A 116,340-nucleotide genomic window follows, 5' to 3' on the forward strand; every position below is an offset into this window, starting at 1 on the left:
AAATGGGGATCATAGGGAAGCCATATGCTCAGAGATATTCTTAACACATTGTTCAGCCTAACAAAACTGAGCTTGCTCCTTAGGAGGTTAATTTTTCACTGTAATGTTGTATTCTGATCAAATTTCCTAGCAGTAGGTGGTCGGTTGCATTGTACAAGGGCCATTTCAATGAACTCCAAAGGAACGTGGCAGAACAGCTCTCATCTCGCTTTCTTCTAATTGCTTAAAACATCTCCACGTGTGAGTGGCAGCACAAAGGCTTTGCAGCAAGCAGTGATCAAGGTAGCTGCTCAAATCAAAGCAGAATATTGTTGTGAGATACTCTATTCATTATGTGAAGAAAGTCTTTCCTTTTTTACACAGACTCAGAAACATGGCTTGACCTGCCTTTTGCTCTTAGAGGGACAATTGGTCCCTTTGGTTCTCACCCCTCCAAGCACCCACCAAAGTCAGTGAGCTCTTTGCCTTTAATCCGTAAGTTCCTTTTCTATGGAGTGCAAGCTCTGAAAAATCAATGATTTGAAGGAGATCATATGCACAGGTCCTGTCTCAGATCCTTTTCTGTGTGAAAAACTGCATGTTTCCAAAAGGAGCATTAGCTCTGAAAAGTTCCTCATATTGGAATGGCAGAAATATACACAGACATCCATATATATATCTATTATTTTTCCCCCCTACCTTTTATTGTTTATGAAAGAGGCCTTCAGAAATAGAAGGGGAAGAATCAGCATTCAAGTCAACTGCAAAGTGACCAGCTCTGTACCTGAAAGCTGCTGCTTTGTCCTGGGAAGGCTGAAGACCTCCAGCCACCTCCTGGCTCAGCAGCTGAGGATGTGGACGTGGCACAGAGGCAGCAGCTCTGCAGTACATCATGAATGTGCAAATTGTGGAGTCAGGTCATCTGTGGTAAAATGCCCTGAAATGGAAGATTTTCATTTTTCCTGATGTTATTTCTTTGTGTGAAAACAGAAAAAAATGAGCTCAAGAATATATATTGAATGGATCAGTAGAAAAGTTTGTGTCCCAACTTAAGGCCAATAACCTGTTCATCTGTGGAGACAAGCGTTTGCACCGTGTTGCCTGGGCAGGGTATTTTGGGAGAGAGGGACAGCAGTTCACTTGCTCTTGCTCTTGCAAGGGAACAGCTTTCTGCATGGGCCTCAGCCCAATGGCTGGGAGCTAAAAGGTCACATTACCTCTAAGGAAGAGGAGAACGAGCAGTCTTCAAGGCTAATGGAAATGCTGGCACTGGGTGTTGCATAAATAGAGCTTGGTTCTTCTTTCAGGCGTGTGTAAATCAATCTGAGTAAGAGATAATGCATTATAAACTGTTGCACATAGAAAGAAAAAAAAAAAAAGAAAAAAACACCGAGAACACTGGTTTTTTTGCTAATGGCATGTGCTCTTTGCAGCCTCTAGTAACAGCTCTCAGCATGGGAGATATTTTATATAACAACATCTGCTTACATAGTGCAAACAAAACAACAATTTACACAAGGGCATGTGAGAAGGTTTGACATATGGTATTTATTTATGAGTTTCAAAGAGTTGCCTGTATTTAGTTTCCATTCACATATTCCATATATCCCATGAAGAGACCCTATCTGGGTTGTATACATGATCAGATCATTTTGGTGTATTTAGGCACGATGCTGAGTTAAGGGAACCACCAATTGGCAGACTCAGGTTAAGCAGAGATTAATCACAATTGCTGCACACTGCTGAGAGATATGGTAGTTTTCTACCAGAAGTATTAGTGAGAAATTCAGAACTGAGAAAAAAAAATCACAATTCATCGATAAGGATTAGGCACCAAATATATGTCATCTGATTTATAGTAAGAAACTTCCTGTAATGACATTGAGCATCAGCAATTAATACCAAGTTTTGATCCTAAAGTGTTGTGGAGTCTCCTGTTAAGTAGGGATACTTTTTATTGTTTAGAAGGAACATATATCAGAACATTTTAATGCTTTTACTGCTTAGAGAAGAAAAAGTGTACTTAATAATATAGAAGTCATATCTGTGCCAGTCATTTGGTTCAGATCATGATGAACTCAGTTATGACAAGCGTATAAACTCTCTGTATCTACATGCACATCTGCTCATTTCTGCTCTAATCTTCCAAGATCCTGAGTGCACAAAGTGGCCTCAGGACTAAAAGATACATGACTAGATTACTATATTACAGATCTGTAATGTCAACTTCATGTCCGTATAGGAAAAATGTATCATTTTCCAGTGACCAAGAACAGTAAGCTAGAAATTTCAACTACTTTACACTGATTTATTTCCAAATCTTATATCCAAGCCTCAGATGGGATTTCCAAATACTTTGTAAACATATCAAACCGGTAAACTTGCATAGCTAAAACCCAACCAAATGTGAAAAATCTGTGGACAACATTTCAATCAAAACAAATTTCTAGAATACCAACATATAAATCCTAAAAATTAGAATCATGTTACTCTCACATCCTCAGGTCATGACATTTTCCAGAGAGGAATGAGAAAATGTAAATTTGGGAGGGATTTTTATGGTTACCCAGTTTGACCTACCACATGGTACAGACTAGAAAGAGATTTTTTAGATTATTTCTGCACCCAAATTCATAACTTCTGAAGACATTCTAAATTCTCTATTACATCTGTCACCAGTTAAGTTCCAATAAAGTTTAGCCTTGCCATTAAAAATTTGCAGCTCATTCCTGTTCTGATTTTTATTTATCAGTCGGTTTCAGCTACTAGAGCTGATAATTCTGGCATTTGCTGAGCCAAAAGAGCCCTCTGCTGTTGGAAACCTACTTCCACCCAGGGGACTTTTAGCCCACAGCCAAGTGTTCTATTGCATAGTGTAGAAAACCAGAATTTTTTAGTTTTTCAAAGGCAGTATTTCTTATGCTGGCATCCTTCTTGCAGTTCTGTTCTGAAATGTTTCTAAAATTGCCAACAGTTTTTGTGGGTTGGCATTGCAAACATTGGCATCTCGATTGTGGTGAAGTTAAATACTTTCTCCCTCTCTCAAGTTTTTAAGTCTCAGATTTCACCTTCAGATAGTTATTCTTCAAAACAACATATAGAAAAATGGCTCAAGTTAGACCTTGTCTTTGGTGTGAGCTAGGCAACCACAAGTAAAGAGGGATGTGTGACACTGGTCAGTCTTATAGGGAAGGCGCCTGTCTGCAGTCTTGTTTTGGACTATGTCTCGTGGCACAACCACTTCATCCAGCGTAGAAGAAACATTTTTATAAGGCAAGATGATAGTGCCTGCAAACACAGTCAAGGCTAGCAATGGTCCAAAGACTGAAGTTTTCTACAAATGCAATTTATTTTCATGGCTCTCCTAAAAATATGGCTCTCATTAGAGGTATGGAAGTAGACCTTTAAAAAAAGCTCTGTCTCTGCAAAGTGAAAGCAGTTGGCTTGTCGAAACGCCAGGTTTATGTCCTTTGAATGTTAGTTGTGGGAGTTATTTTTATTTGGCTGCTTCTCCCTTCATCCCGACACAGAGCTGGGTCCCCTCTGGGCTCTCCCTTGCATCTGCAGGATGAACGTGCTGTGTAGAGCAGACGCACTGCAGCTTGCGTGGAAGGAGTGAGGACCCTTTCTGACCAGCAGAAGATAGGTCACAGCATGTTATGTTCTTCTACCCACCGCAAGCATAAGGGGACATCAAGGAAGAGAAAGGAAGAGAAAGGAAGAGAAAGGAAGAGAGGACAGGCCACGCAGGCTGCCACAGTGGTGGCTGCAGACACATCGTTATGGACAGGTTTTCTTCCTTGTGACAGCACAGACTAAAATCACTCCATGGAAGCCAGGACTAGATCATCTACTCCAGAAAACCTAGGCTGTCAGGATGAAATACTAATTTTCTCTGCACCAGATTTTCACCAGTTCATCGCTTGTATGAGCAGTTTAAGCCAGCGTGCCCGGTGTGCGGAGCTGTGGCAGTGCTGATGGGACCCAGCATGAGCTGTGCTGGAGGCCGGGTAAATGAACCTGTGTGGCTCTCGCAGCTGCTTTCATTATTAATTATAATGGGCATTTATGTACAATCTCATTTAAATACATCCATCACATATGAGATAATTTCAAGGAAATGTTCAAGAAGCTGAAAATAAATAGGGTCCCTCGAGCTGTATGAGCTGACCCTGGCTCAGTCACTGGCACTCCAGATGTCTGTGGATCGTACCTTATAGTGTCTCCTGCATTAATTAATGCCCAAGAGCCTATCCGTTCAATGGCCTGGTCACAAGATCTTCCTCACCTTTGCTTGACAGTCAAAGGATACCCCAAAGTTACAAATTATTGGCCCAAATCTTCACAGCATGTTAATTGTGTACACATGATTAATTTTATTAGTGCTCTGGATATTGTTATCAAATCCCAGTTTGATCCTCTAATTAGCCTGCTTTGTTAATTAATTAGGCTTTTATATCCACACTGTGAGAATGTTGCCTCCAACAGTTTTTGTTCTTTTTGGACACACTCCTTTGATTTTGACAGAGAACTCGGAGTATGTAGAGATTTAAAGTTACTACTGACTTCCTTTCCCACATTCTTATTTTTATGAAATACAGATTGCTGATGCTCTGGGTGAGGAACAGGCCATAACCTGAACTGACTCGTTAACAGACAACAGAAGTTATCTGGGGAGGCACGTGATAAGTAGCTCACCCCCTTCCCTCCCCAGATAAATATTTATTTAATTTTTATTGCGATGGCTTATTATGTAGTGTGAACTGCCATAGCTTCTGTTCTAGTTTTGAAACAGATTTTTGGCCTGATCTTGCACTGCAGCTACTTTTCTTTGCAGCTCTGTTCATCGTGGCCCATGGAACCCCAGGGAAATCAGCAAAGCTCATGCACCTGGAGAGCTCCATGCCATTGAGGGCCACATGGTGAATCCCCAGAGACCAGAGGGTTTTACACAATAACATACCAATAGAAGAGAAGGGAAAAAAAAAAAAAATTATCAGAACTCACCATTCCAGCAACATGAGGGAAATGATGGAAACCGAGTGTGTTTGCCAATACAGACCTTAAACTGCCATGTTAATTGCTCTGGAAATAGTCAGGAATAGTGATGTGGTCTGAAACACCTGGCAGCGACTGTTCATAGCACACTCTACCCCCAGAATCCCATTTACTGTTTAAATGAACCTGTCAGTCCTGGACTTGTCACAGCATCCAGGCTGGGGGCAGCCGGGGACTCAGGCAGGTCTGGGCAGGAGGGGTTATTTTTAGGACAGGAATCAACATGATCCAGAAGCAAGAATTATAACAATTTTTACCTTCCAGATCATGAGCTTATTCTTCAGAATTAGCTGAAATTAATGATAAGTCTGGAAAAAGGAGGAGTTGCATGTCATTATCAGCTCCATGTTTTTCTGAACAAAAATAAGTAAATAAATAAATAAAAATCCCTGACCCCATTTTGAAGCCCTCATTAGCAGTACCTGTAAAGCAGGACAACCTGCTCGATGCCCAGCCACAGAGCTGGCCCAGCATACCAAGGGCACACCGTGGTATCCATCAGGCTCTCAGTGCAGCACCTCTTGCTGATGCTGGGGACAGCACCAGCCATCTATCTCAAGTCTAAAGTGAGAGTGATTTATGACAGGTACCTCTAAGAAATCAGCGCTGAGAGAGCCAACTGCTTCTGAGAAGGTCAATTTATATGAATGTGGCCCTCTTCTTATATTAATCTTGAATTCTGGAACTATGAAGCTCTCTTGAAAACTCCTAAGTTTTCCTTTCCCATCCCTTTCTTGTATCCACCCCATCCTGATTTTGAGGTCAAACAGCCTGTTTTACGGCAGCTCTAATGTGTTGTGCTGGCAAGCACAGTCTACCTGTGTACCCAGCTTCACCCATACTATTTAGCACAGAATTGTTTCCTAATAGCTTGTGTTATCTAATTGTATATAGTTGCATACAACATACATTACAATTATAAATTTGCACATATCTGAAATACAACCACCATTATAAAATTAAATAACACTACATTTTAACAGCTTTATAGCATCCTTATAAAGGTACCAACTAATCCTATACATTTCTGTAAATTATATATATATACATAACATAACTTCTATACACAGACCATTGTATGTTGAGTGTTACTCAAAAAATTTCATGCTAAATTTCCCTATTAGGGAAATATTTTAATTTCAGTGAAAACTATTAAAAAATCAGCTTTGCCTGATTTGCTTTGGAAAGCGTCATTTGTAGGAAGAAATTGTTAATATAATTCATATATTACCTCTTGTTTTTCCCTTTTGTGGCAAAGAAAACACATGATTATGCTTTATCACCTTTTTAGCCAGGACATCTGCTTTGAGATGAGACCTTAAAAGTCTTACTCACAGGAGAGAGACTCTTACAGTCCCTTTTATAAACAGCTCGATTGTAAAACTGGTAGCTTACAAGCTGTAGGTCTGTAGGTTCTTTAAGAAATAGTTTGGAGAACTGACTGCAACCAAGTAACACTTTTTAAATAGACGCCAAGGCTTTTCCATCATCCTGCCTCCCCCTTGGTAGGATGGTGGAGCACTGTTCACAGTCAACCTGTTAATGAATCTTCCCTGCACAAATTTCCAAACAAAGTTATGCAGTCCTATTGAACGTGTGTGTTCAATATACACAAGCACATGTAAGTACAAGAGAATTAAACTTGCAGCTCTTATCAGCTGCACGAGAGTTTTTCCAGAGAAGAATAAATGGAGAAAGTGAGTCACAGAAAGCTGGAGCAGCATGGTCAGGTTGACAGAACATTGAAGAACTGAAGGTAAATCTCGGCTCTGCTACTCCTCAGCTTTCCGTGCTCGTGGCTGGAACGTGGGTGGCTGCCTGTACAAAGAAACCGGACAGAGAGAAAATATGCAAGAAGGGCCTCAGTGCTTGGGGGAGAGGGAGAAATGTAAAGAAAAAAGTTTTCCTCTCTCTCAGGTCCTAAATCTGATCTTGAAAGAGTGCGGTACTGTTGCTTATATCTTTAAACATGAGTATGCACTGCTGATTCTCTGGGATGAATAGCTTTTGATTTTTTATTTGTAGAAGCACAATTACAGTCCACTCTGAAGAGTCCAGAATCACAACTATCCCATTGTGAACCTTTCTTTATAGCACAGACATCTACTTTCTGACACAGAAATGAAAGAGACTGGCAGGCCAAGCAGAAAGATCCGCCTGTAAAGACAGTGTTACCTCAACAGATTGCTGTTGGGCTGGTAATAAAACCTGCTTGCACCCTCTGGCTGTTTTCTTAGCAAAACCGGCTATTTGAAAAAATCAAGGTGGTGAAAACACCAACACTATAAAGAGTAAGGAGTTATATGAAATGATGTCATTAAGGACCAAGCGGCAAAATAAGCGGGCTGCCTGATGGGGAGCTGAGGCAGAATGCAGGGGACTATTAATTGCCTGGCCTGGATAAAGGCTTTTTGGCCTGAGCTGGCTGCACGGCACGGCCAGCCGTGGGGCTCCCACCGCTGCTGACACGCACAAGCAGGGCTCTGTAAACACCATCTCATTAGGGCTTTCAGAAAGGGAATTGTTGTGAGCTGGGGCTGGGAGCGAAGCCTGCATGAGGCAGGTCACGGGCGGGATGGGGCTGAGGGCTGCATCCCAGCCTTTGCACGGGGCTCACCCCTGGGTGGCTGCAGCAGAGGAGCAAGGGTGAAGTATTTAATGCTAGAAAGATTAAAACCAAAACCCACCACCACCACCACACTTCCAATAATCTTAGAAATTGCAAGGGATTTTTTCCCAGATTAATGAATGTCCATGGAATTGGGCTGTCTGTCTGGAATGTGGTGTGTCTTGCTTTGCCTTTCTCCATCCTACTGTTTTTGTTTTAAGCTTCTGGTGTTTTCCAGGGCATTTTCAACATTGCCTTATAAGAATTTTTTTTCTTTCACGACCGCCCTAGACAAGTAGGCAGGAGGAATTTACACATGATTGGGTGAAATAACACGAAACAAATATTTTCCATTGCAATTACAAGGTTGGCCTCCTCACATAAATTATTTATGGAAAAGTGTGCTTAACACTGTTACCCAGATTTTCCAAGATAAAAGAGGATGAAGCTAAAGTTGCTGCACTGTAATCCATTAGTCTGGTATGTATGATGGATCACAGCTAGATGGGAACCATTTACAAAGTAGCTATAAGTGATCCTCCAGCTGACCCTGACTTTTGAAGCTGATTTTCCACTACCAAGGTGAAGATATATCTGCGGCAGCACAACAAAACTTCCTAGGCACGTTGCATCTATCTTCCCTGCCGTGCTGGCCCTCGGCTTGTTCAACAGCAGTTCACTGCTGTTCACTGGACACAACAGATACGTGTGCATATAGGAAGGTTAATGACATGAGGCATTTCACACTGGAAAATATGATGCTGGGGAACGCTTAGTTTGTCTGAGTGGATTCCTGAGCCTCCTGACTAACTAATGCTGCCCTGCAGTAAATCGCTGAACGTGCGAGGAGGTGTACAGACACGCAGGGGAGATGACCATGGCTGAGCAGACCGGTCATGTCTACCAGAGCCCTCTCCTAATTCGCGTGGCTCAGGGCCCTGCCAGGTGGCTCAGGACGAGGCAGAACATTCCTGTGCAAACTGGACTCACCAAGGGCTCAAAGCACCTGCTAAATCACGAGCCAGAATCACTGTAATTCTGGGATTAATAAAAGAAGTGGCTGACAGCTCAGCTCATCATAAAAATTCAGGGAATACTATCTGCTGCCGAAGACTGTATTCACATTAGTTGATGAAACTAATCACTGTGCATACTCATAGCTGTGAGAAAGCCCAGAAATTCTTAGCAGCAACCTGAGTTCCACATATGGCAACTTCATTGGTAGGACAAACATTGTGAGTGAAGTTTCTTTCTTCCTCTGTGCTTAGGATGAATATCCATGACTTAAAACAATTGTGCGTATAAAACTCCCCACCATTTGGTGATGTGCTCCCCCCTGCCATTTGCTAATTTGGCCAGGGGGCAGCAGGACTGGAAGGTCATTGCAGCCTTTGGGACAAGGAGGGCTGGTGGAGAAGCAAGAAGAAATCCTGAGCTTGCAGCAAGCGTCCTGGAGGGACTGGAGGTACCGGCATTGCGTGCAGGCAGGAAGGAAACCGAGCGTGATTTCCTCTGGACCTCCATCCTGTGTCCCTCTGTAATGACTTGATGCATATGATTGCTCATCACAGCCAGTCCAGCTTTTCTTCATGTCTCCTGCTCCCTCATCCAGAGCGAATACCCTTGGCTCTCTTCCACACCCCCTAATTGCCATCTTGGCAAGAGGATTCATGTGCTTGGGTTGGTCTGAAGCTGTCTGTATGTTGGTATAACAGCTAGCTAAACATAACAGAAAATCATTAAATTCGCAGAGCAATTTTCTTCTCGAGTTACTGGTTTGGCCGTCTTTTCACTATTCAGCCAATTTTCATGCTATGTGAGTGGATATTTTTTTGCCATTTTGACTTTAATGTTGAGTTGAAATGAAATCCATCGGGGACTCAAACACCACAAGAGATGACGGCACTGCAGATGGGTGGATTTTGGGAAGGCCAGTGGACAGACAGCTTGGTGACAGTGCAACACAATGGGACAGGCATTTCCAAATACCCTACTACAAAAATTACCTTCTGTGGGGCTTCGGGGTGTAAAGAAGGACTAATGATGCTTCTGTAACACCCTAGGCAGCTTGAATTTGTCAGAGATAAAATAATGCATAGGAAGAGTGTGACATTTTTGGTAAAATCACAGTTTTCAGATGAGTGTTTGCAAGTGACTTCTACCGTTTATGAAAACTCATGACCTTATATGACTGTAACCTCAGTTAAAATACAAAGTACCCTTGAAACATAGAGCTGTCACTCAGCATTAAATAATCAAAATATCTGAGTGCATGACAGAGTTCTCTGGAGAGAAAGAAGCTAAGTGTTCATTTTTCCGCATTTGCTGGCAAAGAAGCCTTCGGTAATATTCTCTGTAAATGATCGGAAGCCTCTGGTGAGTTTCTGCTGGGATTTCGTCCGAAGTGAATGAAACCTGGATGATGAATGGGTTTGAAAATGCTTGTTTATATTCAGAAAAAGCATCACATTTAATATCACTTCAAACCACCTGTGAAACTAAGCAGGAAAGATAATCATGGTGCAGTGTTACACCTATTTAAATAATAAGCCATCCCCAAGGCTCAGAAAATGTCCAGGTCCCATTCCCAGGGCTTCCAGCCTTGCTGCTGGTTTGGTCCAGAGGTCTAATATCTCATTTCAAAATTTCTGCAAATCCTCTCAGTTTTCTCCTGAAATGGAGCCCCAAGAAGCAGACAAGAGCAATGAAGCAGAACACAAACTCAAGAGTGAATGCAAGTCTTGGCAGAAAAGTTTGTGTTCAAATTTGGAAGCAACGTTGAAAGCTAGGGAAGCCTGCTTAGTTAAATAATGTTTTGGCACCTGGAGAAACATCGTGGTACCTGCTCTGCCACCCTCTGGGCTCTGCTTTCCCCGATCCACTGTGGTCAATGCCAAAAAATATTACGGCTGAGGAAAAGGGGGTTCATCACAAGGCAAATGTGCAGGAAACACGGATGGGAGAGGAAGAGAAGGTCATAGGCAATAGCTGCATCTCTAAAAACCCCAGGAGAATGCAGAAATTGCTTTGTGCCAGTTTGGTTATCAATCTAGATATAGCAGTAACCAAGAAATAGGAAACTCACTTGTCTGGATACTGCTGCAAAGGACACGGTAGTTCTTGACTTTATTCACCAGTGATTTCCTTTAAAAATATTATTATTGTTTTTATTATCATTTTTTTATGACATAAGCTGTTAAATCCTGATGGATGCTTCTGGAAATGATTATCTGTTCAGCTGACAAGCTTATCTGGCCTCAAGCGAAGCTGAGGTATTTTACTTGAGCTGTGTTTGCCATACCCAGTATGAAGGAAGCAAAGCTAATCTGAACTACACTGTGGGGTGTATTTGGTTACATTTCAGTATTTCCAAATGAATGATGTAACTCAACTGAAGTCAAGAACATCTCTAATAGTGATGATTCCATTAATAGGTGGGACTGTACAAGCATATTGTGAGAAATAAACCCCTTCTTGGAAATCTTAGTCTAAATATTCAGAGGGGACAAAAAAGGGGGAAGCTGATCTCCCAAAGATCCCTTTCAACCTAAATTGTTCTGTGATTTTAGGAACCAAAATACTCAGATTAAAAAAATGCAAGGCATCAATGATTACTGTATCAGACCCCTGACCTTTTCACTATTTTGCTTCCTTGGCAGTGCCCAGGACTGTTTTGGAGAAATACATTCATACATTTCTCATAGTCGGGCACTTGTGATTTGAGGTAATTTACATTATTCCACATATTAGTAAACATCTGCACAGCCTTAAAGCTTCACTGTATTTTCAGAGCCTCTCTCTCCACCTTTTGACTAGCTTTATCCAACAGGCTGGCACAAGTACTTTTTTAACAGCTATAAGTCAGGTTCAAACGAGTTTATTACACTATAATCTATACTGTCATATCGAGTAATGTAAGTCTGACATGAATCTTTGATGCCTACTGCATGACAAGTGAAGACTCATTTTGGAACTTATCTTTCCCATAAATTCTTGCATTTTCGCTGTTTTAATAAGTAAATGCATTATGGAAGGTATTTCCAGCATTTTGTCAAAAACGTGATTATGACAATTAAAAAAATCAGTTCTTCTAACCTTCAAACAAATACATTAGCTGTAAATAATGAAGTGTCTAAATTAATGTTGAGTCTGTACAGATTTGGATATAAACTATGCAGGGACATAGTTATTATGGAAGTATCGCATTATTTATTTATTAGTCCAAATGAATCACAGCCATGAATACTACTTTAATCTGAAAGGAATCACTCCTTGCTATTGTCTTTAAAAAGCTCTTAAATATAATAATTTTGATGGCTGCTTTCTTGTGTCACATTTGCCCGCTCTACTGCATTTGGCATGGCAAAGACTGCTACATTTATGTGTCATCTTCAGTCCCACCAGATTTCTGTCTGTGACTTCTCAGGCTACACTTAGGCTGTGGATATTGAACAAATTCTAGGGGGGGGGAAAAAAAAAAAAAGGCTTCTGAGTTTCATCAATCTCCGCATTGCATTTCCCTGCTGCTGCCTGGGATGTGTTAAACATACTGCTCACACTCCACATGGCACATGTACAGCAATTTTGGTCCAGGAAATACCAGACAGAAATGTGAGAGTCATTACTTTTTGAAATTCAAATGTTGGCACGTAGGTGATGTCCATGGGAATTTGCTGGAAGTGGCTGTTTTTGTACAAGTAAAGCAAAAAGGCCGCTCCTGCCGCACATCACCCACAGCCTGTCTGCCTGCAAAGCTGGGGCATTTCTTCCCATTTTCTCCAACTATTCCATAAAACCACTGTCACCCAGTCATCTCTGCAGCCCTAATGCTAGCTTGGCCTTACAGTTAAAATGAAAGACACATAAAATTTGCTCTATCTTCATTGATGCAAAAAACTCTACTTTCAACTATTGACTAATGCAGATCCCCAGTCTTTCAAATGCTGATTAATCAGCCAAAGGAAAATAATATTAGGGGAAAAAAAAATATTGGTTCTTCTTTCTGTACTGCTAGCATTACAGACCTTTGAATCGCGTGGCAGCTTCTTCAGTCCCCTTTCTGGTGATAATCCTACTGGCTCTGATCCAGCAGTGACTGCCAAATGCCAGGGCAATGTGTTGTCAACATTAAATCTACAGGCATTCTGGGGCATGAAGAAATGTAGTTCCCATCATAAAAAAAACGAACTATTGCATTCTTTGCAAAAATGCCAGAAATTCTTTTTGGCTTTGTTTATGTCATGGGTTAATGTTGTCTTTCTCAAAATGCTTCTTCTTCTCATCTGTTCAGCATGGAAGGGAAAAGAAAACTCCGGAAAAGAGTATGCAGAGATTTTTCTTTTCTCCAGCACAAATGGACTGAAGCAAATTTGTCTGATCTAAGTATCCTTAAATAATAAGGATGATGTGTGAAGCCTCTGATCCACATTCAAAGCATTTCTGCCGTGAACTGAGCCGTCACCTAAGATGACTTTGGGATGCTCAAAACATGAAAATCCCACGGTTCCATTTCTTGCTAAGGAAAGGGTTCATACAGCAAAAATGATATCATAGCACAGGGAAGTATAAGAGAACAAGGAACTTTTGTTTCCATGGCAATCCGAGCTCCTTCTTCAGAGAGAAAAACACAAAGGCAATATGCTGAATGATTATCTGAAGGTCATGTTGTTCTTACCAGAAAAGTTAAAGACAATACACTGGACTAATTTCCCCAGGCAGAGTGTATGCTGCATTTCTAACCAGTTAAAATAAGCAATTTCTAAAGGAAATAATTGCTTTCATTGATGTCATGTGTTTATTTTAAAATCTATTTTCAAAAAGGAATACCAGCCTGCTCACAAAGGAAGGGAGCACAAGTGACTGTTCTTCAGACTCACTCATATTTTTTGTCATTATTTTATGTGCTCAGAAGACAAAAGTTGAGATCCCACACATTTTTGGCATCCCTCACCTGGTAATATAATCATATTCCCCTTTAGGTCAAACCTCTCTTAACAACGAATTAAACGTCTCCCTATCAGAGCTTGGGTTTGTATCCAGTCAGCTCGTGGAGGAAGAGTGACACTTGCAAACAAGTGCAAATAGGCTTTTAAGAGCCTGGGTACCACATGGGTGCATGCAGTAAACACAGGTATGCTGCAGAAAAGCAGCTAGCTGAAATTCTTCTCAGTTACATATATAAGAACCAGCACTTAAGTGACATATAAATGTTAAATGCAGTTTGCTTCGTGTTTCCCAGTGTTAGTTTTATGTTTCCATTTCCTCTGATATGTTTTGACCTTGTTGACAGCAGGAGTAAAATGATTTATGAAGAAAAAAAAAAAAGACTGCTTAAAAACTAATTCTATTTTCTTGCTCCGCTCTGTTCTCTGTGATTTACTACAGATCTAAAGTACAAAGGGAGAAAAACTTTTCTGGTGTTCAGAAGAAAAGTTATTTTTAGTGTTGTTTTGTTGCCAAGTCATATAGAAACCTTATGTGCTACCTCAGAAAGTTACCGAGGAATGGGAATGAGAGGGATGCCTATTTCTTCATCTTTTCCTTCCCACCACTAAGCTTTTCTCCGATTAAAAAATGATGCACACATTCAAAAAGAGAAGTTGCAGGAGTCACTGACCAGTTTGAAGTAGAATTAAGTAAGAAATGTGTGATTGTGCATTGTGTAAATAAAAAGGAAGATCTTGAAGCAGGACAGTGCTTACACATACAACCCTACCTGTCTTCAGTAAAAATGCATTCCTGAATCAGAACTCCTGGAAGGTAGGGTTGTTGACATCTGGGCAGGGAAAAACAAGGCTGCAGGGGCTGGAGAGCGTGATGGAGCCCAGTTATCCGAGACTTTAACTACTAATTCCATCAAAGCCATATAATTTCAATCTGAAGTAAGAGCTGGGAAAAAAAAATAAATCTCAAGGGACAGGAAAGGTGGGAAAGGGTGCTGCTTTTTGCCTGCAGCTGGGGCGAGGGGGAACTGGAAGTGTCTTTTTCCAGGGCTGTTGACGAAGCTAGCTCAAAGAACACAGCTTGAAAAATGTTAACTCGGCTTGGAGGGTAAACCATAATCTTGCAAATAAATGATTCTCGGGAACAGGGGGGGAAACCCCTGCTAATTTCCTGATAACAGCATGCAGTATTTCACTTCAGTGGAACAAAAATTTATGTAGAATGACTTCTACATTGTCATGGGCATTGTTCCAGGAGGGAGGATATGGCTAGCTACAGTCGTTCTACAGAAATATTAGTTTGCTTTATCTCCTTTCACATCAACTGCAAGTTTTTAAAAGCTTTTGTGATACTTTACAGGCAAAAATAAGGAGCAGCCCTTCTTATGCCAAGAACATCTCTCAGTTCAACTAATGAGACTTCAATGAGGTTAATACTCCCATGCTACTCTAAGAAGAAAAAACATCTCCCTTCCTGTAAGTTGTATATTGCTAGGATGCTGACTGAGAGAAAAAGAGGGTAAAGACTTCTTATACTTAGGAAGACCTAAATTCTGCCCACAGACAGGCTTTGCCATGGTTGCAGCCGGCTGGCCACATGCATACCCTGAAAGCAGAGGTGGGTCCACCAGGAACAGCAATGCTTGCAGACAGAAATCCACAGGAATAACAGCCATTTCTTAGGAGTGCTCCCTCTGTGCATTCTGACTAAGTTGTAAGAAATACAAACTAGCAGAAAGTACTAAAGTTTAAGAGAAAGAAATGTAGGCAAGCTAGGTGCAGACGTGGGCAGGGACGTAGAAATAGGTGTTGATAGATATAGACATGTTTGGGTGAGTAAGTCTCTCTGGGCGGCTAGGAGTCAGTGACTGCTGTCGAGAGAAGGAAGGTATGGACACATGGAGAGAAGGGATAGAGTTATCTGTGGTGGCTCTGAGAGGTGAGGAGTGGTTGGGGCCTATCCTGAAGTTCTGCAACACTCTTACTTGCAGAAATGGAGGTGTGCAAGCAAACCTGCAGCTCCTTGAATCTCTCAATTTATCCTTCTGGATGTGTCCTCATGGCTGACCATGAATTCCTAACCAAGGTTCTCTTCTGGTTTGCATGTCCCTAGAGGCATGTTTGGGCATGGCTTCTCCTGTTTCCTGCAATGTGCAAGCTCGTGTTGTGGCCTCTCACCACAGATCATTTGTGAGGAGGCCCTTGCAGGGACTCTCAGATAGCCACGACGTATAGAAACTTTGTTGAGACCTTCATTGCTTTGATGAACTTGCTTGTAATTTGCCAGAGAATTCAGAAATTATTAGGGGTGAGAGGAAAACACATAGACACTACTGTCACTTGAGCCACATTTCACATAATCACAGAATCATGGAATGGTGATTTTCTTAGGAAGCTGTGTGCAAATGAACACTCCAGCTGAGTCTTCATCTCCAGCAAATACCACCATCACCTCACGACAACGTGAACATGCAGCAATCAGCTGCTGGCTACACAAATGAAAAAGTATTTTGATGGGTGATCTAGGTAACATTTGGGTGATATTTGTGTCACTTAAATATAAGCTTTTGCATGTATCAAACAAATGGTATTGTTGATGGTATATGGCTAGTATTGGAGAAGATTTTTCCTGCTGTACTAGAAGTAGCTATAGTCATGCATCTACTTATATGCAGACATAATACATGGTTATCTAGTAAAGAGGTCCAAATCATATGTGACACATTGCTATAATATATAATAAATATATACTATTTAACATGTAACATGTAATATATAATATACATAATATATAGTATAGTATAAAAAAATAACATAACATAACTAATATAAGTAGGATGAATTAAAATAAAAAAGTTGACTCTTTACAAGAAGGTACTATTTTATAGAGCAGCTGTTGTGTACAAAAGAATATACATGGTCTTTACATGCATATATTATTGAAATGTGCATTTATAGCGTTGACGAAAGTAAATAATACAAAATTCCCCCAAATCACATTCCTCAGTCTTTAATTAATGTACACATGACTCTACATTGCATGAAAATACTTTGTTTTGCTTGGAAATGTAAATCCTCTTCTGTTTCTATGGAACACTTTCGATCACTGCAATGACTTTAAGAATTTGCAGCTAGGGCTTCTTTAGTTACCAAAAATGTAGGTCATTAATGATGACATGGAAAATTCAACTCTGTGATGACTTCTGTAGACATGAAAATGTCCACAGTATTTGCAAAAGAGTGTCTGTGCTGCAAACAGTAACAAAAGTATGTACATCTTCCGTACCTCATGCTCTGTCCGTGGAAGTTGGGATGAAGAAAGAGGACCGAATAGTTTGGAAAGGGAAAACAAAGTACGAACATCTGTGAAATTGCTAAATTGGAATATCCAGGATATTCAGCCTGCCACTGAATACAGAGGACAAGCAGCCTGTTTCACACACTGTGCTTGGTGTGTCTGAGCTCCCATATTTCCCCCAGTCACTGCACGAACTGCGCCAAATGTCACAAAGCCTTCTATTGCAGATAAAACTATCTGAAAAGCTTAATTTTTAACATTAACTGCCTTTTTTTCAATTATAACCCAGTAAAGCAGTGGAAAAGCAAAACACCTTTAATTCTAGTTTCGGAAAATGAAAATCCCTATCTTCAAAAAAGAGAAATTTATAGTTCTGAGTTTTAAAAACATGTAAAATATAAAATATCGGACTGAAAATAACATCAATGGTGAAAACAATTTCTTTTTTTTTTTTTTGTGTGTGTGTCAGCAAAAAGGAGGACTATAGACACAATGTGTTCACTAAATTGCTTTTGGAATAGTGATTAAGAAAGCAAAGACAATAATTAAGTACAGGGGACCGGATCACTCACAATCTGGAAACGAAATATTCCAAAAGATATAGGTACTGAGATGTGAAATTGTGCTTATTATGTTATTAAAGTTATGAGAAACACACACAAAATGTGATTGCAAAGGCAGAATGAAGAGCGGAGTAACAGATGTAATACTTTCTCCTAGGTGACTGGACAATGGCAAGAAATTCAATATACATGATGAAAATATAAGCTGGTATTTTCAGCACAGGAGTGAGGATTCATATTTCATGTGGGCCAATGGCTGCACATTTCCTTCAGCACTGAAGGTTATTTTGGAGGTAAGAAGAAGATGAAAGACAAGACTTTATCCCCAGACAAATTGATTCCATTAACGACACTGGGTTGCACGTGTGCTGCTGCTAGCAGCTTGGAAGATCTTTCAGAGAGAACAAAAGTCAGGATCTTTCCAAAAAGAGAGAAAAAGGGCTTCCTGATGTTCAGTTGGGCCATGTCCAGTGAGCACCCCTATGTCCTAGGAGAAGCCTATGAGAAACTGGTGCATGTTGTGTATTTAGTTATATTGTTTGGAGCAACCAGGGAAGCTGGGATCAGTGCTGGAGAGGGATGCTACTGTTGTAAAAGCTAAAAAGAAAAAATATAACAAAAAGATTTATAATACATCACACATGGCATGAGGACTCTTTGACACTGACTGATCACACGTACGTGTGCATGCCGAGTGTCAGAGCAGGCAGGTTCGCCCAGGGCTGTGTGTGCCCACCCCCATCCTGCACAGCATCTCCCAGGGGAGGGAAACACTTTTACGCGCAGGCTGGGAGGCGAAGGCATGCTGCCAATTCTACTTTTCTCTGACTAAACGCTCACTTGGATCGGCTGCATGTGGGAAGACTAAAGAAACTCTTAGGCGATTTAGCCAGAGCTGCCTCCTAGCTGCGTTTTTGAAAGAAAGCGACAACAACGGAAGGAAAAGCAGCAAGAGAGTTGTGCTGGAGATCACACCTGCCAGGCACCGGCAGAGCGAGCGCCCTGCCTTTCTCGCGTGCGCTTGTCCGTCTGTCTGGCTGGTAAGCCCAGCGATCACATGCATCCCGCTCCTGCCCCCTCCCTCCGCAGCCCTCTGTCCCGCTGCACGCCTCGCAACTTCTGCAAACTAGCCCAGAGCAGAGGCACTTTCCGCAGACGGGCTCCCTTATCCCCCTGCCAGGGCTTTCTGCTTCCCCTTCTTCCCAAATAAAGTTCAGGGGCTTGCAGAAGAGAAAGCAAACACTAATGATCGCCCTTGGCAAGGAAAGCTCATGTTCGCCTCAGCTCTGCCTCGCTCTCTGCGCCTTTGGGCTCCTATTGCTGGGGGATCTGTCCCGGGCTGTACCCATGGACGATCAGGATTATTATCTGCAGGAGATTAGCAACAGGGATCATTATTACTCCTTTCCGTACCCCGGAGAAGAGTATTTTCCTTTCACGGAGCAACCTGGAGAGGAGGGAACTATCCGTGCTGCACAGCCAGAGGAGCACCCAGGGTTCAAACCGAGCAAGAAACAGTTAAAACCGAAGAAAAGCAGCAAAAAAGGAAAATCCATTCTTGAAACTCCACCAGGTAACTTTCCACGTCCTCCTCCAGAGCTTGGAGTCTGCTGAATCTCATGCTGACTGTGACTTTTAACATTAATGAATATCCAGTTAATGGGAGTCTTGGTAGTAATAACAATAACTGTGTTCGTGGTGATGATGATGACAACACATTAATTTTTAATATCCTGCAGAACAAGTCTTCAGAACTTTTACAGGCTTTTTAACCCCTTCCTCATCAAGTAAAGAGGTTTAGGAGTGCTAACATACTAATTATGCTGCACTGTAGCTAGTGTATGGACTTTTCCTGCTTAATTACACTTGACAGCTGGATTGTTGTTAAATTTGCAGTTCTAACAACAAATGAAGGGAGACAGATTCTGAAGTACAAGCGGGTTGTAAATGCTAACACCTTACTTTGTCCCTGGTAATTTTAGTGTAAGAGAGGCTTCTGAATTGATTGTACTTAAAAATGTGAATTTCATTTGAGATTTCACTTTAAAACCCTCCAGAGGAAGATATGTAGACAAAGATCTTCACTGTAAGAGACTGAGCCATAGCAAACTCAGTGTAATTATTGGCCTGTAAAATAAAGAAGTTAAGCGACAACAAAAATTCCTTATAAAAAAAAAATCACTTTTTATTTTCTGTTTTCTGCATATGATTGAATGAAAATATGCAAATATTTTTAAAATTTGCAGAAACTTGGTTAGCAATTACAATCCAGTTGTTCCCATTAAGAGCTAGTTGCACCACCCTGAAGGAAAGGTTTATTCCTGTGTTTTCTGCATGTATAGTAGTTACTTCTGGTAGGTTTGGGACACTCAGAACTGAATTTAGCCCATGAGATCAACTTCAGAGTTGTACAGTTAGGGGCCAAATGACACTCACTTAAAAAAGAACTCCTCTGGACTTCAGAAGGAAACTTTTAATGATAACAACCAGAGTACAGGGCACAAAGTGTGCAACCCAGAGACGTTACTGTTTGCAATGCAGCAAAACAGAGTATCAAGGGTTGTATAGGGACATTAATTTTTTTTCCATTTACATCTAGCCAACAGCAAACACAGAATTTTCAATTTAAGGTTAACACTGATAGAAATCAATTAGTCTTTGATTAGAAAAGTTCTTAGCTGTTATAATAATAAACAGTGGTAAGGAAATACCATTTCTGAAATCTTGAAAACCCTTTGTGGGGCAGCCAGTTTGGATTGCCAGTGTAAATCAAGGCAGAAACCACAGACAAGAGCAAGATCCATCGGGGCCAGAAGTATGCAACAGTTTCCAGGTCTCAAGTACTGCCTCATTTGTTATCTAACCACGGGTTTTTAAGTTACCTCATTAGGTCCCAGGCTTTTTCTTATTCAAAGTGGTAGATGCAACACAGGATTCCCACCTGTAGTGGGGTGTTGTGCAGTTCAGCTCTGCTTTCACCTTTTTTGGTTGGCTTTTTTTTTCCCAGTTTCCCTGGCACCATGATTTCACACATGCTCCAGAAAGCACAGAAGCACAGCAAGGGGAATGACTTCTAGTCTGGGAGGGCAATGTTCATTTATCTTGGCAGACAGGCATCGTTCTTGTTCCCCATCTGGTGTGCTGAGCACCTTGCAGGTGCAGAGGAAGCAGCAGCTGTACCGATGTCGACCTCCTTCATTACACAGCACTCTTCCCTTCCCAGCCTGGTTTGTTTTATGCACTGTGCATATGCAGCACAAAATTCCAACTATGCTGGGAGACCAAACTGAGGTCTTACAGGCATTTCCTAAAAATGTTTGATTTTTCAAGTAGAATCACATTCCTTTTCTACATAGGAAATTATGGAATTAGATAAGAAAAACAAACAAACAAGCAAAACTCTTCCTTAAACTCTCCCCCAAACATACTCCATTGTGTGCCAACCAATTGACTTGTACAAGATTCATTTTAATTTCTGATTTACTGCTTCTTGATTTCCACCCTACCTGACTCTTTTATTTCTGTGTTCAGCCTGGTGAGCTCCTCCTCAGTCCCCTCGTCTTCCTCAGCGTGGCCAAGCACAAGGCCAAGGGAAGCATGGGTGAAACTTATGATGCTCAACCAAAAGCAGCTGGAAAGAGCTCCATTGCTGCTTTCACAGCAGGCATGTACTCTTTTGACACAGCTACCAGCTTCCAAGCTTCCACCAACCACCTGCAGTAAGAGGTTTTAAAGCCTTTGAGCTTTGTGAGGTTAGCCAGAGGTAACACAAACTGATTTCCTCCACCAAAGCTTTGCTCCTTGCTCCAGCACTTGGAAGCTTGACACCTACTCAGTAAGGTGGTTGTTAGGTCTACTTTAATATGGTAAAATGCAATGTGTTCCCTCGGGAGAAGTTGAACTATATTAACAGAAATAGCCATAAAAAACCCTAGGGCAGACACCCAGAAAACAGAATGGCTACCATTTGTTGAAGATGCAAATAACTGAAAACAGGAGTCATTTAAAAGGAAGTGTCAGGCAATTTTAACTAGATACAGTGATAAAAAATTCTGGCTATAACATCTGAAATCTCTCCTTTTCCTTCTCCCAAAGGCAGCCAATGGCAACAGGCAGCAGTCTAGCAAGGGCACGGAGAAGACATCCAGGTCCCAGCAGTACAGTGCAGTGCAGTGACACCAAAGCCTAGTGCCATGTCATTGGGTTTGAAATGAATAGCTGAACATCTGGCCCTGCACAGAGGTGCCTAAATAATAATACATAATTATAATTTCTCACATTTGGCCAATTGGGAGGACAACAATGGTGGTTACCAAACAGCCATGAACAATAAAGACAAGTCTGGCTGTGTGCGTGTTGTACACATGTGTATACATCCATGTACTTATACATGTATTCAGAACTGGAAATAATTTACTGGACATGCAGTAAATACAAAAATCTGCTTTTTGTGAGGCTCACTGGAAGCTGGGGCATGTGGGATTAATTAGTTGTAACAAACAATAGGCTGGCTCAGAGCTGGGATGAAGAAGGCGGAGGACCGGGAAAATGTGATCTGCCCTTTGGCTGAGCAGCTGGTACTGATCACTTCTAGCTTTGAATCAAAGCTGAAATCAAACTTAGCAGTCTGAAGGATGCAGCACATAACAGATGACACGGGCTCAATTTATTTAAGCTAATTACTAAAGGTGGTGAGAATATAAATGTTTTCAGTCTGTGAAATATAATTGCAGGAAGAAATACTATCGATGTCAGTGGGGTTGCAATATATGTATATGTTTGAAAAAGTATTGTTGGAATCAATATTTGCAAATATTTGATTCAGATAACAGCAAAAAAATATCAGCCTGCCTTCTTGCCCTTTAAATGACTTATAAATGAAATGGTACTAAGTCATCGTTGGAAGGTAAACAGTCAGATTGATGGGTTTCTGTATATACAAATTTCCCTTTTCTAATTCCATCCTAGCTTATTTAGGCCTTGATCCAAAGCCCATTCAAATCAGTGGAAAGAGTCTCATTAACATCAGTGTTTTTCTTTTATGAGTTCTTTAATGGAGTTTAATAAATGCTGCCTCAGCTACCACCTGTGTGGCAGACCCCCACAGATGGTTTGGGGCTTTGTCTGCCTAGAGGCCAAAACTCACCTGAGAGAGGTTTATGGGCTGAGGTGCCCATGAACACTGCTTAATATTGCCTATTGCTCAGGGTCACGGTTAAACCTGCATTCCTATTGTGCCTGAATGTGCCACAATTATATCTGTAATTATACATTCTTTTATACTTTTGCTGTTTTTCAGCATAGCTATGAAATAGCTTCAAAAAGGCAATGCAAAAGATACTCTATTCTATATTGCCTTTCATGTCTAACATGATACCATTCTTTCCAAAGGGCCATCTACACAGTTTTTTTTAATCTGAGACTATCAGGTTTGTGGAAAGTAGAGAAATGTGGAACTTACCAAACATTAGCAAAAGTTCTCTCTGGGAAACAAATCTGACTTACAAAATTACACGTTATAGTGGTTCTTGTTCTGTCACCATAATTCTGACTGCCACTGGAAAATAAAGGAGCTGTGTTTGGGTTTTAGTCTAGTTTGTATGCTAGGTTTCCAGCTAGAACAGAAGGAGATGCAGAAGGTAAAGGTAGCCTGTGAATCAACATTGCTTGCCAAAATCAGCTGGGGTTAGCTAGAGAAAAGATGGAAAGGGAGCAGATAGGGAGGAGATTGAAAATGGGCAGGCATGCTGGATGCATACCTAGAGAGCTGGGAGGAAGGCTAGGAGCAAAGGGAGTCATCAAAGTCAGTTTTCTGAAGGCGTTTGAAATCCAGTATGTTGAACTTTGCTGGCACGTTGAAGATGGGGTAATGTCTCAGAGCTCCAGCTAAAAGAAGTCATTAGAAAGATTGGCAAGAAGCATTTTTGTGGAATGCAAGGGCTGAAAGCCAGATGGGGCGGGAGGCTGGTGAGGGTCTGGCAGAGAGCTGTGCCAGCAGCAGCTTTAGGCGATGCATCAGGGAGCTTAGAGGGGTCGGTGTGAAGGGAGATGGGGCAGTGGCTAGTAATACAGCGATTCAGAGGGGCCATGAAACAGGCTTTGGGGTTAGAGAACTGAATCAGAAGGTAAAATGAAGTTTGGGCATGACTGCATACAGAGGCTGATATATAAGTGATTGCTAGTGAGTTGTAAATGACCTATATAGCAACCAAGAATATTATCGGTGTTGCTGTTATCTAACCCACTGGTATCCTGTCTTCAGCCTGGCTTCCATTCCCGAGAAGTCCAGAGAAACTGGAGCACTCCTGTGACCTAGGATGTAGACTGTAATTTTAAAACTTTTGCTTAAACTTCTTATACTGGCACCTTCTATGAATGAACTCCTTGGCCCTACATGCTCTTTGGAATATCTCCCATGAATTTTAATACGACCTGTATCATGTCCTAATTGCCAGATGTGACAAGTGAAGATGAAAACATCTGGCTTTTAATGAGCTTTCTTTCATCTACCAGCTTCTATTTTCTCCTCAGCATTTCTACAAATAAGTAGAATAATAAACCATAACACAACCATTCTGTTTAAGAGCCCATCCTTTAAAGAATGTCACAACAAAAGAGGAAAAAGGATGACTAAGAATAAATAATGGGCAATGCTTTCAAAATCGGCCAACCCTTTTTGATTAGCTATGGCTTCAATGAATAATATAACATGAGAAAAAATTTAGAATAAACGCACTTGATTATGCTAGAGAACACCATATTCTATGATAATTCTCCTAGCAAGCTTTTCTGAATTCAAACTAATTTTTAAGGTGAGAAAAATACCTTTTTAAAGAAGGGATGATTTCACTGAATAGATTTTAATAATATGAATCTGAGCCTAGACCTGTCCCTGAAATACCAGCATATTCTGAGTCAATCATTAGTTGAACTCATTCTTGTTTTCTAATGTTATTCTCTGTTCAGTGAGCTGGTTAGAGAGGTCATTCTGATGGTTCACAATCAAATCTCAATTATTTCTTTTGGGTTTGGCAGGAAGACTTCTATCAGCTACGTGAACTTAGAATCTATCAAAAAGATGAAGTACTGGAAGTTGAAGATATGGTGCAGAAGAAGCAATTTCTTGAATTTTTAAAATATGAGCCTTTTCTTCCAGGGATTTTTCTGAGCCTTGCCCAATTCATTGTCTATGTAAAAAGCAGACTTCTGAAAGATTTATTGTCTGGATACAGGGATGAAATTTGATTGTCATATTCACACAAAATAGCTGCTTGTGATTATATTATCAAAAGGGGGGGGGGACGCACTACCACATTATTATGCAAAGTATGCAATAAATCTGAATAAATCTGGCCTTCTTGTCAGGCCTCTGGTGAGGTTATGTCTTGTGGTACTGCCTGTCTTAGAAAGTAGGGCTTTTTGAAACAAATATACAAGTATGTGCCTTCAACGCTCATTGCTGGTTACCTGTGGAAAACGGAAACAAGCAAAACTGTGATGGAGCTGAAATTTAAAATCAAGTGATTACACATGCAAAACACTCCCACAGCATTTTCTCAGCTCAAACAAACATTCCCCAAGAGAAAACAGAGGTGATAGTAACGATCAGTTATGCTAGGAGCAGGCAATTGCCTTTAATCTTTCTGTCCCTGGGAACTACCTTAATGTATGGTTTGGTCCTTCTTAATTTAATAAGCCATGAATCAAAGAGGGCATTGGAGTCTCTTTGGAAGGGATTTCTTTCAAGGTTGATCATAGCCATCATATCTGTGCATTTACGTCTCTGATGCAGAAGCTACTTCTCTGTAAACTTCTTGAACACACTGTCCATGCCCTGACAAGAATAAAGCACAGGGACAGCGGATTAAGGGTCTTTAGATGTCACCATGACCATGGACATCTAACACCACTGCTCTCTGATAACTTTGTTGATGGGGACTTCATTTCCTAAGCCATGGAGGATGCTGATCACTGAACACCTCAGCTATTTCTTTCAGGAGCTTAACCAGCCTCTCTGAAAACCTTTCTCTGGCTTTCCGTTTTCTTCAAGAGGTGTTAGTAGTTTTTTTATTAGTTTTACATATTACTATTAGTAAAATACACTGCAATGTTGACTCGTTACTTCAAAAGTAAATACATTTCTAATTTCCTTGTAGTACAGCAAAAGGAGCATTTATGATTCTGTTGCCTTGTGGTTTTATAGACCCATTTTGGGGAATAACAGGATACTCTGGGTGTCTGCTGTGTGCAGGAAGGGCTGGAGCCCAACCAGAGATGAGCAAGGCATTTTATTCTCCATGCAGTCAACAGGCAGTGCTAAATCAACTTGACAGGTGTAAAAGAGAAACTGTTTCTCTTTTTTACCCATAGCTAAAAATGGCAATAAAAAAAAAGGTGAGAAAAACAAGAGGGGGAATGAAAAGATGCCAGATGGTGACTCTGAGAGTCAGAGTGCCTATGAAGACATCAGAGAAGTATGTGAGGATCATTTAAAGCATCTTTGGAATACTTGGGTTTAGTTAATGATCTCTCTAGCCCTGTTTGAATTAAATTAAAAAGGATATTCTGTAAAAAGGATATTCTAGAGAGTCTGTTGATAGATATCTGAGTCCTCTTATGGACATCAAATAGTTCCTTTCTGCTGGGTAACATACCGATATTGGCAAGCAAGGATTTGTACCATGTTATTACAGGTTAAATGGAGACAAGTAAAAATGAGGGGTTTATTCTTTATTTCCACAGTGAACTACGTCATTGTTTCTTAATAAAATGAGGCTTTAGTGTGACTTTCTGATTCTGGAGTGGTGTTTCAAGCAGCTGTCTTATAAATGGGAATCTGGCTCAATGCACTGTAAAATATATTTTACAAGAATGTCTTGTAAAACTTATATGAAATACTACTAATATATCAGAAAAAGTGAATGATTCCCTGTTCTGACACAAAACAGAGCTTCAAACCTGCTCTGTATGGTATGTGTGGGGCTGAGTCTCAGAGTGTCCACTGGGATTTGATATTGAAGAAGATCAGACAAAAGCTGAAAATCTTCAGCAGACCATAGTGACTTCCAGTAACTATTAATCACAGGTGAAGTTCAATATCTGATTTAGTAGTGAAAGCAACCAAAGGCTTAATCTTCTGTTTAATTGCAGTTATTTACAGTATGAAAATACTGTAAGTGTACAGTTCTGTTATTCAGTAAATAATATAGCTCTGCTGCTCTGGTTTCACACAGATATTAGCAGGATGCTGAATTTGCAAATGTGCTGCTGAATCAAACAGTCCAAACAAGGAATGTAATAACTGTTATTTTATACATAAGTTAAACATAGTTCATGTACTGGCAGCATACACTTCTTTTTATTTCTTTCTACTACAGATCTTATCTACTCTGAAGTTTCTAGTTACTGGCATGGAAAATTTAATATCCAAGGTGAATAGTGTATCTGAATATTTTCATTTATTTATTTAATAGTGGACACAGTGGACAGATCTTGACTATTCAGAAGGAGACACTGGATATGTCCCAAAGGTGAATTGCAGGTACCTAAAAGGAAACTATGCTGCGTGTACAAATTTTCTAGTTGTCTTAAAGGCAAAATAGTAATTAATTGGAGATTTGTGCATCTAAAAGGGGACTCAGCTGCAACTTAAGCACCAGAGTCCTCTATTCAGCTTGTTCTTTTTTACTTTTGGTCCTCAATACCTCATCCAGACAATGACTAATAGTTTCCTAAATCTGATTTGCTTTCTTGGGTTACGTTGTTTGAGTGCTTCCTGTAGATTATTTCTTCTTCACACTCGCAAGTGTCACAAATGCAGTACCTTTCTTGGCATTTTCCTTCCTGTTGCCTCTACAAGACTGATCCTTCTGTCTGGGTACTGAAGGGAACCTGAAGGGGAAGCCCAAAAGTCCCAGTTTGACTTATAGAGTTTTCTTTGGCCTATAGAGGGGCCCAAGAGTTCTGATCTCTCTTGTCCCCAGATTTGCCTTCTCTCTATTTCCTTATAAGATCTTCGGAGAGTAAATCAGCCTTCATGATCCCATTTCAATGGGAGTTCTGTTTGACAAGAGAGTGTAAAGTGAGGCCAAGTGTCTCCTCCTTCTAACACATATGAGGTTTACTGTAAACTGCCTGAGTGCATTAGTCATCACGATGTGCTGGGAAACATGGTGTTTGCAGTGGAAGCAACTGAGAACTCTGTCTCTCATTCTTTCCCAGAAATTAGAGTATTTTTTCCTTCTCCTCTTCAGAGAGACTGTATCTGATGGTGACAGGTTTATGGCTCTGCTCTACTGTCAGGGTGCTCATATAACATCTGTCAAAGGAAGGGAAGAGTTCAAAGTTTCTTAGAACAGTTGATTTCAAATCTGGATGTAAGCAGTCCCTACCACCACCATTACTACCAACCCTAATGCCCTAATTGGCTTTAATATACATAATATTGCTTTTTCCCCAAAATAGTTTTCAATAGTGTAATGAGTTTGCCCCATGTGCATGACAGGACATCTGAACATGGGACCAGATTTCAGACCTCCCAAAGATTTTTACTGACCTAGGGCATAAATTTCAATTTCAGCCAAAAGCCTACATGTAAAAGTAGAACTTAAAACTTCAGCCTTTGACAACATCAATTTTCTATTTTTCCTCTTAATTGCTTATGTACTGAGAAGTTACAAAAAATATTTCAGAAACAGTTAGAATGATATTTGCCATCACAAGATAGATGGCAAGTACCCTACCCCAAAGGACAGAGCCAATCTTATCTCACCAAGTATTTAATCCACATTCTCTTTGCACACTTTAAATTCCAAGCAAGAATTCCATTGAGAACCCTACCAAAAATATATGTGGGTTATATACAGACGATACATATGGAATTTCCCAGAGTAAATCTGGACTTAGATATACTCCTGGATGTAGGTGACCCAACAGTATGGGGACAAGCCCCAGTTCTCAGTGCATTTTGAACAGCCCAGAAAAGAAGGCTTCTCCTATGGTGAGACAGGGCTGATGAAAAGAAGGGATGTATAGTCAAGGCCAGCCATAGCCAGGGCCCAGGGCATATCCCAAGATGAAGAGAAAAATTCCTTACAGCTCTTCTGACAGATACATTGCCCTTAGACTCCTTTGGATGCTTTTGGATCCCAGCAGAGGACTGCAGTCCAATTCTTTTCCAGAATCCTCTGAAGACTGTCTCACATCTGGTCCAGTTCCTTTGCATTGGATATTTCATTAGATACGTGTAAGTGACAAAAATGGGCCCCAAAAATATTTTTTCCATCTTATAGAGGAACAGATGACTGAGGGATCATATACAGAAAGCAGAAAGCTGTGAGTCTTCTTCCAAAGGCCTTTGTGAATGCTTCCATAGTGAGCCCAGACACTGCAGAGATCTATAGATGGGTGGGATGCACAAGGCTCAGAGTAGAAAATTAGGCTGAGATAAATTCCTCAGCTGCCAAACTTGCTGCACAGGAGGAATGAGGTATCTGGTCACTGTAATCACAAGGTTTAGCATCTGTTCTCTGCCTGAATGACTGAATTCTTTATTGAAAAAGAAAAAAAAAATATGAGGGCTAATATATTCTAGATCCATTTTTTTTCCTGCAAAATTAAATGCTTGTTGCTTAGGATCTGAAAACACTTCTATAGAGAAAAAAGGATGATGTCTTTTTGCAAGCAATAGTTCAAGTCCACAATGAACAAAGAACAAAGCTCTCATCCAGCAACTGAACGCATTCAATGTTATTTTAAACTATTAAATGAAAAGAAGGGAAAAATTCTTGTGGATCTACTTTCTAAATAATCCAAATCATGACAAATGCTAGTAATATATGGAATACAAAATATTGCAGACACATCTGAATTGTCTGATGTTGCTAATAATATGCAAAGAGCAAATATGTACTTTGGCTTTTTAATGCTTGAAATGCTAGTCAAATGGCAATGACTGAGAGAGAGACCATACACTCTTACAAGAGAACTAGAATGGGATACTTCTCAAAATACAATTAAAAAATGCTAGTATGGGAGTTATGCAGCTAAAATGCCACTGAGGTCTTTGAAAGCATAGAGAGAAAATAGCACAGAACTATTCCTCTGCAAAACTGTTCCATATTTCTAGTCATTAATCCTGAACCAGATTTTTTCATCCCAATTAACAAGTTGAAAAACATTTTGTTATGCTCAGGGAAGCTTGCCTCGAAGCTTTCTCTCTTCCCCTTCTTTCCAAGTGCAGAATACCTATGCCCTCTGAATAATTCCAGCTCCTGTGGGTGGCTGGGAAGATGGGCTCTCTATGGCAGTGGCTGAATTAGTGAAAAATCCTGGATTATGGCCTGAACTTTTCATGTTAGCACATTCAAGCTTTACAGCAGAGGCAAAGACTCTCTTAGCAATACCACAGGCTATTTATTGCTAGTACAAGACTGTTCTCCAGGTAAAGGATGTCAAACCCCACTGGGCAGGTAGCATATATTTGGGTTTATTTGAACGCATTCCTGAGGAGTCCTCATTGGATCCACAGGCTGGTAAGTGGTAAGCCTTTGGTGTGGATCTCTGGGCCTTAAAGAACCATACATTCATGCATGCATTCAATTTTAAACTCACTAAAAGCTCACATTTGATGTCATTTGAAACTTCTGACACACTTAGCTTCCCATCAGTGAGTCCTATGTGCCATATGTTTAGCTTGTGATTATGAGCCTTTGCTGGACCAAGGCTGAGTTGTTAAACAAATCATGAAAGATGTTTAGAAAGAATGAATTTGGGGAATCTTTTTGTGGGCTGTGCAACATTTCAAGGAGGCTTCATAGGAAGCTGGAATGAGGAGGAAGGACCTCTGGACACGCAGTCATTTGGGTTGGAGAGGTGCCTACCCTTTGAGATGTTTGTCTGAACCTTGCCTGAACTGTTTCAGATCTTTTGCTCTCTAGCATGGAGCTGGAGTTTTGCAAGAGCTTCCCTGCTGAACCTCCAGTCCTTCCCTCCAATCAGTTGAGAAATATTGAGTGCCATGTCTTTCTCATGGTATTTTTAGCATTTCTCTTTCTGCAGGCAGCAAGCTAGTGAAAATGCTGAGCACTCAAAATGCAGCAGATATTAATGGAATTTCTAAAACCACAGAATTCTAGTGCTTGATTGGGCTTGAGGCATTTATTTATTTACTTTTTGTAAGTTCCCTAAACTGGCTCTCCCATGACTAGTTCAAGGGCAGGTAGAGATGGGGAGGTAAAATGTATGGGCTATCATATGTGCACGGTGCCATCTTCACAGTGGACATCTGAAAGCTAAAAAGCCATCTGAAAACTAAAATCCTTTGGGAACAGAAGCAAAAGCTCATGAGAAAGAGAGCTGGTGAAACGTGGGAAAGGGAGAGCCTGACTGCAGGGTGCTTGTGTGTTTTCTGAGCTCCATAAAAGTCTTTTTTTTTTTTTTTTCTGAAATTACTTTAGGGAATAATTAATTGCCTGTGGGAGCTGGGCTCTGTGCTTAGATCTCTGCATCAGTGGCCCATTTTCAAGAGGGATTCTTGTGCTGCCCTGGAGTTTGTGTCCCACAGTGAGCCCAAACACCATCCTTGGACCTGTTCTCTCCTGCACCCCTCCTGCACCCAAGTAACTCCTTCCTTCTTTCCTTCCTTCCGTCCTTCCATCCTTCCGTCCTTCTGTCCTTCCATCCTTCCATCTTTACTTCTGTCATTCTGTCCTTCCTTCATTTTTCTTCCTTCCTTTCTTGCTTGCTTACTTTCTTACTTTCTTTTTCTTTCACTTTTTAATGTGAGTAGTCACATTTCAATCCAGGTCTGGGGTTGATTTCCTCAAATCTTTGAGATCTAATTGTTTCTTGACTTTTTACTTCCTACAGTTTTGAACCCTTAAAGAGTCTGCTTTCAGGGTGCTTCTCAAGGGTGCAACAGCTTGGACTTAGAGTGCTCTAAAGAAAGGAAGAGAGCTTTGTTATATGAGTTCCTAAATCTTTTGCCTTTTAGGACTTCTGGGTATATCCAAAGAACCTCCAGTTATTTTCTGTGTGCCCTTGGCCAATTTTTCATCCTCTTACTAAAACAGTTTCCACTGTTCAGGATTTTAAATGTATCAGCTACTTCTGACTTTTTAGTACAATATTAGAGCTGAGCTTGGATCAACTGTGAAAAAAAAAAGAGTACATCAAAAAGAATAATTAAATAAAGAGCAAAAAAGCCAACTAAACTTATTTTTTTCTTTTACTGTGCTCAAGGAAATACAAACATTCTGTTTTAAGGGTTGGGAAGGAGCACACGGTTTGAAATCGGGTTAATTGTAACCACACAACTTCCTTCTGAAATCATTGTCTGAGCAACAGCTCCAGGCACTACGGGGACTTCTGTGCTTCATGAGGAGTGTTTGTTTTTATTCATTCATCTTATTATTTCATATAAAATAGTAACAACAGATGTGATTTTAGAAAAAAACATTTAAATGTCTAAACTCACTGCTACAGCAGACACACCAGGTCTCCATAAAACCGAGACTTACACCGTATAAAAGGTTTTAAAACCAAGTTGGATAGATTTTAGGTATTTCCTGTCACAGGCTCTCTATATAGGTCAAGTATTTAGCCCAGATGTGCAACCTGGAGGAGGCATAGGCTGCAGCTGAGACCAGCCTGCACGGGGTGACAACTCACAAAAAATCCCTGTGCCCCGAGCAGCATTCCCACCGCTCGCCGATGCTTCCTCGTGGTGGGCAGCTCTGCTACTGCTGCCATAGGAAGAGAGACAAGTGCCAGGGGTTGCTGTAAGCACAGTTTGGTGCTGGGGTGCGATGGTTTGCTCTGCTGAAGTGGCCAGCCCACCTTCCAGGGTCTTCTTGCTGTGTTCATGGAGGCGTGTTTGCAACTGTGTGCTCGTCTACGCACAGGGAGGCAGATTTTAATGCCACTTCTGATTAGCCACATACCCTTTGGGAAGATTTAAAAATGTCAAGGACTAATTTTTCACAGATCAGCAGAGGGGGGGAATGACTCTAAGAAAGATGGTCCTACACTGTTCACCTAGGTATCACTGCAGACACAGATTATTTCTATCCTACATTCTGTTGGTAAACGCATATTTTTAGTTTTAATCGTGAAAAAAATGAAAGATGACATTTCAACTTACAGCTAAGATGACTAATGACTATCTGCTGCCTAAAGGCATAGCTCATACTTGTGCTGGCTCTGAAGTTTGCTGGCTACCACCAACAGCTAAGTCTGAGAGCTAAACTGGTAGGAAACAGCCTACTGTGGAACCCAACAGGGAATAGCAAAGTGATTCTATCTTCACTTATTTGCTTGTCTTAAGCTTTGGACTGCTTCATCAGAGGAAGCTAATGTATCTGTTTCAATATCACATTCAGCATGTTTCCCACCTTTTAGGAAAGTAAAACAAATACAATTTGGTCTATGCTAGGACTTAAACTTGATTAAAAGTATAAAGGCATTATGTAGTGCTGACTGGCAAGTAGCTGATTTCAGTCTCTCAGCTGTAAATTTAGTACTCGGGAATGGAGGCAACAGAAGCAGCGGCGATAAAATTTAATGGTTCAGCAGCACAAATGAGAACTCTTTTACAATCTTTCTTTTTTGTTTTTTTTGTTTTGTTTTGTTTTACTCTATGTGTGTGTGCTTCGTGTCTGTGCTAGGAAGACAGAAAGTGAAAACTGGGTGATAATATAGTGGTGCCATTTATTTCAGTGAAGTTATGAGTTTGTAGGTAATGACTGAAGCTATTCATATCTACTTCACCACTAGGTCTACTATAGCCTAAGGTGTGTAATTCTGATCCTTGTGGTGGGGAGCCTGGGATCCTTGCTTTGATCCAGAACTGGTGGCTCTGCCCCTAAATCCTTACAGCTCACAGAATCCTTGGAAGATCCGTATTTCCAGGACCCAAAGTTTAGGCAATTTGCTAGTTTATGTATGTTTAAGGAGTTTCCTGACTAAGCTGTTACTCCGTACATCTGCCTAGTGAATGTGCTATACTGAGCTATGGGTATATTAGATTCTGAATAGAGTTACTACTACAGCTTTCACAGGACGGAGAGGAAATTGATTGTACCATAAGATATTTTTATACTCATACAACTGTTTGTATGCAGTTGTACTATTTTTGGTAAAATGCACTCAAATTGAATTGTTAAGGTGGTTAAATTTTAGCACTTTAAAGGTGTCTCATTTTTTGGGCCATGGTACTATCTTAAGATAGTAGCTATTTTCTGTCTTGATTTTATACTTGTTAATGGTATTCCAAGTTTCAATGTTTATTTTTAATAGCAATTAAGTTCTTATTGTAAAATCTTTGGTCTTGCAGTATACCTCAGTGATTTGATATTTTAAGCTATTTCTGGCATGAGCATATTGGATAGATATGCATTTTAATGGTAATTTTAGTCCTATACCCAGCCAGTCTGCAAGCAGTCTGACTGTTTTTTTTTGTTTTGTTTTGTTTTTTTCCTCCATTGTTTGGCTAAGTCTATTTGTTTGGATCTGGAAAGAAAAGAGTCGTTCTCATTTTTGATGTCTGTACTCAGTTTTGTGGCTTTAGCTGGAATTACAGGAAGTCTTCATCCCATGCTTCAGAAAAACATCAGAGGAGACATTTTAAAATAAATAGTACGTAAGTCAGTATTACTCAAAGCTTATAATCAAACGTTAAGAACTGATATGTTATTTTTCAAACCGTATTTTTTTTTCTGCTATTAAAGGGAAAAATATTTCTTTTTCAGGGTGAATAAATACACATATTCTTTTGTAGAGAAAGTGGAGGACTTGTCAGCTTTGGATACAAATGAGAGGGTACCTTGTATTATGAGCAACTGGAAACCTTTCCTGGGGCTATGTCTACAGCAAGACTTAACACCTAAATACAGTGATGGTCCACACTGAATACAGCTTGTTATCACATCATTTCTTTTTGTTAGGGCCTGTTGCTATGACAGGGTTTGGAACATGAAGCTGTTTGATTCCCACCCAAGTCAGGTCAGTGTAGGTGGTGTTCCCATGGGCAAGCACAGCAGAAACTCCAGGGTGCCTACCTAAAAACCCCTCTTTCCTCCACCTTTTTCTTCTACTAGAGGGAAGAAAAGAGAGGGGAAAGGGAGACAGGCCCAGTTTCAGACATGCAAGAGCTATGGGCAGTATTTCCATACCATCTGGAGGAGGAGGCACTCCAGGCACTTACAGGCATGGTTGCTTCTTCACCCCTAGCAGAAGCAGCATAGGCAGCAAGATCCAGTTCCAGGAGGAAAACTGGGACATGCTTCTTTTGCTCAGTCACACTGGCTCTGTGCATGGAGGATACAGCTCCTGTACTGCCCATGTCATAAATCACATCACCTCCTAGGTAGACTGTATGCAGCAACAGGCAGCTCCAAGAAGGTTATATCGTGTCTGGAGTTTAGCTGAGCCTCCTGAGTCTGAAAGCTTGGCCAGAAAACTCCCAGAGAACAGGCTTTCTGGAAATTCCTGCCTCTAGCTGTGCCAAGAATAACAGAAACTCTTCCGTCTTAAATGTGCTCTTTTGTTGCATCTAGAACCAGCCACAATCTGAATGTGTGAGGGAGCAAAACCGTGAAGAGTAATAAAAAAGTGTACTTTCTGAATACCAAAAATGTTTGATTTCATGTCAGATCTGACATAAATAATCAAGATAATCCTCAATTTATCATTTATTTGACTTTAACCGCTGAATTTTCCCTGAACCTCAAAAACATGAGAAGAAACGCTTTTACTCTTGCATAGAGTTGGCACCCTGCAGCCTTTCAGGTGTCTGCTGTGTCCAGTCCTGCCATCAGTTCAGCACTTAGGTGTCAAAAAAGAAGCACGAAAAAGTAGTGTCTTTGTGTCATGGAAAGGCTCTGTGTGTCACTGGTATCAGGTACGGTGAGGACATAACTTTGGTGGCTTTGAAGCCCCTGGAGAAGATGGTTACAAAGAAGCAGGATATTTGATCATCAAAAGTAGCTTCGAGATATCAGATGGGTCATATTTGTGGGAACCTCACCGAGGCTTTGCCTTCACCTAGAGCCCTTCAAAATGCTCCTTCTGGGTTAATGAGGCTTTGACTCTGACCTGGGTTTTGTGGCTTCTATCCAAAAGTCGTTTTTGTTTTTGTTTTTGTTTTAATCTTCAACAGCAACCACAAAGGGAAGTGTATGTTGCAGTGCTGTGATAAATACTGCCCTCACCTTCTCATATAAGTCACTGACATCTTAAACTCCTGTGCAGTGTTTTCTGATTGTGCTAGAAAAATATACAGCTTTGATGCAATATTAGAACACGGTTAACATAGTTAATGTCATCTTAGGATATAAAAGTTGGCATCTATTTAATCCTTTAACTAATCTTTGATCTGGGACTATAATTCAGTATTTTAGCTTATATATAGGGGATTTGTTGTAAGTGTACATTGCTCATTTTATTCTTTTAGTGCCCTGGGAATGGGTTTATAACAAAAAGCAAATAAAAGCAAAATGTGTTTCTTGAAGAACCTTCATCTGCCTATACTGCTGCAGTTAATCTGGGGCACATGGGGGCTAGGGGTCTGAATTCAGACCAGAAAACAAACTAGCATGCATTGCTAGCAATATTTTGTATGTGAACAAAGTCAGAAAACTGCTCAGACTGAAATCCATGGAGCTGTTTCCAGGGAAAAGCTGGGGCATACCAAGTATAGAGTGTGACTCATGAACATCTGTGAAAATTTCACACTTCCCCAATCACATCTTCAAAACAGCAAAATTTAGCTAAACCATGTTCCCCCTACAAATGGCTTAAGACTGTAAATATAAAAATTTTTTTAGAAAAAGAAAAACATTGTTCTGTTTAATTCAGCCCCCACAAAGGCTGTCTGTGACAGTAAAGCAATCAAAAGATATTTTCAGCAAGTAGCAGGCCAGCAGAAATGTGCTCTTACTGTTATTTCACCTTTCAGGTGCATTACATTTTTAAAATACTTGGCATATCTGTGACCTAAGTATTATTTGAGACACAGGTGTTAGACTGCCAGAGTTTCCATTAAGTTTCCACTATTGGAATGAATTATCAACCACATGTTTCATAGGAAAACTCTAAAGTTAGATGATAGGTAAAAATTTTTTATATTGACTTCATTAAGAAGTTTTGTCTAAGACTATAAAGATCTAAGACTTAGGTCAAAATAGTGTGAATAATATAAGTGTTAAAGTCTTCATCCCCTCAAATATATGTTTGTGTGCTTATCGTACCTATATCAGTAGCTTCACAGATTATCAGTTTCTTCTTTAATAGTGTTTAAGTGTTTTGCTTAAATGAAGCCTAAATTCTGCTCCTACTTTAGGATGGCCCAGAAAAAGAAATAGGGAATCAGAAATTAAAAGTACATCTGCCTTATGAGATGTGACTTTGCCATGAGATGCCTGAGCATGCTGTGTTAGCAAGGATACGTGTTGGGTCCCCAGAGAACAAGGTCTCTGGAGCAGGGACAAGACAGTGTTCAAATCTAATAGGCAAATGTGTGTGCAGAAATAAGAAACTGGTTTTGATTATAGCAATAGGTTGCTAATTTGAAATAGAAATAGCATCCTAAAGCACATCACACTGGCACCATACTGCTTTCCTTCCAAGCAGTGACAGACTTTGTTTGGTGGGTGCCTGCTGGTCATTATTATCTCCTCACATGGGCAAACTCTGGCCACATGAGGGCCAAGATATACAACATGGGCTTTTGACCTTCTAAACTGACCAACGTCATTTTAAAAGATAGTTCATTTGTCCATTGTTGTTGCTGACTGCACAGAGAACTTGGGCTCTGCTGCGTTACTGGAGATCACACTGGTAGTGTATGTTTTGATGGAAAATGAAAAGCTTAAAGAAGTCAGTTATGCTGGGAGGTTGATGAGGTGAAAACCTGATCCAACTTCCACTTGAGTCAACGGGAGTGCTTCCATTGACTTTGCTGGTGCTGGCTCAAGTCTCAAGTGCAAAGACAGAGATATTAACAGCAACGACAAAATATCCTGGCTCTAAAAAATTATTTGCATAGAGAAAACTCTGTGTCAACTCATCATCAGTGCTGCCTTGACTTCCTCCTGTCTTCTCTGAACTGCTGTATATGGATAGTGTAACATCCTTTCTCCCCAGACAAATGTTTGCAAGGGCAAGGGAGCTCTTACATATTTTAAAATGAGAAAGCTCCTAGAGCTAAAACACATTTGGAATCATAAAAAATAAATTGAGTACACTCTGTCTCCAAATGTTAGGGAGACTGTCACACTGCACAAGGATGATATTTCTCCATTTCCAGATCTGAGTGTGATGAGTTAGACAAGCACAGACTTGTAGGGATTGAAAAGGATTATAGGTATGGCTCCTAAAAAATAAGTAAAAAGAAAACATGTTGCTTCTGTTTTCTTGCCATTTGAAGAACTGAACAAGTACTTAAATTGATGGAAAATTTTCTTTAAATAAAACAATCATTTCTCTACTTTGTCTCCAAAAGGACAATACAGAATGATTTACTAAATGCATCCTTATTAGATACAAGAGCTATAAAGACAATCTGTGCTTACCTGACAATCTTTATTTAGATACAAAAAATAAAATAAATGAACAATTTGGGCAATAAAGATGAACAGGAGTGTTTTTCTTGCCCTGTTCATACATATATCTTTTACTTATGACATTAATTTGTTTTTAAGAATGCCTGCTAATAGTTTTACCATAAAGAACAGTAAATGTTGCAGCAGAACAACTATAATTACACTGCATGTATAAAGACAAACAAGCTGGCTCTGCAGAGTTGTTTTTGTTTGTTTGTTTTTGATAAGATTTTTGGTGGAAGATGTTGCATCATTAGGGCATGCCATCATGAGGCCAAAACTACTTTCAAATCTGGGCTAATATATCTGTACAGAGACAAATTGAAATTGCAACCTGAGTTGGTGCTGGCTGGAGAAGGGAGCTCAGTAGCTTCTTCCGGTAGTCCTCTTTTTATAGGTAAGCCCTAAATTATAACTGGAAGGTTCAGATTCCAAGAGGTGAGGTGGGGTCTGAGGTATTTGTTAAGGGTTTCCCCCTCCTGACTTCAAGGGACAGGTGATGGCTAACTGTCAAACTATCAGAAATGTCTTGCTGCCCTTAGCTGGGGTACAAACTTCCATCTGGCTAGCAGAAGCAAAAGAAAATCATGGACATGTAGATATAGCCCTTTTTCAAGATGCAAATGTTATTAAATCTGTATCCATGCCCTGTCTCTTTTTAGGTCTTGGAATTAATTAATTTGATCCAGACATCTTTCTTGTTAATGACTTTTTTTCTAAAGTGAATACCTACTCGTGGTTGAAAATTGCAAATGAAATCATGGTTGGATACAGGCCAGAAAAAGACAAATGCCCATACCTCAGATTCTTCCCCAAACCTGCAGTATTAATGCTTGATTTTATGTCACTGTAAAACATAAATGTGTTGTGGGAGTTTGTTACTAAGGTTTTATGTAAATAGTATGTGGATTTAAGTGTCTTTCAAAGCCACAGATGAATTTTCTGTATTTTATAATAATTCCTTTTTCAACCAGTTAAAGAAATGAAAATAATTAGGTAATTTCAAGTTAAATCTATAAGGTAAGCTGCACCGCTTATCCATGCTACCTCATTTCTGTGTCTTCTGTGTATATCTTCTAAAACAGCAATAAGACAGTCATATCAACTGTGTGGTAGTTTTCATTTTTATATGGAAGATCTCTTAAAATTACATAGAATATATTAAAGCAATAATTTTAAAAGTACAGTATTTATGAATGCCATAAATCAGTTTCTTTTCCTGTATATTTCTTAAAAATAATTAGATTGTCCTAGTTATCTCTAGTAGCATTAAGAAAGTGTGTGTGTATGTGGGAGGGGGACGTCATGGACAACAAAGTAGAATAGATAAACTGAAATTCACAACATGATTCAGGATTATTTTTTTTCTTTAGGGAAATGGCAACTTTAGATGGATCATATTATATTATAGTGAGTAACTTGGGGTTAATCGGATAAAGTCATACTGAAAACTTTGCCCTCTCCATGTCTGTACATTACAGGTCAATGATGCTTCTAGTTTTTTCTCTTTATTGATGATGGAATTCATATGCATGTGAAAAAAAAATATTTCTAAAGTCTTAACAATCAAATATTATGACTATAAATAGAGAACAAAATTTCACTTAAAAGCAAAATCAAAGATCTTGTTGAAGACAGCACAAATTCCATACATCAATGCTACTGAAAAGAATGGGCTTGATCACTTCAAAAATATCATCCCTGTGCAGAGCTGCAGAGATGGCAATACCCAAAAGTCAATGGTCTTTTATCCTGCTGCTCTGTTCCTGGTTGTCACTGGTATAGTCACTGGAGAAAGAGGGGCCAACAGAGAAGGGAATCATAAAATCATGGAATCATTTTAGTTGGAAAACACCCTTAAGATCATCATTTCCACCACTAACATTACAAGTCCATGTCTCAAAACATCACATCTGCAGGTCTCTTAAATACCTCCAGGGATGGCTACTTCACCAATTCAATGCCCGTTCCCACACCTAACCACTCTTTTCCATGAAGAAATTCTTCCTCATATTCAATCTAAGCCTCTCCTGGCACAACTCGAAGCTGTTGCCTCAAGTCCTATCGATTGTCATCTGAGACGAGATACTAGCATCCTCCTTGCTGCAACCTCCTTTCAGAGACAAATGAGGTTTCCTCCTGAGCCTCCTTTTCTCCAGACTAAATAGCCCCAGTTCCCTCAGCCGCTCCTCATACGTCCTCATATTTTTTTCATTAATTTTCAGTCAAGTGCTAGAGCAAAATCCTTCATTTTTCTTACCAAGTTTAAAAAAAGAAATCTCACACACACAAAAAACCCAACCCTTAAGTGATTTGGTAAATTAGTGAAGTGACAGCTTAAAGTCTAATTCACTTCCTGAGAAAGCACATTAGGTGCTCTCCTACTAATTTACATGAAAAACAGTAAAAAATAAATTCCTGGATATTATTGAATAGGTGGTAAATATCCTAATGATTTCACCTGATATATTGTAAAGCTTGACAACATGAAGAAAGGACAGTGTATTGTTAATAACACATTACATAATTTTTATCAAAAGTATCTATATTGTGTACCATAGATAGCTCCTGCCAGGTCTTAGAGCCAGTCTTGTTTCCATTGATAACTCCTGTCAAATTGAGCATTTTGGAATATTGGCCAGTTAATCTGAGGCATTCACAGACAATACAAATAACTTATCCTTAAAAAATAATGAGCAGTCAGACATGTTTAACTGAGATCCATATGAACATTCTTGATCCATATAAACTATTATTGGGCTTCAGTTTCTCTAGAAATGGAGATAATACACACAAATATATGCAGGCAGGTTTTTTGCAGCCTGTAAATAGCCCATCCTGCAGTTTAAGAAACATTGCTTGAAATCCACAGGCAATCCCAGAATACTGCAGTTTCATAATAAATTAGGAACATTTCAGTCTGCTGAATAAAACCAAATCCGGTTCTTTGTACGTACACTGGCAAGTGCACGTCACTCCAGGAACGTCTGAGTGGGCTGGGTAACTCCAGCCAGCTCTGGCAGGCAGCTGCCAGGCTCAAAAATAGCAAGTTTCCTATGGGTTTCATGAAAATAGGTCTTTTTATGGAAGACGGCAATTGTGCTAATACCCCTGCTGAGGAAAATGGGGCTGTGGGGTTATGAGCGATAGGGAGATATTTGATAACAGAGAACTGGGCTGTGAAACGCAATCTGGAAGAGGCCAAGCTTCATTGGATCCTTTGCTATTTGCTTTGTTGGAAATTTTTTACTTTATTAACTTCTAGCAGTACCTAAATATTGTCCTCCTAGCCTCGAGTTAGGTGTGGTATAAACATAGAGCTAAATGATCTTTTATGAACTGAGTATGACAAAGCATCTTGCTTTTGATACTTCTTCATAGTGGTTGAGTGCCTGAGCACTTAGTGTGTGTTTGCAGACAAAAAGACACTGAAATGGAAAAGACTATCTGGGATTACCCCGTGAGATTGATTTCCAAACCTGCCTTGAGGACTGAACTTGTTAAAGGAGGACAAGCAGTTCTCAGCTAAGTAATCTACTGCTGGTGGAGATCTGTCAGAGCCCGAGACTTCTTCCAGTCAGAGTGCAATGAAAGATGAAGCACTCTGTAAGGAAATGCAATTAAAACAATCTGCCAATGAAACAAAAATCCTCTGAGCTGCTCTGTCCTCTGGATTTCCTTATAAATACTGTCTCTTCTCTGTTTTGGATAATTAGATTGAAAGCTCTTCAGAATGAGGAACTGTCTACATTTTGTCTCTTGTGTAATACTAAGATCACAGTTGGTACTTCAGAAAATACATTAATACTTAGCATTTTTCTTTACTGCCTCTGATAAAGACATAAAACTTTGGCCCTGGATTTCTGTAAGAACTTTTCTAAGGATAAGCAAAAAGAACTAGCACAAATGAAGAGAATGTAATATTTTTCCTGAGGGATTTTATGTTGTTATGAGCTGACGAGGAGCATAGGATATCTCATATATATTTTGTCAGTTTGTGCACAGCAATAAAAAACTACATGTGAGAGTCAGACACAGCTAAATAGTAAGTGTGGCACAGTTTCTGCCTCTGCCCTACATAGACTTTCCAATCCCAGTTGGTGCTGACTTTGGGATCTCTAAGCTGTGCTCTGTTGTACCATTTATATGCTCCCCAAATGCTTCTCTGTGGTTTTGTTCACCTTCTCTGAAACACTGAGGGTGCATCTTCCTAACCCCGCCATATTATTTCCAGGACTGAGGACTGTGAGGGACTCAAACACTGGTGCCTGGACTCATCTTAGACCACAATGTTTTTTATGATAATAATGAAGTAGGCTCTTTCCAATGTCTTGTCTTCAAAAGCCAGAGCTTCAGGCTGTAACTTGCTCACTGTTAAAGTAATGGCATCTGCTTCTCAATCTTCAAAGCTTTGTGATGTTTGGAGCTTAGAGAGATGTCCCCTTGTTTCAGAATTGCCCTCTTTGTGCTTGTTGTGCTTTAACCTGGCAGGCAGCTAAGCACCACACAGATGCTCATTCACTGCCTCAGCCTACCCAGTGGGGTGGGGGAGAAATCTGGGGGGGAAAAAATGGTAAAAGCTTGTGGGTTGAGATAAAGACAGTTTAATAGGGCAAAAATGAAAGGGAAAATAATAATAATTATTATGATAAAGGAATATACAAAACACGTGATGCACAGTGCAACAGCTCACCACCCACTGACTGATGCCCATCCCACCCCCAAGCAGCAGCCCTCACCCCAGTCAATTTTCCCATATTTATTGTTCAGCATGACACCACATGGTATCGGATGTCCCTTTAGCCAGCCTGGGCCAGCTGTCCTGGCTGTGTCCCCACCCAGCTCCTGGTGGACCTCCAGCCTCCTCACTGGCAGGGCAGCAGGAGAAGCAGAAAAGTCCTTGGCTCTGTGCAAGCACCGATCTGAAACTACAACACTGGTGTGCTATCAGCATTACTCTCATCCTAAATCCAATGCCAGCTACTAGGAGGAAGATTAACTCTATCCCAGCTGAAACCTGGACAGTGCTCAGTTATTACCTCTGCAGAGTTCAGCAGTCCAGCCTCCCAGCCCTCTGTAACAGATGCTGTTGTGCAATGTGAGTGACTGTGATTGAAGTTTCCAGAATAGATTTTAATTAGAACCATAACTTCATACAGTAGCTTGGAATGAGTACAGGGGGAAAATCAAAACAAGAGATGAAAAAGAAAATGCCAAAAGACAGAAAAATAAAAGGCCATTTTACTGGCATTTTATACTGAGAGGCACTTGACAGGAATTACTCTGCATATCTGTGAAAAACAAAAACATATAGCAAGCAACAATAACTTTTTGAGAACCACAAAAAGCCAGATCCTCAACTGGTGTAAATCAGCATTGCTTCATTGATTTTATGAGAGCTGCCATTTCTCATCGACTTCACTGATGCTGTGCTTGTTGAGAGCCCTGGCCAGTTTGGCACAAGTGAGATCAAGAAACTTGGAATACTTGCTTACAGTTTGCTTTTTAAAAAAAAAAATAATATTTTTTTATAAATCTTTTGTTTTGTAGATTGTCCTCCACTTGGTCTAGAGACTTTAAAAATTACTGACTTCCAGCTCCATGCCTCTACAGCAAAGCGATATGGCCTTGGGGCCCACAGAGGAAGGCTTAATATTCAGGTAACATCAATTTTGCTCCTAAGTGGGAGAACGGCTTCAGGTTGTATGGCTGTATAAAGAGAGCCAACGGATGGTTATTGGTTCTGACTACTTTGTCAGCTCATGTAATTCAAATGAAGGGGAAATGCTAGAATTAGAGCAGTGAATAAGGTTGATAGATAACCCTTAAAGTTCTGGGGCTTGTTTCCTGGGTTACAAAACGCTCCAAACTTTGTGTGGTGAGGGTACAAACCCACACAGACCTCAATGTGTAAGCAGAGGTGGCAGCAGCCCAGAGCTACTCCCCTCCCAGCTGCAGAAAATCACCCCAGGTCCTCAGCAATGCACCTGTGTTACTTTTTTACTTTTTTTTTTTTTTTTGTCATTTCCCTGTAGTTAATGACAGCAGTTAATTGAAAGTGTGTAGTTCTAAGTGAAGCACTTGCCCCGAGGCAGCTTTTCAAAAGCAATGATTATGCTGCAAAAAAAAAAATCTGCAATTCATAAGCTACTAGCTTCAGAATTGTTTAGCTGCTTTTATTTAGCATTAAAGATGTGCTTAGGTGCTTTGTAGGACCAAATTCTATTTTCCTACTTCTTGTGTTTATGTTTTCAACTTTAGCAGTGCTACTTTCTGAATTAAAATCCTTTCCGATGTAAAAACGGTGCTTTTGCACGAGAAAGCACATTTAAAGTTCAAACTCATAAAGAGGATACTAGCACCAAGTCAGCAATAAAAATGCCTAAAGATTATTTCATTTGTTAGTTACCTTTTATTATTAGACCCTTCAGTAGATTTTTTTCTCCAGCTAAAGGGAATTGTCTGCTAATGAAGTAAGACTGAGACTGAGAAGGATGAGCTCTAATGAGCAGTGTAATTTCACCTGCTGCCCACTGCAGGGTAACGGTGGGCAGCTGCTGGGAGGTGGCACCACTCTTGGATAAAATTCCTCTCTGCAAGGGCTTGCCTTTCCTTCAGCTTCTTGCAGTGCTTTTGCAGAAATAGTTCTGTGAATTTCTCCAGGGGAAGAAAGTTTCTTCACCTCCCCTTGCATGTTTTCATGGATTAATTTTTGTCAGCATGCTCAGTAAGGTGATTTGCAACTACAGAAGCAGTGGAGGCAGCATGAGGTGAGCGGCATGGGCCTGTAGGCAGCACGGAGCAGGAAGGAGCTCTTCCTTTCCAAGCCAGCGTGTAGGTATGGCAGGTTGGGTGTGTGCGAGGTCTCACCTGCAGGCTTTGGGTTGAATTCCTGTTGAGAGCTGAGTAAAGTATTCTGTTTTTTCACTTCATGTTTCCTGTTAGAAAAAAGGAAGGAAAACACTAATGAACACACAAAGATATATAGATGATATTCAGATTGATCCTATAGGAATGTTTAATTATTTTATTACAATGTCTATATAGTGATATAAAATCAATTATATATATCAAGGACTGTGATGCATATTTGCATCATGAATCCTTTGTTGGCTGTGGGTTCTCATTTTCCATGGTAACACTAAAGTCCAGTTTAAGTACAAGAATGACCATACTGCTTCAGATTGGGAGCCCAGTGTCCCATTGTTATCAATAACACCACTTTAAAGAAAACAGAGAAGAGCATTTTACCTCTGGGTGCTGCTCTTCCTATTGTCTGGAGCCTCCAGTAGGAGCTGAAGGAACAGTCTCCTGCTGGGAAGCAAGCAGGAGCAAGGCAGCAGTCAGTTCTTCCTTCCCGAAGCTACGAGAGGCTTGGCTCAGGCTGGGTTTCCTTCTTTTGGTGTCTTGTCTTCCAGGATCTTGTGGCTGTACTTGTCTTCTAAGTTCACCTGCTGGTTAGAACAATGCTTCTGCCTGTTCACTGGCAGAGGTTTTTTGTTCGTTTATTGTGCAGAAAAAGGCCTCCACCTCTGTGCTGCTACAGCTTTGTGCCCTCCCTGCAGAGCTGCAGGGCATTGGACTAAAGGACCTTCAATCCAGTGCCAGTTTAAATACGGTTTTTACCCTTCGTTCTTTGGTCTGAGATCTTTGTTTAGAAAGATCATGTGGGTATTCTTGTGTTTTGTTTTTTTGTGTATGGTGTTTGGTTTTTTGCCTGTTTTTTCCATTAGCTTCTTCATTCTCCTATTTACGAAGAAGTGTTAAAAATGTGAAGCTTTTTTTTTTTAAGTTGTCATAACTTGAATTCATTCACTTTGTTAATTTAATGCATGATTTATAAATTCAAGTAAACATCTCACTGAGACAAGGTAGCTTGATCTATATTCTTTGATTAATATTTGATGATAATTGTTCTCATCTTTCAGGAATGAAAGGTTTCCAACTAAATTTAACAGCAACTTAAATTACATATTTGATTGCTTTAAAAACCTTATAACCTCAAAAATATTTTGAAGTGTTTATAGGACAAATTCAAAATTTCCTCTTCCTTGAGGGGAAGAAAAAAGAATTGCAATTCTAAAAGAGAAAACTTAACACAAATTCCTTAGGATTTAGGGATCCTATAGGATCCCTTTAGAAATATTTCTAATAATGACTTCTCATTGATTAAATCCTATTTCAAGTATTACTTAGTGATAGCTACACACAGACACCTGCTTCTTTCTAACCTAGTGAAAATATTGTTTTAGCTTTGGAGAAGCTGACATCAGGAAACAAGTGCAGGAAGGAGAAGCAACAAAGTGTTGTTTTTTTATTTTTTTAATGCTTAATATTTGGCCCAATTTAAGGTAAGGTTTCTTAAGATATACATAATTGTAAATCTAATCTGGAGAGTCTAAAGGGTATGCTTACAATTTAAATATGTGCTTAGATTTTAATTAAGTCCAGTTGAAAGAGTAAAGACATGAATATGTAATTTGGTGTTTTTTGTTGCTGTGATGTTCTTGTTTTTTGTTTTGGCTTGTTTGTTTTGTAAATAAGCTCTTCTTTCTCCACTTTCCTTCTCTCTGTAATGCAGAGGAGAGGTTTATGACCTGATGAGCATCATGCTAATTAATGCACAGCAACCTCAGTCTGAGGACAAAGATTCCCAGCTGAAACACTGAGATATGGGCCTTTGTTCTGCAGAAGTTAGTGGAATTTCATCAGGGATTAGCATGATGCTGGTTCAAGGTGCTCTGCAGATTTTAATGCTTCCTGGCAAGTGTTGATTTTAAACCTTAAGACTACTTCAAATTCCATCTTACTTTAAAATGCCTTGAAATATTTTCTTGAAAAAGGTTACAACTAAGGCTGTTACTATACTTATTCTCATTTCCCATTATTCATGTCTCCTTGAAGAATTTATATTCCACTGTTAATAGTGTTCCTCTCTGTACCTTGCACTTCCACTGTATGTGGAAGTGTGCTCACTGTATGTGAGCTTCACATTTAAAATATTGGAATTTGAGTATAAAATCAGGTGGCTCCATGTAAATTTGGAAAATGCAGGAAAACTAATACATTTGAAGCTGCCCTATCTCAGGTTTGAATACAGAGAAAGTGAGAAAATTTAGGAACTGAATCTGTTTTGCCTTGCTTCCTTCAGATGCTACCAGGCTCAGACTAGGGGAAGAGAGGTTGACATCTGCATCCCCTTTTTGCAAATTAGACTACTCCAACATCCATTTAGGTAGAAACTGTATGTAAAGATGGAGATAGATTTGTCAGCCTCTGCCACTGTAACCCAGCTATGAATGTAATTTCAATTGCAATATAAAATAACTGTACAACAGAGCTTAAAGTGTCTATAAAAATTTACAAAGTTTTCCATTTTCTTCATTTCTCTTTGGGAAATATTTAAGTGTATCCTTTCTTGGAGTTACATGGATGGCAATGATAAATCCATGTTAAACACAGATGATATAACAAAAATAAGTGTAGTCTCTGAGAACCATATGGAGAAGCTTCTGTGCTTTCTCTGACAGTAACCAGCTTAGCGCAGAACATTTCCTGGGCTTTAGCAACAAGATAAATATCTGAAGACCTCAGATGACATGTTTCTTTGAGTGTTTCTTGTGTGTTTAGAATACACAAAATATCTTTCAGCTATTTCTTCTATGAAAATGTTGAGAAGGGGTGTGTTTGGGATGTTTATTACCAGCACAAATTAGGGTATAAATTGGTATGCAAGTTGGAATATCCCAGGGAACTGGGCATTCCTGAATCCTTAACCTTTGACATTAATTTGCTCTAAGGCCTGAAAATCTCTGATGAAAAATGAAATAATTCTCAGAATGATAACCGATGGAAAACAGTATTACAGCTTTCATATGCCCTGCATGCTCCATTGCTGCTTCTGTGGAACAAAGAGGTTGCTCCTTCACTCACCATTATTGAAATGGAGTGGAGCTGTTTTTTTTGTTGCTGCTTTTTTTGTTCTTCTTTAGGAATTTCATAACTCTCAAGACCATGTGGCTAATTCCTTCTGGATAAAGGATCTGTTATGCCACAGGCACAGACAGGTGGACTGAACTGAAGTTCTGTTTGTGCTCTCTAAGTTAAATTTATATTTAATGGTTCTTAGTTTTTGAAGGGACTTGCAAAATTCTTTCTCCCTGCCTTTGAGTAAGAAAATATTTTGGTCTCTCCATGTAGCTGTGGAGAATGACAGTCTCAGGGGTCTTAAAATGGAGCCAAAGGAGAAAATGAAATGAATGATGACTTCAGGTTTTCTTTCCTTTTTCCTGTGAAAGACCTTTTGTTTCTTGGTTCTGATTTATGAAGACAGTTTTGCCTTCTTTTCAGGCAGGTGTTAACGAAAATGATTTTTATGATGGTGCTTGGTGTGCAGGAAGAAATGACCCATTTCAGTGGATTGAAGTAGATGCTCGAAGGCTAACAAAATTCACTGGAGTCATCACACAAGGAAGAAATTCTCTCTGGTCGTAAGTACATTGTGGTTTTCCTCACTGAGATCTAAGCTTTCAAACCAAGGAGTACATGTTGAGATGTTTTCTTTTCTCAAGAAAATAAATGAGTGAAGATGATTTATGAAGTCAAGTACTGAATGGAGGAACATTAAAAGGCAAAGTGTTTATGTATGGCATAAAACACAAATTTAAAGGTAGCAGATGTCTATAGTCATTATTCACATCTGGTAAAGGAAGCAACATGATTCCCTCCGGTTATATGCCTTTATATTCACCTTGTTGAATTTGCTTGTGTTAACCTTCCTAGTTCTTCACCAGTATTTAGCTTGATTAGCTTATCATACTAAGGAATAATTGGTGAAACTCTAAAACTCTTAAATGAACAGTTAAAACAATTCTCTATATCCCTACATTTTTGCTCTAAGGAGGAATTATAATATAACCAAAACCCACAGAATGTGTTGACGATGACTGCAGTATTTTTGTAGCAATCACGCAGTGCTGAGTTCATGGATGGTCAGATGACTCCATGCAATTTGAGCCTGTTTGCTATGAAGGTTTTAGGAACGAGTGCTTGCCATGAGTAAGGCAGCTGTCTTGTTCCCTTGTTGAAGGGGGAATCCAGCTACCTGTAGCCTGGGTCTTACACATTTGTTCCCATGGTGTCGTCCACTTCCAATGCTGAAAGCATTTGTGAGCTTTCAGGTTGTTTTTCATGTTATCTACTGAACGTATTGCAGTAGAAAAAAAATGTTTTGCACAGAGCTGTGTGTGTTTCTTTGTAATCTGCTTCTGACTGTAGGTACCCAGGTTACTCTATAATATAACTAATGTCAATGAGGTGAAAATATTCTTGGTATAGGAATATAGCAATCAGCTGGCATAAACAGGAACTGAAGGTGAAGGCTTATTTTCTTCAATTCAGTTTCAATTAACTTCTTGTTGGGTTTAACAACATTGTGAGTAAATGACCTTATAACAACATTATGTGAGTAAATCACCCTATAACCCTGCTCATGCTGCGAGATCTCTTTGACTAAGTATGCAAGAGATGCATAGCATTAGACCTGTTCTGGTCAGCTCTTGCATTAAGAAAATTGGTTTGCCATATAATAAAAGGCAAATCATATATATATATATTTCACTTCAGTTAAGAAAAAAAATACATTTTTTTCTTCTGCAGTTTAATTTTCTGATTTTATTTTTTAGCATTGGTGTGGGAGCCTTTTTGGCAATAGGGTTTCTATATTTATTCCACATTGTTCTGTGTTAGATAATTACTGTAGAAAAGTCTTCTTTTCTATATTCATACTCTTGACATTGCTGTTCCTATCAACACCACTGTTGCACTGCTTCATCGTATTGTATTGCTATTTTCAGTTCAGCTGTATTGTCAGTTTACAGCTGGACTTGATGCTCTATTTATAGTTGTTATTCACTGCCTGTCTGTTTTTGTTTGGGAGGGAGGTGGTGTGTTTTTTTTTCCCTTCTTGTTTTCACCCTCTCCTTCATGAAGATTTGGTTGGCAGGAGGAGTGGTTGCTCCTGTTGGTGCTGGGAGAGCAGGTCCAGGCTCCTCTGGGGTTGTTACTCAGGTATGCAGGGGAAAAAATGCACTTCTGCCTTGCAGGAGCAAAGATGGGTTCAGCTGGACTAGCTTCCTGGAAAACAGGGCTTCTCTTGTCAGGATCTGACAAGATGGAGGCCTCCATCTAACCTGGTTTCTGCTGACCTAGCTTTGGCTGTGGGAATGGCTTCCTTGGAGTCCAACTCGCATTCTCCTTCCCTTCACTAGATAAAACAGATGAAACCAGTTTAGTTCGTATGTTCTTTTCTTATGTGTATAAGACATTAGATTTCAAAAATAACTTGGTACTCATAGGGGTACCAAAATTGATACTCATATTTTCAATAGAGTTTAGGTTGATATGTGGAGCCCTCATCCAGACCAAAGTGCTGTCCTAGGGTTTCCAGTTTCTCAGCATTTGGGAGGGTAGTACCCAGGGTGATGTCGGGCTGCGTTCAGAATTAGTTTTACTGCTGTATCTGAAAGATGATCTTGGTGTAATTTCCTTCCCCAACTCCTCCAGCAGTCAAGGAACTGAGAGGAAAGGCAGAATCATGAAACCCTGGTGTGGGCAGGAGCTGAACAATGAAAATGGACATCAGTAGAGATCCTAGAGAGCGTGGAGCAGAGTTTGTATTAGAGTGGAATTCAGGGGCTCTGCTGAAAGCTTTGGTACTTGTGACTCTTAGGGCTGCATGCAGTGAATTTCTTTTGTAAGCCAGCTGAGGGAGAAGCAAGCTGGTGGGACTTCTGTTGGTGTGGGCAAGTTCTTCTGTGGCTGTTCTGCTACAATGGGCACTAGATATGAAGGAGATTCATTTTTTTCTCTTACATTTAGCTACTGGCTGTGATGGTATCAAAAAAGAGTGTTTATGATAGAGTTTGTACAAAAAGATTCCATTATGTTACCTGAGGCACCTTCCCAACTTCATGAAGTTACGTGAAAGGAATATAGTGCATTTGTAGCTAATAGAAACATATATTGGAAAATAAGCTTATTTCAGGTAGAAGAGCTAGAAAACAGCCCTCTCTTCTGTGTTGTATTAGAAGCAAAAACCTGCCAAGCTTGGGAGCCAAGGTAAGATTTTATTTAAGCCTTGGAGTCTTTCCCACCATTATATAAAAGTCAAGGCGCTAGGATATGTCTTAGGTTCACCAATGCTATTATGTGATGCTGATAAAGAATTAGAAAGGCAATTTTTTTCTCTTCATATTGAACAAGGAAATTTTAACAAAATGGAAATTTTTACTTAAAATCCTCTCTGAGCTTCTGCCTAGATCAGATTCATTCCTTTCCTGGTCCCTTTAGCTTCCTGCTGCTGACTTAATGAGGATGTGTAAAATGAGAAGGAAAGAGAGGTGAGGACACCCATCTGAATGCTGCAGCAAGTAACTGCTCATTGCAAGGCTGCAATTAGGAGTATGGCCTTTGATTCTGCTGGTGTTTCTGATGCTGTAGCCAAAGTTAGTTTACTGGTGGTGGGAACAACCCTCTACTTTTATATAAGCTCTGGCAACTGCTGTCTGGCTTTGCTTATGGCCCACTCCACCTGAAGAGTGATGGTTTCTTTGCATCAACCTTGCTTCTTGGCTTTAAAACTTCGGAGGATATTGATGAAATAAAGGTTATGTTTGATATAATGCAAAGAACACAAAAATACATGGGGTTGTCACTATTTTTACGCGGGCAGACACTGCTTCACCTCAGTTATTCCTCTCCCAGTCTCACTTGGAAAGTTGTTTTGTATTGTCCACCTTCCCCTGCGGGATGTGGCTCCACTTGCCTTCCCAGGGTTCTTGGGCCTGAGCTTGGGACATGAGAGCCCTGAGGAGGAAGAGGCCAAGGTGTGGAAACAGCTCCTGAAAGCACATGTGACCTGACTAGGGAAAGAAGGAAACCATGCTTGGTTAGTAATGAATATTTGAATTGTTTAATCATTTCCTTTATAGAGAAAAACACTTTTCTAAGTCAAATGCTGTACTTGAACTGCGTGGCTGCAAATTCCGTGACAGTAACTTGGAAGCAAATCTTTCTGCTTTTCTCTTTCCTTCCTGTAATAAGCAGAAACAGCCTTTGAATGAAAACTCCTGAATTTGAGGAGTCTTTCCTTTTACCAGTCAAAGCGAGCATGTGGACTCAATAGCTGTAGCTATTCAGGCACCTCAGTCATTCTTGAGAAACCCAAAATGGCAAAGCACTCTTTTAACATTGTAAGTAGCAAACACTGGCTAGACTCTCCAGAAGATATGCAGATGTTGTTTTTCTGAGGTAGTGGGCAACAGCTACAAGAAACAGGGCTCCTTTCTGACTTTATACTGATGATGTCTGAAACTAACTAGTGTTACTAGTGTGGGCCAGGATAAATAAGATCTAACACCTTGAAATTGAGCAGAACATCAGTTCCTTCCTATGAACTGAGTATATTTGGAGTTCAGTGTCTTTTGGCCATTACCATGCTGTTTCACTATGAATATCCCATAGTTAATAGAAGGGTGTTATTGATATCTCTTTACAGAACTGCTTTGTTTGCCTGCAGAGGAGTTGTGTGAGTGATGTAATCTCTTAGAAATTCCTGGGACGTCCTCCTCTTAGAGACTGACAATGCCAGCAGATAAGATTGAGCTGGGCTACCAGAGGGTTTACGGATGAATATTTGGGAGAGAAATATAGTGTATAATTCTCCATTTCTGCCAATACATCTCTGACTTTTTTGAACTATGTGTCTTTAAACAACTGTTCAACACTGAGTGGGACACTGGAAGCATCACTGTGGAATTGTGCCATGTTTAGAAGAATGATGTGATAGTTTAAAATATGTACTCTTTTGACAGAGGGAAAGAAAATATTAATCACTCTTAGCAGTTTGGCAAGAATCTAAAAAACATAAGAAACATGTTTCCCACAACCCAAACAATCTTGATAACACAATCTCTTGTATCAAGAAAAAAGTCTAAATAGACTCAATGTGTACTTTAATATAATGCTTCAAAGTGTTTCAATGCAGAGGATGTTTTGATATTAGAGAATTTGATGCAGTATTTCAGTTGTGAAGTATCTGTGATGCATTTTATTAAAATTAATCTTTCAAACATGTTAAATTATGTGCTAATACTACATGTCATGAAATAACAATGACAACGTGAAAAATTATGGGTGAAAGCATCTGCAGTATACTCAAATTCTAAAGCAAATTTCTGGAATTTTGCAGGTGAAATTCAAAATACTTGTTTCCAAATAATTTTAAGAACTTGTCTTCTGAAAATATTGAAAGTGGTTTGAAAAACAACAACAACAAAAAAACTTTTTTTAAATTTAAGGAAACAAATGGGGATGTGACAAATCTCCAAGTCTGATTTGGGTAGAGGTTAGTCTGTGTGCCTTGCTGTAAGACTGGGATGATTCCTAGTTTACACAATTTATCTGATACCTCTTCTGAAGACCTGGTATGCCATTCTGTTGCTCCTGTAAAACATGAGTCTCACAAAGCATGAAGATTTGAACCTCAGACCATGGACCTCATCCATTATATAATTTCTTCAGGGCACAACTTAGTCTTTATTAGTACGTAAAGACGTAAAAATGTATGAAACAATTTTTCAGTAGAATAAGAAAGTCACTTAAATGGACAAATTTCTTTCTAACGCTTCCTGAATTTATTTAGGACCACACTTGCTCAATATTGTAACTTCTGTTTAACCACCCTGGCCAGCTTTTTAGAGCTGTCAGGTGGCTGACGTATCCTGGGAGACCTGATCTGGACACAGGATCATAGTTCTGACCCACCTCTAAACTGCCCGCTATTGTTCATTGCTGTTGGAGATACACTTTAACTACAAGGTAGTGTAGACACCATTACAGTGACCCTACTGAGCCATTTGTTTGTTGTCCTTGTGATACAATGTAGGATAGCAAATATCCAGCAGAATTTATTTATTTGTCTGATCACATTCTTTCTAACTACAAGTACTAAATCTTTGGATAGGGGAATAATTTGCAGTTTCCTATAGCATGTTCTCAGGTTGTTCTACATGCAGTGCAACCCACCATGATCCCCAGTATCTCTTTTGACAAACTGTCCCTAGGGAACAGTAGGTCTGTAGCAAACAGTACTTTCTAGATATATACTTCAGGATAAACTCAAGTCAGTACAGTTTACTTCTAATTTGGGTGGTGCACCATTCTGTTTTTCTTTACTCACAAGCTAAACGTGCTGTCCCACTTTCTACCTTCTGTATTCATTAACATTTCCTCAAGAACTGAGGTTTACTTTTATAGGCAGTCATTATGAGAGGATTGCAAGTTAATAAACTTGCTTGCAGGAAGGTAGAATTTCTTGCTTCCTTTCCAGTTCAGCAGCCTGTCATAGTCTTAGAAATAGTAACTTTATCTTCATGGAGAGAAAGTAACATCAGTGTCTTTAGTATTACAATAATCAGGAATTAAGCAGTGATATCCCAGTGGAACCACAGTAGCATTTGGGTCAACATAGTGGATACTCATTGGTATTTAAGTTGTTGCTACAGATATCTAAGAAAACAATTTTGCACTGTACATGGGAAGAAGGGGCAAAAGATAAAAAGGCACAATGCTGCTTTTGAAAGCGTCGTGGGATAATTGTAAATACAGTCCAGTTCACAAGAACAGCAGCCATGGTTGGCATTGTCTTTCAAAGCAATGTTGTCACCATGCAGAGGTTGCTAAAACACTCTGATTAAAGACTTCAGCAAATTCAGTGAAAATGTCTCAATGTTTTATCCAAGTCCTGTAATAAAAAAAAAAAAGCAGCTGCTGCGTACTGACATGAGCAGTTATGGTGCATTAAATCAGTGTGAGCTGTTATTTGCCCTGACTGGGTGACAGGATTGCAGAGATTATTACAGCCTCACTGAAATCACTCTCACTGAGTGAATTGCTCCAAATCCACTGAAATCATATCAAATATAGGATGGGAGTTATGCAACAGTCTGGATTCAGTGTAGAAAAAGCTCCTTCAATACATCAATGTCATTAGTTACCTACTATACTGGTGTTTATCACTGGCTTTCTTAATAAGCTATATTTTTCATTAACTCTGGCTTGGTGGAACTATATCTTGGGTTTTGTGTTGTGGTACCCAGGCAGTCAGCTTTTGGCATCTTCAGCCTCAAGTGCTCTCCATCTATCTACTTATCTTCGCTCCCTGTGCTAGGTTTACTTTCCTCCTCGGTCCTTATGCCCTGTGCAAGTGCAAGGTGCAGCACGCAGCCCAGTGCTTCTCACAGATGCTCGCTGTCTGCTCCTGAAGTTCAGGAGCTGCTCTGTGACCACCTGCAGTGATCCTGTGTGGGTGGAGGTCTGCAGAAGCGCACCCAGAAATGTACTTGTGCTTCTGCAACTCTGCTTGACAAGAATGTCAGAACTGCTGACATTCTGTTGTGGGTATGATTTGTCACGGTGTTCGCGCTCCAGTTGTGACTGCTTTGCTGGGGACTTTGTGACTCATGGTGCAGAGGCTGGGTCACTGCCATCCCCACGAGGAGTGCTCCTGGCTGGTTAGCCACCACTCGGCTCTTGGAAAGGGCGATGTTGCGTGGAGAGAACCTGCTCTGCAATGAGGCTCTTGGGGGTGTCCAGAAGATGAAGGAAAGCTTAACTCCCATGTAAAGAACCAGACTGGGAAGCTTTAAATCAAATGAGCTGAAGCAGTTAGGAAAAGGATACACCAGATAGGATACAGGCAACTGTTTAAACGTGTTTATCATTCACAGCTTTGATTTTTATATCTTTGAATGTGCATTATGACTCATTGCAATGAGAGTGACCACAGGGGGGTTACTGAATGGCTGTCTGGCAGCTGCTGCTTTCCCTTCCACCTGAGCATCCTTCCCAAACCAGTGTCCCTTTTGCACACACTGAGCTGCACTTGGTTGTGGTATTGTGTGCACTTGGTAGGCATGAGCCCTTTCAGCACTGCTTTAAATATGCTCACAGCTGTGCACACAAATGGCAGTATTTGCTGGTTACTGTCAGAGCTTTTTATTTTCCATTAATTTAATATTCACAAGCAGGAGACAAAAATGCATGATGTGGCAGTGGCTGTATAGTTTGGATTTATCTCAAGTATATAACGAATATGAAAAGGTGTGGTGGGTGCAAAAAAAGAAAGGGACAATGTGAAATATCAAAGGAAGGTTTAAAATAAAAGGAATAACACCTTGATTGTGTTTAGCAGGTATAAAAGATATGAAAGGGGAAGGTCTGGTGTAGGAAGGATTTCAAATGCATGCAGATCGCTTTGTGAGGAGGGGCCTGTGAATGGTAGGTGTTAAGACCGTAAAATCTTAGGGGCAGAGGATGTTTTTGACCCCACACAAGAGGCCTGGGACCCTCAGGTTTTGTTACAGTCCGAATATGAAACAGCAACAGGAAACTGGATTTTCAAGGAAGGTTAGAAAATCAGAGGAAAAAATCTCAAAAACTCAGCAGTAAGTAGCAACCATTGATTGAGAAATGTTCCCAGTTCCTACTTGCTTGAGAAGGGAGCTTTTGAAAAAATTCATGCTTAATTCATCCATAGCAAATGAAATTCTGGCCCTGAGCTTTTCTTCACAAGGCCTCTGAAGAGCAGATTTCACAGCAGTATATTCATTTAAGTCAGCTAGAAGCAATTTAAAAAATTAAATATTAAAAGATTTCAATTATTAAAAAAACACCCTTGCTTGCTATTCAAGCTCCATATCTTAAATCATATTTATTTTAATTAGTTTGTAAAACTTGATGGGCTACCTGTGGTTAGCCAGAGCATTTTTTGACTTGGTTTGTTCTGGAAACTGTTGGGTAGTAGGTGATTTAAAATGTTATCTGCATGAACGTTATTAGATTATATTAATGGTTTTATATTTATTTGCAAGAGACTACAGATTGCTTTTTCAAGCAGAAAGTCATTTAATTGCCAGCATGCTGATTCTGTTGCATCATTAGAGATTAATCTAAAATTTGCCTAACTTTTTTTTCTATAGAGATTTCTGTTTCAACCACTTTGGAATGTCAGTTTATACATTATTGGAGGATACAAATCTGTTTGCCCGTCTGTTTCTATTTTCTATTATTTCTGGGGTTTTATAATGCAGATAAATCAGGTTATCCTGACAGCAGCAAAAATAATATGGTCAGCTGGAGCCAGGTCCACTGTAGATGGTCCTAGCCTGAACTCTGTCAGTGCTTGTTAGTCTCATCTCCAGCATCTCAGCTGCTGTGGGCTCCAGCTTCTGCTGACAGGCACCTGCCAACCTTCCTCATTTATCTTAAGTCATGAGGCAATTTGGTGATGTGGACAAGCATACTTAGAGCCTGAGATAATTTTACTTGTTCCTTATTCAGCTTCCCATATTTGAGGAGCCTGGCCTTAAAATAGGCATGTAGCAGATCCTGTTCAAACGAAATAAAACCATATCCAAATAGTCAGAAGTCTCAATTAACGTACTCACCTGCCAGAGGTCAGGCAGCAAAACTGCCTGGCATCTCTTCACTGCTTCTCATTCAGCCCTGTTTGTGTGCTATGCTGTGTTGCGATATCAGTGTTTCTTACATAAAGAAGTAAGAGAATTATGTTGAGGAAGGTAAGGCAGAAAGATGTTCTGTTGTCATGATGTCCTTACCTAAGCTCAGTACCTGCAAAGGCTGTAGGAGATCTGCTCTCAAGCCTCTGCTTTGATTCAGGTTTCACCTCTGTCCATAGGCCAGTTGCTTAAGCTTCCCTCAGCTTGCATTTTTTGGATGGAAATGGATAAGCTGGACACTTCCATACATCACGGGAAACTGAACTGAAAATGTTTAAATAAGCATAATCTAACAACAATGCATCACAGATGAAAATCAACTAATTATAGAAAATAACTTTAAGAATTTCATTACAGTAAGTGAATTGGAATTGTTTTGATTTCTGTATTTACTTTCTTTGAAACAAGTTGATTAATCTTGGCTAAAGATAAAGAGATTTTTCAATTAAATTTCTCTTATGAGAGATGAGGCTGGCGTAATTTTTAAAAAGGATTATTAATGGGAAACACCTGGATCCAAATGATTCCTGTCAAATCTGTATCTTGTGATCTTTTTATAGCATAAATGAAATTCTGAGGAAATCACGTAGGTAGCACTTAAGCTCATCTTTGTGCTAGAGTGCGATGAACTAGATGTAACTTTTGGTGCTTGAAAAGATACTGTTAACCTATACCTTCTGTATTGCCTAGCCTCCTACCAAGAAAACCTTGATAATTAATTTTTTCCTTTCTGAATGCTGGTGTAGGTCTCTTCCCTGAGTTCTGTCTCCCTGACTGACTAACAAGTGTCTGTGTATTTTGTCTCAGGAATATAATAGTAAGGTCCAGGGAAGTTTTATAGACTGAATTCAGAAGAGCTTCTCTATAACAACTGTAGGGACATCCTAAGTATTGTAAAACTTTATACTTATCTTTCAAGTTTCCTTAGGTGGTTTTATTGTTCAATGTTGATGGGGCCCAAAAAGGGTTTCCTGTGTGATGTGCTGCAGAAATTGGTGTCTGCAACTCCAGAACCCAATGAGATGAATCTTTTTGTCACTAACAAAACAACACAGATGACATTCCTCAGTACTACTTCTGGCACAAGGCTTTTCTTTGTGATGGGTTTCCCTGAAAGCTTTACATTTCTGTGTACACGTGAACAAACCAGACACCCTGTAAGAACTAAACTCTTCAATTCCAGGAAGCACTGTGCTTGCTGTAAACAGGCTGGCTGTTGATTCGAGCATGTGCAACGCATTGATCTGCTCCCTGGAAGTATCAGCCCTCCCTTGTTGCACATGGATGGAAAACCTGCAGCTTTCAGGAAGATTTAACAAGTAAATATTGCTCTGCTGATCTGGATCTGTAGAAGTGTCTGGGGTTTAAAGACACTCAGCCAGGAATGCAATTTCAAGGCAGAAGACCTCCTTTTTTGAGGGGAGACCGAATTTACAGCAACCTCCTTAAAAGTGGCAGAAGCTTTTTATTTCCTTCTTATGACATGTAGGGGGAAAAAAGGAGGGGGAACTTAAACCTGTAGAGGCACTTTTGCTATTTAGTGCCAGTGGGAGAAGGAGCTGGTCACCTGTGGCTTGTTTATTCTACAGCTCAACAGATGCAAAAGGGATGTTTATTCCTTACAGGCAAGCCCAGTTAAGTCTGTGGTGTGTGACCTAATACATCACACTGATTTATCTCCTCCCACGACCCTCTGTAGTCGTTCTATAATGCAGCCATACAAGATTGGATGAAGTCCCATTTGTATTTTAATTGGCAGACTGCCTCTGAAAAGCATGTTACTTGTTATCACTCAAGATGGATTATGTGTACTACTGATTAGTATACATTTTCCTTCAGGAGAAGTTTGAACTTTTGTGAGTGTATGGAATGAGAAAATTAAAATATGGTAAATAAGTCCTAGCTGGGAAACATTAGTGTAACAACAACATATTTTCTTATGCCAGTAAATTGACCTGGTTCTTTAAAAAAAAAAAAAAAATGTATAAGTGCTGTGACTTTCTTACAAAGTTCTCAGTTATAAAGAATGCCTATTTTTATCTTGTTATTGTGTGGTCTTGATATTCTCTTGGAATATTTTTTCAGCTGTAAGGTAACGAATATGGATGCATTGTTTGTCCTGATTTTACTTATGCAGTTAGTTGTGTGGTTGTTTTGTTGTTCTGTATTCAGAAATAATGGTGTCTTCTGGTTTGTAACATTGACTCTTTGCTTGTTTATCCTGATTTTTGAAAATGTCCATAATTCTGTTGTGCACTGAATATGTACACCCCTTTCTCCTCACCTGTTTAAACCTGTTAGTCTTGCTCTTAAGCTTGCTTTATTTTTCAATTGAAAATTTTTTTTTCTCTTCGTGGAGGTTTGATGTTGGCCATTTCTGAAATTCTTCCTTTCTGTCTTTGATAGATGTAAATCTGCCTTCCTTCAGCTTGTGAGTGAAAGTGAAATATTTTGGTGCAACTACCATGTTATTGTCAAAGTTGAGGGAAGAGAGTAAAGTTCTTTTCAAGAGCTGCTGGGAACTCGCGTAGGGCACTGGAATCACTGTCTGCCTTATTGTATATTCTTTCACAGCCACAAAGACTTGAGATGCCAGCATGGCACTTCACAGATCTGCTACCTCAGGAGGAGCCTCTACCCCAGGAGATCTTCTGTTGACAGGCAGAAAATAAGTATTTTCAAGGGCTGCTGACTTGTTAAAGTCTTTCAACAAATATTGAAGTAATGTGTTCATTACAAGCTATGTACAATAAAAAAAGTTCAATCTGCACAGCAGTAGCCAATAATTTTCCATTTAAAATAACGTAAAGTGCAAAACCTTTTCATCTAAAAAGGATGGTCAGAGGTTTGCAAAGTACAGATCCAGTGTATAACAGTTGGATTATTTCAGTCAGTTCTTTCAAAAGCACATATTTACCTTCTCACTTTTTCGGGGTACTAATACATTGCATGCAGAAGTAGATCCTACTAAGCACTTTAGTTTTGTGTCATTTCAAGTCTGGACCTCAGTATGAATTGTTCATACAAATGGGATAGAAAATGAAAGAGTTGGACATCTAAAGCTATAAATTTTCTGCTTCCATGCCTTGACTCGAATGTTATTTGAAGGTCATTCTTTTTTTGCAAAAGGAAGTTAAGGGATCAATGTATTTCCTTACAACGCTGGGTGAAGTTGTGTTGATACTGTGGCTGCTGAATTCGCCCTTATACATCCACTGGAAGTCTGCATACTTTCTATAGAACACATGAAGGCTAATTTGCCCCCTTTAAACATAAGCACAGTTAAGTCAATATGTGAACATTCATAAGTAGCTTGTTAATATTTTTCTTATTTAAAATAAATAAAAGTACACATAGTTGCATGTGTATGGTAGAACAAGAAGTTTTGTCCTTCCAGGTCCTTCTGTATCTCTGATCCATACGACCTGTTGTTTCTCTCACAACTTCTCCTATTGCCCCTGTTCTTTCTAATCCCAAGAGCTTTCCTTACTCAGGTTTCACTCTCAGTAACTTTAATATGTAGCTTAGCTAAGAGCCTGCTTTCAAGAGTGACTGCTCTAGAGGACAGGTGGTTGCAGATGACCAGTCTGCATACATGAAAACTGGATTTAAACATCCTGGACTATCCTTACAGTACAAAGATATCTCTGAGGCATGACTCTCCTCCAAGCCACTACCTGTTGAAACTAGCTATTATGGAGGAAAAAAAACTCATGGTGGGAGAGTCAGGTTGTTACTTTCCCCATAGAAGTATACGCATTACCATGGGAAATGCCTAGACAGTGTATGAGCTACATTGATTAACCTCCACTCAGAATAGGGGAAGCAGCCATTTATTTCTCCTCTAGCTCCTCTTTGGATGAATACAGACAAGGTATTACCTTAGTATGAATGATTTTACTTTTGAGATTAAAGGAGATTTTCCTGTAAATCAAGAAACAGACCGCAAGAAAGATCAAACTATTAAAGACTGATCTTGTTATATTGCAGTAATGCACAAGTAGTGTGATCAATTAGACTGCTGTGAAGAGGCAGAATTATGTCTGCATTCCAACCTATTGCTAATAAAACCGGGAATGGCTGCAGGCTCTGGTTCACAAGCTATGGACTATTCAATATTGGTGCCAGGTGAAGGACTAATGCTTGTACAAAGGAATGGAACCAGCTTGTAAATAGAAAACAAGTGAATGAAAAAATTGCTGCTTAAAATTCAGACTTCTCATTGGGGAGGTTTTATTTTTTTCTGTCTTCTCTGATAATAGCAGAAATAATGTGTTCTGTGCCTGAACGGATAAGAGTTCTGAATGCTGGAGTGAATATATCTGTTCTAGATAAGCCACTTATCCCGAAAAGGAAAGGAGAGCAGTATTCCCTCACATCCTGGAATCCTAGAATATTATTTTCTTTTTTTAAGAATAATAATTAAGCATTTCTTAATTATCTGTTAAATCTAGATCTGCATGTCACTTTTTTAATCCAAGTGTGGGTATGACTGTGCCAAGTGGGGTTTCCAACCTTACAAGCTTTTTTACAATGCAATTTGCAGTCACTGTTATCTATGGAAAAAAATAACTTTGCTGCTTTGTCTTTTTCAAGGAGTAACTGGGTGACTTCTTACAGAGTACTGGTGAGCAATGACAGTCATGCATGGACTGCTGTCAAAAATGAATCTGGAGATGTGGTGAGTACTACAAAACAGATGTTTTGTGAAAAGGGAGGGGGGAGGGGGGCTGCCTCTTGGGATTTTGACTTGCCAGATTAATAAGTAAAAGGGTAAAAGGCAATATCTCTGTAGTCCCACCAGCCTGATGTAACTTTAAGAGCACATCATATAATACTAAGATGGACTCAGAATATTCTGTATGGCAAATCTGCATGAGTCTGCCTATGGACGTGGATAGCACCCTGGTAGTAGTCTTAGCTGAATGAGAAATGTCGCTAATTGCATGTCCTGCACAAGGGTTAGCATCTGTCCTTTGCTACCTGGGGACATCTCATGTACATGAGGTGCCCATTACTAGAGGGAGGGTGTGGAGCTCTGGCTCCTCTTCCCCTCTCTGAGGAGCACAGAGGGACTGTGCTCTTTGAAGAGCAATTCTGGCCTGAGCCACCATCGACCTGGGGCTGTACCAGGTGACTTTTTCTGATTCTGTTACCAAAGGTGTAAAAAGCCTTTTTGAAGAAATAATCAAACTGTTTTCATATGTTTGTTGCCTACACAGATTTTTGAAGGAAATAGTGAGAAGGAGATCCCAGTTCTCAATATGCTGCCAGTGCCACTGGTTGCACGCTACATCCGTATAAACCCTCGGTCCTGGTATGAAGAAGGTAGCATCTGTATGAGATTGGAAATCTTAGGGTGTCCTTTGCCAGGTAAGAGTCTCGCTCGGTTGGTGTTGACATGGCTGGCTGTGCCAAGACACAGAAGTTTTATTTCCTTTGGATGTCTTTGCTCTTGGTATAATATCTCTCTTTAATGGACAGCACTATGCAAAAAGAAATGAAAAATATCTGTCCAGACACATGGGCAATATTAGGATAGCTCATTTCAAATGCAACTGCATAGTATATATAAGTGGCTATATTAATAAGAACAAGTTGGCATGGATGATCTAACAAGATTTTCTCTGTTGTTTGGGCTGAAGTGCAGTGCAATTAATCTTACTGAGTGCACATGTACTAGAGAGGCAATAGAATTATATATCAAGACAGTCACTTGCAGATGTCTTAAGCTTTTAAGGCAAGAAAGAACCATTATAATTATGTCGTCTGATTTCTTTTATTTTTTATTTCTTTTTTTAATTTCATTGCAAAAGCTATAGGACTTCCTTGAACTAATTTGAAGTCAAAAGCTATGACTGAACTAGTGCTTATTTTGGGGGAAGGGGAGGGAGGTATTGGGGATATATTAAAAAAAAAAAATCTAGCATATTTCAAGTATTGTTGAATCCAACATGATTCCTGGTAAGTTTCAGATGAGGGTAAATGGTTTTGTTCTTGACAGAGGCTGAAACAACACAACAGGATGTTTAGCAGAAATGTTAAGCATTACATGTTTCTTTTACTATATAAGTGCAAAAGACAATTAGGACTTTGTTAGTGTATACAGATTAAAAACTTATACAAAGCCGCTTTAAAAAGAGGCATTCAGTATAGCAAATTATGGTGAACCCATGTTTCTGCTAAGCATGTCATAAATAGTCTCGTGGTGGATTCACATTGACATGTCTGTATGTACATAGATATTTGTAGAACTGTTTGTCCAAACCTTTTTTAAGTTGTTCACTACTCGTTCCAGATCTCGTCTGCTTTTTTCTTTGCTCTTAAATTCTGGCACCTTGGGGATAGCTCTCTCTTTTTTTTGCAGGGGGCTATGAATAATATTTTCAGAAATGCTAGAACCAGAAAGAAAACTCCCTTTCCAGATCCTATCATTACTTCTTTAACTGTGCCTGCTGCTGTTCAGAGACTTGCTGCATCCAATTCCACTGTTGATGTAGGGTCTTCACATACCAAGCAGAGGTAGCCTGATTTTTGTCCTTTAGATGTTTAATTACTCATGGGAAAACAAAACCAGTGTGGGTTATGGAAGGGGTAATTCTCTGAAGAAAAGTATGGAACAACTGTTGTCATAAAACTAAATCAATTGGTTTCTTACAATGAAATAGGACAAATTAGCAGCAATTAGGCAATTGCTTTTCTGTGGGTAACAAATCCATCCTGGACCTGAATGGCAATGACCAGTGGAATCTTGTGTAAGAGACTATTCACTTTTTTGGTAGGATTCTGACTTATTTTAACCATGGGTTTAGAAAACTCTACCTCCACACATTGTTTGTTTCCCACTTATACCTCTAACCCTGGAGGAACAATTCCAGAGCCAGCATTTTCTTTCAGCTTTTGGTAGGACAGCTGAAACCAGTTGCCCCAAATTTCCATGTGTGTTTGCAGAGGGTAAATCAGCTCTATTCTGTATAACACAGCGTAAGACTGAAGAAAAAGAGAAAGTTTCATTGTCACCATAACTCTACTGCAGAACATGCACTGGGGTCTCCAGAGAATAATGGAGATGACACTCAAACTATTGTAAAGAGCAATTTGTAGGGAATTTCTCATAATCCTTTTCAATTCCATAGAACAGTACTTAAAGAAATAGAAAATATGTAGATATTTTAAGTTTTTGTTGTTGTTGTTTGTTTTGTAAATGCAGCAGTTTTATTATTGGATATATATCTTACAGGGTCAAGTTCTGTTTTCCAGCATTAGCATGTCACCCTTCAGCCACCACTGGTGGTGGAGGTGTTACTGAGATTTGAATTTATCTGCACTTCACCATTGAAATGAGTACTGTTACAGCTTATCACCGATCTTGGATTAGCATGGAAACAGCATCAGTGTTTCCTCCTGGTAGTCATTTATTGAGTTAATTGTCTGCAGTGACTGATTCAGTTTATTCTTGAAAGAAAATACCATAATCATTCACTGAGAAACACAACGGGAATGGGGGTGTGTTTATTCAAAATGTAATTGGACTGAAAGAAATAATATGCTTTGATAAGCTGCTGAACCATCTTTTTAGCTCAGAAAGGATGGATATTTTCTTCTAGCTCATTTTATTCATCACACTAAAAGCTCTCAAAACAAAATTCCCCAGGTTGCAGAGGCCTTTCCATGCATGCTTTCCTCCTGCAGGACATGAGTAATTTTTTTGCAGTTCCCTATAACTGAACTTCCTCACTCTTTACAGGACTCACTTTACTTGGTTCCAGTTAGATAACCAGCAGGTTTGGCCATGGGTCCACCTTCTTTGATCATGCACTGATTGTGCAACTAGAAATCAGTTTTCAGAAGAAATCTTCTTTTCTGACAGAGGCTTCCCACACAAAACTAGGCAAAATCAAATTCAACAAAGCCAGTGAGTGGAACTCTTATCAGTTCTCACAACCCTATTCTTTCAAAAGCCCAATGACCCATGAAAGAAGTTATGCTATACTTAGTTTTCTTGAATACCTGATATATTTGTGACCAGATCTGCACCTGAACGTGGACATGCAAGAAAACAAGTTGTCAAGAAGAGCAGCTCGGTCAGATTTTAGAGCTACTGTGCACTGTGCCCTCCTGGGGCAATGGCAGCAAGGGCAGAAACTGCATAGGGGACTACATCAAGAAAAAAAAAAAGTGGGTTGTAAAGAAAAGAGAGTTCTGGAAATCTTTCATGGTTGAATCTCACTTCATGTCTTTTTAACTTGTAGTGTAAGGCTTTATGTCTTTATTAATTCCTGAATACATTAAATGGTTTGCATTCAGTCTGTACTGTGTATCAGCTTTCCATCAGGCTCACGGGGGAAAGGAAGAAAGGAATAACAGACAAAAAAGAAACCTGAATAAGATATTAATATTCTAGGAAAGCTTGTTAGCATTGGCAGAAGGCCATGAAAGTGGTTAGAGCCAACTAGGACCTGTTCCTGTAGCAGGACAGTGTTAATAAAAACTGGTGTGTGCGCTACATAACCCAAACATTGGACAAAAAGTGAGAAAACATTATTTATACAATCTGTACAGAGATATTACCGATTGGATAATCGGTATTTCTGAAATGATTGTCATTTTTATCAGTGAAAAGCTTATATATTATTCATAATACATTTTTGCTGTACTGTAGGCTGGTTTTGACAAACAGCCTTTTCTGGACTAATACAGTAGCTGTACAAAAACAAAAACTGTGTTATTGAATTCTGTCAGTACCATCTTTCAGGCAACAGAAGTGATTTGCTGTTTCACCAATGGAAAAGCATTTAGCTGCAGAGGAAACATGCCAGCAAATCCTACCTGTAGTGGAGGATCAGTGCTGCCATTACTTGTTGGGGAAAAAAGGTGGACAAAAGCACCCGCATTTAATTCTCTCTCCAGTTTCCAAAGACGGTAGAGTTTATGCAGATGTAGACTGACACACACAATCTACTGGAATTGCCTCAGAGGGATGGATGTACTTTCCTTGCCTGCTCTTTTTCAAACCTAAGAAAAAACAAAAAGAAAATGCATACTATCAAAAGTACCCAGAAGATAGGAGAGAGAAAATTAGCTGAACTCTTCATGTATTTATTTATACTGTAGAGTATTCAAGGCAATAGGCAATTCTTTTAATGGAATAAATTTGTGATAAAATTTAATTTTTAATAATTCTTATATGGAAGACTGTCACTGATATGATTATGCCATCACTTTCAACTCAAGATAAAAGACCAACTTTAACTCTGTAACGGAGTACTGTGTTTTGCAGTGGATGCATCATTCAGTCCTATTTTCATTGCTTGCCTCTTTCTGCCAAGCTACCTGGTTAAGTCTAGGCATGAGCTCACTATGTAATACTCTTCAATTTTCTTTGGTTATAAGTGATTGTTCATTTAGCTAAACTTAGTGCATTATTTTTGAGAGTAAAGTTTTGCTTAGAATGACAGTCTGTCCTTGTGTTCTGCTTTTATAGTTATAAAGATAAAACTTAATCCTGTACAATTTAAAACTTTTAAGTTTTTCTGAGCAAAGACTGAATAAAAATGAGACCAAATTAAATAATGTTACTGGGGAAGGCCAATGTATTATGTTTCTCCATACTCATCATGACAGGTATGTAATATCTCCCAGTCTGTAGTGGTCATCTTTAAAAGGATATTTTGTATTTAATTTCTAAAATGTTTACTATTTTAGAGTATTGCCAGTGCTCAGTTTCCCTTATTATTAGAATAAAAACGTAGGATCTCATAGAAAGATTAAATTATGCTAGAAAGCTTTTAACAAACATCTACAACAGGTTAGGGGTTTGTTTTTTACCTTGCATATTGTCATATTGTCATCATGCAATATGTTTAACTGGAATTAGTTTTGAGGTATTTGACTATACCTCACACTATATGTAATATATAGTTGTGAGGTGCTGTGGAGAGCTAAAATACAACAGAAAATCCCATCTATGTGTCAAGCTGCTGAGGAGTCAGTCTGCTCTGGTACTGGGTTAAATTTATGGGCAAGGCCCAGAGCTGACATGCTGGACTTGGTGTTGGGAATTTCTGAGCTGACCTCTTGCTTTCATGGAAATGCAGATTGAGAAATCTTCTGAGTTACTTGTCCATATTTACAAAGAATTAAGGTGTGAAAGAATCAAACTACCTTTACCTGTAAACTTTATTAATTCTATTGGTAATATAAAGATAGACTAGTGGAAGAAAATACTAATATATTCCTCTGTATAAACAGGAGTGCCACAGTTTTGCAAAATCTTTCCTCCTTGGAAGAAAGAGAGGCTGTCTGAGGTGGTGTCACGAATAAATGAGCATATTTCAATTCAAATTCTTCTGTGGTTTGAGGTTCTTGGTCTTTTATTTTGTTTTACAAAATATAATTTTGCCAAGTTGGGCCTAGGAAACTGTGCATGAGATTTTATGCATTTCTACATTTTAGCCTCTAACTTTCTGATCTGTATTCCTGCTGCAGCAGAAATCCAGTAATCCAAGTCAACTCAAAGTAGAGCCTGGCAAAATATGAGTGTTAACTCTCTAGGGAGCTGTCAAATTGTGCAAGTTTTCTGAGGAAGGTCTAGAGATGCAATCATTCTCAATGTATGTTTTTTTTTCAATTTCTTGACTTTTCACCAACTCTGCACTATTCAGTCATTCCCATGATATTAATTCTTGATGTATGGAAAAAGTGCCAGACTTTGAAGGAATGGGATTAAAGTATTAGGAAAAAATCAGCTGCTGTATACTTTGGCTTGTGGTGATAGAGAAAGCCTTCAATGTCCTGGCAATTTTTTGATGTTTCTTTCTATATTTTTACAACAGAGACTTTTACAATAGTGAAGATATTCCATGCAGCATTAAACACATTGTGTCTTTCTAGAAGAGGTGTTTTAATGCTCTATTTTTTAGTCATGGATATGTTAATAAATAATTTCTGTGAATTAACATGGGCTAACCTTTAAGAGTCATCTGCAGGGTTACAGCAGCATTGTTGTTGTGGGTGGACTTGCATGATTTAGCATGCAGTTAGGCTGGAAAGAAGACTTAAACGTGCAGGTGCACTACCTGAAACTTCACCCTCTTGATTCTTCAAAACTTTGTCTTCATAAGCAAAGGAATCTTGTTTCCTCATCTGGTTAGGCTCTAATTTAAATAATTTTCCTGTCGGTTTGCTATATAGTACTTTCTCACTGGAAATGACAGAGCACATGGAAAAAAAAAAGTTGATTTTTTTTTGCCTTTTTTCAGTCCTATTTGTAGATCAGCATTCAATTGATCCTCTAGTGTTTCTGCTGTAGACTCTGAATAGAAGGAAAGACTCATGGAAATGGAAAATAAATGTGGCAACATGGGCCAGGTTAAAGCTTAATATTATTTATTTCATAAATAACTAAAATACTTCAAATTTTGCTTTCTTTACACATAAGAAAAATGCAGAACAAACCCACTTAGAATTATAAGGGGAGAAGAGTTTTGAGAGTTTAGCCATTTTAACATCAGAAACATGAAACTTAAATATGTTAAGCTGTAATGTATTTTAGGTAGTTTTCCATAATTTCATGAAGCATTAGTGGTTGCAGGAAATAAACACCATTATTCCTCCTACTAATACTTATGCTCTCCCTTTCCCCTCCCCAAAATCACAACTGCTAGTTGGTACTGATTTTTATTTTAAAAAAAAAAAAAGGAAAAATATACTTTTCTCTAGAGGTGGTGTCTTTTGGCTATCTTGAAACAAGATAGAATGATATTTAGCTTTTAATATTTGGCTTTTCCAATGATTTTAAATGAAATCAAGATGACTGTGGGAAGGAAAATGATTTATCATACGAGCCTGACAACCACTGATTTGACAAAAAATTACACAGATTTCCAGACATTCTGAATAGAACAAAGTAAGGAATTATTTTGTTTTCCAAAAAGCTTTGTTTATCTCTAAAATCATAATAAATTAACCTGGAACATATATCAGGAAATATAAAGCTAAGCAATGACAGTCTTAACCTATATTTTGTTTTTGTTTTTCCAGGTGAATGGCCAAAGCACTCACCTGAAAAGTCAAGGACAAAAAATTGTTTTTGTTCAAGCCATGTATACACCTTTGATGTTACAAAACGTATGAACTATAAATTATATCAATACAGAAACAATTGTGTTCATTGTAAAGTAAAAAGGAATTTAAACTACCATAAACATTTTTAGGAAAACAATTAGAAATATGTAATTTGTGCAGCAGTTTCTCTCTCTAAGAGATGCATAGACAGAAACTACTCATCAAGCAATCCCATTCTTCATAATAGAAAATTAATCAAGTGGACACAAAACATTTACTGGAGCTTTCTCCTCTGATGTGTTTTTTTTCCCCCACTCTTATCTTGCATCTGACTCATGATTTGCCTGTCTTTTGCCCTCCTCTGTAGCCTGAGGATGCCCTTTTGCTTTTCTGTTGAAGTTTAGCAGAGTAGCTGTCTAGCAAGCTGATGTCTGTTGCCTTCTTGCTTCTGTTTGAATCAATACGAATTGATTTGTGCTGAAACAAGAATTATTTCAAGTGTGTTGTTTCTTTGAGCTTTGCTTTTGAAATCCTGTATACAACCGTGGAACTCAGATTTCCATGTTCTATGCATATGTTATTGTTAAGAATCTTTATATCTGAAATGGCTAAAAAGTACATGAAAATTATTTTATTTCTCTTCTTAGACCCAAATAATTATTACCACAGAAGAAATGAAATGACAACCACAGATAATCTTGACTTCAAGCATCACAACTACAAGGAAATGAGGCAGGTAGGTAGAGTCTACCTACTTGACTACAGAGTATTTCCAAAATATGTTCCACTATTTTGCTTCAATGTATATTTGAGTGGTGAATGATAGTTATTTTTCCTTTCTAGTTTGACCTTGACCTAGCCATCAGAATTCTTGTATCTTTCAACTGTTTGGGATAACTACAAAAAATTATAAAGAGTAAAATTCTGCGTTCAGAATAGTGAAAATCTCCAATGGAAATTGGAAAATTTTCTTTTCCAGAATTGGAAATTCTACATTGGAAATCTTTTGTTGACCAGAAATCTTAAGGAGGAAAAAAAAAATAAATCCTGTTGGTATGATTTTAAATCTACCAGCACTGTTAATCTTGTTTCTTTAACTTCAAATAAGCAATCTTTGTTCTTGTTTTTGTTGTGGTGGTGTTGTTTTTTTAATCTTGCTTCATATCACCACAGAAATAGGTGTGGGTTGCACTAAGGAAATGTTTCTGCCTGCTTTCTCTTCAAATATAAAGATAATGTGTTTGGACTTGAAGTGTGTGAATCATTTGCTGTGTGCTGAATTTTCAGTATATTTATACTGCATGAATCACTGTTCATTTTTATTGAGCAATTGTGTACTGAGTCACACACTTATTTCAGTAGAGATTTCATGGCCTATATTTCTTAGCACAAAGATTAGACAAGTAGAAACTCAATTGGCATAATTACTGCCAAGAACAATAAAGTAAAGGGTATTTTAGATTCTCTTTGCAGAAAGACAGGTTGGTCAGGTTAGAAAGATCTTTGGAAAAAAATGCAGCTTTAAAACAGGATGTTTTTCCACTCTTCATACAAGTAGAAAATTTTCAGCTGTGGTCAAGAGCTGGTCAGTTGTGACCTGTCATTGTGTTCTCATTGTAGTCTGTGTTTCTATGGGTAAAACAGTGTATTTAGAACTGATTGGATTCTAATTGGGTTCTGCTGCTTGTAGGCAGAAGATTGTGGGCTGGGTTGCAATAAGTCTTATATCATCTAAACTGCTTTTTAGTGATAACCGCAGAACTTAATTTCTTTCCTGAGTGTAAAATAGAACAGTAACTGTCAATTTCCAGAGTTAACTCCATTTTTTTTGGTAACACAGTGTTGTTATCAGTTTTATTAGCTGCTTCACTGCCAATCATCTCAGAAAAGCACTGTTCTTTGAAGTTATTTATCATAAATATTGAGGAAGGAAGAGGAGAGTGTTCCCTGGGCCATGTTTTGGAAGCATTGCATTACAATATGTCAAGTATTTGTGGGAGGGAGGAATTTTCTCAGTGTCAGGTTATTTTAATAGAACTCTCTGTTTAGGAAGATGAAATTTATAGTACCAAATTTTTCTTTCAAAAGAGCCCTCAGGAATCTTCTTTCAGTCAATAGGAACACTCACTGTATCCTATACTCAGCAGTAGGGATTATTTTGTAGTCCAAGAAGTATAAACACCATGTACTTATACTGTATAGCAAGGTTTTAAAATGGCTGATGAATATCACTGGAAATAGTTTGAGATGGACATTTGAGTACATCTTTTGTCTGTGTATACTCAAATCAGTTGTATGAAAGAATGGAAAACCCATCCCTTCTAATAAAATGAAACACCTGATTAAATTGAAGGTATGAGGGAATCCTGTGAAAGTATCTGAAACTAATATATTTTTTCTGTATTAGGAGTACCTATTCTAAAATAGCTTTGAACTTCAGAAGAAGGTGAATCTGAATCTGGTCTGAAGCTTCAACCTTGTCTTTGTAACAGAATGAAATATCTAACCCCTGTCATACCTGCCTTAGGAAATAAGAGCGCTTATTTTATATCTAGTTAACTGGACATGATTCTTACCTTTGGGAAAAGTCAGACTACAAGCACTCCTGAAGTCATGTTGGTCTTCATGGCAAGAGTTTTTTATGGAAGTGATGCAATGATAATGCAGAAAGTTCTTCTAACTTGAGCTTTATATATTACTTTATGAACATATTTGAGGGTGAAACAATGAAATCTAGATGACTAGAGCAAAACCCAAGAAACATCTTGGGTTGCATGCAAGACCAGATTGACTGTCTCTAACTCTGAGCTCAAAGAGGAGGCAATTTCTGGTTTGATCCTAAGCAGAACAAAGAATGCAGAGTTTTTTGTACTTGCTCTGTTGCAGGACTCAGATAGCCAAAAGATCTCCATAGAGGATAAAGAATAGCCCTAACCTGAAAGTCATTGATAGGAGAGCCATTTTGCCTCCTCTAAGTTTAGATAGCACTCAGACCTACATTCAATAAACCATTTATTCAAAACTAAATGATTGGACCTTCAGACATCAGTTTTGCAGGGCTGCTTCAAAGAATGCTTGCAGTCTTTCCAAAGTGCTAATAGGATAAATAATAGGTAATGACAAACAAACAGGAGCTGTCCGATAAGAGCTACCAGTGAGCATAACTCTGTAAATGTTTTACAATCCTGCTGGTTGTTAATAAAGCCCTGATGGACTATTATCTTCAGTTGTCTTTGACAGTTTGTATATGTGAAAACACTGACATTTCAGGTGACCTATTGTGCTGCTTGTAGGAAATGGGCACGAGAAAAGCAAATACAAAATATGTTCTTTTCCCATTTTGTATAAGCACGTAGCTACCTTACCATATCTGCACTGTCAACAAAAGGGCTGACATAAAGCCCACTGCATAGGCCCTGATTCAGGAAAGTTCTTCATTCAACTTAGGAAATTAGTCACATGTTTGAAATTAAACAGATGGTTAGGAGTTTACTGAGGCCAATACAAATATTTTCACTGATTATAACGTGTTTTGAACTTGGTTCTAGGCATTTTTCTTGCTAGGAATGAAATTTAACATATTCTTAACCACTTTCCTTAATCGATGCCGTGGATATCCTATGCCTATGTAGTGCCAGGCACATAAGAAAAGCTTCTGCACTGTGGAATGATTTCACAGAGATCTCTGCAAGGACAAGCTTAACTTCCCTATTTCAAACTTGGAGAGCTGCATGGATGCAGGAATGCATCAGCCGGAGGGAAGCTTCCTGCAGTCTCAAGAGTAAGGAGAGGAATGGGTGTGTGCGGAGCTGAGACAGTTACATTATTTACACATTAGAGGAAGAGGATTTTAGCCTTATAGAATAGACCTAGTTTTAAATTCAATATTTGTACTCATTGGCAAAGTTTAAAAAAAAAATACATATATATATATATTTATCTCTGTGGAGAAAAAGATGGTATCTTGTCCAACAATGATCCTTTTCATGCTATTGTCAGGATGACTACTAATAATTCACACACAGTAACATTTAGATTAATGATGGTCTGTGAGACCCTGTTAAGAGCTCCATGGCTCCATATCCATTGATAGTATTTTTGGTTCATTGTGAGCAGGTTCAGGTGCAGCAGCTCTTGACCATGGAGATTTAAAGTGGTCTGTCAAAAAAATGGGTTTTGACTTGTTAAACATTGTGCTAGAAAATGTAAAATAATTTCCTCTGATTCTTATATGTGTGTTAGCTGGAACAGCAAATGAAGGTATACCCATTTACAGACACCCAAAACATTAACAAATAATAATAATAATAAATCCATGGAAATAGCCGGGTACTCATAATATCAGCACATTAATGATGATGACAATATCTGGGTACATTTTTCAGATGAGTGCTGAGCTTAAGTTTACAAAAGAAATTGTTTCTCATATGTATAAAACTAACGTACAAGATGAACAAACCTGAAAATCTCTTTGGTCTCTTTGCATGATTATAAATAGAAGTGAAGTCTTTTATGAGAGGAATTTTAATGATGTTCTTTCCAATGTGAATTGTGTTTCCAGTTTGATTTGCTAAATGGTGGCATGGGAATTGGACACATCTAATTAATGTATTTTTTAAATCATCTGCTTTGTTATCATCCAGTATTGTCTCTATATTAACACTGAGCAGAGGTTTTTTATCCTCCTGCAATCCTTCTTCAATAATATATTCACCCTTGTTTGCGGAAACGTTGTCTAATTAATAGTGCCTAGGGTTCCAATTTACGGTAAAGTCCTTATTTCTTTCTTTAATCCCTTCCATTAAAAAAAAAAATCAAAACCGATAAATTTTGTCATTTAAAGCTACTTGCAATAACTTCTTAGTAAGAACACATCTTTTCAGTCTTGTTTGTGAATTTTAATGTTCACTTGAAATGTCACAGTGAAAATTGGTTTTGTTTGTTTGTGGGATGATTTAGACAGCAGTTATCCTTATCTGGATGACATCTGTGTACCTCCATTGATTTAAACATAACTACACCACTTACCATGACCTTCCTTATGCACTTTATTAAGCAGTATGGCTATTTGATTATGTTTTGATTATGTCATGCAATATCTGTAGAAACGATGAATAGATTTTGTCTATAGGTATGCCTTCAGACTGGTTGTTGGTATTGCCATTATTTTTTGCTCAAACCTGGTATATCAATTCAGGGGAATCTGATATAACAGTTTTTCCTGGAGTATATTGTGCTGTGTTTACAGGAGACATTCAGATAACACCTATCTTGCTATTTTGGCCACAACAACACTGTCTACAGTAATGATTTTACACCTATGAAATTTCATATTGTAATACAGGGGTGGGCTTGATTTCTGTCTCGGTGGTGGCAGGTGTAATGAGAATTCTTTGGGACAGTGCTGTTTAAATGGATGATATTCTTTATTTTGAATGAAGTCAACACCATGTAGGGTGAAGGGGAGAGAAATCTTTACTGAGCGGTGTGTCTGTGGGAACCTGTGATGTATACACATTGCCATGCCATTAACACACTGGGTCATCTTGAGTCATTTAGCTGTATTGATCACAGAGCATGTAGGAAGAAGTGTTGGGGTGTCTAATCAGCCCCCAGCATGTAACGTTTTGAGAACATGTGTTTTATTACCTCTTGATAGTATAGTAGTAATGTAGGAGAATTTTTGTTTTGTTTTATTATTACTCCTGTTAGACTTACCCATTTTAGTTAATTATGTGATAATATTGGAAATGCGTAAGAAAGATCTGGAACCCCATCTACACTCTGCTGTTTCAGCAGACAGTATTCAATTTGTTCCAGCTGAACAAACATTGTGTTGTGTGATAGCAAAGCCATAATTTGTAAATTAAACATGAAGCTTTTACAACTAAGAAATAAAATAGAAAATGAAGAGTTTCTGATAAAAAGCAATTTGGAATAAAATAATTAATAGTCAATTTATTGATGATGCATTGTCTAACTCTATGTCATTTTTTTGGCAGTTGATGAAAACGGTGAATAAAATGTGCCCGAATATCACAAGAATTTACAATATTGGAAAAAGCCACCAAGGACTAAAGCTGTATGCTGTTGAGATTTCTGACAACCCAGGAGAACACGAAGTTGGTTAGGATTTAGTAAAACTAAATCTGTTGAAGGGTGTCAGGGTTTTTTTTTTCCTCCTCATTCTCTGTATCTGCAGTAATTATCCCTGATGGAATTATATTCATGGCAGCAATGACTTCAAATGTACGTGGGAGGAACTTCAGTGCTGAATTTCTAAATTGGGAAGAGGAGGTAGAGCACAAATAGAAAGCATTTTGAATGTGGGATCAAATTCTTTAATGATAATGACTTTTATTCTTTACAATTAAAAAAAAAAACAGTGAATTTTAGTGCTAGGGATTTATTTAGTTTTGTATGGGAATTTGCCTTTTTATATGGGAGTGTTTGCATTGCAAGCAAAGACAGGTGAGATTTTTCACAGTGTTCTTTCACCGGTGAGTGTTGGGGTATAATTTCCTACGGTAATATAGTCCTTCAGAACAGAAAGTCATTCAGTCTTCAGTCATTCTGTGGAGATGAATAAAGAACTCATTGTGATCTGTTTAGGTCAGCTGTTGGTATAAAGGTGACTGTGCTCTACCATACCTGTGAATACCTCAGTAGGTGCCCACCCCATGTGAGGAAGAGTGCTGCAACGTGCTCCTAAGACATCTCTCTTCTCTGCTGTAGGGTACGGAGCTGAGCATACGACATCTGTCAGTAGACTTGGGGCTGATCTTAGTCCCTCAATCTCTCACCCCCTGCTACTGAGGGTAGAGACAGAGACTGCATCTTGGGCCAGGCAGCTGGGAGGGTAGACCCAGGCACAAGTCATAGGTTGTCCATTTTGGATCTGTTGTATTTGGTGTTTTCAAGTATTATTCTTACAAAGGACAATTGAATTATGCCTTTTTGAATAGCTAGTACTTTTCCTAATAATTTCTGACATTTTGTAGTTGAGTGCAAGTATTGTAGAATATATAATGTATAATCTTGAGAAATACATGTGAACCTGTTTTGTGATTAGTGAAGGAGTGTGTGAAGTCAGAGATCAATCAGATAATGTTACTGGCTGATTATCTTTTCAGAGCCTTAATATCTGTCCAAATGAATTACCAGCAAGGTATTTTTCACGTTATTTTTACACTATCAGAATGTCTAAGATCTACATTCGCAATTTCAGCTTTCTGCAGGTAATTAAAATTTGTTTTTAGTGGAAAATGGATGTTGAGATTTTTACACAGTGACTTTTAGACATTACTGATACTGATGAGCCTGTTGTAGAAAGTGTACAGAAAGTAATTATTTTTTTCTTATATATTTTCACCTATCATTTGTTCAGTTAAGGCATTTCTCTAACCTACCTTAAGTGAAAAATTGCTGATTGACATCAATGAGTTTTAAGTAGATCCCTGATTTGCTGTTCTGACTACACTTCTGTCCTATGTGTTTGACAGGTGAACCAGAATTTCGGTACATTGCAGGAGCTCATGGGAACGAAGTGCTTGGGCGTGAGCTGATCCTTTTGTTGATGCAGTTCATGTGTCAGGAATACCTTGCTGGGAACCCACGCATTGTCCACCTCATTGAGGATACAAGAATTCACCTTCTTCCCTCAGTCAACCCGGATGGATATGACAAGGCATACAAAGCGGTAATATGGAGGAATTATTTAGTTCAGTTAGGTTAATGAAACAAGCAATTTATTCTTATTTGTTCCAGGGATCAAATTTTACAAGCAATCAGAAGAAATAAGCTTAAAAGATAAAACCAAAATCATGCAAGCAAAAATAAACCACTGGAACATCTTACCTGGGGAAAAAGCATGAAACAATTTTTTTATGTGATGTTGGCTAGTATGAGGAAGTATATGGAAAGGAGGGGCACTAAGACTGGCAGAACAAACCATGCTGAGGTGTACAGATTTCTGAGGTGTACAGATCAGTGGAACACCATTATGGAAAACAAAATTCATGCAGCCTGTTTCTCATGGGAAACCAAACTTAAGCCTATGAAAATTTGTGTTTCTCTGCAGCTGAAAATTAATAGTACACCTTTAAGAAGTGCACAGTGTGTCAGGCGTTGTAATAATTCAGTCTGGAAGAAGACAGACAGCAGAAGGAAAAAATTCAGGGGCTCTATTCAAATGCACTGGAAAATCTTCCAGGGCAGTCTATAGCTGCAGACCAGAATACAAAAGCTGCACTCACAGCCATGAAGGGATATGTTATCTCTAGTGCAACTCGGGAAAAGTAGTCTTCAGTAGAAACCTTTAAAACAAAACAGAATATTTTGTCTAATCCCTGATAATTTTTTATTTTTTCCTGGCTTCTGCTTTATCTCATTCAAGGTTTCACATGAAATAGGAAAAAGAAAAAATTGGTTAAAGAACTAATTTGTCTTTCTATTTCTCTGTATGGAATTATGTTTGCTGCATCCCCAAACTCTTTTCTGGGGGACCACAGGTTGTCATGTTCTGAATGACCTTTTTTTTTTTTTTTTTTCCCCCTAAGGGTTCAGAATTAGGGGGCTGGTCTTTAGGACGATGGACTCAGGATGGCATTGACATCAACAATAATTTCCCTGATTTAAACTCTTTGCTTTGGGAGTCTGAAGATCAGAAGAAGAGCAAAAGAAAAGTTCCAAACCATCACATTCCCATTCCTGACTGGTACCTGTCTGAAAATGCCACTGTAAGTAAGGCTCGCTCTGGAGAGAGGGGAATACAAAGCCCAGGGCAGGCTGAAAGACTGAGCTTTATGCTTCTCAAGACATGAGCAGCTTGTAGGTGAGGTTGCATACCTGCTCTAGGCTTTCTTGATAGTCAGTGGAAATAAAATTGCACCTCAAAAGCATGATTAGGTCCCATGCAGAGGCTGCTTGGGAAGGGAAGGGCTTCCTGGAGCATCATCTTTTCCCTGGGCTGTTTTGAGAGCCTGGGGGACTTGACAGCCAAATTTGAGGCTGAAGCAGTAAAGAAAGGGAAACGCACAACAGGGCCCAGCTCTGTGAACCAGACTGCTCCCTGTCTTTGCTGCATGGATGAGCTCTTAGTCACTATCAAGTTTTCTCCCTTTTTTTTTCTTGTTGTTGTTTAAAATAACATAATGCAAAAGCACCACAGTGGCTTATGCTAGCCATGTTTAAATTTAACTTATTTTTGCATGGCATTTTAAACAACTATTTATAGTGTCTGAGCTTCCCCTGTTTTGTAGGAAGGCACTTAACTGTGACAGTTCTAAGGGCTTTAGAATTATTTCCATGCTTAAAATCCCTCGTTTTGCACACTTGTTTCAGCTGATGCCAGTGGGCACAGTGTCATGGTCTGACATCTTTCCGGGTAGCTGCTCTAGATCGTTCCTTCTGTGCAAATTAAAAATATTAAGGTTGTTTTAGTTTTTGTAGATTGTCACTGGAATTGAAGATGAATCTGGCAGGCACCACAATTAACAGAAGCTTTTCTTGTTGGCCACATGTCTTGTGCTGGCTACTCACTCCATGTTAAGCAACTCCCCGTCTACCTTTCAAAGAAGATTATCAAAACTCACAGGCTGAAACAAAGCTCTTTCTCTCAGGTGGCCGTTGAGACGCGAGCAATAATTGCATGGATGGAAAAAATTCCTTTTGTGCTGGGTGGCAATCTGCAGGGAGGAGAGCTGGTGGTGGCGTACCCCTACGACATGGTGCGGTCCCTGTGGAAAACCCAGGACTACACACCCACCCCAGACGACCACGTCTTTCGCTGGCTTGCGTACTCCTACGCCTCCACGCATCGACTGATGACAGATGCGAGGAGGAGAGCATGTCACACAGAGGACTTCCAGAAGGAGGACGGCACAGTTAATGGAGCGTCATGGCATACCGTAGCTGGGAGTAGGTGTCTGTGGAAACTGCTATCCCTTGTGGCATTACCATGCTGAACGTGATAATGCCATCACTGCCCGCTATACATAGCAGAGGTAAAGGTGGTGAAATGTGCTCCAAGAGGAATATTTTCTCATCTGAAAGCCTGTCATGAGGTATCAGCGGATTGACAGAGACCATGTCATTAATACCCAATAGCCATTACATTTACTACCCAGGTTTCCAAAAGTGCATGTGCAAAATGTCAATATATGGATTCCATACATTCAATATGGTTTGCCGGGGGAACAACAATGCAGCCCAAACCCTTTAGCAGGGGGAACTTGTCAACCTTTTGCCCTCTCAGAAGGTGTCATCAGAAAGCTGCTGCCAAAGAGCAGAGGTAGCCAGTGCCAGAGCCGAGGCAGAGACTCCCAGAGGGGCCTGGGCCCCCTTGGTAACCCTCAGACAGCAAAACTGTGATTTCAGCCTCTGCTAACTGCATTCATTTGCAGACCAGCCCCCATTGACGTTCATTTGAGTTGTAAAGACATACCACAGAAAGCTACTGCTTGTTTGCACCCCTCCTATTTTTAAAAGACCTGGACCACTTGTGCTTGAACTTTGACTGGGCTCCACAGGCATTTTTGCTAACAGAATAAATTACAGACTGCCTCATTTGCTGTGTGCCCAAGCCTGTCTCCCTGTCAAAGAGTGCAAAGGGGAAGCTGTGTCCTGTAATGCAGACAGAGCATCAATTTCCACGGAAGCCCAATTAAAGGCACATTATTATCCCCGACAGGTACGGTTATCTCTATGGGTGTACACTCAAGCAGACTCTGAACAGGCACTCTGCTGAATCATCACAGTTCTACTCAAAAACTGCTTCTAAGTGACAACATTTTCTGTGAAATTAAGAAGCAAGCAGTGTACCTGCCACCACTTGAATAACAATAGGAGCCACTGCAGCCCTAATGGCAAACAGATGCAAGAAAGCAGCTGTGCAGACACATTTTTGTTGGAGCTGGCTCGTTTGTAACTCGCAGGTAGTTTCACTGCACAAACATTTCTAGGTTTTGGACACATCTTTTACATTGGCCTGCATACAGTTAATGCTGGCCAGCCATTGAGGACTAGAGCCAAGAATTAACTTTTCAAATATTTTTTCAGGAGGTTAAAAAGTGCTGGGTGAATTTGGGGGGAAGAAAGATTGAACTGCTCGGATCATAAGGCCAGTGTCCAATGATACATTTCTATGCATTTCTGCAAATTCTAAAAAGAACAACAAAAAAAACCCTCCAAATTCTTAATGCCAACTTGACTGCTTAATTATCTAATTTATGAGCTTCATTTTCCAAAGTGCTACAGAAACATAATTATGAATCGATACAGAAAAGATGGCACTGGCCATGTCACTGACAGATATTGCATTAAGTTACATTAGGTAATGGTGTGCAATATAGATGGTGTGTAGTATCTTGATTTCTTAGTAACAATTGCATATTGGATTTGGTTCATCTGTTCTATTTTATTGAGTTAGGATGTTTCTCATTATATTGTACATCCTGCTTTATGCCATTATAATAAGACTTCCAAGACTGTCTTTGAGAAAAATGCTTGGATATTGCTTTTACCTTTGTTCTTTACACCTTGGACTAAACCTCACACAATGTTTCCATGCAAGCTCACCCTTCAACCTGAAGGATGGTTTTAGACCTCTTCTCTACGTAGAGAAATGGAAGAGAATGATTTGTATGGCACATATATAAATGTTTACACGTATACATACACATGCACACATATATATACACAAATTTTACAGCAGACAGTTAATCAACAGTACCTTGCAATGTAAAGGGTTATTCAAATATGATCCCAGATTTGTACACAAATTTCTCATGGACCTTTTTCATTCCATTTCCTCTGTTTTTCCATGACTGTATATATGTAGTTATGTAGGTCACTCAACTTTCTGTTTATTTACCCTTCAGTTCAATGCATAACAGTTTCTTCTCCAAAGAGCTGCTTGCTTAACGTCTGATGTCAAGGTGACACACCTGAATATTGTTGGCAATGGGCTGCACTGTGCTTTTGCTGACCTTGAAGCTGCCTTTCCTCTCTCTCCTCACCCACTGTGTTGCGTGGCCTTGTAGTGGCCATACACATAAACCTTTCGCTGCTCATGCCATGGGAAAAATTTGTAAGGGATTTTTCCGATTCCTTTTCAGCACCAGAGAGTCCCTAGAGTAGTTGGTACACCACAGATATCACACATCTCCCAGTGCCTTTGAAAGCCAGCCATACCATTTCCTGCACGTATTCTGGGCGGCAATGAATGCAAGTTTTTCAGCAATTTGACATTATAATATTTCTGCAGTGGATGAACTACACAAAGACACAGAACATATGAATATTTTATTTCCAGTGTTTTTGAGGCTGGATTTGCCTGTTCAGACACTACATGGAAAATTGCTCTTGGCAACATTAAGCCATTTTCTAAAATAAATGTATTAAAACTGATCAATTACTGTGTGTTGCAAAACATCTCGCAATAGACTAATCAGGGTGCGATATAGTATGTGAGGGGAAAATAACCATGACTGTTCCTCAAATGGAAGGGAAGCACAGTTATGCAGAGTAGCATATGCCACTGTCTGATATTTAGGCTTTTTCCATCAACAAATGTGAAAAGTGTAACATCTGTATTACATAATCCTCCTGCTCTGCACCCAGAAGGCACTGAGGGCTCGTTAAATACTTGGCTACTGCTCTGTGGTAATTGGACAGGACAGGATTTTTTATTTTCTTTTTTAACTCTTTCCACTGAAAACCGCTTGATGAATGCATTTCCTGCTGATCTTTGGTGTTGTAAAGAACAACACCTAATGTCATTAATAAACATTTGTTTGAATAATATTTTATTATTAAATGCAAGCTTCTTACTGTAGGGAGAGACCTACTTTCCTAACATCTTTCTGGTGTGCTCCAGTCTTCACCAGTATCTTAGAAACCTTATCTGGAATTAGTTTACATCTTATTTTTTTCTGTTTTCGGCTAAATATCTGATTCCTTTAAGTTTTATGATGGCAGAAGGGCACAGCTCTCTGCATCAAAGGAATTGAGGATGCAGTGCTGGGGTGGACCAATGACCCCAGCTGTCACACTGTGGTCTCGTGTCCTCTGTTTTAAGCATATAGAGGAGATGCTGTCTTTACTCTGCCGTTACTCTGGTGCTTTGTTACAGGAGACAAGGCATTCCTGAAAAAAAGATTTTCCTTGCCAGATCTGCAGACTAAGCCTGCTAGATAAAATCTCAGTTTGTGCTTGAAAAAGTTGTTTACTTTGCATAAAATCACCAGATCTGATTAATAGATTAAAAAAAAAAATTGTCTTTTTTATCCCTTTCTGACAGGCATAAATGACTTCAGCTATCTGCACACAAACTGCTTTGAGCTGTCCATCTACGTGGGCTGTGACAAGTATCCCCATGAGAGCGAGTTGCCTGAAGAATGGGAGAACAACCGGGAATCCCTGATCGTTTTTATGGAGCAGGTATTTGACAGAAGAACAACTCCTGAGTAACTTGATGACTCCTTTCAGACTGAAAGAGAGTTGAAGGAGCAGCTCTGGCTTTCCCTGAGGTTGCTGTGACCATTTGTGCTGAGCCTTGTTGGGGCTGAGGCCCAGCGGAGCAGTGCTGCTGCTGCGATGCAAAGCAGGAGCTGAGCCACCTGCTGCTGCCTTCAGCATCTCCCAGCCCTTGCCCCTCATGCTGTACTAATGCTGTCAATGAGGTTTTCAAAGCAGTCTGGGGTTTCTGATGTATTTCTCACATGGCTGTAATTATTGTCCTGCTCTGGCAGAAGTTTCTACTCAAGCTGCTAGGTGGCTTTAGGAAGTCAAATGTAGTTTTTAGGCTTCACGCTCACATTGTATTCCCATGAAGGAGAAGCTGTCTGCATTGTGCAAATATTTCAGCTGTAACTATGCTTATTTGAAAAACAGAAATGGCCCCTATAACGTGAAGTCTGTGCCATACAGCCCCTGCAATTTCACTGGGATAACATCTTCCCTTCAACTTCATAGGCTTTTTCAAATTAAGGTTTCACTAACACTTCAAATGATAGAAAATGCATGATTATTGATATTTATGAAAGAAAGCTGAACTGCAAGCAACACTGGCATATAATTTCAGCCAGACTGTCTTAATTTCAGAGGACAAAATAACAAAGCTCGTTAAAATTTAGCAAGTGTGCAGAGCTTGCCAGGAAAGAGCACCTAAAAACCCTTTGCTTTTTTATCTGCTTTTTAATCTGTTTCTTGAATTTGATGTTTCTAGGATCCCAAAAGAATTTGTAAATTGATTCACAAGCATGAGCCCCAAAACAAGAATAGGATGCACCTAATTCACATGAGGAATTTGCTGCATCTTCCTAATGATGGTACTGCTCATTGCTGTGTAATATTTATTTATTTATTTCTCCTAATAGGTCCATCGGGGCATCAAAGGCATAGTGAAAGATGTACATGGAAGGGGAATCCCAAATGCCATTATTTCAGTAGAAGGTGTTAACCATGATATTCGCACAGGTAATAATAATAATAAAAGTAAAAATAGATTTAAAATAGAAAGTCAGTAGAAATGAATGATTTTATGGTTAAAAAAAAAACAAAACAAAAAAAAACCACAGAACTTCATTACAACTTAAAGTCTTTTCTGAGTAAAACCAGCAGAGAAGTAATCCAAGGAGTGAATTGCAGAAGGGATGGTATTTGGGGAGCTCTTTCTCTCCATGGCGTAGCTGCATAGACAAGAACAGAACTATGGCTTTCCTTTTGGACTTGTTCCTCTTCTTCCTACCTTTTTTTGAAGTATTGAGCAAATATCCTTGTATCTGCCCAAAATCTATAGCCTGAGTAAGGCTGTGTTAAAAGAGAAGTCATTCTTCCTTTTCTCATGAAAAGGTAATGTAGCTCTAACCCAGAGTAATTGCAGCACGGCTAAACAAGGCTGTAGTAGTAGCTCGTTGCACAGAGTGCTTCTCTGGCTGTTATGTTGTGGGAATGTGTTGGAGATGTGATCCAGAGCTGTGTCCAGAGGAGGAACAGCTGCTACAGGAAGGGGAGTTTCACATGCTGCAGAGCCTTCTGCAAAGTGTCATAAAAGATAACCTGATGGGGCCCAGCTGAAACAAGGACTTGAATGGGTGGATTGCAGCCCAGAGAATCACTGTTCTATATGTATTTAAAAAAAAAAATAAATGGACAAATGGATAGTTGCCTTGTTTGTACAGCCTTGGTCTATACCCAGACACAGATGTTTATATTCAGAGTAAACTCCAGGCCTATTTAATGGCCTGGCAAGGAGTCATGGTTCTAAATAAAGTACTGCTTTAAATAGATACCAGCAACTACAGGATTAATGGTAATACCCGAAAACTGTCGTTGGCAGGTTGGGGGCTGGATAGTGTCCATTGGCTGCTGTGTTTGTGTAGGTCCTATACAGTCATTTATGAAATGGTCATCACTGTGCTTGTGAGCTCTGTCATTAGAGAAACCACAGAGGGTATGGAGCAGGGAGAGGAGCATGAGAAAGGAGATGGCCAAGCAAGATCTGTTGTTAGCAAGAGTCTGTCTGATTGCTTGCCGCCGAGGTACAGGATGCCACATTGATATGTTGGCTGATTCCAGGTTATAGAGCATCACCGAGCGTTAGATAAGAGACTTCCAACTCTTCAATGTTTTATCTGAGCAGATAATAAATCTTGGAATATCTAACTTAGTTTAGAATTAATTTTACTTCAGTGCTACCATGTCTCTGTTGTTAAAGAAAACATTGGATGGCAGATACTTAATTAGGCAATAATGACTCTTCCTTAAATATTTCAAAATGGGACCAGTGGGAAATGATAGTGGGAATGAAAGTAATCAGTTGGTCTTCCCTATCTTGGAAAACTGCCATAAACGGTAAGTTGCATTGCTCTGGTAATGGAATTAACATATTACTCTGCCTGAGACCAAACAAATGCAAGAGGAAATTAATCTCCAGCTCTCTGCATACTGGATTGTTACATGAAATAAAAATCAACTGTTTAAAAACAATGGACAAGCATACGGAAATGAGTCCTGGTAGCATGGTAATAAATGTGCAAGGTTCCAGAACCCAGCTTGCAACTCTTGGGAAGCTTACAGCTGTTTGGATGAGGTGTAGAGCTGAGCTTCTGTGGCTAATGTCAATCTGAAATTCTTGGTACAAGCAAAAGTAATCATTTCATTATTTTTGTTTGTTTACTTAAGGAGAAGTACTGAATTTCACACTGTTTGTGAATCACTTTATAGATTGGAAAGAGGGAGTTCTATCTTCTTTTATATTACACAGATAACAATGTATATGTTGGTCTTGAAACTGCAGAATTTATGGTGCAGAATAAAAGCTAAAATGACAACTTTAGAGAAAGAAGGCAAATTGTCAGCATTTGTCTTTCATTTATACGTTTTAAATGAAAAATTAATCAATTTAAAAATATAAAAATAATCCAAATGGAAGAAGAATTGTGGCCACTATCTTTATTCATTTAAATGTTGTTTAAAGTGATCTAGGCTGTAAGGTACCTGCTTTTTCTTTGATACACTGATGTGGTTGGCTACCCTGTACAGCAGACAAAATTGTGTGTAAAGGTATCTTAATAATATTTGTTTGAGAAAATTTCTCCGCTCTTTTCTGTGGACAAAAAAAAAAAGAGTGCACAAAAAGTCCTTTATTTTCTCTTGGAAGTACAATATATCTTATTGAAAAAGGATACGGGTGGCACTAAACTGATAATATTAACAGGCTAATTGAAATTATTGATTTAGAGAGTAAGCTTTATGGAAGATTATTCCATTTTCTTTTGATGTAGATGCAATTATTGCTTCACTCTGATTGCATGGTGTTACAGTTAGATGTGGACTATGCTCTATGAGATAACCTTCAGAAAAGAGTTCTTTGATTGGATGGACAAATGTACTGGACACTCTTTTTTCCCCACATTGCAAGTGCAGGCAATTATTTGGGATGCCTTCTTGATCCCACTAGCAGAGGTCAGTGGACTTTCCATTACAAAGGGAAAGGAATTTGTAAAATGCTTCTGATTTACTATGGCCTCTGGGTGTATCAGATCATACTCCAGTGGTATTTTTCCAAGTACCTGGCAAAGGGTTATATTTTGTTTTCTATCACCTGCTTGTTTTTGCAGTGCTTTAGCTCATTTTTAGTTTATTTATTTTTTGGATGGGTAGATCAAATGTGCCCTGTTACCAGAGTAGGAAGCAGACGAGCATATTCTGTCATTTTCAAAATTGTGCCAGCATTTCAGGTTTGGATCACTCAGGTGGAAGTACAAGGATAGGGAAAGAGCCTCTCGATACAGAAATTAACTCAGTGGCACCTTTTCATGATAGTACAGAGCCTCTCCTCCCGCACCCACTGGGCAGCTCCAATAATTGCTGCAATGAAAAGTAACTGGAAGGTGGAATTTCTAGTGTTTTAACTGTTTGTATATACTACCAGGAGAGAAACAAGCAAGCCAAATGTCATTACAGAAAAGACCACCTTCCAAAAGCACCATTGCCTGGGGGTCTCTCTTGTGACACCTCCCATCACTGCCTGTGTGTACGCATGCATGCGCCCACAGAAAGAGAAGCCACCCAACCTGTGGCAGCCTCTGACTGCTTGCAGTAAACAATTAAGACAATGCTAAACCTGGAGTATCTAGTGTCTTGATCAAGAAATGTACAGTTCCCTTCTAGTGAAGCATTTCTGTACTGGAGTCTTTACCAGAATTTAAAGACAGATGCACATTTCTGTATGATTTTTGCAATTAAGCATAATTAATTTAATTTCACAGTGTTCAGAGAAAGATTTATGAATATTTTGGTAAACTTGATATGCTTTCAGCATACATTATGTAACCAAACTGAAAGATTTTGAAGTAGCATTTAGTTAATATTTAATAACATTAGTCTCAGCTAAGCATATTTCTAATGTTATAATTCTCCATTTTTTTTCTTCTTGCTGACTGCCTGTTCAGTAGAGAAAAGTTAAGTTTTAGTTATTGTATGCATTGGGCATGCATCACCATGACTAGTTTTCCTGGGGACCTCTGTAGATAACAGAGTATTAGGATAATTTTAATAATGTATTTAAATTCATAACATTTAGTTAAAGTCATTTAGTTGTAAAAGGTTGATCGATCCTATCAGGCTCAAAGAGTACCCCTCTTAACTAGAGTGTTTCTGGAGTTGTCTGACATTTAATTTCTAATATATATATATTTTTGCTGCATTTTTATTTTACCTGAATGGACATGAAAATTTCATTCCAGACCCAGCTATTGGATATGGACATAGCCTTTATTCAGCCTTCTCCCATTGGAGACTGTTATTTTAGTAGTCTTAGTATTTGATAAAAGTATCTGTATTTTTAATTGTTTCTCTTGCCATCTGCTCTGATTTGTATTTATTTATTTTTTACCTTCTGCATCATTTAACCTAATTTTCAAAAAAATGAAACAAAAACAACCCTACCCTTTTAGTCTGGTATTAAATTCTGGGTGATGACAGCTGACAGAGGCACTAATGTCTAGTTACTTGTGAATGAAAAGGAGGTAAAACACATCGTGCTTAACAGCTTAATATCCGAATGTGTAATGGTTTCCTTGTGGCGTGTGAACTTGCAGATTTTTTCTTGGCCTTGTGCGGGGTTGTGATGAACTGCCTGCTAAATGTGTCAAAAAATTATGGGTCAGCTTTGAATCCCAGGGGCTAAAGCCAACATCTGAGCAGGGAAGAATTCACAGCCACGAGTTGGGGGCATGCAGCATTCACTAGCCATGTAGCAACATCCATAGAGACATGGCCATGGAAACAAACGTCAGTGGGAACCAAATTGTGCTTCCTTTTACTGGGCTGCAGCAAGGTCCAATGCAGCATGGCAGTGAGCACTGGCCAGGCACACCCAGGGCACATGCTGAAGGGCATTTACAGCTAAAAATGAGCCCCTAGGAACAAATTGGGCAATTTTCAGTTTTGTCTTTTGGTTAGGGTGTCAACGGACCCAACAATAAAGGAGAAGAACTAAATAAAGTGTTCCTCAAAGGATCCTTTCTAAGAGTGCCATTCCTAAGGTCTTGAGAAAGAGCAAATCTAGACCTTGGCCATCACCAAGTAGGGCTGAAGTGGCTGAAAGAAACACCTGAGCAAGGTGGTGTGCAAGAACTAACAGTATCAGGTGTGCTTGCACACAATTTCATGCTTGCAGTCAAAGGCTGCAATATCAGGGTATAGTAGGTATGGCTGTTTTGCTAATGCTTGCTGCTTGTAAACACTTTCTATTTTACAAAGGCCTAAATTAAAATCATTTTTCTTCAAACAGAAGCCAGCTAGTCTGATTTTTTCCCAAATATAATATTTTCATACAAATTGTCTTTAGTTTTTGCAACACTACATTGCAAGCAACCCAAGGCTAGTGATAGTAGGGCTGTCAGTAAATGTTAGTACTAAAAACAAACAAAAACTCTTTGTATGCAAGATGTTGCATTTCTATTTAGATATATATAATTGCATATTTGAATATGCACTTTCAGTCCACAGTGGGTTTTCCCAGGATTGGCTGAAAAATTAATTTCAGATATTGATGTTTCATTGTTTTTGGTCCTCAGCGATGTATACTTTCTGGTTAAAATAATATTTAAAAAAAAGTCTAAAACCATCCTAGTGTATATATGGGTAAACCAAGATGAACTGAAAGGAAAGCCCTGATTCAATGAGGTGTTAAAATACAATGTTTTATGCACAAGTGATTTAGTTGATTACAGTGACTCTGTTCATGCATTTACAGGTAAGCAAGTGGTGAAGTACCCTGATGAATTATAGTTTGTAGGAAAATTAGCATAATAAAGCTCAATGTAAGATTTTATGGAAGGGGATGCTTAGATCTCAGAGTCGATATGGTACACACTCTCACATAGCCCCAGCACTAACCGATGTGTGTACAGGTGGTCTGGCCAGGACCTCATGTGTGGTGCAAGTAGGTCCCTGCTTAAGAAAGGAGCCTTGTCCTAAAACCATCCCTTTTTCAAACAGGAGCTGATGGGGATTACTGGCGGCTTCTCAACCCAGGGGAGTACGTGGTCAGCGTGAAAGCGGAGGGCTACACCGGCGCCACCAAGACCTGCGAGGTGGGCTACGACATGGGAGCCACCCAGTGTGACTTCACCATCTCCAAAACCAACCTGGCGAGGATCAAGGAAATTATGAGGAAGTTTGGGAAGCAGCCGGTCAGCCTGTCCCTGCGGCGGCTCCGGCAGCGGGCTCGGCAGTGGCGGCAGCGGAGATAGGCCTCGGCTCTGCCTCCATCAGCCCAGCTGTAGCAGTAGTGAGAGTTATGTAGCCCATCTCTTCATACACATTTTCCTGCGCGAGGCCTTTCTGTTAGGGGAGCTGGATGTGGGTTTGTCGTTTTGGAGAAAAATTGGAAACAAAATTCAGTTTGAGTTGAAGAGAAATAAGCCCCAGTGTGTGGGGGAGAGGCGGGAAGAATGTAAAAAGATGTTTTGAGTTAAACTGAAGTGATTTTTTTTTTTGCCTGTGGATTATTTAATCCCTTGTAAATCTGTTTTCTTTAAATATAGAAAAGGAAAAAAAAAAAGAGAGATACTTGTAAATGAGAAATGTTGTTTTGAATGAAAAAAATGAAAAATGGTGTTTCTAAAGTATAAAATTGATATATTTTTGCAATTCAAAAAAAGTTATGACACTCTTTACATTTTATTCACATATGGGAGGAAAGCTGAGAGGGCACAGCTTCTGCTGAACATCATTAAAATGTGTCAAATTTCAGTCTCTTACCCTGAAAGAGACTTTTGGACAAGCATCATAATCTGATTCCAGAACTTAATGCCCAGAGTGTTTTCTCTTCTGCTTTAGAAGGGTGTGTTTTCTAAACCTAACAAAAAGGTTGCTTGATAAAGATCACTGCAGCGCTGTGCTATAGCACCTCCCCTCTGACCCAGGAGAAGGACTCAAAATGAAGCTTTCGTCATGGATGCAGGCTTGGTCATGGGCATGTATATAGTTCACAAATCCACTGGCAGCATCTTTTTTCTTGATTCTGGCCTGCCTATAAGTGCCTTTTGTGCTCATGCACGCCTTGTGTCCCTGTCTTCCATAACAGGCAAGAGATTTCATGTTCCTCTACATGGTCTCCTCATCTTACCATTACAGCTGCTGCTTTTCTGGCCTCACTACTCTTAGAGTTGGATTTGTGCTTTTTTATTGTCTTTTAAGTAACAAAGTTGTACAGCAGGATAGGATCGAGGTTTAGTGAAGATGCAGATCAGATCTAGGAAAGAATGAACTAAATAAACACTCATCAAACCATCAGCTGGTGAAAATCAACTTTGTTCTGTTAGCTTCAATGTCATGACCTTAGTTATCCCAAAAGAAGGGCCAGCTGTACCTTTTTAGCCAGTCAAAAGTCTGTGGATAAACAAACATTTTTAATATGCATGGTAGTGAGGCTGCAATGTACACTTCCAAATAGAGTTTGTTTAAAACTTTTTAATTGCTATTACAGTTCTTGCCTATCTTGATATGATTCTTGGAAAAGACATTCACCCAGCTATCATTCAAAACAGGAAAAATAAACTAAATAGAAAACTTACTATAAAAATATTACTTGCCATCTGTACTAAATCTTTTTTCTTGTCAGCAAAGAATCTTGTAAACACAAAAGGCAAAAGATTTCAGAATGAATAATATAATCATGAACCCTTGCATAATAAATAGTCCTATTATTACATTTCATAGATAATTCCAGCCTATGTTTGTTCTGCAAATTCCATTAAATTACAGCAATGTATTTGACAGCAAAGGCACAAAGAAAATAACAGGGTGCACACAATTTTCTATAACTGAAATTATCGAACTCTAGCTCCCAGTCAGCATCATTTAAATTAAATAATAGAGGTAAACAAATAATCCAATCATCACATTAGCATTTTGAATTGTATTTTACTTTTTTCACTCTATTTACCACCTTTACAACATTCTGTGTTCCATATTTTTATTTTGAGCTACAAACTTAACAGCGAAGTTGTCAAGAAGTTTTTTTTTTTTTAGCATCTGAGAAAGGACAAATGATATCATTCTATTTTCAGGTAATCATGAGAAACAGGTTTTTTTTTTTGTTTTTTTTTTTGAGTAGTGACAGCATAAAAATTTTCCTGCTAATTTGCCAGCATGCCTGATTTTTTTGTTATGAACTGATGAAGTTCCTTAGGTAGCTTCTTTCTTGAATCCTGTGAAGTCCCAATCATTTTGCTGGGGGGTTGCTTGCACAAAGACACAAACAGGGAAAAGAGGAGGCAAATGTAATTCACTGATATTCAGATTGAAGGTGGAAACCACTAGCTGGACGGTCAGTCCTGGCAGGTCAGTTCTTTCTACCTTGTAATAACTTTTCAGGCTGTTCTGAGATTTGCTTTACAAACCTAACCGTCCCTATGCTCTGTTCCCAGGTATGAGGTTATCTCAACAAACAAGACATTTTTTATTCAGTAGTGAGAAGTGGATTTCATGGGAAGGCATTTGATGTCTGTTAGCTAAAATTAAATGGATTCTGATCACTGCAGACGTCACTAACGTAAAAGCTGAAGACAGTGGCCCTGGTGTTCACTGCTGGCAGTGACTAGTGCTTGCATGTACTTGTGAGTGTAGCAGAACTATGACTAATGCAGGTGACCTTACTCTGTTTTGGTGCAGGCATTACTAAATAAATGGCCTAATAGACATCAAGTATAGTCATCACTGCAATTATTTTGTGATTGTTCAGCACCTTTAAACTGAACGCGCAAGTTCAAAGGAATTTTACTAGTAACTTCAGATATGTGAATATCTCATGCTGAGATAAGATGCTTATGCCTGCCCTGAATGCAATAATACCAAGATGAAGTGTGCCCTATTTGCTACTATAGTAATGCACTTGGGAGTTAAAATGTTCTTTCTTTCTTTTTAAATACATGGTACTGCTATTTAATCTCCATGTATATCCATGCCACAAACCAATAAATTCAGATGCCAGTATTTTCTGGTTATTTACTTTTTCCCCGTCTTTAAAATAGTATTTTATTCTAAATTCTGTGTTTTTTATCTCCTTCCATTTTATTGTTGTAGAAAAATTTGCAACCCTAAAGAAAAGAAAGGAAATAAATCTTAAGGATACATACGCTCCTTTTATAATTACAGTTTCATTTTAACAGTTACATATATGAGGATTTTGCCGAGCTTTGATCATTCCTGATATAAAGGGAAAAAAATGTAATTATTTCAAGTAATAAGAAATTCAGCTCCACACTCTCACCCGCACAGTAAAGGTTGAACAAATAAAAGGTTGTAACAGAACGTATTCCACTCTCTTTGATAATACCAGCCATCAGTCTTCTGCTCCTATGCAGAGCGCTGACAGTCACAAAATACAGCGTGAGCTGGCTTCTCCTTGAGTCCTCATGTGATGCCATCTAGTTATTCATCTTTTTATCTGTTTAATTACCATAATTTCTATAACCACCTCTCAGTTTTTCTCATCAATTTTAGTTACTGCAAGTATGCTAATCTCTAGAAGACATATCTTATTATCTGCAAATCGGCTTGGGAATGCTGAAGCCAATACTTCTGTATCTACTAAAACAATATTTACTTACACATGTTAGTATGAGTGTACTGGATCTTGGTAATCTCTAACTCAAATTTAATCTGCTGGCACCAGAAGTCTGTAGGATTATCTGAGTATTGTGACATTGAACTCAGTGTGGGTAACACACACTGATAAAACTGAATGCAGATGAAGTTATTGACTACGCTGATGAAGAAATACAGTGTTTCATTGGATGTTTTAAGTCTGTTGTGTATTTTCAACTTCTCTTACCAAATACTTTCCCTTCCTTTACCCATGTATAGTTGTGGAGTTTTTTTCCCTACAAATTCAGCTCATTATTTTCAACGAATTTAAGATATCTTCCCAAAGCGTGGATTTAGCTATCAGTGACAGTTATACAACCAGATTTACTTGCCTCTCATCATTCTATAGTGGGTGCTGGACTTTTTTGAGAAACACCTGAAGAAAGATGGGTTAACTTGAAATGAGGTACAAGTGGTGTCACACCAACACCTTTAATTAGTTAACCTTTAACATTGGTATGTAAAATATCCAAGTTTGGAGGCAGAAGTCCCTCTTCACCATTTAACTTTGTAGTGTACCCATGTGAGTTCAGCCAGGTTGCAGCCACCAGCCTGCCGTGAGGAAGTGTACAAGCCTATGCCAATGGTATAGATTGGGCCAATGTCACTTTCTGCTGTGGTATGCTGCTAGGCTGGCATGGGAACACCACAGGATAAGCAACTACTCTTTCTTACTGTAGTTGCACACATGGAGAGAGGGGCAGTGCTTTTTTACAGTTGATTTCATGGGTAATTTTAGTACTGATTTTGCCTGTGCTTATCTGTGCTATCACAGTGGCAAGCACTTTTTTCAGTCCTCTCCATAAATAGGTATAATAGGCGAACCAGTCTTTAATAAAAGGCTATGAATGTATTTAAGCTTCAGGTGATTAACTTGTAGATGTTTAAGATCTTTATTCTAGTATTTCCTCATTTTTCCCAGCTTAAATCACATTTATACATAGTCTGATGTGCTTACTAATCTTTAATTTCTTTTTAAAGGTCATTTAGCTTGAGATGACATTTTTGTATTTCACTGTGACACTTTAATAAGATTTTTGAGCAGCAAAATTTATGGTCAATGAAGCCATCATGGTGAATGCAATCTTGTGCCTGGAACAGTAAGTCAGTAAATAACTATTGTCTGCCAGCTTCCACTGATGTAGTCATCATTGTGCAGTGTATATTGCCAGATTAAGTCTAGGTAAGATTTAAAAATCCACCAACTCCACATTCAGGTTTGCAGGACAATTTACAAGACAAGTAGCTCCTCTGTCTTCTTACCCTGGCAAGTTACCTTTTTATTTTTTTTTTTTAAATGGAGATTTGGATTATTTCTCTATATTGAATATTTTAAACAGTGTTCTTCCATTCATTATATGCTCCTTGCTCATTAGGCAGCAAAAGGATGGGTTTATGCCTTTAATAAATTTCAGAGGGACTGTGTTTATTGGATAATTTTTGGTACACCATTTTAACTCGTTACTAGCTGAAAATAACACATCAATAAAAAAAAATAAAATAAATGCCAAGAACAAGATTTTGGAAAGCCTGTGGGGGGAAAAAAAAAACAAAAACTCAGGTAATGAATATAAAGGTGCTTTATATCTGTGTTTTTCCATGCTATCTGCCTTTTCATTCATACTAACACCTTTAATAATCAGATACAGAGAGCCAGGCTCTAAGAGGTTATACACCCACCTTCACCTCCTTTGTGTCTGGTGGTTTGTACAGGCTGGATTAAATAATATCCCCTGCAGTTTTCTGCTCAGGCCTCTTGGCTTGACTCTCCCTACTAAACTCATCTGCAGAGACCTTTCAAGCACTTACCTCTCCTCATCAGCCAGGCTCATTCAGAGTTTTATAACTTCTGTAAGACTTTATGAAAAAAATATAGATGTATTTAAAGTTGAGTTCTGTACCAAAATGATCACTTGTCTCCAGTGGGTTAAATAACAAATCATCCTGCCCTTTGCTCTGCACTGAGGAACTGTGACGTTCCATGTAGACTGAGGCTGATAGCATCTGAAAGATGGTGTCTCATAGGATAAAGCTTCAATGTTCACAGAGTGAATTTCAAGGCCAGAAAAAGGTATATGGAAGAGAACATATCCAGATCTAAAGAAATACATAAATGGAGTGAGCCAGCATGTAGTTTCAAGCATGGCAGCTTGCTAAATGCCCAGACAGTAGGATCCCAGCTAATATGTTGTGATAACATCAATTTAAAAATATATATAAAGAATGGGCTGTTCCATGAGAATGAGAAAAAAAAAAAAGAAAAAAAAAAAACTATTTTCTGCAAGCAAAATAAACAAGCAAAATTTTTTCTCTGCATTTTTGAATAATATTTATCAATATTAATACCAAAACAAATTAATTTACATTCCAAATCTCTTTGGTGTATTCTGAAATACTGGTGTTGTTTAGAGAAAAATGTTAACAACAATTCCCACCTATTATCATATTTAGTTACATCAACCACCTGATATTTTAATTATTCTAATCATTAACTCTCACTTAATTTGCAGCAGCTGCTGTCTAGAATTCAATACACCACTTATGTCAACACCACAGTTATTCTTATTAACTCAGTACTCTCCCAAGAGCAACAGAAAAGAGCATTCAGGGTAAACCATCATTTAAAGATCTAACAAAATTCAGCCAGCCTTATTGTCAGCAAGTAAGGTATGAAAAATGGAATTACTTTTCATGTTTTAGATGTGACAGAAATTCAATACCTAGGTTAATAAGGATCAATGACAGCATAATCTCACTTGAATAGACCAGAGGGATTTAAATTTGAGATCTATTTCTTACCACAAGGACCTGAATCTGATTACATGGCTTCAGGTGTTTTGTTTGTGGTTTGTTGTGATATTTTTTTTTTTTTTTTTTAATGTAAGGGCTTTAAAATCACATTCCTACATTCCTACTTATTACTGTTTTCTGAGACTTCTAATTTGAAGGCAAATTGAGTCATTAGTTATTACTTTGGTTGTCTTCCAGAAGCATGCTATAGCTCTAAGCCAGCTCACTGATCAGCTCCTGGTGGCTTCAGGGTTGGATCAGATCTTCAGAAACAAAACTGAGAGATTTATAGTATAATGTGGAAAGGAGGGGGAAGTGAATGGGAAAACAGGCTCTGTGTCTATAATCTACCCTGTATCTTCACAAATGCAAAAGTTTATTCTTCTACTTTTGGTAATGAATCACATCTAGAGTTGCTCTAATAACATAATGCTTTCCGGCAACATTTCAGCCCCCCTATGGTTGCGTTGAAGGACCAAGACAATCAAGTCAACAACTGCACCAGAAACTATGTGTAAACTGTTAAATCTACTTATTTAGTTTAATTCTAAATATTCTGCTATCATTTTTGCCTCTATTTCTATGCCACTTTAAAATCCTAAACTATGTTGCTTAAATGTTATAACTTGAGGTATTCTTGAGAGATATTTGGCACATGGTTTTATTGACTTTTTGCAGTTATGTTTCATTGCATGGTTTGTAGCACTCCTGCCCTAAAAAGGTCACCAGGGACCAGTTTAATGAGTCTGAGCCACTCTAAATTCAAATACTGATGGCACTGTATTGTCAATAGCTATGCCACCTTCAGCATTAGGTGATGTGCAGAACATACATGATTTGGAGAAAATCCAACATAAGAAAATCAGTTTCTCACTAATGAAAGTGTTTGTAAAATTAATCAGTGAATTTCCATCTTGGCTTCGGAAGAAATCTATCATTCTTAAAGCAGTATGAGTCTCCAGAGAGTACTTTTCAGCTTATCACACTCTTCAAATGTATTATTAATTCTTTGACTGCTGGATGATTTGCTGTTGGACTGAAAATCAAATGTAATAAGCACTTGAAAATAATGGAGTTTCATCTGGCCACTTGTTTGGTAGCTTACTGGCACAAACTCCAGGGACAATGAAGAAGTGCAACCTTTCCCCGCTTCTGAAAATACTGGTTGAAAAGAAATACTGTGGACAAGATCTGCACAAAGTATAAATCAATAGAACTTCACAGACTCTCATCTTTGTAATCTGCAGGGAACATGTTAACTTCTTAGGTCTAATGTTTGGGTAATGAGAACAGAAAAAGCATGAGAGCAGCAAAAAGAAAAACGAGAGAGAGAGAGAACAGATTTTCAGGGCAAAGCCAAAACATGGGAAAGAAGATTACAGTCAAAAGCTTCTTTTCACCTATTTGTCCAGAAAAAAATCTTCCCTGAACTTGCCTTTTCCTGACTTTTCAGATAGTTTTTTCTTTTGAAGCATTCAGTGAGATGTCCAACAAAGAACAGCCATAGTGATGGCATTTCAAGATTTCTGGCCCAAACCAGAGAGTTCAGAAGCAGATGTTCATAAATCATTTCTCCCTGAACATTGATAACTGCAATTTTTCAAATAACAGAAAATGACTCTGAATTTTCAGATCTGGTAGGAGGGGAAGTAGGGGTACTTTTCACACCAAGGGAACTGGAAGAGAGTTGGTAAAAGCTCAGGCTAGAAAATCAGATGGTCAAGGAAGCATTCTATCAATGAGTTAATCATTTGACATGAAATTCTTATTTGTTGTGAAAGAGAAAATGGTGTAATATTCTTATAATGGCGGGAAGATGGACAGCAAGTTGAGCACATGTGAAATAAGCCAAGCCGGGACTCCACTCACCTCTTGTTTTCCAGAGTTTTTGGCCCATACCAGGCACAGGCACAGCTCTGAATTACCACAGTCCCACATCAGAGAATCTGGGGAGAGGTGCTGAGTTTCTAGAAAGATGTTATAGAACTGTTGATGATGCTGAAATGATCCATTCACAAATTAAAATAAAATAAATGTGTATTATTAGGGATAAAATATAGTCTGGAGGGGGAGGAAGGAGCAAATAAGGATGCTAAAGACGATAGAGTAGAAATGAGTCGTTATGACCCATGACAATACAAGTGTGTGTGTGTTTATATGCTGCTGTGTGGGCATATAGTGTACACTTCCCATGCTTACTAGACAGAAGCAATTACGAGAACAGGCAGCCCTCAGGGGCCATCAGTGCTACGGAGCTGCCAATTGTTTGACGTTAGGAAAACCAAACTGTACAGATGTAGCCTTATTATAGTAACAATCAGAGCAGAGTGTAGGAGTCTGTAGTATTTATCAGCTTTCCTGATTATATGTCATTGAATTTGTTTCAGTGATCAAGCTGTAGCCTAAGAACTAGAAAAGGAATATAACTGTTTCAATATCCCTCCAACCCTCCAAAAAAAGTGAGGGAAAAAAAACTGCTAAAGAAAACCCCAATGTCTCATGTGAATTCTGCACGTGAAAATGCTATCTTGAAATATATAATATCTTTGCCAGATATTTATTTTAGTCAGGTTATAAAGAGGTTTTAGGGAGGTAACAAGAGCAAATGCTTAGCTGTTGAAGCCAAACCAAATCTACTGACATCAGGATAAAATTGCCCAGACACTTTGTCACTGCATTTGGTAGACTTCCTTATCAATCATTTAAAAACAGCGTCATGGCTCACCAAGAGTTATTTTTTATCTGATTCCTGCTGTGAAACTACGATGATTTTCTGCACAAGAATTTGTGACCCATTGCTGCTTGAATGTTTGTAAAAGGTCCAGCACGTCGTGGGTGCTGCTGTAAACACACTACTAAAAAATAACTTGTAATTTGAGTTCTGATAAAATGCTGCCAACTCTTGTAGTTATGCTGGAGATCTCCATGAAGAAGCTCAGATTTTCTTTTGTTAGAAGAAATTTCTAGCCTTCAGAGTTGTAAAGGAAAGCCCCGTATCAGATGGTTACAAGCATCTGGAGAAGCCATAGCCAAATAGCAATGTCCTCAGTTATATTTTCTCCTTAATTTAATCATTTTTAAGCTAAACTCATGACTTCACACGAGCCAGAATAAAAATTTGAAGACAGTGACTTGATACTATTGTGAAGATATTTTGTTTTTCACTTGCTGCTTCCTAAGACTACTTTTCTTATAGGAGTTCTATGATCACCATTAACATTGAGCTTATAAGTGCATTTTCTGGACCCAGGAAATCACTTTAATAATCTCTTTAATTAACTGACAGTACCTTTCCTCCTTTGCCCCATCTTTCTTTTCTGCCCTCTCTAAGCTGTAACCTCAATATTTTAAGCAAGAAGCATTAGCCTCCCAGAGACAGACCCATAGTCCAAGTCACTGCTGAAAATCACCAGGTTTTGGTGAAAGAAGGTTTTGTGATGCTGTACTGCTGCAAGAGGGAGAAATGGAGACCAGCCATGGGGTCCCAATAGAAGTAGATGGCACTGTAAGGAAATGTGGGGACTGATGTGGGTAACTGGCACATCCAACACTGTACATTTATTATGGATTTTCCAGAAACTCCTCAAAATTCAGCTGTACCTGCATCCATCAGCCAGCCCTCTCCCAAAATCTGGTTACTGATTTGGGGTGGTATGGATGACTGGGAGAGAAACAGTGTAAGGGGCCAAGAAATAAACCAAGAAAAAGCCTGAAAGAAACACGCTGGCAGCATGCTTGTGCAAAACATCCCAAAGGGAGAGGAGGTGAGAGAAAAGATATTTGGGAGCAAGGAGAATGTTTCCTTGTTTTTTTCATTCTTCCTGTGTTCAGGCAAACAGTACTTCATGTACAAACAAACCAAGGAACATCACCAGTGCTTGTCTTTATCAAGGTGTTTTTTTGTGAATATAAAGTGGAAGGGGAGGGGGTGGTTGCAGCAGTATTCACTGCAGTGTTTGGTAGTTTTTCTGCTCACTGCCTTTGTCTATGGAACAACATCAAAATCTTCAAATGTATGAAAGCTAAATTTGCTTTAATAAAGCACATATCTGCATGTCATAAACAAATGCATTTTGCAAAAGCTATGAAACTAACTCTAAAATAGTATTGTATTTCCTGATTAGAAGTTCACTTGCACCATTCCTAAATAGGAGAAGTCTTCCTAAACTTTATAAAGCCCTTGAGATATCCCATATGCATGCACATTTCTTTCTGCAAGGCAAAAAAACCTCAGGGTTCTTGAACCTCAATATAAAAACATGTTAAACAATTTAAAAACAAACAATAGAGCAGGAGAGGTCTTCATGGTCACTGTGGTAGCTAGCATTTTTATTTTTTTTTTAAATCATGGATTCTGATGAAGTACCAGAAGATATCTGAGGCTGTCATCTTCTTCCTCTTGCTCTGAGGCAGGAGCTGCGCTTTCACATCTACCCACTGTGTCTGGGTAAGCAAGATATTTAAAGCTAGCAATTACATCAACTGACATTAACAGCTGCCTGGAAGCTCCCTTGTTTTATGCACATCAGCCGGTTGGAACAGAAGGCTGAAAAGCAGTGTGGAAAGACAAAAATGTGCAGGTTCCACAGAAGCAGAAGGCAGCACATATATCTATTTTGATGGCTTAACCCTATCCATGGAGGCTGCTGCTGCCAAGGTGTCACCAAGGCTACTTCTGTTATGTTGCTGCTTTAGGGAGACTCGGTTCTTCCTGTCTCATGCATGCAGTCAGGATTAGGAAATCTCAGATACCCTACTGAAGCCCAGGAATGGCACCAGGATAGATGCTAAATATATGCAAAGAAATGTGGAAGGTGCCCCACCACATTTCAGAAACCGGGTGCCAAGATCAACTCACTGTGAGGAACAGTGCTTGTGCCCCCCAAGCCACAGATACGTGAAGTATGTTAAGTTCTGGTGACTCAATATCTCCATAAAACTGAGAACTAGCAGGGGATGATTTGTAAACAGCAAACAGAACTCAATTCAATCAGCTGTTCACAACAAATAATTTGAACAGCTCTGTGTATGCAAAGCAGATAATTTTAATGTGAAGATTATGGCAAATACACAATCATTTTAATAGGATGATTAAGAGCTGCAGGCTCCTGGGGAAACCGCTTCAGCAGTGTGTGCACCTGCATCTATTGAAAGAAGAAAAATATACAGAATAACAAGCAGTATCTCATCAGCCCATCTGCAGGTCGTAGCATGGGCCAGTTGGAGCTGAGATGGAAAGGAGGAGGAGAAAACGCATTGTAAGACAGCCTGGGACCATGTACTCAAAGTCTTGAGCTTAAAGCAGAACTGAAAAGGACGTTGCAGGTTTACTGTGCAGGCTCATGAGTGCTGAGGATGATCAGCACAAGGAGCGTGAGACTGGGGAGTCATGTGGGCCATGCTGAACGCCTAACTCTCTCCAGGAAAATCCTCAAAATTGGGGATTTTGGAACACGCATGCAACTCGGGGTACAGACGAAGAGAAAGTAAAATTAGAAAGACACAGGCAACATCTTCAAAATCTCATCGACTAACTGCTCGCTTCTACCATGGACAACAATATGCCTCAGTCCCTGGAGAAAGTCTGGGCAAATTGGCCAGACACTAGAGGAGCAAACAATCTAAAGTAATCACAACTTCTTCCAAGATGATGGTTTCGCTGTCTCTATATATTCGATATTTGCTGGCAGCAATATTTGTTAGGTTCTGTTGACATAGGAAAAGTGAAAATAAATATACTTTTAAAATATTATATTTTTTTATAAAAATAGACTTTTTTATCAGATAATAGGTTTTATTGCATTTTTAGCACCTTCTGGAGAAATAAATTTATAAAACACGTACATATTTATATGTGATATAAATATATATGCATATAAATATTAAAGAATGCATAGGCATATTTTCCCTGCCTCTTCAACCTTTTACATTAGAATGGAGAAATAAAGTATGACTAAAAATACCTTTCAATGAATACATCCTGGCTCTACAGAGTGGTCTCCTAATTTGCTGGTTCCAGAATTATAAAGTGAGCAAAACAAGGCCAAAGAAACTTATTAACTGTGTTTATACACACACCCAGTAATTCATAGCTGGAAACAGGCATTAGGCAGCTGGCTGGTGCTTCGGCCAGCAGTTTATAAGACCCAATGTGCTGCTTCTGCTGGTGAAAGATTTGGGCTGCACCCATGCCCTGCTTTCTACCCTTCTGTGAATAAACTCTTTTTCTCTCGAGCACTTTGCTGGCCAGAGCCCCTGCCCAGCTCCTCCTGTCCTTTTGGGCTCAATTTCAGGCACAGGCATGGAAAATCAGGGAGACCTGATTTCTTGCATTGCACTCATTCAGATGGCACCTTTATGACAATGCTCAGCCACCTTCCTGGGGGCAAGTCCTAAAATGCTGTCTCTTTTTATTGGCTTTTAGTGTTATGTTAATCTTCCTCACTGAACTAGAGGCCAGCTACTGCTCAGGCTACATTGCAAATGGCCATGCTAAGGCCACCAAGGTCACAGAAGAGGTGATGTTTTGTGTGACTACCAATCACAAGCATCAAATTTAATGTAACTTAATCAATAGCAAAATCATAGAGATGGCCAGAAAGGTGAAGTACAGGCCTTGCAGTATATAACATAATGATAATGTAGGATACCAAACAAAGAAGTCTATTCTGTCCCTCCTATACATGTCCTGGAATTATCAAGCAGGTAGAACATCTACCTGCTGCTAAATAAACCATTATTTAGAGAACTGTCTGAGTTTAGCATCATTTACATTTTCCTTTAGATTTAGATACCATCTGCTGTTCTGTTTTCTTTTGCCTACTGTCACAGTCATAAGCATGTAATTACCATACTCCTACTCATCTTTTTCGTGTTCCTTTTCACTACAAGCTTTGTTTCAACCAGTTTCTGTCTTTAGCTTGTTTAAAACCTGTAATTATTAGAAGACACTTTATGAGATCAACAGCAATGTTTCATGCTGCACAGATTTTTTTTTAATGGATTAAACCAGGACAGATGACAAAGCACTGAAAGCAATCTTTATATCAGAAAAATGGAAGGAAAGAGAAGTCTTGTGAAAATGAACTTATCATGACTTTGTATGTATTAAAAACTTTAAATAGACTGTTGTTGTCTTCTCATACTGATTAAACAATAAGTTTCAGTAGTGAGAAAGTGTGTACCTATGTAAATAATTAACACAGCAAAGTGCTGCCTTATCTCTTGCACTTTTGTCTGAGTTCAGAAAATGCTTGGGTCAAGCCTGAGCCTCAGAAAACTGTCAGGTTTGTTGTTAGCTTCTGATTTTTTCTGCTGTTGCAATTTTTATAATGTTGACTGCTGACTTTTGTGGCATCCTCTTTCTCTGGATGCACATGGTTCAGGAGGATCTTTTTCTAGAAAAACACTTTTGATAATGGTTGCAGTAATTTTCAACATTTTAAGTACCTGTTTTTCATAATTCCTATTTTGTTCTCTGGAAAATCCTGAAAATTTTAGCATCTGAAGCTGCTGAGACACAGATCTGACAAGTAAATTCCGCATGAGAGTTGTGCTATGCTAAGAGCAGCAGATATCACTTCAGGGTATATTTATTCTGTTTAGACAAAAGAATCCACATAAGAGCAACATGGGAGCTCTCATAATGACATTCAGAGAACTGAAAAGGACATTGATTATAAAAACACATGAGTATTACAGGAGCAAATAGAAATACATCTGCCCCATATGCTAGCCCTGGTGTCTGGCACCATTTAAAGGATGTGAAACCTTGGTCCTGTCTGCCAAAACTACAGTTGAGCTCTCAGCTTTCATCTCATATGGGATATTCAGCTCCTACTTTCCCTGTATACCTTGTACTGGCAGTGGGTAATTGTGTAGTGGGATGTGCTGCAGGCATCCCAACATGTAATGAAGCAAGGAGGACCCTGCTGGTGCTGCCCTTGTTTCTATCTCATCAGGGTTTAGCTGACTGGATGGGTTGGTGCACATGCACATGCACACACACACACACCAGCTTTCTTATGGCCAAGAAAACATAGTGAGCTCTCCAGCATGGAAAACTAAGGCAGCCTAATACAAATACTCCAATGTCATAGGTAATTAATTGTCTTTCCCAATAATAGTGTTGAAAATAATGTAGACTATCAGGGGTTCAACTAACAGTTTACATGTGACATAAATGTCGTGTGTCATGTATATTTAATTTATAAAATAACATCTTGCATGACAAACAGGTCAAGGCAGGTGGTTCTCCCTCTCTTCTCTGATCCTGTGAGACCCCACCTGGAGTGCTGCGTTCAGCCCTGGGGCCCCCAGCACAAGAAGGACAGGAACCTGTAAAAGCAAGTCCAGAAGAGGGACACAAGGATGACCAGAGGGCTGGAGAACCTCTCCTGTGAAGCCAGGCTGAGGGAGTTGGCAATGGAGAAGAGAAGGCTCTGGGGAGGCCTTATAGCAGCCTGCCAGTGCCTAAGCAGGGCCTACAGGAAAACTGGGGAGGGACTCTTTGTCGGGGGTGCAGTGATAGGACAAGGGGTAATGACTTTAAACTACAAAAGGGTAGATTTAAGTTAGATATAAGGAGGAAATTCTTCACTCAGAGGGTGGTGAGGCACTGGAACAGGTTGCCCAGAGAAGCTGCGGTTGCCCCATCCCTGGAAGAATTTAAGGCCAGGCTGGATGGGGCTTTGAGAAACCTGATTTAGTGGGAGGTGTCCCTGCCCATGGCAGGGGGTTGGAATGACGTTGTTTTGAATGTCCCTTCCAACCAAACGATCCTGTGATTCTACGATTTAAAACTTACAGCTATGGAACATTGAAAAGTGAGAATCTCATATTTTAACCAGGTTTTTGGTAAATTAAGTTTTGAAAATGCGGGTTAATTTTTTTTTTCAATTTCATCATCTCCTGAAATCTTTTCAAAAATATCATGTGGCAGTCTTTCTCTTGATTTATCAACAGCTTGGAAACAATGCAACTAAACTGTGCCAGCATGTGCCGACTGTCGTATTGTGCAAGTGTTTATCCCTTTCAAAGGGGTTCTTGCAGCAGAAAAGAACTGGAGAACTTTTTTTTTTTTTTTTTTTTTCAACTCTGAAAGTTTTCTTTACTTTTTTAGTTTCTTGTAAATAGAGCTTTAGCTCTTCAATTTCTCACCTTTTTAATTGTTTCCTCCCATAACTATACATGCACAAAATAGATTAAGATCTGTAGAGTTTGCATCAAGGTTTGCAGAAATGTTAGCTATTATAGAGGGTATGATAATTAGAAGAATAATAAAACTCAGAAATGATCTGGAGATGATAGAAGGTTTGTGGAACAATGATCACTGGGAGTTTTACAAACAGGTGAGGTTGTCATATGCTGGCACTGGAGTAGTTTTAACTGACCTTACCTGAGGGCAGGTGGCCCCAAATGTTTGATTCACTAAAACATTTTCTATAACAATTATTTTATTAGCTCCACTCCAAAGTACTGCAGCTGGAAGTGATTCTGTTAGTGTACACATGACAGATCATCCATGATTGTAAATCTAGTGTTTATGTTTTGTGAGGGCAAATAGGTAATTTGATAGTCCGATTCTTTCTGGCCTGAGACTTTATTCCAAGACCGCTGGTCTTGGTGGAAAGTCACAACCATGTCCTATCCCTCAGGTTGCTTCAGGCTCTCTCTTAAGAACATTCTGCTGTCCTTTGCTATTGAAACATTTTCAGCAAATTTATTGGAAGAAGGTCTAGACATTTCAGCATCACATATCACTTACATAGGTCTCTTACTCTGTCCAACATGGGGTTACTGAATTGCTGTCTGGAAATGCATGTCTCCTTTGATTGGAAAAGCAGTCCCAGGCACTAGGCGAGACACGTCCCCACTGGCAGAGAGGCAAAGCTTGCTGCTGAAAAGCAACCTACAATTTAGCCTCTCCTAAACAGAAGTGAAGGCTCTCATGCGAGTGCATGCTCAGCAGAGCAATTACATTAATTTCTTGAGGAGTATTAAATTTCCTAAAGGTATAAAGAAAATTGTCTTCCTAAATTATAAAAGCATTGGATTTCCTAAAGGTATCTGTGAAATGTTTATGATTATTACCAACTCTTACATGAAATAAGAAAATGAAAATATATTTAACACACTTTGACCTTGTCTGTTTGAATGATGACAGCTTTGGAGTGGTAGCTTGAGGACTTAGTGATGTCGGTGATAATGTGGAAGGATGTCCCTTGCAAAAGAAGTGCCAAAGGAGACTCTGGCCTGCAGAGGGTCCTTGCATGGACACTATGCACTGCAGAGACCCTGGGACCCCACATGAGTGGTCCTGGGGTGAGCGCAGGAGCACTGGGGGTGTCTGACAGCCCTTGAGGGAGAAGACATGGATTCCCTTTTGAAATGTCACGTTAACTATGGTTTATCTAGAAGGTTAGAACTAATGAGGCTACAGCACATTCGTACTGTATCACATTGTCGGACTGGCTGTTCACATCACAACTTTATGAGCAGTATGATGATGTATGGATTGCAGAGAAAGCTACTTTTAAACGAAACAATATGAATCTGACAGTTTGCCTGTGGGGAGTGGAGGTTTTACTATAGAAAGCAGTAAGAATGATAAGGTAACAATACAAACATTTTTGGCTGGATCCTCTCCCCATGGGTCTTTTCATCAAACTCTGGCAGAATGAGGCTTTTATCCCAAGTTGTTCACGCCATCTTGTGATGGTCAGTTTTGACAAATAGTAAATTAGAGGTTTTGGGAGTATTAGGTTTGAGCACAGAACTTCATAAACAGAATTCAGACATTATTTCTTGCCATATGATGTGAAAGTCAGGATATTTAATGTGTATCAACAGGCATTGCTGCTGCATAGAAAAGGTATACATTTTTCTGTTTTGCATTTTAAGATGCTTAAAGAACTAATGAAAGCAAAATAGGCAGATATAGGAAAATGTTATTTAGCTGCAGTTAATAGAATAGGAATTAAATGTGATACCTGGGCAACAAAGGTGCACTATTAATTTTTAAATGATTAAATTTTAAATAACTTTTAAAATGTTTAATTTTTGTATGACACATGAACTCTGTGGTCCCTAGTGCTCTGCATGCATTATCAGGGTGCAGGCAGGGCAGGAGTGGTTGGAACTGCTGATTGCTCTTTCCTCTTAATATTTTTGTTGGAGGTGTTTTCCCATGCTGGATGCATGTCCACTGTGTTGCTGGCATTACAGTTGTTTTCCTTTAAAATTCTGGGTGGCAGAAGTTGATGTAAAGCTTGTAACTGGATTCTAGCATAATGCTGGCAAAAGAAAAAAAAAGTTTTATAACCGTGTGGATGACAAGCCCTTTGAAATGAGATGCAGGATAATTATTCTGTCTCTGCTAAATCTCCAGGCAAAACTTTCCTGAAATGAATGTTCCTTTGCATCAGGTTTTGTAATATGAAAGGCAATATTTAGGTCCTTCCTAAGTGATGGAAAACAGCAGTTGTAATGGAGAGCAGAGCAAATGAAAACCTCGCACGCTGTGCTAGTGGGTTTCCCTTGGGTGTCTGCTTGAGCCTGGAGCCCAGGATGGATCAGTGACATTGGGAGATGTCTTCCCCCTGTGAGAGGACATTATCGTGGCACTGAGGTTTGCAGAGCCAGCATATGTCCAGTTTTTGCTCCCAAAGATAATGGTGAAAGCTATTGCCTGGGTTGACAAGTCACACTGTTTTCATGCTCTAAATTTGCATTTGAAGCTTGCTTTGTGCATTGACCTCAGTATAAATTGAAAGCAGCTATGAGATGAACATGAATAAATTATTTTTCCCATCCTACCCTGCCAGTCTTTCTGAGATAATTGCATCTCAGCACCAGTGAGGTGCTCAGAAACCCACACACAACATCCTCACAAAACCGTGTGTGTGAGAAGGGAGGGTGTGCACACAGAAAGATGGACAACAGAAACTTGGTTGCTGAGCTGTTTAAAATAAAGGGGAGGTATGGGAACAAATGATGTCATGTTGGTTAATTTAGAAATTATTCAATGTCTGAGAATTTTGAGCTCATCTGGGGGTCTCTTCTGCTTTTCTACAGCACAGATTTAATACCTGCAAGGGAAGCAAAAGAGTCCTTAAGAGGCCTAATCTGTGCACTGGAGTGGAATTTAATCTCCAGCTCAAATGTCTGTCTAGAGATCAGAGGAAGAAGACTGGGGATATTTGCATTTATTTCAATGAGTGCTTATCCACATCTGAGAACTGAAGTTGTAATACTGTTATTAAAGCACAATTAACAGTTAAACCCTTTGACTCAGCAGAATAGTGCATTTGGGGACAAAGCGCTTGGACTTCATGTAGACAATAAAAGACCTCTGCTCTGAGAGGACTACCTGCAGGGTCTGGCTCTTGGTTGGTGTTCAGGATGGGTCTGAAACCTTCAGAGACCTTTCTGTGGGAGCTCAGGGTGGGTCTGGAGCCTTGTAGAGCAGGAAGAGGAACCCTATACTACCAGAGACCCCCACCTCTTTTTTTTCCCACCAACCATGGGACCAGCTCAAGGTATCAAGGAAAGTTTATTTCGGATCATATATATTAAGTCTAGACCAATACATTATGTATTACGGTTCTCCAATAATTTCACTTATGTTGCTCGTAAACAGACTGATGCAATCTTGTTACACTTGACTTTGTAGTTTTTTTCTAAAAGTCAACAGAATTATCAGGTCACATCATTGCAATCACTTTGCAGGTTTGACTTTTGCAGCAATGAAATGAAACAGACTTTTTAAAGTGTAAACTTTTATATTTAAAAAATAGCTCACACGAAGTCATTTATTCATAATCACATTTCATTAACAGTAAATATAACAAAATCACAATATACATATATAGTATGTATTTATTTATATGTTACTTTTTATTAACCATTAACTCTATGTAATAAAAATATATTACAACATTTGATATGTATTCACAAAGCACAAGCCATTGTAAACAGAATAGGCAGCACAGGCCCCTTATTCAAAAAACTGAAGGATTAAAATTTACTGTCTTGTATTCCTTTAAACTAGAGGTGTTAATACAACAGAATTTTATATATCTGTCTTTACATGAATGAATATGTATTTCTGAAATATATATTAAGAGACTATAGGAGTTTAGCTTACCAGGGACACTTAAGTCCCATAGTCCATTTTAACCCATGGCACTCTTGAGTATTTTGTCATTACAAGTTGGTCTGTGCATCATTGTATCCATTTATTAATATTGCCTTTTTTACCCATATAAATAGCCCCTACAATTACAACCCGTTGTTATACAAATAAAAGTAAAATGTAATAAATTATAATTTTATATTTATAATATAGTCAAAACATGCCCTATCTACAGCAGCTATTATTAACGCTATTTCAGAACTACATTTCTTCAGACTGACTAGATGCTTAGAAATAGGAAACCATCTATTTTTGTTATTTCAAAACAAAACAAAATGAAGTTTAAATACACAGGCCAGACATTTTTAAACCTCTTATCATATGAATGGTCCTTACTCATCCAAGAAACACCACTGTCCTTATAGCAAGGATATGTATAACCAGCCCCTAACTTTTTCCTTTTAACTTTTTTTTTTTTTTTAAAGCAAGTAATCATCTAATAATCTAATCTAGAGGAAAAGGTTTATATTCAACTGCGTCTATAAAGACTGGTAGTACATCGCATTCCTGCAAGAATTCAGAAGGGAAAGATTGATGATTGCCAAATATATGGGATTTTTTTTTTTAATTTTAAAATGATCTTAAGTAAATAAAAACAACATGAAAAAATCTAAGGTTTAGAAAAATGTGTATAAATAAAGGTAAATCAAGGCACCTTTTAGTTATCTATTTCTATTTTCCAAGGCAATCTGTGATAATGATTTTTCAAACATGTTATGAGGGAAGCTCTATGGTTTCTGCTATAAATGACTCATCACATACTGTGGCTGATGCAGATAGCTTTATTTTACTTGACTGTGGTTGGACAAGAAGGTACAGTATGGATGAGTTGTCCCCCGCCTTGTCACATTTGCTGTATGACCCTGAGGACACCACATATTTTACTGACATTGTTTTCTTAACAGAAGTCAAAAAAAGTCAAATGTCATTCAACTCATGGGATGTATATATTTTTTTCCTCTGTAGTTCATTGATCATATCAGCAAATCAGGAGGAGTAGAAATTAGTTGTCTTTGCATAAGGATTTCATGGTCAGGGTTGCAATGTAAATCACTTTGAAATCCAACAGTTTTTTATTTGTTTATTTTGTTCAAGGACTCAAGACAGCTTAAGTGCAAAATGACTAAATAGGACTATCTATGGTGGTCAACAACGGGAAGGATATAGCCAAGTTTGCATGCTAGGCCACGTTGCATTTCCTTTAGTATCTCACTAGGATGTACTGGCATTTCATTTAAAAGCAGTTGTTTTCTTCTTCCTTAGGAACTCTTGCTGCATCATATCCCAGGAGGATAGAGGCTCTCAATTTCCTTTTTGTTATTTCTGTGATTTTAAAAAAAAATGTTTGCTTCAGAACTGTAATTTTATAACTACAGAGACTAGAAAACTGTTTCTCAGTATTCAGTGAACTCCAAATGGAGATCCTTTTCCTAATATATCTTTGAAGACTATTAATCAGTTGAGTGGACTCATGCCTTTGGGTATATTGAAACCATGTGCAATAGTATTTCTTCAAGAAAAAAAATCATATTTTACAACACAATTACCACACATGCATGCTTTCATCCACCTGATACATTTGCTTCTCAATACACAAATTTCTGAAGTGCACTTACAGTCTATAGGGCTAATCATCTTTGTTATAAATATAGACATATACGACAGTATCCTCTCTAGTTCATTAGATCAGCATTATTTGCTTAAAAACCAACAATTCTAAATACATATTTACATGATACACACCAGGAACACATATAAGAAGTAGACATTTTATAGACACTGCAGCAGCTCTTTTCTCCATGTAAACTTTTATACCTCCCAACAAGGACAGCTGTCTTTTAAAGTGGGATGGTTTTCATAAAGAAACTTTATCCATCAAAGATTACAAGGAATAATTAGTGCTCAGAATTAAAGCACAAAAAGCAAATTAAAAAAAAAAAATTAGATTTAAGGCTAAAATATTATTGTCTCACCTATTCAGGCTTGGGTAGCTTATGAAGATATAGTCCCTGATTCTACCAATATGGAAGCCTATGCTTAGTACTAACTATCCAGTGTCACCTGGTAAAGCAAACACCATAGGATCCATGAGTCTGAGTTTTCTGTGCTGAATGTGATGTGCAATAATATAGAGAGATCTTTTGGGCTAAATAAAAATGATCTGACATTAGTGTGAAGTCTCTGGTTTTGCTTATAAGGTTCATTTAATCATAAGAACATTTAATTTGGGGAGAAGATAGTTCTGATAGTAGTGAAAAGTAAGGAATTTCCAAAGAGTTGTTTCAATGGCATTCACTGCACATTTAAAAATGAACAGGACAAGATATTCTGAGACCTCAGAGCCTTCTTTATTTAGTAGTAAGAGGAATGGAGAAACTATGAAAACTTTGGCAAGCAAGACCAGAAAAACTTTCTTTCTGCAAACTACATAAACCTCCTGAGCTTTAAGAATTGGTCTATCTCTTAAGGCAGGGCTCATCCAGGTGTAGATGGTTTCTGGCCATCCAAAATATGTGACGAGTTTCCACGTAGCCCAACTGAAAACCATTTAAGCCTTCCTAATCCAACAAGGACCCTCCTATGGAGGCTGTGCTGCTTGTGCTACTGGGCTTTGAGAGATGTTTTTGCTTTCTCTTTGGGGTAAGTGAATGGCTGAGAGTCCTAGAGAGTTCCTTGTGTGGAAGCAGACCATTAGGAAAAGCCCAGTGCAGTCAGAGCAACGCATATCATTGCAACAGCAGTAAAGTAAGGATAAGGTTTCCCAAACATTCTGGCCCTCAGCCTACCATTCACATCTATTTCTGACCCAGTTTTTTAGCCCCTAAATTGTGCTGATATAGCTGTTTTTTGAAGTCAAGTCTAAGCTGGCTGCCCAAAATGTTTTCAGAAAAAAATAATTTTCAGGATGACTGTATTGTTGATGTGGACTAGGATCATTTCCCAGCACTACTGCAGAGCAGACACGCATTGGCAAAACTGAGATGGTAAACTACAGCAAAAAATAGCGATGTGCTTCTTGGGAGGTGAATAAAATGACCTCCAGAGGTCCCTTCCATCCTCAGCTGCTCTGCAATGCTGTGATGCACAAGGCTACTGCTATAGCAGTCCTCAGGCTTCATAAGAATTTGTCTGGGAGTTTTTATATATAGATTATTTGACTTGATTAATTCTTATTGTAACTTGATTATTTCATAAGTAAAACTTGAGAGGTTATAAAAAGCGTGGCTCAGAGCCACTGACAACATAGTTTTGTGGGTCTTTTATGTAAGGGGTAACAACAGGGATAGAGCTTAGTTAGAGATGGATCATGTAGTTGCCTAGCATTGAAAGTGAGTACTTGCGCTCATGAGGAACTCAATAAATCCTGTTTACATCTTGCACTGTGCAAATACCTTTGAAAACCCAGCCCTAAACATTCAGAAGACAGATCTATAAAACCTGGATATAATTATCTAATGGGACTAGATTGTCAGTTGAAGCAATAAAATATTATGTTGATTTATGTCAGTAGTAAACATATCATTCTCTCATAGTTTTTGTCACGTGCAATTACCACATCTTCACATCAAAACTAGTTCAAAAACATAACATAATATGGGGTCCTAGTTCATAGTTATGGCTCTGATATTGTATAAGTAACTGTAAAATGAACAGAGGGAATCTGCAATATGACATAGTGAACTAAATTCTCTTAATTGTCTGCCAATGTTCTGCCTGCCAAACTTACAAGATATGAAGAAAATGTTAATTGAACACGCATGTGAGAAATAGATATTGCATATGGAATGCAGATACCAACAAACAGAAAACTGCATATTGCCTAAGCAGCTGGACAAGTTTTGCTCATGCAGTTCCATATTTTGGGCACACATTGTAGCCGTACTTTACAAACTTTTTCAAAAATATTTAAACAACAAATGGAAAACCCACCCCTCGCACACACACTCACATTTGCATTTGACAAGAGAACAGTTCCGCCTCATGACCAGAGATAATAAAGTATTGTGCATTACATTTGCCATCATTATTCTAACGCACTCGAGTGAAAGTGTTGTGTAGTACACATAATACTCAGCAGACACATAGTTAGTCATATCTACATTCATCACTTAGACACACATTTTAGAAAAATTTGCCAGTTGCCTATAAGAATTCAGATGAATATCTAGCACTTAACGAGCCACAGTATCATATTTCTAGTATCTTATGAAATGTCATCAGGAAATGTTAGGGTATTACTTTTATTTTGTATATTGAGTCAGTTTATCAAGCACCAGCATGTACAACTCTCGCTTGCTTCAGATGGTAGAAATATGACAATGTGTCAGAGAGCTGATGTAAGTAAGGGGAAATTATATTTATTCTCTGCTATAAGATTAATTCTAGAAGAAAGGCACCATGAAAGAAAGACAATTTTTTAAACATATACAAGGGGAGAGATTTATTGCTCATGGGGACACATAAATCAACCAGTGACTGACTGTGATACACAGGCTTAATGAGACAAGTCTAATGCTATATTCTTCTCTACCTTTTACTTGCCGTCCTAACAGTACTATAGTTTTTCTTCTGGGAAATTATTTTGCTCTATTTGGATTGAATGCAAAATCCCTCTGGGGCTAGGTTTATCAACATGCAAACCTCCCATTGACTTTGGTAGCAGCCCCATGTCTACATTGACAACAGTTGTGGACTTTAACAATCAACCTGTTTTAATTTCTTAACTAAAAGTGGTCCTAGTAAAACACATAACATCCTGATACAAAGCATTTTATCCTTTTAAGCTGACTAATAATCAGCTTTCCACTATCCTTTCAGAATACAATTAAGCCATCAAAATGACTTGAATTTTGTAAGAAACAAATATTGATCTGGGTGTTTTTACCTATTGTACCTGAGAAAATTATGTTAAGCCTAACAAGTCAAATGATTAAGATGAGGTAGACAATGTAATGTGACAAATGGCTAGTATACAGTGCTGGGAAAACTTACTTAGATTCCATGACTATATTTGTGTTTCTTTTTTTTTTGTTTTTTTTTTTTTTTGTTTTTTTTTTTTACATTTACGCTGTAGTTTTGTAATTAAACTGAATAGCTGAGATGAAGACTTTTACTTACATGGTAGTTAGTTAATGATCTTCATTCTGTTAATTTTTCCACTTATAAGGCAGGTGACAATGAGAGTTTATAGATTGCAGCTGCGGTATTGTGCCAGAGAGAGGGATAAGGCAAGGCTCTTCACACTAGTGACTGAGGTATTACCCCAAATTTACTGACTTTGAGGTGAAACCTCTCACTGAGTTACCTATCTGGGTTCTTAATCAACAGTCAGAATTTACAGCAGTGGATGCTTTTTGCAAGGTATGAAGGAAAAATGTTGTTGTCATAATATCCGTTGTGTCAAAGGCAGATATTCATGGTGAAACTTGCAAAATGGAGTATGCTGAGGTTTGCAAAATAACTGATATTTATGATTTATCATAAATGAAACAATATACTAATTTAGATCAGTAACCTTTTCTGCCAGGGCTTCTCTGCAGAGCTATAGATGACATACAGTGCCTTTTGTTTGGAGAACACAAGAGGTGGCAACTAAAATTAATTCAACATTTTTAGTACTTGGGGCCCTATTTTTTCAATATGGTCCTGACTTCTGTATTTACAGCTGGAATATGCAAGAATTAATGTTAATATAGCCAGCTATATCAGCTCTTATTTAAGCTGCTATTGCATGCATGAAGCCTGCTTAACTGAGAATGTTCATAATCTGGGCATCTGTTTACAGTTTTACCCTCACCTAAAAAAAAAAAAAATAAATTGTAACTTATGGACACTGGAGAGAAGCTTCCTTGACTTGCTGAGCAAAAACTAATTTCACTTCTGTTGTTAACTTACCTTTGTCTTATGGAATTTAAGTCACTTGCTGGAGACAAATGTGTGAAGAATTAAGGTCAGAATTGGTAGCAAGTCTTTTGCCAATCACAGTATAAATCTGAAGCATTTGAAACCAATAGTTCTTTACTTGAAAATAACTTTAAGAGGTTATGATGAGGACACGCTTTGTTGATGCAAGTTGTTTTAGAAATTGATTATTCCTAAAATCATAGTGCTGACAAGCTTTTGATTTTCTACATCTTAGTTAATAAGAAAACACTTAAACTGTATCATTTCATAGTGTTTTCACTGAATTGAGAGAGAAGTCACTGAAAATTACCAAGGAAAGTAATTTGTCATTAGTCACTGGAGGATGGCTTCAACATCATGTGCCTACATGACAATTATGAGGCCATCTACATGCTGCGGTTTTACTTACAAAGAACTAAATGTTTTTTACAAAAATTAAGATACTGTGATGGTTTCTGAGGAAGTGTCACATAGGATTTTCCTGATCTTGAAAATTTTAGTGGTATATGGGTCTATGTTAGCTGCAGGCTGAGCTGAATGCATGGTAAATATTAATAATATTAATAAGCAGAGCTACATCCTAGTGCTACAGAGATCCCAGTTGAAAACTCTGAGATTTGCACTTGTTCAGATGTAGAATAATATTGCTGTCAGCAATTTCATGGTGGGGAGGAGGTCTATTATTTTTGCTCTACTTGCTTTGCAAATGATACTTTTAAACTCAGCTGTGGGCTCATCTTTCCTTCAAATAATATATAAATATGGGAATAAACCGTCATTAACTATATTTATTAATATATGGGGCAGGGGGACCAATTTTGCAGCTTTGGGGCAAAATCCATCTCTGTGTAGCTCAGATATACTAGAAAGTGGTTAAGGTAGGCAGGAATCGTCCTGATTTTTTCATCCTATCTACCTTTTTTACTGTTCTGAAATTTAATGGGGAGGAAAATAATGTGTTTCTGTGAAAGTTACTTAGAAGACATGGCCGAATCCAGCCTGCAGTGTACTACAAAAGGGATTTACTCTCCATTCAGTTCTACAGAATTGTTCAAATAATATGTATAAAAAGAGGTTGAAAACTATGCTGGGC

General features: G+C 38.8%; 1 protein-coding gene across 1 annotated transcript; it reads left to right on the forward strand.

The window, feature by feature from the left end:
• The first annotated feature begins 18,295 nt into the window (after positions 1 to 18,295).
• On the forward strand, positions 18,296 to 92,704 carry CPXM2 (carboxypeptidase X, M14 family member 2). The gene is made up of 13 exons (XM_013185851.3): positions 18,296 to 19,021; positions 43,599 to 43,708; positions 48,399 to 48,538; positions 62,225 to 62,309; positions 62,851 to 63,001; positions 70,342 to 70,430; positions 75,697 to 75,820; positions 77,197 to 77,393; positions 78,253 to 78,432; positions 79,315 to 79,612; positions 82,995 to 83,134; positions 84,073 to 84,172; positions 89,705 to 92,704. The coding sequence occupies exons 1-13, from the start codon at positions 18,694 to 18,696 to the stop codon at positions 89,956 to 89,958; spliced, it is 2,196 nt and encodes a 731-aa protein (XP_013041305.3). The 5' UTR covers positions 18,296 to 18,693; the 3' UTR covers positions 89,959 to 92,704.
• The last annotated feature ends 23,636 nt before the right edge of the window (positions 92,705 to 116,340 follow it).

The sequence above is a fragment of the Anser cygnoides genome, chromosome 7, assembly GCF_040182565.1.
Source record: "Anser cygnoides isolate HZ-2024a breed goose chromosome 7, Taihu_goose_T2T_genome, whole genome shotgun sequence".
Lineage (NCBI taxonomy): Eukaryota > Metazoa > Chordata > Aves > Anseriformes > Anatidae > Anser > Anser cygnoides.

Coding starts and splice junctions, on each gene's coding strand:
- CPXM2 (XM_013185851.3), top strand. CDS start 18,694: ATGATCGCCCTTGGCAAGGAAAGCTCATGTTCGCCTCAGCTCTGCCTC. Junction 19,022..43,598: donor CATTCTTGAAACTCCACCAG/GTAACTTTCCAC, acceptor TTTGTTTTGTAG/ATTGTCCTCCACTTGGTCTA. Junction 70,431..75,696: donor ACTACAAGGAAATGAGGCAG/GTAGGTAGAGTC, acceptor TTTTTTTGGCAG/TTGATGAAAACGGTGAATAA.